Genomic DNA, 115,894 nt, shown 5'->3' with positions numbered 1-115,894 from the left:
GTGGGGTCTGTACTTCTGAGAGGAAACATTGTTTTTTTTTAATAGAATGACTCCCAACAAAATGTGATATATCGATACCTGCCTCTATGTTTATGTTTGTGTTTGAACATGACAAGGTAGTGGTGCTGGCAAACTGAAAGAAACATTTACACCTATGTCGCAGCGGTGAACAAAGACGAATTGCTACTGCATTATGACCTTGCCAACATTTGGAACCTATTGAGGTATTACAGCATGCAATTAACCCATTTCATGTCATTATGTCATCAATTCATTTTGGCAGTAAAGGCTGGTCCGCACGGCTCATAACATGCATGGACGTGGACAGCACACCCTTGGTACAAGCTTACATGATACGACTTTACAAAATTGTGTTTCCCTTGAGAATTCCGAAACTGCAGTGCTGTATTATTATGGAGGCACATTGTACTATCTCCACAAATTTTGTATGCAGGCGAGCATTTCTTGTGAGGCATCAATGCCATAGTCACTGTAACCCGTGTGAGATACTGGGTGCTGAGAAAGGTGGAAAAGTGTTGCTATTGGCTTTTTGGACAGCGCTTAATAATATTTTTATCATGGGCCTTGTATGCACTTGAACCTTCATCACTTCCTCGCATTTTGCCCATCTAACGATAACTACACGCACTTGTCATGTCTCCAGCCTTGTGCAAGTTTAGCAGGTTTGCAGCATCATCTTACTACATGCAACATTTTCTTGTTATTTTTGAGTGAAGCAGCCTGATGGCTACCGCGTGTTGCATGGCTGTGGAAGCAGAAGACATGTTTGCGTCTTTGTCACCCATGTTTTGTGGCTTTCCAAAACAGGCTGAGCAAGTGATGTCACTCATTGGCTGTGTGCTTTGCTGGAAGTGATTTGTACATCATATCATGTGTTTTCGGTCAGTCACATGTCAGATGGGCGGGGGGGGGGGGCAATACAAGAGAGGACACTTGACCCATCTTTTCATGATGGAATTTATTATGAAGACGGCATGGATTGCAGTACAACATTATGTCCTTCTTCATTATGTCATACCACAGTACAGCACTGAGGTAGTGCCACAATGACACTGTTGACCCGCGCCATTACACAATGTACCACATTGGCTGATACTCCATGTCAAGCCCAGGAAATAAAAAAATATGAAAAATATGAAAAAATATGAAATAAAAAACAGCAGGTCATAATTTATGAATTACTGGTAACAACTGATTTCACAATGCCAAAGGACTATCAACAGAAAGAATGTCATTGCACCACAATGGTTATATCCGTGTTAACTGTTAATTATATAAATAATCCTAAGCAAGAAAACATTCTTGGTAGCCCAACCTTAGCAAGTATGTCACTTATTGATTGTGTGCTTGCTGAAAGTGATTTGTATATTGAATCATGTGCTTTGGTTCAGTCATGTGTCAGATGCGGAGTTAATACAGGAATGCATGCTTGACCCATCTTTTCATGATGTAATTTATTTTGGAAGCAGCAGGGATTGTAATACAAAAAAATATAGCATTGTTCATTATGCCATGCCACAGTACAGCACTGAGGTAGTGCCACGATGACACTGTTGACCCGTGTCATTACACAATGTATCACGTTGGTTGACTCCTCTATGTCAAACCTATGAAATAACAGCTTATGACTTATGAATGACTGGTAACAACTGATTTAACAACACCAAAGGACTATCAACAGTGGGAATGTTGTTACACCACAACGGTGATATCGAGGTTCACTAGTTATTGCATAAATAATCCTACGCCAAAAAAATCGTTATTGGTAACTGAACCTTGGCATCTTTACCACAGAAGTAGCAATGTTTTGGCAATCAATTGATATCAATGGTACAGATTTATTAATTTCTGCATGCAACTGCATTTCAAGTTACAAGTAATAAGGAAAATAACTACTGAGCACATCACATGATATCAATGTTAGGACTACAGCACTGCAGGCAAGGATGAGTCGACAACACAGTATTCAGATCCTCAACGGTCCTAGGCAGGTTTCGGTACGAGATTCATGACAGCCTTCACAGCATATCGTGCTTTAATATTAATAATATGTCCCAAAAGCTGGCGATCGCTACGCTGCGTATGTCAACCAGCCCACCAAGCATTCCCTTCCAACCAGTACCGAGACAAAGAATCCACAAACAAGCTATTCACTAACCCGCCATCCAACACGGCGCCCGCGACAGAAATGGATTGTTGGAGTCAGCTTCCGTGCCTTCCGGTTTGCGGCGTGATTCGCGGCGGTCTTGGTTCAGCTTGCTCCGTCTCTGCGCTAGTTTTCTGTCGTTGTGGGGCAATGTGGTGGTGGTATTTTTGTTAAAATTCCGTCACGCATTGCCCTGGTAGCGTTCACGGTGTACCGTCTCGCCTATCTTAATTTCAAAACAGTAAGTAGTGTATTTCCCCTTCAGCGTCCCGCGCTCACGCCATAACTTAGGCTCCGCCCCTTCCCGCCGCCAGGAAGTGCTGCCACCTGCCAGCCGCTGTAAGGACGACGGGACGGGTGGCTGGTTCGTGGTTGTGCTGACGACAGCCTAATGTGTGTCGGAATTGTGTGTTTTTTTTAGTTGTAAGTCGTTCTAATAAGTAGTTCGTAAGTTAATTTAAGTTAAGTTTAAGGTTAAGACCCAAGATGTCATCAACATCTCCCCTCCGGCGACCGGCCCGGCGAGGGGCTTGTCTACCCCCCTCCATTTCCCCTCCGGAAGGACCGAGCTTCGTGCTCATTAGAAACGTTGACGGGAAAAGTTTCCTCACGACAAACCCCTTTGCCATCCGTCGGGAGCTCGAGCTCCACACTGGTGAAGTGGATGGAGCCAAGCCGCTGCGCTCGGGAGCCCTGCTAGTTAGGGTTTTTTTCGGAGCATCAGGCAGAGGCCCTGCTCAAATTGAGCAGTTTTCTGGGGCGGACGGTCACAGCCACCATCGCAGACCGCCTGAACACCATCCAGGCGGTCGTGTACAGCCCGGAGCTCACCGAGCTGTCGGACGACGAGCTACTAGAGGAGCTGACCGAGCAAGGGGTGTGCGAGGTTGTGCACCTGCCCTCCCGCCGTCCCGGCCTGGGCCCCAACCCACTCGTCCGCCTGAGATTCAGGGGGCTAAAGCTCCCACGTGCAATCCACTGCGGGTACCTCATGGTCCCAGTAAAGGCCTGGGTCCCTCCTCCCCAGCAGTGCCGCACCTGCCAACGGTTCGGCCACACTGACCGGACCTGCCAAGCTGCGCGCCAGACCTGCGGCCGCTGCGCCGACCCTCATCACACGCGGGAGTGTGACGCGGAAAACCCGCGCTGTGCCACATGTTATGGCCCGCACGCAGCTGGGCACCGCCGCGCCTGTCCCGCCTGGCGTGTGCAGCGCGAGGCGCTGAGCGAGCGCCAGCAGCAGGCAACGGCAGCGGCCTATGCACCGGTCCGAGTGCTCCAGCCTCAGGAGTGGCCCACGCCGCGGGAGGCGTACCATCATCCTCCCCCTCTAACACCAGCTCCGCGGCGGCGCCCCCTCCCTCCTCCGCGTCCTGTTGAGGAGCCTGAGGTATCGAGCCAGTATTGTGCCTCAGCACAACGCTCCTCCTCAGCACGCCGCCCCTCCCCAGCAGGTCAGCCGCGTCCAGTGCTGCGTACGATCGAGTCCGCGCCAGCCGACCCAGTCACAGCAAACCCGGTGGCTGCGAGCCTCCCTGAGCAGGAACCCGCCCCACCAAACTCGGAGAGCCTCTCTCCCACCCCAACACGTCGCTGTTGGTCCACTCCACCTGTGCCGGCGTCCCAAGAAGTCCCATCCGATGCCTCAGCCGCCGCGGTCCCGACGCCAACCCCCCGGGCCAGTCCCTCAGTCGAACGCCGAGCCCGACCCGTTAAGCGCTCCCGCCGTCGCGCCCCTCGATCGCTCTCTTACTGCCGCTCCGCTGGATGGTCTCCCTCCCTGCCCTAAATGAATCCCCAGTTCGGTGAATTCTTGCTCCAATGGAATACGAGATCTCTGGTATCCCATTGGGCAGAGTTCAAGGAATATATGATCAAAAACAAACCATTGATAGCCGCTGTTCAAGAGACCTTATTTAACAACTCGGATTCTTTTAATTATAGCTTCAAGATCAACGGTTATTGCCTTTACACACATAACGTAAACGAAACCTCGCGCCGTGGCGGTTCGGCCTTGTTTGTCTCAAATAACCTTTTGCATCGTCAAATTCATTTCAATACTCTTTTCAATTCAGTTGCAATAAACGTAAAATTAGCACAGTTAGACCTTACTGTTCTTTCTATATACATTAGCCCCACTAGCCCTGTCTCCTCAGCTGATCTCTCTGCCTTACTCGCCCAAATTCCTTCGCCCCGTCTCCTTCTTGGGGATCTGAACGCCCATCATCGCGCATGGGGTTGTAGCACGACACAAGCAAGGGGGAGAGTTTTACACACACTCATGGACACTCATGACCTCATATGTATCAATGAACTGACACCTACGCATGCACATCACCACGGAGGCACAGTGACATACTCTGTTATAGATCTAGCCTTAACAACACCACGCATAGCACCACTCTTTACGCACAATGTCCAATCAAACACGCTTTTTAATGACCACTACCCGATCCATATAAATTTGGAGGTCCCATCAGGACAAATAGACTTCAATTTTCCTCCCCGATGGAATGTTCGCAGAGCGGACTGGGCATCTTTCCAAAATTATATAGATGAGGCACACCCGTCAGGCGCAACTCCCGACCTCCCCACATTTCTAAACACTATTTTAGCCTCAGCGCACCAGTTCGTTCCACACACTCATCGTCGACCAGGGCTCAAACATGCGCCCTGGTGGAACGATGAGTGTCAGCGCGCATTAGCCCTGGGCGCCGGGCTATGCGCGCCTTTCGTAATTGCATTTGCAGAGCTCATGAAGAGGAGTTTCGCAGAGCTAAACATCAAGCCGATATAATCATTAAACGCGCAAAACAGGAAAGCTGGGAGCATTTTTCAAACACGTTCAACCGCTTTACCCCTCTTTCTAAAATATGGTCACTGATTTGGTGTTTCACAAACAAACGCACGCCACATTATAAAACTCCGCACCTTGTAGTCAGCAACCAACACTACAGCATACCGTTCGAAGTCCCCACAAAATTTGCCACACACTTCGCCCGTGTATCATAATCCGGGCAGTATTCCCAACAGATCACTAGCACACTTAATGCCACACTGCTCGCACTCAACTTCACGTCTGCTAACACAACCAGTCAACGTACTCTTCACACCCTATGAATTGGACCTTGCGATCAGTAAGTGCGGAGACACCTCTGTCGGTCCAGACCAGTTAGCCTACCCCTTCTTTAGAAATCTTACTAGGTCTGGTCTCACCAACCTTCTGTCGGCTTTCAACGATATGTGGGTCAACGGCTCGTTCCCTCCCTCATGGCGCTCTAGCACACTTATCCCTATACTTAAACCTTCTAAGCCTCCCTCTGACTCTTCGAGCTATCGCCCCATCTCTCTTACTAGCTGTGCTTCTAAAATATTCGAACGAATGGTCAACGGACGTATCAGGGTGTTCCTTGAGTCAAATCATCTTCTTTCACCTTTTCTGAACGGCTTTCGCCCCGGCCGCTCCACGGCGGACAGCCTGGTCCACATTATAGATTCCATTCAGCTCGGATTTCGGACCAAATCTACTACGGTAGCATCATTCGTGGATTTAAAGGCCGCTTTCGACAGGGTGAATAAAAGTGCCCTCCTAATCAAACTACATGAAATCGGAGTTCGTGGCCGGCTCGCCGCTTTCATTAAAAACTTCCTAACTGATAGGACGTTTTCTGTGCGTTGCGGAAATACTTACTCTTCTTCGACGACGCAGGATCACGGTCTTCCTCAGGGCCGTGTGTTATCTCTAACCCTCTTCCTTGTGATGATAAATGATGTTTTCAATAATATTAATTGGTTTAGATATTCGAATGCCGCATGAGAAGACAAATCAGATGGCAGCAAAGCAAAAGCGCAAAGTGTCTGGAAATGAACAAATGTGGTTTTACTTGTGGACGGAGGTGATGATAGTTTTTGTTGGCTAATTGATGCAAATGACTGAACCGAAATGTTTATTCCATATTCATTCATCACAATTGCTGATGCTTTGCAATTTCTGTGAGACGATTGTCGTTTTTACTCCAATTTTGTCAGTGTTCTCTGCAACACTAAGAATGCTTAACATGTAAGCTTTAACTTACAGTTTCGCCTTCTAAATACTCTGCTCTGTTCCAATAGCTTACATGCTCTGCAGGGATTTAATTTGTGCCATTTTCTGCTAGTGTTTGTCACCAGCAGTTCCTGCCAGCTGGTTCTAATCGTTAAAAACCACGTGGCATGAACTGTTTCAACCGAGTGCATCCAGCCCTACTCCGACGCAAACAGAGGCACTGTACATCAGCTTGGCAGGATGTGGCCTGAACAGAGCAGCCATGCCTGAGGAGAGCTGGCGGCTCAGCTGGCACGGCGGTCCATCGACCTGCTGAGATTGACGACAGGCAGACAGACAGACATGGCGTCGGCGTTCAGCTGCCGCTGGCTCTCATCAGGCCAACTCCCGTCGCAAGCCGATCACGACAAAACCCAATCAGGCGGTCACGAAGGCGGCGTGGTCGGCCGGCCCTCAACACCGGCCCGCCTCCGGAGTCCGGCCGATCCCCGGCACGGAGCGTCCACGAGCAGGTGGGTGAACACCCGACTGGGGCATCGTCGACGGGGGCCGACGGAGGCGTCTCACAGATGACGTCATCGCACAGTCACTTGCTCATTTGTACCCTTGTTCCTGTGACATGGCAGGTTTAGCAGCTTGCCGACTTGCTCCTGGTAAGGACCACCGGGAACCGACAGTCGGAGTCTGAAACGTCAGCTCAGACAGGCGCAAATTACGGATCCAAAGGTGAAAAGGAGCACATCTACATCATCTCACGTTCATAGATAATTGCTTAATCCATAGATTAATCAGCAGGGGCGTACCACTTAGTATTATTCGCTCACATGTGCATGCTCAATGGGGTTCTGTTATTCCTTGAATCTAGCTGTTCCTTGTTTAGAAAAATTAGGACAATGGTTTAAAAGAAACGTTCCGCAGTTGAACATATTGAAGCGATCATCATATATCATGAGATTAGCTCGGTTATTACTATCAGTATACTTTTGAGAGGAAAAAAATCATGACAATGCAAGTTTTCTTTTAAGACGCGCCCGGATGGCCCGTTCAGCGACCTTGTTTGACCTTTTGGATGTCATAGTGACCAAAATCATGCTTTGACTTCTGCTTTGAGTTTTGTAATTGGATAAGCAACAAAGATTATGCTAGGCAGTATGTTCCAAAAAATGAAATCTTGACCTGGGTCCTTCCAGGTCAGAGACCTTTTCATACCTTTAAGAAGTCTATAGAAGGTGTATGATGCGGTTCCTGCTATCAATGAATTCGAAATGAACACCAGAGACTAACCCATGTACCAAGTTCTAGAGTAATAAAACCGGTTGGTTTTGACCTTGGTCTGACGTTCATTCCTAGCCCCAGGTCAACTTAATTTATTAATTTAATTGCTGTGCTGACTAAACAAGTATCTCTATCTGTATGGCTTCGTCTAACACTCCTTTCTTGCGTCAGATTGACCGATTCCCTTGAAATTGCCTTCGCTGGAACCATGGCCTGACTTTGACTTGCCATAGGTCAGTGACCTTGCAAGGTGAATCTGAATTGTTTATTTCAGACGATGGTTGTTTAATTGTCTACGACTATACAAAATTTGGCGCGGCTACGTTGCGCCTTTCGGAAACCATTCCGGGAAAACCTTTGAGGGCGGGATTAATTTGACCCTCCACCCGTGCGCGTGTTAAGTACATCTGCTCCTCAATACGTCACTGCTGATTGCGTCACGGAACGTTTGAAAAACGTTGAGGTGTTCCTAAAATAGCCGTGCGAAATTGCCACCCCAACACTCACTTGAAATACTTCAGTCTCCCGAGAGGTGGCCGTGGCGATGCCGAAAGTGTTTGCAGTACCAACTATCGCTCTGCTCGGGTTTTGGCCCTCTCTTGTGGTGTTCTTGTCTATTAATCCTTAAGTGCAAAATGTTTACTGGCATTCACATGCTCGGCTATGGCGACATTCGATTACGTGTATTCAATTACAAACCTTTCTCCATAACAACTAACATTTATCACTTTATATTGTGTAGCACAGCACATGATCCGGGATTGAAACTTGCACATCCTGCTCAACATTAACTCGGAGCCAATTGGCATCCATTATATATGGAAGCTGTGCCCACGAACGCCAGATCTGAACTGCTCCACGATAACATTCTTCTCGGCATTGCACGACGCATGGTCTATGGGGTGGTACCGTTATCCATGCCTTAACGACCTTGAAATGACTGGTATGAAATAGTCTGCACATCTTCGCGAGTGCGTAGCTTAGCAACTAGCGGGATTTGGGTCCTAAGAAGGGCATGGCTGAGAACTACTCCGAGTGATCTCTAAAATGGCTATTCAAGCTCAAAATCCCATACAGCTGTGGAACACTCCAATCAAGAGTTATATTTCCGGACGTTTCTTTTTAGACTCATATAACAAAGACGTCTGGGTGCATACTATTTAAAGGAATGTGCATCGAACTGAACAAACTTGCATTTTGCTCATCTTGCCATGCCCCACTGTATTTTCCAGCCCCTTGAAAGGTTGTCACGCTGAAATCGCACCACTTTGACCTGAAGCAAAGTAAACTACTTTGTGCCTTTGGATTGCATCATATGGAGGACGCCGCAACGAAGAAGGGCAATCTGTCCCCTGAGCGGAGAAACGAAGCAGGAGATGGTTTCCGCTCCAAATACGTAGGACTTTCATTTTGAGCCCGACAGGTGTGGTATGACCCTTACTTTAAGGATAATGCAGATCTTGAAATGATACGAAGTAATATCGGCATTAATATCAGAACGCATCATCAGCCTATCAACAACCAGAACACATTTGATAACCTGCAGCCCACAGAGGGAAAAATATCAACATTTTTCACTACGCTTTTTTATCGCGTTGTGATTCACTGCATTTTCAGGTATATTCGGTTTTGTCGATGTTAATCTTGGTGTCGTGACCGAATGGCTGAAGGCAACGTACCGTGTTCTTGATGATCTTTCAGTCACAGCTGTTTTTACTTTTGATAACCCATCACTAATGCAAGCCATTATCTGTCTCAAGACCAGCAAAAGGAGTATTTGTGTCTCGTGCAAGACCTTTCTGTGTGCACACCTAAGTCGTGGTTAAGCGCAAGATAAGATATCATTTTGGTGCTCATGATGCATTTTTGGCTTGGTGATGCAGTGATGTAGCTCTTCTCCAAACCGGTGGCACGCACCCTTCATGCAATTACCGATTAAAGATATGAGCAAGTGGCACTGCCAGTTCTACAAAAAAAAATTAGTAGCAGCGCTGGAAGTTATCCAGTAGGCGCAAAAACATATTTCCTTTACCACACCATAGCTGAAAGAAAACTTGCCACGACTGTATCTTAAACAGAATGTCATTAGCAGGCAGATAACAGGGAAGGTCTTCTGTGCTTCTTCTTCTGTATGGAGGCCTTATAAGGAATGCTGCGCGGCGTTCTGCGGCAGGCAAGGGAGGCGGGCGGCAGCCAAGCAGTCCGCCGATCGCGTGTTGGCGCATAACGCTGTTATATTTACGGAACGCTACCCCATTAATGTTTGCTAAACACGCGGAACTAAACCATGGCGTTCTTAAATTACATTAGGAACACGCCTACTTGATTTTCTGTTACTACGTTGCGTTGTGCAATGAACAACATGCAAACCTAAAGCAGTCCGATTTTCAGGTTTGACATTAGCCTTTGGCCTGACCTGTTAATGTAACTGACCTGATAATATAATGTATTGATAATGTAATCTTATGTTGTTGTAATGTCAGTAATGTTAATGTAATGTGACATGTCAATGTAACTGACTGACCTGACCTGTTAATGTAGGACATTCTCATCAGTGCGATCCTTTCAGTACACTTGTAATGCTCAGCAGAAATGACCTTGCTATAACGCCATCATGTCGTTCGATATATTGTGCCGCCTCGTGCCGCTGGGCGATGGAGTGGGATTGCTCGCTCGTGGCGGGCGATAGAGTGGGATTGCTCACTCGTGGAAAACATCGCGTGTCCGCGACCGGGGCTGAATCAATTTGCGACGAGCGATCAGCCCGCTGCCTGGCAAACCGGGCGCTTCGCTGGGGCAGCGAAGCGCAGTACGGCTCCGCTCCATCAGAGTGCTATCATTATTAACGGGGAGCCGATAGGCAGTCAGTGGCTGATAGCCAAAGGCGATCGATAGATTTAAAGATGCATGTCTCATCCAATGAGGGCGATACAGGGTCGCATGCCTTGATGGTATTATCGGCCACGAGCTGCGCTGTTATTACATAAATCATGCGATTATCTGACGGGTTCGATTAATACTGGACTGGCGCAGCGGGATTGGCAGAGCCGAGCCTTACCGCACCTGCGGAGCTTTGTCGACTGGGACACCTCGCCCGCCTGCCGCTCAGACCTCCCCAGCTGCGTGTCTCGCTGTCCCAGCCCGCCGCCATCCCCCCCCCCCCCCCCCACCCCCACCACACACAACCGGGGACGGTCCGAGTGCCGTTCAGCGGTCGTCTGCACGCAGTCTCGTGAGGGGATTCACTTCGTGATGGGATGCGACTTGCCGGGCTCGGGCCGCCGGCAGGTGACCGGGCGAGATCGGGCGGCACACCGGGGTAGGCCACCCGCCGGACCAACAGACAGGGCTGTCACCGACACCGGCCCCACGGTCAGAGCTGGTTCGGCTGCGACGGTCCAGCCGCGGTTCCCAAACTCAGAGCCGGTCGTCTCCCAGCTCGACGCTCGGCGCCGCTCAGTGATTGTGCGCACGCAGCACTAGTCGGCTACTAGTAGCATGTTCCGATGCTTTGCAGTCACCGCTGCCGCCGTCAGGTTCAACACTGGCCCTGACTGCTAACCAGCACACCCCTCACCATCCCTATTTTCGATCAAGCCTGGCCAGTGACCAGCACACTGCTGACCAGCACACCCCTCACCATCCCTTTTTTCGATCAAGCCTGGCCAGTGACCAGCGCACTGCTGACCAGCACACCCCTCACCATCCCTATTTTCGATCAAGCCTGGCCAGTGACCAGCACACTGCTGACCAGCACACCCCTCACCATCCCTTTTTTCGATCAAGCCTGGCCAGTGACCAGCACACTGCTGACCAGCACACCCCTCACCATCCCTATTTTCGATAAAGCCGGTCTGCATCGCTGGCGCGAATCTCCATGTGCTGCAAGCACGGTGGGGCGGGGGGAGGTGGGCGGGGCGCGTCCGTATCGCCGCAATCTGGAATGGGCGGCGCGGCGGACGCGGCGCAGGAAGCGGCGGGCGGCGATGCATCACGGCCGACCGCGAGCGCCGTTAGCTGGGGTTCATGACCCGCCTGTCGCGCACCGGTGCCCAGCGGCAGTTTCACCCCGCCCAGCCCAGTTTCAACGCCCTACCGCGCCCGCGGCAAATGGCGGCGCAGCCCACAAAAAGGGCGCGGCGCAGCGACTGCGGCGGTACCACCGACGCGGCGCCGGAGCCAGGCTTGGCTCCGGCGCGACGCGGGTGCTGGTAGGGAGGTACGCCCAACTGAGTTTGTCGCCAGCCGGTATGGAAACAATATGGGCGCTTGAAACACGTTGTTACGAGCTCGGTTGCCGCGCGATGTTTGGGGAACCTGGCGAAATGTTACAATGTATACGCTTCCGAAGTGGTCATTTAAATGCAGTGAAACGGCGCGCTATCTCCGACCGTGTCTCGGGAGCGCGATCACTTGGTTGAATGCCATTGGTCAATTGCACATGAATCTTATCGGCGATGTGTAACAACAGGTACAATGGTAAAGATTAAACGAATGGTTTCGAATCCGTTAACACGATTTTGGTGCCAAGTAGCCGTCAACTGGTATTTGGGCTCTTAAAGGGTACTGGCTGCGCAGGAAAGATGCCCTAGGCTGCAAATGCCGGGTCAGAATAAAGAAAGCATGGGACCCCTTTGTTGACAACAGCCCGGCACTGATGCCGCCGGGGATTGTAGTCTTGCGTCGAATGCATTGAAAGCTTGTGTGGTTCCGGTATGAGAAAGTCTTGCCCGCTCTGCTTCGGTTCTCATGCATTTGTACCACGTCGGTGACCAGTTTTCATGAAGTCATCATCTCGTTAACACCGCGAAGCTTACAGCAGCAAACACCGATCGCAGCACATCGACTAATGCAATACACACCGATCAAAAATCAACCACTATCTGTTCTCTTCAGGACCGCAACGCGTATTTTCAACACCACTCACCAGCAAGTGATGAAGAGCGCTACGTGTCGCGGGTAATTGGCTGAAGTAGGTCCGTCGTTCGTCATTCTCTCCGCCTGTCTTTCTTTCACGTCACATTACCCACTCTCACCGTTCCACTTTCCGGTAACACGATGACTCCCGGGACTCGGAAAAACAAAACATGTCCCTCACACCCATAATCACAGAGATGGAAAACATGAAGCAACGCTTTCGCCACGCCATTCTTGAATTATGACATCATCTATCGAGGATGGCAAACCATGTACTTACAGTAGTAACACATGGGAGAGTGTCATGGGCGTTTTGCTCGCAGCATGAGCAAGCATCCGTGAAAGAAGTAAAGCTTCCGATAGAGCGCTAGTAAACAAGGTTAGCGAACCATGCAGCAGACTTAAAGGCTTTCACTCTTGAGCTTTCAGAACGGTTCAAAACTTGGGCTTAAAGGTAGCGTAGACCTTCAAAATCAGGGTCGTGTAAATAGGAAATGTGTTGCTTGATTCATGGTTTGGCTACTTCGCCGAAGTTATTAAGTGCAATGGCGAGGAGTATTCCACACTTAAGACATAAGACAGCACTTTAAATCCTATTCCTCGGAGAATAACCAGGAGACAGGAGAAATATATGCATTAATGTTTCGGTCCATGCCTTTATCAAAACGATTATGTGAAGTAAATTCAAAATTCTAAATTGTTCACCAATTCTTGCCGAATTCTTAAATTTTGAATGCTACTTAAAATGGGTTTGATCAAGGCACGTAGCCGACATATTAGTTCATCTGTCTCTTCCTTCTCCTTCTCATCCGACAAGGAATGAGGCTCAAAGTAACGTCGTATTTAAGTAATTTACCCCATGATAAGTTATCAAGAAGGAGGCAAGAAAAGTTGCTGAAAAGATATTATGACGAAAGCGTAAGATACAGCCAGTGATGTCAACATCTCGCGGTGATTTGGGTAACTGCATATGACTGCTTTACCATTTTCATCCGTTGGAGAGATCTGCTGACTGATAATAAACAGCCTTGCTTCGAAAAACTGAAGCGGGCTCACATGAGTAAAGATGATGCAACGTCAAGAAAATCAGCAACTGGCTACCTCATCCATTCACTTCAGAGCTTTGATGTCATAGCCGTACCAGAGGCGAAGATGTGGTGGGTTCATGATAGAGAAACAGACAGAAGCTGATCATGTCCAATCTCATCAGATGTCTGTCCAATGTAGCGGCCCGTACGCGAGCGGAGCTCTACAATGACACAGCGCTTCAAAATGGACAATTTTTAGTTGCGACTCGCTAGTCAGGGTCCCGCTTATCCGGTGAACACCGTAATTAGTACATTGACTACGGCAGGAGTCATACCATGCCAGCATACAACGTCAGTTGCCACCCCAGTCAGAAGTCAATCGGCCTCGTGAAAATTTAACTCCAGCATTAATTTCTTTGCACCTTTACGCAGCATCATGGCATCTGGCATTGAAACAACCTTCTGCACTTGAGCGAAGTGATAAGGTTATCTGATCAAGGGCGGCAACACCAGGAAGGGGACGCAGCTAATTCGAGATGTAACATTTAGCCCCTGGTATTGCATTCTGAGACGGACCTAAAGGTTCTTTTGCTCAAATCATGGCACCATCGCAGCCCCGCTGATGTTTTTGGGAACAGGCGGATCTACAACCGATGCCCCGGCGGCGACGGAAATTCATCTCTGTCTCATCTTGCTGCATTTACCACTACTTTTATCGACACTACCTTATCGCTACAACACTGTTCTCGCACAACGGCAACTACACCGACGTCCATCTGCGCCCACACGCGACCAGATGCAGCCTGACCAGACTGACACACGAACGGCACCTCGGTGACCAGAGCGGGTCACGTGCTCCACTACCGCTAGACCATGAGGCTCGGGCCGCGGCTGCTCAGCGTGCGGCAGGCAGGCAGGCCGACCGGCCTGGCCGCTCAGCACACCCACCACATCAGTGGCGTGCTCTGGAGGTCTAGGTGCTGTGGTCGCGCGTACCTCCTGAGGCTCATCGTCGCGGTGTTGTTTAGTAATGTAAGACACCTGGGATGCGGCCTTGAGAGGTTTGTCTCGGAGGGTAGCACGAAGTGATTTGTTCAGCGCTGTGCTACCTATCCAGATGCCGGCAGTCTAAAGAAATCCGTCTCTATCAGTGCCTGGAAGATCTGGTCGACTGAATTTCCGAAGGAAATTGCGATTCCAACTCTGGCTCTTCTTCGCCGAGTAATACACACCCATTAATTCCTATCCGAACCATCAATATCCATTAATGTCTATCGTCTTCTGTATGTCCGTCGCTGGCGTCGCCGCTGGCAGTGTCCCGCCTTCTCCTGTACTGACGCGCATGTGAGAGGTGAGGCTTCCCACGGCCCAGGTGAATGCTCCCTAATCCATAGCATGGTCCGGTGTCACCCTCAGAGGCTTTAGACGGATCCCATGTCATGGGCCTGATCACGTACAGGCTTTGTGAAGGACAGGGGGTGGGGAAGGACAATGAGTATCTGACAGGCAATGGCTGACATCAATGCCATTTTCCGCGTATCGAGGAGGGGACTCGACTTGGGCCTGCGCGGGTCAAGCTCCACCATCCCCTTGCTGCCGCATTGTGCGATCTCGATATCTAATCCCCTTGTTATGCCACCGATATGCAGTCCCATGACACGCTTAAAGGGAGTGTGCCGCATTTGAAGATATTGAGGCAGACATCAGATATGATCTAAAAAGCTTACTTGCAACTATTGGTAAGCTTTCAAGGTTCAAAAACGACCCTAAGAAGCAAAATTTCAAAGTTTGTAAAAATGTGACCCAAATACGTCATTGTTTGAGAGCGTCATGGAATGGTTTTGTGACGACAGCAATGCCTGGCAGCATTTGGCAGCCATACCTAAAGAATGCTTCGAAACGCGCAAAGCTGACGCCAACCGGCCATTCTAGTCGCGGGGCTGTGTAAGGTAGCGGATCAGTGGATGGTTTGTTTGTGGATTATTTGTCTTGATGCTGACGGTAAGAAAAGCTTTGGTGGACTGTTTGACATACGCAGCGTTGCGATCGCTAGCTTTATGGCAGCTTATTAATATTTAAGTGCGATATGCTGTGCTGTTGCTGTTGCTGCTACGCTGTTGATGATTTTGTCAATACTGTATTGGCGACCCATCCTTGCCTGCAGTACTGTAGTCCTAGCATTGATATCATGTGATGCGCATAGCCGTTACCTTTTTTATTGTTCGTAACTGGAAATGCAATATCATGTGAAAATCAATACACCTGTAACGTTGCAATGAATTGGTTGCCAAAGCATTGCTATTGCTATGGTAAAGATGGTAAGGTTGAGCTACCAAGAATGGTTTTCTTGCTTAGGAGCATTTATGCAATTAGCAGTTAACCCTGATATAACCATTGTGGTGAGATGACATTCTTGCTGTTGATAGCCCTTTGGCATTGTTAAATCAGTTGCTACCAGTCATTCATAAATTATAAGCTGCTGTCTCATAGGCTTGATATAGAGTAGTCAACCAATGTGGTACATAGTGTAATGACACGGGTCACCTGCATCATTGTGGCACTACGTCAGTGCTGTACTGTGGCATCGCATAATGAAGAAGAATACGGTTTTTGTACTGCAATCCGTGCTGCTTTCATCATAAATTTGCTCATGAAAAGATGGCAGAAGCGTGCACTCTTGTATTGACTCGCCATCTGACATATGACTGATCAAAAACACATGACACAATATACAAATCACTTTCAGCAAAGCAGACAACCAGTAAATGACATCACTTGCTCAGCCTGTTTTGTGACCCCACAAAATATAGGTGACAGAGATGCGAGCACATCTTCCACTTCCACAGTCATGCAACATTGCAGCCGCCAGGCTCCTTTGCTACAAATAACAGGAAAATTTTACGTGTGGTAAAATGACACTGCAAATATGCTGACCTTGCACAAGACTGGAGACATGGCAAGTGCGTGCAGTTATGGTTAGATAGGCAAAATGCAAGGAAGTGATGAAGCTGCCAGCGCACACGCAGCTCATGATAAAAATATTATTAAGTGCTAACCAAGACACCAACAGCAATACTTTTCCATCTTTCTCAGCACCCAGCATCTCAAGCAAGTTGCAGAGACTATGACATTGATGACTCACAAGCAACGCTCGCCTGCATACCAAATTTGTTAAGACAGTGGAATGATTATCAGTAATAATACAGCCCTATATTTTCGGAATTCTTTAGGGAAAGACAGTTTTGCAAAGTCACATCATGTGAGCCTATACTGAGCATGTCTATTAATGAGCTGCACGTACCGGCCCCTACTGCCAAAATGAGTTGCTCATATAATGACAAGCAATGGATTAATTACATGTTGTAATACCTCAGTAGGTTCAAAATGTTGCCAAGATCATAATGAACTACCAAATTGCCTTTGTACGCCCCTGCAACATAGGTGCTAGTATTTCTCTTAGTTTACCGGCACTCATTTGCCATGTTCAAACGCAAACATAAAGATAGAAGCAGGTATCGATCTATCACATTTCATTGGGAATCAGTAGTCTTAAAGAATACCAAAACAATGTTCTCTCTCAGAAGTACAAACCCTGCACGCACACACCCCGTGACATCAAGATCAATACAAGCCACTGGCACACACCACCAGTTTGCACCAATTTCGTAAGCAAACACATTTCAAGCCCCCCTTTCACACTCTTGTCAACTAAGTGTGATTCCACACTTGCACAGCTCGCTGAACTATAAAATTGCAGGTTTCTTCGCATTTTCCGCACAGGTTTTCAGTCATAACACCGCATTTCACCGCAACATGCCTTCAAAACAAGGTCCCGACGAGGGCTCATGGTATTGCGACTCAATAGGTTGCACTTGTAGAACACAATTGTTGGTATAATATTTTAATATTTGGTACAATATGTGTGAAATATTTAGTGAAATAGATAACTAGTATTTCTGTAATGTTTCCCTAATTTCATGATGCCTTGCTAGCCCATAAACCTGTGCAAGGTTCTGTGCTCCGGCACACAAGGCGCCAACCGATCTGTCTGTAAGAGATACGCCAGTAGAAGAAGAAAAATCGCTAGCAGGGAAAAACAAGATTGGCCGTCGTGCCTTCACTTTTATAACTTTCGGGAGAGTGCCCGTTTTCTGGGTGTCGTCGTTTTTTTTGCAGACAGTGGCGTTCTTTTAAATAATATTGACCTGTGACCTACAAAAAGGAAAAATGGCCCCTTCACGACCAGTGCCGCAGAACCCGGAAGTGCTCACGCTTTCGTTCGCGACACGCATTACGTTCCTCATCATCGCTTTTGCGAATGTACCATCGGCCATACTGTTTTGACCATAAGCAGAAAACAGCCTGTAGTATGACCGCGATCGCATAACGTTTCTATGACGTCATTAATGCCAGGGTGATTTTGAAATAGGGTCCCAATGAACCTATTTGCACTTTGCGGGTGCGTAACTCAGGAACCAGAACGTTTTGGGTCTTAAAAAGGACATGGCCGTGAACTGCATCAAAAGGTCCTCAAGATGGCTATTTCAGTTCAAAACGCCATACAAATGTTGAACATTCCCTTGAATAGACATTTTCGGTCGCTGGTTTCGTCTCAGCGGAATAGGGTATAAGCAGGCCAGATTTAGAGTTTTACATTAGGTTCTTTCGGGGACATACAGAAACCTAGGTCACCAAGAAACCTATGAAAGTTGCCGGCAACCTCCTTCCCGCATTTTGACCCGTGCCTGGTCCACGCATGTCGCCCGATGCAGACGGGCACTAGGTCATGGTTCATCCAGGGGAAGAGGACAATATCATGGTTCACCTGAAGCTGAAAAGAGTTGTATTTTGTCTCTTTGCCTTGAGTTTCACAGATATTTGGCGTTATTCCCAGAACTAACTCCTAGCAGATTTGTGCTGAGCTCCGGACGGATTCTCAGAACTAACTCCTAGCAGATTTGTGCTGAGCTCCGGACGGAGTCCAGTTATACTGCGCCTGTTCTGAAATTTGCATTGGGTCAATGCAGGATCGATTCCCTGTAATGTCCTTTTTGATTAGGGGTCGGAATTGAGACGGTTGCATCAATGTTGATTCGACTCAAAGGGAAGTGCATAGAATAGCATGTATCGTTGGTAGGCTATCTGTCATGTGAGCGAATGGGGTACAGCCCTATGCCATTCTTTTGCTATCAAAAATCGGTGCCCATGAAAGCTTTCTTGAACCTCATAGAACAGTTAGCCTGCCAGGTTATTAGCACCGGAACCTGCCAGGTTATTACCACTGGAATCTGTCAGGTTATTACCAACGGAATCGACATCTATATCCATTCACGGACGTGACCACGTCATAAAGGTTACTGACTTCAATCTGCCTCCATATAGTTTGATGTGGTCAAAGCCCACAAAGAGGTAAGTCTTCCGAAAAGCTACTGGCGCCCGGGGCCGCCGACCCCGTTGACGGCTACGCCCATGTCGTCGGCTGCCCTGCTACAGTCGCTCTTCAAGCCAGGGGCATTTTTACTGAAGAGCAATCAACAAGTGGAGCGACTTGACCGATGTCCAGCTCAAGTTTTGACGATGCATCGGTGGGCACGCGCCGTAAATGATAGGGAAATCCGCTCATCCCCCCAGTTGTTGGCAAATGAACACCTAAAAAGAAACTGGCGTGTTTAAATTACGCCTGCGTTCATGAGAGAAACTGTAGAGCCCTTATGGAAAATCAGCCCACAACTATCAATAAACTCCTAACGGGACATCTATAGCTACAGTTAGCTTTTTAACTCAGCTAGTTTTAAAGCTACGGTCTCATGCGCAAAGGTGAGAGAAAACCAATGGTAACCACTTCGTCTTGAATTTAGGGTAAACTAGACATGCTCCTTTGTTTCTTTTATTCTCCAGGTTAGTAACTATGTCGGTAATGCAAAATTGCGTTGCATAGTCCATCAAAGAAGGAGACTAGACGCAATAAGAGCAATGACGGAAGCAACGTCATTACACGTGTGTGCTCAGAGGTTCCATGCTTGGCGCAGCCTTGCACGCGGTGATACCTTCAAACAATTTTCCTACAGATGCTGAACGATCGAACAGGGCAAGACGATAGTGGAAGGCGACGCGTCCATTTTGAGGAATCACCCGGGGTATTCACGCCGCGGCACCCCGTCACGTATTTTGTCACCTGCGAACGGGGACAGGAGGGGTTTGAAGCCCACATGGCGCGGAAAGTTAAAAACTTTCGCTCCTTGGCTTGGTTTTGAGCCAATATTAACCTAAGTCAAAATCTTTAAAGCCAAATTGCCTCGTCCGTAGGTGTCATACGCGTACCATCTCCCCTCCAAGCAGGGGGCCATGGTGCTGATTTTTTGGTATAAATTTTGGGGAGTAGGCGGGGAGGGGAACTGAGGTTCCGACAGCCTAGCCTCTCTCAAATGTGTTTCACAACGAAGTTAGTCCAATTTGTTGTGACCAATGGAATATTAAAGTTATGTTTTTGTTTCCGTTATCAAAACGCCTTTTATTTGAGTAGCATAATAGTCATGACCATCACATGCTGCCGAAAGAAACAAAGTTTTGTAAGATAATTAAAGTTTCCCCTGATTTCCACAGTGTTTTAGCGAAACTACTGAGACCCAAGCAAACGTTGTGGGCAAACAAATCAACATGTAAGTGGGTGGGCGGGGGGGGGGGGGGGTTGCTAGGAGGCACAAACCGACACGCCCCGAGGCCACCGATTTGGCGTAAAAACACAATTGACGCCACAGCTCTTTGTTGCATATTCAACAAGTTGAGGCCAACTGCACGGATTGCTATACGAGTGATCAGTAAGCATTCAGTTATCATACACATCGCTCACATGTCACTGTTGAACGGGCTTACGGGAATGATTGCACGTGTTCTCACCCAGAGCTCGAGTTTGACTAAATCGCAGCGTCGCTCAACATGCGTTTCATGATACCGGATTTCCAGCAATTTCACGTGGTTTACGTTCACGGCCATCCGATTCATTTGAAGCTTATTCGTGCGTCCAAATGCTACCCAAGCATTTCACTCTTGGGGACAAAGCACTCTACTTTTTTGCTTTGCCACTTCTCTTTTACTTCATCACTTTGACAATAAAACGAGCAAAGCTGAACACTTCGCAGAGGTCCAACGGCGAACGGACGCTCCGCATTACGGCGAGGGTACGAAATGGACTAAATTGAGCTGAACCGCCAGACCCGCTCTCTACGGCGAGGGGCCGGGAGGGGTGCCGCGAGCTGGACTGCCAGGCCCGCTCACTACAGCGAGGGGCCGGAAGGGGTGCCGTGACCTGGACTGCCAGACCCGCCCACTACGGCGAGGGGCCGGGAGGGGTGCCGTGACCTGGACTGCCAGACCCGCTCACTACGGCGAGGGGCCGGGAGGGGTGCCGTGACCTGGACTGCCAGACCCGCCCACTACAGCGAGGGGCCGGGAGGGATGCCGTGACCTGGACTGCCAGACCCGCCCACTACGGCGAGGGGCCGGGAGGGGTGCCGTGACCTGGACTGCCAGACCCGCTCACTACGGCGAGGGGCCGGGAGGGGTGTCGTGAGCTGCACTGCCAGACCCGCTCACTACGGCGAGGAGGCCGGGAGGGGTGTCGTGAGCTGCACTGCCAGACCCGCTCACTACGGCGAGGAGGCCGGGAGGGGGCCGCGAGCTGGACTGCCAGGCCCGCTCACTACGGCGAGGAGGCCGGGAGGGGGCCGCGAGCTGGACGACCAGGTCCGCTCCGTCGTCTGCGTTACGCACATGATGATATGTGTACGGCCCTCGGCGGTGGATTTGTCAGATCAGAATAACTTGTCTCGGCTGGTTCGATTTCCGATAGGGTCGGCGTCCAGACTTCTTCCCTCGGACGCTTCGTCGCATGACGGTGTGCATCGATCCAGGTTTGCTGTCCTAACAGTGAGAGAGGCTGATTGCGTCACGCAGCCAGGGACATGATGCGTGCGTACAGAGAGGACGGACAATTACGTGATCTTTGAAAGGTGTCATCCCCCCATATCGCATGCCATTCTTGCTCCGCTAGAACGAGCTCATGACTGGTAATGCGCTTACTCCAGGAAACTACCGTAGAACATTTTATTACATAGGCTAGCTGGTGCGTGCACGCATCACGGTGGCCAAGCATGCGTCCGTCGTGATTACAGGACAGGAGAATGTGTAGACGATAGTGGTATGGCTATATGATGGAGAACGACGAATCAATAAGCAAATGCGATGGTGGCGGATAATTATCCTTGTCTGGTATGTTTGTATCTACACAACGTCTTGGCTGTTTAATTTCTCGTCCGGGAACTAAGCTTTCTGGGGAGGATGTCCTTCCTGGTTAGTGCAGTGGTATAGTGCCGTACTCGTAGTCAAAAGACCTCAACTAGTATCCCAACAATTCTAGAGAGAAAAGCATGGTTGTGGCGAAAACACAGTTGATGCTGAACGCCGAGTCCCTCCCAAGACTCTATAACACCTGGCAACCGGCGGAGAATGAACTCGTCCAAAGTATGTGTACATAGCACGCACCAGGCGAAGACGATAGTCAGAACAAATGTTTTATGTGTGATACCAATACCCCGTCTCAGTCCTCCCACAGAACAACGTAGCGTGGGACGTGAGAGATAAGGCTCGGAGGACGGCGTGACTAAGTGTACAAACCGGGACAGGTGATGGTCAGGCGCCGGAGCCGAGCTCAACTGACGAGGCGCTCAGAGGATGGCATGACTGTAAGTGTACAAACCGGAACAGGCGATGGTCAGGCGCCGGAGCCGAGCTCAACTGACGAGGCGCCCAGAAGACGGCATGACTGTAAGTGTACAAACCAGAACAGGTGATGGTCGGGCGCCGGAGCCGAGCTCAACTGACGAGGCGAAAGGGGGGGGGGGGGGACAAAGGTGTCAGGCTAAGGGTCACTGACATTACTAAAGAGAGTGTCTCACATTTGAAACACATAAAAAACATGATCTTGTGAACTCTCAGAACCTGTCATTAATGTACATAGAACTGAGCAGCGGAACTACATCACCAATAGGGTATGCGGTAATTAACTCTAATATATTCACCTTTTCATTATCTTAAGACCTTGGACGATTCCGGCGCACGCAAGACAGCATTCATCATTGTAAAGTTCATCGTCCTTTCGGAGGATGGTTGGATTTTGCGCAACGTATGTAACTTGCGAAGGAAAGCTTTCCACATGTTGGAAAAGTCCTCTTCAACGTGTGATACCTTGCTTTCCCAAGATATTGCATAACAGTTATAGCAGAGCGACATCGCAGCTCGCGTCGGATCATCTGCTCAAACACAACAACCAAAGGCTGTGATCATTTACTTACATACGACGTTGGTGGCGTGTATATACACAGTGAAAAAACAAAATGTGTTGTTTCGTACCCGTTGCGTGTCATTGGTATCAATAAGATTTTTAATGCCTTCTTGCACACTGTGTTGCGTAAAACTCTGCAAGTGAACAAGTAGAGAGGTGTAGCTAAAACGATGAACAGCTGAGATTGTGAATCATGCGCTAGATAATTTAAATTCATTATCTTGTGCTCTCGTCATCACAGCAAACTATAAAATGGCTGGCTGGATTCAATTTTCTGCACACTTTCGGTGTGCATTGAAATGCGTGCTACTTTCTGTGTGCACTAAAATGTTTAATCTTACTGTGTGGTTCTATGTTTCAGAAAAATGTTTTCTGATGCCCAGAGGGACCTTCTGATTCGGAACAGGGTGGCTCCGATTCACAAAGGTGGCCACCGAATCCAGCAAACGTCTCCTTATCATACAACTGGGAATTCTGATCCGCAAATGAGGCCATCTGATACTCAGGCCCGTACCTAGGCGGGTGCAGTAGGTACCCGTACATGCCCTGGGACATGCCCCTCAATCCCGCCCTTTCCGTGCAACTCCTGCACCGCACGACCCCGGACCAGCTGTTGCACTTGCGTTATGAAGGATTGCCTACGTTTTTTGTGCTGATAGAGGATTCCTTTCCATGATAGAATACTTTAAAACTTTCCTGAGAACAGATATTAAAACGGCTGCATCTAAAGTGGCAGCAATCAAATGCCCCGTGCTCCGAACGCGCGTCAGATTGCGATCGATTGACTTAGCAAGAATTATTTTTTTCACAAGTTCAGGCCCACCTCGTGCCGCGTGCATCTATTTCCCAGTGTGCGGCTTTGTTGCGCAGTGTTGTGCAAAATGCATGAAGTATTTATAGTACTTTTACACACACCTGACCGCTAAATAGAAATAAGCTCGTAAACAGTCCAAATAATTGCTGTCTCTGTTGACGAACAGTTCAAGGCTAAGGGTTTCCGCGTCTAATACGTCGAGATGGAGGCTAACAGACCCTGCAGAAGGGAAGAAGTTAGTCAAGTAACATGCTTAACAAGCTTATTAACAAAATATACTTATATGGCAGACATGTTTCAATAGGAACGCGCTCCAGACGGAACCTGTGTGTTTGATGAGCTCACGGGCACTCACACGGAATGGGATCCGTTTGGTTTTGTTCAAATTTGGGAAAATTACGGTCTTGGGCTCAAGTACGGTTGATATTTATACCCAGCAATATTTAAACGTTATAATTAAGTGCTAAATATTCTTGCTGCTTGCGTTTGTTTTCATCATTTATAGCTTCATGCACAAAATATCCACGAACAGGCCATTTAGTAATCTGTCCCCCAGCACAGCGCCCGCGACAAGAATGGCCGACTGGCGTCAGCTTTTGTGCATTGCGAGGCACTTTTCAGGTCTGGCTACCAGATGCTGCCAGGTATTGCTGTCGTCACAAAGCCATTCCATGACGCCATCAAACGATGACGTAATGAGGCGCATTTTTAAAGGAAAATTAAATTTTGCTTCTCGGGTCGTTTTTGAATCTTCAAAGCCTGCCAATAGGTACAAGTGAGCTTTTCCCATCATATCTGATGCTTATCTTAATATCTTCAAATGTGGAACATTTCTATTGATATATTTGTTTTGACTGTCATCTGGAAGATACGAAGATAGACGAGTTAAAGAAATGCATAATGAAGTCAGTGTTTAACGTTTACTTACAACCAAAAACAGCTGAGTACCTAACACGAGGACAAATTAAGCTAGCGGAAGCTGGCAGCTGCTCAACACAAGAACATTGGTGCTGCGACAAAAAACCTCAAAGCATTCATTTCATGCGATCAAAATTCACATTTAACGGAAATGTTCCACATTTCTATGACGTTTTGAACGGAACTAGCCACCTTGAGGACCTTTTGATGCAGTTCACAGTCATGTCCTTTTTAAGACCCAAAACGATCTGGTTCCTGAGTTACGCACCCGCAAGAGTGCGGAAAAGGTTGATTAGGAGCCTATTTCAAAGTCGCCATGGCATTAATGACGTCATAGAAGCGTCACGCGATCGCAGTCATACTACAGGCTGTTTTCTGTTTACGGTCAAACATTAAAGCCGCTGATACATTCACATAAGCGATAATGCGGCACGTACGATACAATGCGCGGAAGATGATTAGCTGTTAGCAAAATTTCGCTGCTGAATGTGTGTCGCGAACGCAATCGTGAGCATTTTGGGGCTGTGTGGCACTCGTCGTGAACGGGGTATTTTTCCTTATTTCTAGGCCATAGGCCAATGTTATAAAAAAGCACGCTGCTGTCTGCCAAAATGTACGGCACCCCAAAAACGGGTACTCTCCCTAAAGTTATAAAAAAGTAGACGCGACGGCAAATCTACTTTTCCACCGCCGCGTTTTTTCTTCATCTCCTGACGTATTTCTTCCAGACAGATAGGTTGGCGTTTCGTGTACCGGAGCAAACAACCTTGCACGGGTTTATGAGTTAGTAAGGCATTATAAGGTTAGGGAAGTACTACAGTAGTTTTAGATATACATTAAAGATACATATATATATATATATATATAACTGAATATTTAACACACATGTACGACGAATTTAAATCTTGAACAAAGAACTGTGTCCTAAAAATACAAATGCTTGAGTTATATTACCAAAAACCCCTCTTACCACTTTGTTTTGAAGAGAGGTCACGGCAAAATTCGGTGTCAGAGCCAAAAATCTGTGCGGAAATTGCGAGAAAACCTGCAATTTAATAGTCTTGCGAGCTGTGCACGTGTCAGATCACAGTTATTTGACAAAAGAGTGTAAATCGGGGGCTTAAGATGTGTGTTATCACTAGTGATGTGTGCCAGTGGCTTGTATTGATCTTGATGTGATGGGGAATGTGCAAGCGAGGTTTGCACTTCTGAGAGGGAACATTGCTTTGGTATTCCTTTAGTCTACTGATTCCCAATAAAATGGGATGTATCGATACCTGCCTCTACCTTTATGTTTGTGTTTGAACATGACAAAGGAGTGCCGGCAAACTGAGAGAAACACTTCATCAAACAAACATCACTTCCTTGCATTTTGCCCACCGAACCATAACTACATGCACTGATCATGTTTCCAGCCTTGTGCAAGGTCAACATATTTGCAGTGTCATTTCACCACACGTAAAATTTTCCTGTTATTGTTTAGTGAAGCAGCCTGATGGCTGCATCATGTTGCATGACTGTGGAAGTGGAAGATGTGTTTGCATCTTTGTCACCCACGTTTAGTGGATTTCCAAAACAGGCTGAGCAAGCGATGTCACTCATTGGCTGTGTGCTTTGCTGGAAGTGATTTGTACATCGTATCATGTGTTTTTGGTCAGTCACATGTCAGATGGGCGGGGGGGGGGGGGCAATACAAGAAGGGACACTTGACCCATCTTTTCATGGTGGAATTTATTATGAAGACGGCATGGATTGCAGTACAAAATTATATTCTTCTTCATTATGTCATACCACAGTACAGCACTGAGGTAGTGCCACACTGACACTGTTGACCCGTGCCATTACACAATGTACCATATTGGCTGATGCTCCATGTCAAGCCTATGAAATAAACAAAATATGAAAAATATGAAAAATATGAAATAAAAAAACAGCAGGTCATAATTTATGAATTACTGGTAACAACTGATTTCACAATGCCAAAGGACTATCAACAGAATGAATGTCATTGCACCACAATGGTTATATCCGTGTTAACTGTTAATTATATGAATAATCCTAAGCAAGAAAAACATTCTTGGGAGCCCAACCTTACCATCTTTACCATAGCAATAGCAGTGCTTTGGAAACCAACTCATTGCAACGCTACAGGTTTATTGATTTTCACATGATATTGCATTTCCAGTGACAAACAATAAAGAAAGTAACTACTGTGCACATCACATGATATTAATGTCAGGACTACACCACTGCAGGCAAGGATGGATCGACAATACAGTATTGGCAAAATCATCATCAGCTGCATAGCAGCAACAGCAATAGCACAGCATATCGTGCATTGATGTTAATAATCTGCCATAAAAGCTGTCGATCGCAACGTTGCCTATGTCAAACAGTCCACTAAAGCTTTTCTTGAGGCCAGCATCAGTACGAAAAACCCACAAACAAGCCACCCACTGATCTGCCACCCCACACAGCCCCCGCAAATAGAGTGGCCTGGTTGGCGTCAGCTTCGTGTGTTTCGAAGCATTCTTTAGGTCTGGCTGCCAGATGCTGCCAGGCATTGCTGTCGTCACAAAACCATTCCATGACGCCATCAAACAATGATGTAATGGGCGCATTTTTTTACAAACTTTGAAATTTTGCTACTTAGCGTCGTTTGTGGACTTTGACAGCTTACCAAAAGATACAAGTAAGCTTTTTCCATCATGTCTGATGCCAGCCTCAATATCTTCAGATGTGAATTCCCTTTAACGGATTTGTTGAGGTCTTGCCCATCAGATGTTGTCTTCATAGATAATTTTTTAGATTTCGCGGCCATAACGCGCCATCTTACTGCTGCATTCTGATACCAAGTTGCCGGACATAAAGATAATCGAGTTTCAAATAACGATTGGGCCGCTACTGCATTGCTCTTCCCCAAAGCATCACCAATTTCTAAGCCCTTGCCCAGCCAAGCACACAGTAGCTTTTCTCTTGTCATTTGCTACTTTTCACTTCTTTAAAAATATGTTTTTTAAACTGGATCCGAACCCTTCGAATGTATGGATTTCTGGGATCTGCGCTCACGCTGAGCGATGCTTGTGTGTGCCCTGGCCCCCACCATCCGATCGCACATTTCCAGGCAACGGCAGCATTTAGTGCGAAAGCGTAACGTGCCGCAATGCTCGGCACGGTCCGTCCTGCCCTCTGCCAACTGACCTTTAACGCGACTGCTGCCACCGGCCGCAGGCCATACCTGTTAAGGGCAAATAGCGAGCGCCGTAAAGCGACTCGATCCCACCCTGCCCTATGTCAAATATCGCATCGATGTCGCCCGATTGGCGCGGCAAATCAATTTGTGTTGCCGTCTCCCACTTCCATTTCTCCGAATTATAGGCCTTGGCTCCGCCTCGTCCAAATCTTGAGGAAATGCAGGTGCCCAACCATAAAACATCATGGCGGCTGCAGTCCGCGCCTGGGTCGTGATTGACATATTGCGTGGGGACAGTCTTCGATTGTTTTACGATGGGCGATTCACTACAGTCGACACCGTATATGCACTTACATCTTTCATTTAGGGTATAACACACGCATGTACATACTCGCATTGTCCATTTTCGGGGTAAGTGATGAAAACGAAATCAACATTAGAATGCATGTAGAAAGCACATCTAAATGCATCAATTTGATATAACTTAAAATGACGACCAAATTTGACGCATCTGTAGCATAATTAAGATGCACCCCAAAGTACAACTGCACCAACACAATTAGCTTAATTACACGAAACTACACAAAATTGCATCAGTGTTACGTCCACAATTTCTGCATCTGCCAACGTATTAGAGCTTCCAGGGGTAGTCGGTGTTGCATGATTTAAATGTGGCACGCTATGTTTAGGAATCCACTGGAGACATTGTCTCATAAAGGAAACTCGAATGTTTACGTTCACATGTTTTGTCATATCATAGCATTTGACGACCAAAATGTGTCCGTGCCTAACACATGAATGTTTTTGGTCTCGAGGCATCTTCATTGAGGAACAAAAAATGACTAAGAGAGCTCCGCATGACATTTGCTGCACGCGGAAATTCGTACACAAAACGTATATCTCATGTTTTCGTTCGCGTGAAGTATCTCCGAGTGCCGTTACTTGCAGGCAAATTTTTGTCCACACAAAGTTAGGTACTGGTATGGTAAGTACTGGTAAGCCGTCCCACTATCAATTCATCGCAACGCAAAACTTTTGTATCCGCAAACATTTGTGCACGCAGTCATCCGCATCGCATTTCTTCTCATACGCAGTTGTTTGTGCACACGGTCATCGTAACTGTAACTCGTTTCGCATTTCGTCGTGCACGCCATTATTCTTATCTCTGTTTCACATGACCATGCGAAACAGGATGGCTCAGTTGGTTCCCTGTTTTTCTATATTCCTGGTCCTTCAATTCGTTCCCTGTTTCACAAGACCGTGACGCATTCTCCGCATCGCGCCCCATCAAGTTTGTCGTTATTTAGCAGAATGGGTCCAAATGCATGTATATCAGGTAGGACCTTAGCTCCCATCAAGAACAGACGTCCTGTATCAGGATCGCATCAATTCTGTCCGGGTCAGAGCAAGCGTCGTGAGACCATGGCTCTGAGTATCCCGAACCAGGATCAAGATCAGGATGCCATCAATTCCGTCCGGGACAGGGCGAGCGTCGTGAGACTGTGGCTCTGCGTATCCAGAATCAGGACGTTTCGGTTGTTCGCTGTTGTGATCGGATCTTCACATGTTCCTGATCAATACATGCGCTCAAAACACGATTGGCTTTCATCCATCGACGCTAGCGTGTCGTCTTGGGTCTCCAGAAGAGATATGCACCGATTCCACGAAGCGCCCCTTCCTCCCGGCACTCCGCGCGGAGGGGTACAATCCCCAAGTGCCTCATTACCCAATTCCCCTCCGTCCCTAGTTTGCGGAGGGGTGCATGCCACAAGTGCCCATTCACTGAATCCGCCCCTGATCCGCGGGAAGTCTAGGTGTACCCGGCCTGTTTACAATACGTCAATGAACTAACGCTGAGCTGTTTGAACGCCACGCAAGGAATGCCACGCGCGTTGTGGACTCCCATACACGGCTAAGACGAGTCAATGACGCCGACACATTTGCATCCACTGTAGATGTTGGGTGCTCGGCTAAGCGCGTGTTACACGCTGTGGTGGTTTTGCACGTGGCAGCATTCATATCTGATGCCGCCACGCTGACTCCATATTCAAGAAACTATCTGGCAATCATCGATGTACGACCACGTGATCAGTGCACCTACGCATGGAAAGGTCAGCAAATACATAATGCCCTTAAACCCCATGACCAGCTTATGAACTAAGAATCTTTGTCCCCGCCTGTATGTTTAATCGCGTGCACGAAAAATAGGAAACGGAGGACTGGGCGCATGAAGAAATACTTTGGGTGAGGAAGCCCATGTGACCTTTAGCCTCGCTGCTTGTAGGCTGGTGCACTAACCCAATCGCTCTAACATCGACAATGGTGTTCGCGTGTCGTGCGGCGCAATGCGCGAGCCTTTCAAAGTTGGCAAACACGCGCGAAGTTGTTACTTTCGTCTGTTTGTTTATTTTTTTTTTACTTTCGAAGTTGGCAAGTGGTTCTGCGCGACCTGATCCTGATTCAGAATGCTCAGAGCAACGGTCTCGCGGTGGCTCTGACGCGACGCTCGCCTGAGTCCTAACAAAATTGACGGGATCATTTCCGGGACTGCCTCACAGGATTGCGAGCTATCATCTCCAGATTAGTTTAGGTGTGCTGGTTATCGCTTACAGCATGATTCTGCTGATATGTGACCTCTGATGTGTGTGACGGTTTGTCCCGAGTGTCCAACGCTTCACCAACTGAGCCATGGGGTAGGAGAAAAGGCTGTGACGGTTTGCCCCGAGTGTCCAACGCTTCACCAACCGAGCCATGCGGTAGGAGAAAAGACTGTGACGGTTTGCCCCGAGTGTCCAACGCTTCACCAACGGAGCCATGCGGTAGGAGAAAAGGCTGTGACGGTTTGCCCCGAGTGTCCAACGCTTCACCAACCGAGCCATGCGGTAGGAGAAAAGGCTGTGACGGTTTGCCCCGAGTGTCCAACGCTTCACCAACCGAGCCATGCGGTAGGAGAAAAGGCTGTGACGGTTTGCCCAGTGTCCAACGCTTTACCAACTGAGCCATGGGGTAGGAGAAAAGGCATCAGCAAAGAGGCACGCCGTCCACTAGCTCCATACAACGATACAACGATACAAGGAAATGAGAGCAGGAAACCATAATATGCACGAGGCGGGGATAAAAAACCACTCCATGCTTGAGCCATACCCCATAAAAAGGGAGCAGGACATGAAAATGGTAGCAGGAAACGACCTGCAGAATAACACAGGATTAGAAAACGTTTGGGGCTTTCGACACTTCTGTCAAAACGAGACGTTTCACGGAAATTATTACGAATTGTGAGCAACGCCTCCGATGCCGAATGCCAAAAAGCAGTGATGCGAATAACGCGTCTCCGAAGAAAACGGTTAGAAAAAGCTCATGAACCAAAAACTACGTGTACGAAAAATGCGTTTCGGAAAGGAACATGAAGAATCGTGTATGAATGTTTTGCGCCATTTTGATAAGAAGTATCACGTTAGCGTGTAAATACGGCATCAGTAGTCAATAAAAAATAACATCCGCCAAATCCAGGTGTGACAAATACGAAAGAAGGTACATGATAGGAAGAAATTTCCTCTTTACGTGTAAATACCCAATAGTGATCATTGTGTACGATGCCGTTTATAAATTACGTTACGTGTGGAGGGAAGGGTTTTCATTTATCATAACGGGAGCGTAACCAGGAGGGGAGGTATGTGCACGATACCGTTACATTTCGGTTTGGATGCAAATGAAGCTAAAATTTTTAGATGTTAATGACAACCTTAAAGTCGGGGACTGTGGGCTTCCTCTAATGGAAAGGAAGAAGTTTACTGTTCGTTTCACACCTCAAGCCAATTTGAGGTTAAACGGGCTTTCCTGTTTTGGGGTGTTACGCCTGACACAGTGTAACCAGGCAAGATGGGGAGGAGAGGATTACACAGCGTATCCAGTGCGTAAGCAGGGGGGAGGGTTGAGTGATGACCAGAAATGCGTAATGCATGTTATGGACGATTTATATGCGAATTTTTGAGGACACGATGAATTATGATTGCGAATCTTTGTAGCTGCGACGATTTGTGTACGGAATTTGTGCGCGATGATATGCGTGCGAAGAGCTACGATGCGAATATTTCATCGCAAAATTTTGCGTATGAAAAAGACGATGTGACTAAATACGGTGCAAGATTGTTTCCGGCCGCAACGGAAAAATCCTGGCCAAACGCAAGTTTCGAGCCAGATCCACACACTTTGAACCTATCAGTTCATCAGAAGCCTCTATTCCGCTGTTGTTGACCGCCACCACCCATGCCGCCAACGCACCCGCGTCACGCGCGCCTGCCCCTGCTGAACAGGATGGGGAGGGGGCCGTTGGCGCGCGCGCCAACTGCTGCCCGTACCGCCAGGTGGCACTCGTGACGTCACCAGGTGCCCAGCAGGTGGACAGGTGGCGCGTGCCGGACGGCGCGCTGTTTTCGGTCCAATTATCTGCTCTTGGGGGACGCAGTGGCCCCTCACCGTCCCGCGCTGCCAGTGTACGGAGGGGAGGGGGACAACGGACCTGCTCTGGAGGGCATTGCCGTACAGTCTGCGAGCCGTTGAATTCAAATTTACTCCTAATTGCGTTGCGGAGGGGTTAGCATGTTAGGTAAAACGTTTTCAGACAAAATCGCACGCCATTAAACTACCTTACAGAATCTGGACTGAGGAATTCCAACAGGCATTCCCACGACTTCTTGTAGCTGTCAATTGTTAGTAACGAATCCTTGTAGATAACGACGATGGACGGGAAATTCCAGCCCAGTGTTTTGAAGAAGTTTCCCTTGTTCTGTCCGTGCATTCATCGTTTTCATTCCCACAGACCTATACGAGACACACCATTCCACTATCAATGCAACTCCTTTGCAGGGGTCTGATAGAGCGTTGCTCGAGAAATGTGGATGTCACTCTTGGTGACGTCGTAGCCCCGATACTTGGCTGCTTTTACCTTTCCTTTTCACACACTTTTCTAATGAAAATCTCAGAGCTCGATAATTTTACTCCACTTGTCCCCTCTTAAGTACGTCATTGACAACATTTTTCACAAAAAAGTCAAAATAGTTAGCGTTCCAGCAGAAAGTTTGACCCATCGGCCAAAGTGAAGCCTCATGTATGCTGAGATCTTCGAGAGTGAAATTAATCTCCGAGGAAATTTGAAACGATATGCACGGCATAGAAATAGGGCTGAACACAAACTCTTTCACCATATATTCTGACATAGTTTTTCTCCTCTCTTATCATAATCTACGAGCTTCCAAGTCATTTACACTCTACGGTATTCCATTTGCCACATAAGACACAAAAGCCTGACAGCTAGCGTGCCTGCTGTTACCCCTGCTGTTTGGTAAGACCTGACACAAAGCCTGACAGCTGGCGCGCCTCCCGCTACCCCTGCTGTCTGGTATGACCTGATCAATCGCACGGATCACCCGGTCACCAGACTGCGGTTGTCATGGTAACACCTGCTATGTTGGCCTCAGGCGAGCTGGGTTCGGATTGCGCCGCAGTTGCTGTCCACTGCAGTCAGTACATACACGCCTCGCCCACACTCGGCATATCGATTCCATGCACTGCTGTGGTGTCCTGAGTCGCTGAGCCGCACGCTTAGAAACAGCGATAACACCTGGTGCAGCAGTGTCACGCGTTGTTACCCTAATACACCATTTGACATTCAATAATCCCTAACGACACACCGGGTGCTGCCGCACTGCGCCACCGATCATTAGAACCATTCCCCATTTATGTGCATGCCATTAACTAAGGACTACATCGAACGACACAGGACGCTTCACGGACTACATCGAACGACGCAGGACGCTTCACGGACTACATCGAACGACGCAAGACGCTTCACGGACTACATCGAACGACGCAGGACGCTTCACGCGGGCCGTTCAGAGGACATTCAGACCACAGTGTTGGACGTCCAGCGTCATTCACGCTCATGGTACGAGCTGTCTTGCCTTCGACGCCAGGGTGCTTGGAGCGGGCTGTAAGCCGCGAAGCGACGCGCTTGCGTTTGCCGCTATGTCCTGTCACACACCGACCTTGTGATCCCGGATTAGCACAGCAAACGTTGACGTACCGTTGTGTGCTGTACTGCTACCTCCGCATATGGTGTGGTGCACCGTGCATGATGTGGTGCCATGTGTATGGCGTGGTGCCCTGTGTATGGTATGGTGCTCCGTGTACGATGTGGTGCCATGTGTGTGGTGTGGTGCTCCGTGTATGGTGTGGTGCTCCGGGTATGGTGTGGTATCCCGTGTATGGTGTGGTGCCCTGTGTATGGTGTGGTATCCCGTGTATGGTGTGGTGCCCTGTGTATGGTGTGGTATCCCGTGTATGGTGTGGTGCCCTGTGTATGGTGTGGTATCCTGTGTCCAGTGTGGTGCCCTGCTTACGATGTAGTGCCCCGTCTCCAATGTGGCGCCCTGTGTCCGGTGTAGTACCCATCTGCATTGTTCGATGCCCTGTGCCCTGTGTTCGGTGTGGTGCCCCATTTCCGCGTCCCTGTGCCCTGTGTCCGGTGTGACGCCCCATCTCCGTGACTCTGTGCCCTGTGTTCGGTGTGGTGCCCCATCTCCGTAACGCTGTGCCCTGTGTCCGGTGCGGCGCCCCATCTCCGTGACTCTGTGCCCTGTGTCCGGTGTGGCGCCCCATCTCCGTGACTCTGTGCCCTGTGTCCGGTGTGGTGCCCCATCTCCATGGCCCTGTGCCCTGTGTCGGCCGACCAGCGAGCCTGCCGGCCCGCTCGGCAGGTGTCGGGCGGAGCCGAACAAAGGACCGGACGGACGTCAGCGCGCCAGGCCGCCCGGCCGGCGGCCGCTCACTTCCGGCCCAGGCCGAAATAAGCGGCGCGACGCGTCCCAGGGCCGCGCGACCCGGCCCGGCCCGGCCCGGCCCGGCCCAGTCCGAGCCGCGCTCCGGTGGACACTCGTATGACACGAAAACATGGGGCCACAGAGACACTTGCGCATGACATGGGTATGCGGTACCTGGGGAAGACGGGAAAAGGGGACGGGGAACATGGACTGGCGGCGTGTGAAGGACGCTGTGCATAACACGCAGACACCGCGAGGAACAAAGGACACCGGGACAAAGGACAGCAAACAGAGGAGATCGTGCGGTGGGTACTGGCGGCTGCGGTCAGCATCATGCGTTCAACACTGCAGACACTATTGCTGGAGCAGTAGGTTGAGGTAGCGTTCACACGACCACCAGGGCTGAGCAACGTTGTGTATAGCGTCAGTTGTGGTACCAAATTGAGCGGGTGCTTCCGTTGTTCAGATAACTCGTTCGTTTGGAGTTCGTCGGGTACGGTCAGTACGCCCGTTCATGGGCGGAACTGTCCTGTTTTACGTAGATGCAGCCGTAGCGCCGACTTTTCAGAAAACTAGCGTTGGTCTTCGGCGTTCCAGGGAAAGAATGAGCTCGCAAAATTCGTTGACATCCCCACCTTTTCTAGTAAACAGCACTGGCATCCGACCCATCTGGGCAAGGAGCGTCGGGCGCGGTGGACTAGGTAAGCAATCTGACAGAGATCCGATACAACGTGACGGAGTCGGCACGGGCCACCGTATCGAGTCAGCGCTCGGTTGCCTAAGCGACGCTCAGAAACGTCGCGAACTTCACCCTAGCTCGGCACACTGGGCTTGCGATCACGAGCGCGGCTGCCCGGCGAGCGAGGGGTGACGTCAACCGGGCGGAGCTTTGGTGCCTTTAGCGGCGCAGGGCTCGCCGGCGCTGCTCGGCTCGGCCTTGCCACAACACTTCCGGCCTTGCTCGGCCCGGCCTGGCCAGTACCACTTTCGACGGGTCGATACCTTGCTCGGCCCGGCCTGGCCAGTACCACTTTCGACAGGTCGATACCTTGCTCGGCCCGGCCTGGCCAGTACCACTTTCGACGGGTCGATACCTTGCTCGGCCCGGCCTGGCCAGTACCACTTTCGACGGGTCGATACCTTGGCACCACCAATTACACTGCCATGACGTGTTCGGCGCGCCCTAAAACTCCAATCAACAACAACAACTGCCATGACATTTTCAGAAGCGCTGTCGTGCCATGACATTTTCAGCAGCGCTGTCGTGCCATGACATTTTCAGCAGCGCTGTCGTGCCATGATATTTTCAAAACACTGAAAAGCAGACTGTTTGATCAGGCGGTATATCTTTGCAGCATACTCTGAGTTATTGTGATGCTATCTTCGCAGTATCACTGGTATTTCCCCTCTCCATTCCATTCACATCTTAACCAAACAATTTTGAAATCACGAGAAAGTTGATGGTCACAGATCGCATTCAGGTTCGGCTCTCCGCCGCCCACCGTCGCAACAAGATGATATTAACTAATACTAACAGAGCAGAGTTTCAGGTCGCTGGCTAAAAGTTGTAGTACAAAACAAAGGGAGATTGAATGCCCCAGCAAAGGACGTGTTACCACCGACGCTCGGGTCGGTAACCTGCACTGAAGCGATACCTGGACAGACTCAGTTCGGATCGATGTCCTGCACTGGAGCGGTGCCGAGACAGACCCAGTTCGGATCGATGTCCTGCACTGAAGCGATACCTGGACAGACTCAGTTCGGATCGATATCCTGCACTGAAGCGATACCTGGACAGACTCAGTTCGGATCGATGTCCTGCACTGGAGCGGTGCCGAGACAGACTCAGTTCGGATCGATATCCTGCACTGGAGCGGTGCCGAGACAGACTCAGTTCGGATCGATGTCCTGCACTGGAGCGGTGCCGAGACAGACCCAGTTCGGATCGATGTCCTGCACTGGAGCGATACCTGGACAGACTCAGTTCGGATCGATGTCCTGCACTGGAGCGGTGCCGAGACAGACCCAGTTCGGATCGATATCCTGCACTGGAGCGGTGCCGAGACAGACTCAGTTCGGATCGATGTCCTGCACTGGAGCGGTGCCGAGACAGACCCAGTTCGGATCGATGTCCTGCACTGGAGCGGCGCCGAGACAGACCCAGTTCGGATCGATGTCCTGCACTGGAGCGGCGCCGAGACAGACCCAGTTCGGATCGATGTCCTGCACTGGAGCGGTGCCGAGACAGACCCAGTTCGGATCGATATCCTGCACTGGAGCGGTGCCGAGACAGACTCAGTTCGGATCGATGTCCTGCACTGGAGCGGCGCCGAGACAGACCCAGTTCGGATCGATGTCCTGCACTGGAGCGGTGCCGAGACAGACTCAGTTCGGATCGATGTCCTGCACTGAAGCGGCGCCGAGACAGGCCCAGCTCGGAGTGAATGCATCGGGAGCCGGTACCACCAGCGCCCGTACCAGGCAGGCGTCGCGTATTCCAGGCTATTACCCATTCCTCTAGGGTGGCGCCGGTACGGAACCGGTGCAAGGTTTCTAACATGTTTGTGTTTGTAGTAAGGACACCTGAAAAGTTGACTTTTTATCTCTCCAGCAAGACGTGGTGTGGAGACATGATAAATATTTTTAGGTAGGGATAACGACACAAACAAATTATGTCTGGTCCGCTAGGCTTCACTAAACTGAGCTTCGCCAGTGATACTGAAGTTATCTCTAGCTAGTTTCTTTACGACTGAATAAATGCAATATTGCAAAGGTAACGCTTAAAAAATCACATCAATGGACCTTGCACCGCCAGACTCGCCTGCTATCAGTGCTCGAATGCTCTCCCATTGCTGCCCTGTCCGCTTCATGTCAACATTCCGTGCTTTGTTACATATGTATCCATCAGTTGGACAATGTCGACTAACGACTTGCGGTCGCAGCTGTGCGGTGTGCATGCCCCTTGGCTACACAAAACAGCCGAGAAGCAGCGGGCTATCCCCTAATGCCAGTCCCCGTCAGCTGCCGGACGGACCGCTAGGACACGGAACACAACGGCCGTCCACCCACGCCCGCTTGAGGGTCGTCGTCAACCAGCGCCGTGCCCTCCACCGTGCGACGCGGCCGGCGGCGCGACCGCCGCCGGCACGTGCCCCGGCAGCGGTGCGGCCGGATCCGCACCTGCCGCCGCGCCGCCGCGCTGAGGTGAGCCCGGTGTAGCGGCGCATGACAGGGCGGCGCGCCACCACACGGAGCGCCACCGTCGGCCGGCGCACACCAGGTCCGGGCAGTGCTGCCGCGTCTGCCGTGCCAGCCGCCCGCTGCCGCCACAGCCGACGCCATGGACACCACGTGCCTCAGCCAGAGCATGGACTCGGTGAACACGCAGAACGGAGAGGAGGAGGTGAGTGGCACGTGGCGCCTCCGGCCGGCGCCGCTGGACCGGCTGCGCTTCCGTCCGCAGGTCCGGCGACCGAACTCGGCGGTAGGTCGCCGACCCACGAGGGACCCCACTCCTCGTACCGTGCTAGACCAGTCCCACCGCTCACTGAAGTCAGCGAGGCCCCAAGCCAGACCATAAGGGACACGTGAAATCCGGGCCCGGCACCGTTCGAGGCCGGCTGTGGTCAACCGAGCTCACGGACACCGAACACCGAACCCGACCACGCCGAGCCTGCAGCTCAGCTCTGGGCGACGGGCTCTCTGCTGCCCATATCCTCGAGTCAGCTCCGAGGAGCCCGCAGCCCGGCCACGCACGCTGGCTGGCTCGGACCGGGCCCGTGCGGGTCCGCTCTGTTTGCCGCGGTTTTCGGTTTCGCCTGCGCTCCCGTGTCGGCTTTCCGCGAGCGCTCGGCGACGCCGGTGCAGCCTGAGCCACCCCGCCAGCGCAGCTTCGGCCGGGAGCCGGCCGATCCGTCCGCCCCGGCCACCAGACAGCAGACATTGTCTGTCGGGCAGCCCTCCAGACACCGGCGACAGGCCCTGTCTGATCGGTAGCTTTCAGCAGGCAGGGGGACAGGCTCTGTCCAGCAGTCCTCGTGTGTAGCGGCCGGCTCATGGTTCAGTCGGCTGAGCTTGCCAGTGCATAGATTCATCCTCCGCTGTTTTTGAATCGTCGTCTCCAAACGGCACGCTCCCCATTCTTACCGGCTCAAACGCCAGCCGTCAGCAAGCATTTCCATGCGGTTCGTGCGGGCGGCCGGCGGCTGGCGTTGCACAACGCTGGCGGACCCGGCACGTGCTAAACTGTACCGGATGACTGCGTCAGTTGTGAAACCTGTGCATAAATACGCGATACGTGCGGCAAAGTGGCCGCATGTTTCCCACATCTCGGCACACGCACACACGGCACTCGCGGATTTGGCTCTGGTGTCAGCGGTATACATCACACTGCGTGGTACGGCACCGTGACCCGGCCGGCAGGCCCTGATTCCGGCCGGTCGAGTCTGGGGCAGGCGGAGCGGATGGCACGGCCGAGCACACCATCCAGCAGAGACGAAGCTCGATAGAATGGGATATTGGGATTTGGTAGAATGGAACATTGGGATTTGGTAGATTGGGACATTGGATAGTCCGCATGTCCTTCCTTTCAGGTTCCTGGCTCCTATTACATAGGTCCCTGAAGTAGAATGTTCGGAGCATTGTGGTTGAGGATGGGGCTCGAGCTTCAGAAAGGCATGCCATTGTCTGCTCGTGGCAGCGGTCGTTTCGCTGTTGTGGGCACGCGGTATAGATGAGTGATCCTGATGTCGAGCCGAGGTTTTTGACGGACACGTTCGTAAATCGAGCGACACCGGACGGCGGTGGCCCCGGTGTCAGCGGTGGCCATGCGGGCAGTGCGTGGACGGGGCGGGGAACACCCGCGCGCGTCAGTCGCGGGCAGCCAGCGGCGTGTCGGGAGGCGGCTGCGAACAGCCAGCGCCAGCCCGGGATCACCAGGGCGTCCACGAGGACCCGGAGCGTGCGGGGCACGCGGGTGCCAGCGGAGGCGGCCGCCCGACCCGGCTCCGTCCGACCCGGCCGCCACTCGCGCCCGTAATCGCCGGAAGTTGGTCCGGTGCCGCCCCAGCGAGCGGAGGAAGGTGGGCCACCTGGCCCGCCGTGTCGAGCGACGGTACTGGTCCGGTGTCGCAGGCCGGGGTCCGGTGCCGCCCCAGCGAGCGGAGGAAGGTGGGCCACCTGGCCCGCCGTGTCGAGCGACGGTACTGGTCCGGTGTCGCAGGCCGGCGTCCGGTGCCGCCCCAGCGAGCGGAGGAAGGTGGGCCACCTGGCCCGCCGTGTCGAGCGACGGTACTGGTCCGCTGTCGCAGGCCGGCGTCCGGTGCCACCCCGCCGGGCGACGCCGGCGTGTTGGAGCCGTCTCCGGACCGAGTAGAGGTGGGCCCGAGTCCGCGGTCCCCCAGCGGCGTGCTGAGGATGGAGGACGGCGTCATGTCCATCTGGCGCCGACGGATCGATCTGAACCCCGCGGCGCCGAAACGGCACAGTGCCGGCCGGTTCGAATTCGACGCTGCTAAGTGTAGATTGATATGGGAATCGGCGGTATCGGTATCGGTAGAATCGGTTTGTCGTAGGTCTGGCGATGACACCCGTCGCATAGCGCAGGAGGTGTGTCCGGTGGAGGTCTGGCCGAGATATCGCGTCTGCTCGAGCGACATCGAGCGACATCCGCCGACCACTCGCACGCAACACAGGGCTATACCGAGACCTTTACCGAGGTTTAAAGACACTTCCCTCGCACACTTGCCTTCCGTCATTCCTCAGTCCGACCGGTGTTGGACCGTAATGACTGTTTGGATGTGTGGCGATGGCGATAGTCTTTAGACCCGGTTTGCCTGTTAAAACTTCCACCGAATGGTTAAGAATATGTATGCTGCAGAGGACCCTTGCGTATATACATCAGATTACGATGAGAGCTGCACGCTGTTCCTCGCAAGCCTGCCGAACTGGAGGCACGGAGTCTGTCGGCACATCCTAACGCATAGTAACCCAGCTGCTGCTGACATCAGGATAATTTCCGCTACTTGCTGTAAGTTATCATTTGTCAATTATCAAGCGCATTGGATGAGTCCTGATGATGTCAGCTCGCCCATCAGTCATCATCATCAGTGCCGGCGCTACTTCAGCGGTGGCCGCCACTGGCAGGACTACATCCCTGCACTGCCGGCGTTTCAGCCATTCTACTCGTCGTGCTGCCGCAGCTGCTGTACATAGGCCGAGTTTGAGACGGCCTATGTACAGCGGTCAGATGGGCTGACGTGGGTGTAGAGCTCAGTTCGCAGCACTCGCTAGCTGGAAAAAATTGTATACGGCAGCACGTATTCAGTTGCCGACGAAAACTGACGCGATATTCTAACAGAGGAGATGGAGAATGAAACATGTACACCAAACGCGCGCAACAAGCGATATCGTCGCTGACTGTAGCTGTTCACTTCGTCACCCCACGGCATCGCCAATCACCAGGCATCGTGTCCCAAAGCTGCGTATGGTATGATAAGAAGCAGTACAAGTGTGCGTGAAGAGAACGGCAGAGAAATCGGTGACGTTTGGTATTGTTTGTGTCGGTTCGTGCTGTTGCGGTTTATCCAAACCTGTGCATGCACTGCCTCTGCAGTACACGTTATAAGTGCTGGTCCAAGAGTACAAAGCAAACTATCGAGGACCGGACCATTCCAGGCGTCTGGTGTCGAGGATCTTACCATTCCATGCGTGTGGTGTCGAGGATCTTACCATTTCGTGCGTCTGGTGTGGAGGATCTGACCATTCCATGCGTCTTGTCCAAGCCTGTCCTCCCGATAAAACGGAGTTGACGAATCGTATTCATATCCAGTGTAGGTGTCTTTCTGTCGAAGTGGAGAGGGGACTGCTTCCCTCCTGGATCCATGCCTTGCACGTGTACAGTGAATTATGCACGACGGGGCCATGCCGTCGCATGCGTAAATCCTCCGCCGACTCGTGTGTGCTGAGCGGTCGTGGTCGACTTAATTATAGACCGGAATGCGTCTTTATCAGCTCGCTCGCCTGACGCGGGAGCCGGTTGACATAACCGAGCTGCGAGTGAGGGAGAATCAACCCGTGCCATGGGTCGGCACGGAACGGATCGTTACCAACGCCAGGACGTTGCTGAGGTCAGAAATGTTAACGACCGCGGTTATGGGTCACACCAGCCAATCCTTGATTGACCATTATTGATACAAGCAAGGAAGACCTTGAGCTCCAGGTGTTTTCGAAATTCTGATTTAACATTCCACATGATAACAATGATTGGCTTTCGATCATCAAGGGGGATTTGGCTAAACGATGCTAATGAACAAGCATGGGTTTATTGTGATTGTTCGATGCTAAGCTGTCTCATTACCATGAGCACAGCTATCGAAGGTAGGCTATTTTCAGCCTAACAACCCGTCAACCCTTGATTGGCTACTTGGGCTCTTGTTTCATCACCGCACGGCAGCTCGCCAGGACACTTAGCACGCGCTCGTGTCGTCTCAAGGTCATGGTTTGGCTGGAACGCGGTTAGAAGGTCTGCCATGGTCTGCACGGTCCCAGAGTGTCAGCCCCGACCTGACACGGTCCCGGAGTGTCATCCTCGGCCTGACACGATCCTGCAGTGTCAGTCTCGGCCTGACACGGTCCTGGAGTGTCGGCCTCCGCACACGCTCTTCATGATGCGGGGCGTGATGCCCGACGCAGCGACCATGTGTCAGCGTTGTGACCACCACCGGGTCGCCGAAACAGAGCCGCTACGATGAGTGACGACTGGTGGCGGTGGTGAGTGGCAATCGGTGGCGGTGGTGAATGACGACCGGTGACGGTGGTGAGTGGCGATCGGTGGCAGTGGTGAGTGGCGACCGCTCCCGTGAGTGATCTGCCAGCGTTGGCCGGCCGTCGCCAAGCCACCGCAGCCGCACTTGGCTGCAGGTGTAGGCGAAGCTCTGCGAGCGTTCTCAGCGTGGCGCTGATGGTGTTTGCATCAGGGTGCGAGCGCCAGTCAGCCACTGTCGCCCGTCGCTCACCGCCGGTCAGAGTTCAAGGTGGGAGGAAAATAACGCCGCCCGTAACCCGGCACGCTGGGAAAGACTTTCCCCCACTCCTGTCCACGGGTTCGGCGTGCCGTGCGCAACTGACAGACGCGCACTGTCGCCCCCCCCCCGCGACCGACAGACGTGCACTGTCGCTCTCCCCTCGCTCACCGTCACCCCCTGCTCACCGTCGCTCTCCGCTTGCCGTTGCTCTCCGCTCTCTGTCGTTCCTTGCTCACTGCCGTTACTCGCTCACTTTCGCCCACCGCCTCACTGCCCGCTCGCTGTTGTTACCCGCTTACGCTCTCTCCCTCTCTTTCTCTCTGTCTCTGTCTCTCTCTCTCTCTCTCTCTCTCTCTCTCTCTCTCTCTCTCTCTCTCTCTCTCTCTCTCTCTCTCTCTCTCTCTCTCTCTCTCTCTCTCTCTCTCTCTCTCTCTCTCTCTCTCTCTCTCTCTCTCTCTCTCTCTTTGTCTCTCTCTCTCTCTTCTGTTGTCGCCGGTCGTCGGTCACTGCCGCTCGCTGTCCGCTCGCCGGCTGTCGGTGTCCGCTCGTTGTCAATCTCCACCCGCCGTTGTTCACTGCTCATTCGGGCGCAGACTCGGCTCGGCAATCGTCGCGCGCCCGAGAGCCCAATCACCAACAGGTTTTTGTGATGTCCACGCACTGGCGTTCAGTCGGCCTCGATGCTTGCGTCCTGTGTGAGCGTGTAGTGTAGCGTAGGTGTTAATTGTCCGGTGCTGGAAGTCTCGGACATGTCTGGTGCTGGGTCATCCACACTGTCGGCGGTGTGGTGTCTGCTGGGGCCATCCACACTGTCGGCGGTGTGGTGTCTGCTGGGGCCATCCATACTGTCGGCGGTGTGGTGTCTGCTGGGGTCATCCACACTGTCGGCGGTGTGTGTGGTCTGCTGGGGCCATCCACTGTCGGCGGTGTGGTGTCTGCTGGGGCATCCACACTGTCGGCGGTGTGGTGTCTGCTGGGGCCATCCACACTGTCGGCGGTGTGGTGTCTGCTGGGGCCATCCACACTGTCGGCGGTGTGGTGTCTGCTGGGGCCATCCACACTGTCGGCGGTGTGGTGTCTGCTGGGGCCATCCACACTGTCGGCGGTGTGGTGTCTGCTGGGGCCATCCATACTGTCGGCGGTGTGGTGTCTGCTGGGGCCATCCATAGTCGGCGGTGTGGTGTCTGCTGGGGCCATCCATACTGTCGGCGGTGTGGTGTCTGCTGGGGCCATCCATACTGTCGGCGGTGTGGTGTCTGCTGGGGCCATCCACACTGTCGGCGGTGTGGTGTCTGCTGGGGCCATCCACACTGTCGGCGGTGTGGTGTCTGCTGGGGCCATCCATACTGTCGGCGGTGTGGTGTCTCGTGCTCCGAGGACGCTGAACAGTTGAGCAGAACAGACGCTGTGTGGCAGTTCAAGCAAAAGGTCAAGCAGGCATTCAAGCTAGTGATGTTGAAACTTATTTCAACGATTTCGTGAGTTCGTAATTCACCACAGTATGGTAGTTGCGAATTTTGCACGTGTGTGTGAACGAATCGGATTCAGCAGGCCGGCAGGCTTTCCGTCGTAGGGGCTCGCGATGTCTGCCTGCTTCTCAAGGCGGTTCGGCTCGACGTTGTGAGGACATACGGGAGCGGGCTGCCTTCCTGGGGTTGTCCTCGCTCGCACCGCTGCCGTGTTCTCGCCGCCGCCGACTCCCAGTCGGGCATTCGGCCGGACGAGGAAAGTCGTTCTCCGCCGCAGCCGCGCTGCACCGCCCGGCCGCCAGCTCCCCGGGCCTCCCACCCGCTCCGGTTCGGCTCCGGCTCCGGCTCCGGCTCCGGCCCCGGCTCCGGCGCCGGCTTCGGCCCCGGCCCCACTCTCGCACGGCTCTGTCTGTGCCGGCTCGCAGCCCGGCTCCGTCGCCGCACGAGTCTCGAAACTGGTGGCCGCGCACTTCTCCCAGCAGCCGAAGTGTAACACCCGACAACCCTGTCGCGTGATGTGATTGAAAGCGACGGATTTTTCCTTCCCTGCACCGCTTATAACTATCCGGTTTTGCATCAAACTTTTCCCGGACAGGGCATAGCTGGATAACTGTCACCTTGCCCTGCCGGTAAGCCCCAGGGCACCCCAGCGCAGGTGACCCTGAGAGGCCTGGCCGTCCGGCGGGACACCCCCGGTAGCGGCCAGCCGGAGCTGGGCGCGGGGGGGCTGGGGTCGGCGCGCCGCCGCCCGACATGCGACGCCCGAGCGTGGGGGGGGGTGGTGCCGCTCGGACGCTCCGCTGCACACCTGTGTTCCTGTGGGCGCACGGTGCGCCGGAAGGCGCCAGGCCGGCGGCGGGTCGCGGGCACAGTGGCGGCGGGCCGGTGCGCCGTGAGTGGGCGGCCTGGCCGCGGCCCGGCCGGTCGGCTCGACCGGGTGCGCAACCAGCCAGGTACGGTGCGGTTTCGAGCGGGCCACGGACCGCGACCGTACCAGGTCGGACGGTCGAGCGGGCCACGGACCGCGACGGTACGAGGTCGGACGGTCGAGCGGGCCACGGACCGCGACCGTACCAGGTCGGACGGTCGAGCAGGCCGACGGACCGCGACGGTACGAGGTCGGACGGTCGAGCAGGCCAACGGACCGCGACCGTACGAGGTCGGACGGTCGAGCGGGCCGCGGATCGCGACGGTACGAGGTAGGACGGTCGAGCAGGCCAACGGACCGCGACGGTGCGAGGTCGGACGGTCGAGCGGGCCGGCGGACCGCGACGGTACGAGGTCGGACGGTCGAGCGGGCCGACGGGCCGCGACGGCACGAGGTCGGGCGGCAGGCCTGCGGGCAGACCCGGCCGTCCCGTGGACGTCCCCTGTTGACCTCAGGTATCCCGGTGCAGGGCCTCGGCTCCTGAGATAGGCTCAGGCTGCAGGCTGAACGGCACACAGGATGGCTGAGTGAGGGAATCGTCAAATGGAAATGAAACGGCCGTGGCGCGGTGGCGGCTTTTGCAGTTTTCACTGGCCCCATGGCGTGCATTTTATTGTTCAGCACACAATGAGTGATTGCCTGCATTAGGTCTTCAATAGAAACGTACGATCCATTGATGACGAATGCATACCGTATCACCAGCATTTCCCGACTTGAATGCCGCGTCGATCCTTTGTTGGCCGGCATGGAACGAGGTCTTGGAGGGCGACGACGATGAAACATACATGAAGCGACAGGGCCCACCGAAAACATTTTCGAGTGTAAGGCGTGGTAAGTTGAGGTATACACTCCTAATTCACTTGGTATCGTGCGTTTTGCTATGGAGTTTTTACTATACGCTGTACTAATCTTGGAGAGTTTTGGCGTTCGCCCTGGGCCCAATGAAATGAGAATAACGCATGGGGTGATTTCATTATGACAAGGCTTTGTTAGCAGCGTCGCGGTTGAAGCCAGGGTGCGAACGGGACATTATTTCTGGTGTTTGGGATACGCTTAAGTTGAAAAACTGCGCAGGAATTGCAGTTCTCCTTATGTTACAGAAAAGAACAAGCATCTTCTTCGTGTGACCAACCACTTAACGGGTTCAAAGTAATTGCTCGTACAGTATCAGCGGCCATTATTCGGCCTTCGCTGCATCACCGCCTCAGACAGCTACAGACCCACGCCGCCATTCACAGTGGGCTGGTGCAGGTGACACGGGAGATACTGGTGCTCCTGGGTGTGGCGGTGTAGTGGTGCCACCAAGGCGGACGCGCGGTCATGCCCTACAGCCCGCCCGGCTTACCAAACAGGAGCAGAGGATAAGGTCACGGCCCTTTGTTGGCACATGGGGGTGCCGGCTCAAAAGGCTCTTTGTGTGCGGACAAAACGCTTGACAAGCGCATACGATATTTGTTCAGCCGAGCTTGCATGGAAGAAAACAAACCCAGCTGAAAAGAGTCCAGCTCCAGAAAGCAAAAACAAACCCAGCTGAGAAGAGTCCAGCTCCAGAAAGCAAAAACAAACCCAGCTGAAATGAGTCCAGCTCCAGAAAGCAAAAACCGATGCGCCTCGGGGGCACGCTCGGTTTTTGCTCGGCTCCTGAGCAAGAGATCGGCTCTTCAGCGATGATACGAGCCCCCTCCCCAGCAGTGACACGGCGCCCCCCAGCGGTGAAACGGTCCCCCTCCCCGGCGGTGGCACAGCGCTCCTCAGCGGTGACACGGTCCCCCCCCCCCCAGCGGCGACACGGCGCTCCCCAGCGGTGACACGGCGCTCCCCAGCGGTGACATGATCCCCCTCCCCAGCGGCGGCACGGCGCTCCCCAGCGGTGATACAACCCGCTCGCTCCGCCGCTTCGCAGCGGGCCGGCCCGCACGGCCCAGATTGGCGCGATTGACAGAGGGACCTCGTGCCCGAACCAGAGCCATGCACGCGGCACGCCCGCGTGCGGCAGAACTCGTGCGGCCGCGTGCGGCTTATTGGCGCCGTGTGGTTATGAGATGCTCATTACCCGGGATCGCCGGGGATTGGCTGGGGCGGTCGATAGGTGGGGCGGCCGGCACTCGGCCGTCAGAGACTCGGACTGGCCCCGCGGCCACCCCGCCGGCGGTCGGCCGGGTTTGCAATCACCGATGTCATACGGCATCGCTCCGAGTGGGGGAGGCTTCTTGCGGACGACATAATCAGAGTATGGTATCTGGTGACCAGACGCCAACTCCGCGTGTTTGTGCATCGCTCTCCGCTCGGAGTCGTCCGACGTCCTGCCTATGACACGTATGTGGTCTGAGGGCGGTCGGGAGCTGATGCGTTACAGGCGTACCTGCTGTTAAGGAGCGCCGGCGGCCGGTGCGCCGGGGGCGGGCTCCGGCCCGTCTGACCAATTCTCTTTGGATCGATGTCGATCGGGGCTCGCGCGTTGGCCGCCTCTGTAGTCGATGTCGGCCCCTCCTGTGGGGCGGCGAGCTCCGCCGGCCCCACCCCAATTTTACGGCTGGCTGCGTCGCGGCGCCGGTCACTCTTCCTTCCTGGCGGCGGCACCTGGCGCCAGCGGCAGTTCCAGCGCCTCCTCCCCTTCCCCCCCCCCCCCGCCCGCCGCCCCGACCCCGTCGACTCGCCGCGTTGTCCGGTGCCGCTGGCCCAGATGACGTCGCCGAGCTCGCGGGCCTCACACACGGGCCCTGTGACGTGTCAGGGTCGTCCGCTGTTACAGCGGTGAGATCGTAATGGATCCTTCGTATGTGTTGAAACATGCGCCGAGCGCTTTCCGACGACTGTGTGACGTCATGAATGCCCCCCCCCCCCCCTCCCACCCGAGATGTCCGAGCGGTGTTGCCGTACCTTCGGCGCGGTGCTGCTGCGAGCTTGCAAATGCGCTCCACGCTTTGCATGACATTTCGATAAAAGGTGATGAATCAGTCGGGCTAGGTCCAGGCGCGCGCTGGGGAGCCTACAAGTTGTGTTTTATGACCAGCGCCGCCGCACAATGCGCGTAAAATCAGCTGTTTGAACGGCAAGCGGGCCGCTGGGCTGAAAGAGAAAGCCTGCAGAGCCACCAGCGATGAGGCGTACTGGGCCGTGAGGAAAAGCAGGCCCCGGCAGGTGGCGCAACTTAGGCCGTTCAGGCTGTGTGACTGCTGTGCACGGTTGTGCACGCTTGTTTGTCGTTTGGTGCCCACTTTGGCCAGAATTAGAGCGATTCGCATATGGCTGAAACCATATCAGCGAATACAGCATAAACTGTCTGGGGAAGGGGGGGGGGGGGGCAGCTCCGGACCGCGGTTGGCTCAATGACAGGTCGCTTCCACCAAAACCCCGAGCAGCTCTAGCTGGCGGCTGTGCCTCGAGGGCCCAGCTTCGCGTCTGCCGAGCCTCACGGGCCCAGCTCGCCTGTATCGTACCTTTCGGGCCCAGCCCCGCCTCGGCGGCGGCGGGTCGGCAACGCCGCAGAGCCTCGCCGAGCCAGTTCTGACGGCGTCACAGCGGTCAGGGGCGGCACGCGCCACGGCCGGCCGGCCGCTGGAGGCGGCAGCACTGCTGATTGGCCAGTGCGCGATTGGCCAGTGCTGATTGGTCCAGTGCGCGTTACGCAGTATATTTGTAATGACTTCGTTAGCCAGCTCCTGATAACCGGCGGGAAGTCGAATGCATCCCTGGACCCAGGTCACCGATACCAGAAAAGTTGTAAGCAGAGGAAGTCCAGGTGCATACGCCACGCACAGGAAAATAGCGTTTTCCAATACCCGCTTACCCGCTGCCCGTTGTCCGGTGTCTTCGCCGATGGTGAAATGGAAACAGGAGTATTTTCTATGCCCATTTTCTGAGGGAGCGTGTTTTTTCCCCAGCGCCTGGTCCAACCATGGTCCAGCCATGCATGCACCGAATCTTTCCAGTGACTGTTCTGACATCAGACTTGCCGTATGCACTGTCTGTGAAGACGAGCCACCCGTCTCTCCCTTCGTTGCGAAGCTCTTGTCCAAGACAATGTTCTTCAATCGGCGCAAGCTGTCCCGCGCTGCAGGCTAGGAGGAGAAAACTGAAGGACGCGGGAACGCTGGGCGTGATTCCGTGGGAACTTGACCGGCGGCGAGCCCTCGGGCTATTTGTGTATGTGTGGGTGTGTGGACCGGTGCAGCTCTCGCCAGCCGACCCAAGTGTGTCACCGTTATGTCTGGACGATTGTGATCCGGACACGAGCCGGACACGATCCGGGCACCATACACAGCCACGGACACAGTCGGCAGGCGGGCGCCGCCGCCGTCGGTCAACAGCCAGCGAGCGAACAGCTCCTTTCACTCTCAGATCACGCTTCCTGAGCGGGCTCCCAGGGCAGAGGCGGCGTACGACAGCGTCGCTCTGGCCCGACGCGACTGACGACGACCCCAACCTCTCACGGCGACAGCTTCTGCCGGTCCGGCCGACTCCCTACACGAGCGTGCCGGCGCCGCATTGTGGGCCCGGAGGCGACGTCCGAGCTCCGGAAGGCCGCCATTGTGCGGGCCGCCGGGTGCGGTGCACGCTGCAGGCGGTTGCATGACCCGCCGCCGAGGTCGCGCCGTATTGTGCCGCCCGGCGACGCCACGCACCGCTGGCCGGTAATGGCTGTGTTTTGGAGCCGGGGCGCACCGCGCTGGCGGGCGCCATGGCGCGTCACGAACTTGTGCGCGCCGCTCCTGTCCGCTTTTTGCGATTCGTCGCCGTTTTCAAGGTCCTGGCGAGAGGGCGGACCGGGCGCCATGCGCTGAGGGAGAGTTACACCGAGCGCTATCTGCTGCACTACAGTCACGGCAATGCCTGCTGTGCGCTGCTGGGCCGGGCCGGCGGAGGCCGCCGCCGCCGCCGCCGCCGGCTCGGGCCGCTGTTCGGCCCAGACGCTGTGTCAGCCAGCGGACGGCGCACGAAAGGGCGCCCGCTGCCGGCCATGCCGGCTGACCTCAGTCAAAGGTCGCCGCCGCCGCCCGTGCCGGGTGACCCCGCCACCGCAGCTGGGGCGCGCCGGCGCCGCCGCCTCGCCGAGACGGAGCGGAGCGCTGCGGCATGGCCGGGGCCCGAGAGGCGGCGCCGGGACGCACAGGGCTTAGTCGCCATTGCCTGCTGACGTTTCTCGCGTCTTGCTCTGGCGATGGTGTGCCGTCAGTGAATGGACTGTGCAGGGCAGATGTTCAAGTGACCCCAAGTCGGTCAAGTAGCTGATGCTGCTGGTACGTTGGGATCCACACACTGTTCGGTGTTTGCGTGGTGGCCGACAGATGACGTTAGTAGCTACGATATTACAGCACGTTTGGCCTTTGGTCTGAAAAAAACACGCTTATACCTACTTTGTCATATGGCCTAGTGACTTGAGGAGAGCAACGAACATGCTTTGTATCAAAGTTCAGAACCTTCGGTGTAGGCGCCTTCGCTGCATCCGACAGATATGGTTGCTTGTGGAGCAGCGCGTGCTGTTTACGCTTTCGGGCATAATTGCCAGCCACGTAACCACTGTTTGCCACTGCCCTTCACTGAGGGACAGCAGCTGGGGGGGGGGGGGGGGGGGGGAGGGGTAGGCGGAAACGGAGGAGGCAGAATACGGGGTGTTCAATGTTAGATATATTGTACAGCCACTGGAGGGTTTGTTTCTGACATGATAAGACTGCCTTATCCTTAATTATGGGTTTTCAGCCCTAGGCCAGTGCTTAGTGAATGCCAGATGGAAAGCAGGTGCGTGCGTTCATCCTTGATGCGCGCTTCGGACTGTCGAACATACATCATCAATGCACAAGCACCGCAGCGTTTCAGAAGACCGTTATCACGAGCGCTAGCTCGCTGCCACTAGCAACAGTCGCCGTAACCCACGACCGAAGTGCGTGACTGGCGGGTTCAGGCGACACGACGTCTCACATAGCGGCGGAGTGTTGCACAGACCGCCTCCCGCCGGTCGGCGAGGCACGAGAGCGCGCCGGGCTCGGGGGGAGGGGGGGGATCTGGCCGCGGGTGACCACGTGTGCCTGAGGGGTTCTCGATCACGTGATTACGTCAGGGAGGTGGCTGTGGCGCCGTCGTCGCCGCAGCGGCGGGGGTGGCGTGGGCGGCTGCCAGCGGTGGCAGTACGGCCAGAGCGACGCCCTTGAGGTCACCGGGGACGCACGAACAGGTACTGAAATGTTCTCATCGTTCAAGTCCTTTTCTAGATCCCAGCGTTCAGTACGTTTCAGGCAGATGGAGCGTACTCAGTGTGACACACGCGATGCTGAAATGACGTAACACACATCCGGTGCGTCGAAAAAGCCCGGTACTCTGACGTGTGTAGCGACAGACTGCAGCGTTGCACACCTGGCAGGGAATCGAACTGGCGACGACATTATGCCCTGGTCAAGGTGATCGCCCAGTAAGTCATTGGGAACAAGAACACAGGACGTGAGGGCTGTCCTAATAATTGGACCCACTGCGAGCTGCAAGCGGCACCTGTGACCTTTCTGCGACCTCCAGAGATCAGTGAAACGAGGCTGCGTTCAGTACGCAGCCGTTGTCAACAGGCGGAACTCGCACGTGAGCTGCGGAGCTGGGGAGGCTGGTGGTCCTAGCCTCGCGCGTGGCGACGGCCGCACGTCCGGCACGCCTGACGAGAACAGGCAGAGGCAGAGTGGGGATCCGGCGAGAGTAGAGTGAGTAGAGTGGGTCCAGGCCGAGACAGGGTGAGGGGGCCAGGTGGAATTATAGTTTGAGGTAGAGGAATCAGGCTGTGGTACGGCGAAAGAGACTGAGCGGGGTCGGAAGTATAACTGTTCCGGACATACCGAACTCGGCAGATTTTTGACCGCGCTTGGACAGGTCGGATCAAGTCGAGTCACACTGACCCGCCGCCGGGCTGTACATCCCGTGTCGTACCGTACCGTGTCATGTCGCGCCGCACCGTTCCGTGCCGCGGCTGTGACGCCCACTGGCGGACGTCCGGCCGTCACGCTGTCCTGGCCTCCAAAGCACAGGATGCGCCGGTCGACCCCGCCCGGCCGGCCGGCCCGCCGCTCGCCGCGTCACGTCACGCTCCGAGGCCGGCGGCCGGCGGTGACGCCCCGCTGGTGCCGCCCGCGCCGCAGGAAACGGGGCATGGCGGGCGTGACCCGACCCCCGCCCGCGGCTGCCGACCCGGCCCGAGCCGGCGGACGGTCGTGCTCGGAGACGTCGCGGGTCGTCGGGGGCGTCACAGGACGTCACAGGGCATCACAGGACGTCACAGGGCATCACAGGACGTCACAGGGCGTCACAGGCCTTACGTCGAGTGCGCGGCTCCGTCGTTCGGCCGGCGGCCCGCAGCCGTGGAGACCGAGCATTCAGGACATGACCCGGAGCGCAGGCGCACTAGCCTGTACGCTCAGAAAGTAGCCCAGTGCATGGACTGAGCGGCCGTCACTTCCAGGGCGCCACCTGGCGTTGGAATGAACGTGCAATCTTCCCATTTGACCGTCATGTGATTTCTAGGCAAATATGACGACCAGTGCTTATTTAGGGGCGTTTCTCCCTTTTCGTCGCGTTATCATGACCCGATTCCGTGTTGGCGATGCCAGAAGGGGCCGCGTGGCCAGCATACAGATCGGCACGAGCGCCGAGCTGACCACTGTCGGCATCACAGGCCGGATGCGACGCCACCGACCAGTGTCGAGGCATGTAAAAGGCCGCTCTGACCTGTCGTCGCAGGTCACGTTTAAGCAGACAGCAGCTGGGTTTGAGTCACGGCAAATCGGCCGCGCTCGACGGCAGCAGCGGCAGCACTTCGCAGTGTGCTGTGCAGGGTGGCTTGAGAGTGAGTTCTCGGGACGATCCTGTGAGACCCAGCGTGCATGCGGGACAGAGCGAACTAGATCGCCGCAGTCCGCGTGATGCGCGGGCATTGTCAGGCCTGGTTGTCACGTCATGCGAGGATTTCCGAAGTACTCCCAGTTCCTGACGCATGAGTGAGATCAGTGTGTCAGCGTTTCGTTGGTAGAATTTGTAATATTTTCTGAGAGAGGTTGTGTGAGAGGCTGACGAGACTCGAACGCAGTTGGCCGCCGCGAAGCTGACATTTGGCAACGCGACGAAATCCAGCGGCTGCCATGTGTGACATAGAATAACGCTGGATCAATGCCAAGCGCGCGGAGCAAAATTTTTGCCTGCGATCGTGACTGTTTTCGCCTATAGTTGTTCGCTATCATACGGAAACGTGCGACATTACATAAGCCTTCCTCATTCACGAAGAAAGTGGAATACTGAAGCGACCGAGTGAGCTGCGAATTCGAATCTAACCAGGGGTATAGTTAGGGGTATAGTTTCCTTTTCAGTTGGGGGCTTCAGCTCATTCCCCAACTTGGACACCAGCCCCCCCCCCCCCCAACTTTGAGAAGGAAGTTGTCGAATTCGGGTAGAACCCCGTTTGTTGGCGTATTTTGGGGAGCATGTTGAGTCATTTTGTACTGTTTTGCACCCCCGCTCCCCCTTACTTATCTTGCAAGCCTACGCCCCTGAATCCACCCTTCTCTCCGACTGTGCCCGGTGGTGGGAGATACTAGAGCGCGCCCTGTCGTGCATGGATCAAAACCGACTGAGCTCCTGGTTATCCGGTGGAAAGGCAACACGGGAGCTGGCGGCGCTGGCATACCATTCCCACGCCTCGACGCCGGTGGTGGCACCGAGCCTTATCGGCGAAGTCCCAGCGGATGTTAGTCCTTCCGTTTCCGATGCTGGCTGCGCCGGGCTGGGGCCGAGAGCATGGGGATCGGGTGCACGTTGTGGACTGCGCCAGGCCGGCGTTCAGACAGGACTCTGAGGCCTGCTCTCCTGTGCTCATGCAGTCTGGGCTTTTAGCTGCGGTATTTTCCGGTTAGGTCTAAAACGGCTGCCTGGTCTGGCCGTGTCCACGGTAGCTGCCTGATTTGGTCGTGTCTACGTTACCTGCCTGCGGCATCTGTTTCTCGTATGTAGTGTCTACAGAGCCGCTCACGTGGTCACAGTGTCTATGCGGCGCGGCCGGGCCTGGTGGGGCCGGCCGGGGGCGGTGACCGTGTCGGCAGGTGCCGGCCGCGGACGCCGCCGTCACACCCCGTACCGACCGGACGCGGGCGGCTGACCAAGCCGAACCCCAGCCCGCCGCCGCCGGCCCGTCGCCGCCGGCCCCACCGGCGGGCTCTAGCGCTGCCGCCGGCCCCACCGGCGGGCTCTAGCTCCGGCCCCACCGGCGGGCTCTAGCGCTGCTTCCGGCCCCACCGGCAGGCTCCAGCGCTGCCGCCGGCCCCACCGGCGGGCTCTGGCGCTGCCGCCGGCCCCACCAGCGGGCTCCAGCGCCGCCGCCGGCCCCACCGGCGGGCTCTAGCGCTGCCTCCGGCCCCACCGGCGGGCTCTAGCGCTGCCGCCGGCCCCACCAGCGGGCTCCAGCGCCGCCGCCGGCCCCACCGGCGGGCTCCAGCGCTGCCTCCGGCCTCACCGGCGGGCTCCAGCGCCGCGCCAGGCTCAGCACCAGACCCAGCGCTTGGCGCGGGCTGAGGGGTCCGGCAGGGGTGCGGCGGTAGAACTAGTTGATGGTTTAGAGAGGTCGGAGTTTGGGGTTAATGCTAGGGATCAGCGATGATGGTGACTGGGACTGGGCTGGCGACGGTGACTGGAACTGGGCTGGTGACGGTGACTGGGACTGGGCTGGTGACGGTGACTGGGACTGGGCGGTTGGTGACGGTGACTGGGACTGGGCTGGTGACGGTGACTGGGACTGGGCGGCTGGTGACGGTGACTGGGACTGGGCTGGTGGCGGTGACTGGGACTGGGTTGCGACGCTGCTTTAGTTGCAGAGACGCGCTGGTCGCGCCAGAAACAGAGGGCGTTTTGTCACGAGGCCGCGAGCAGCGTGCGCCTTTCATCCGAGATACGGCACGGCAGTCCGATGTACACCTGCTGTGGCTGTGCAGGCCGTGCACGCAGGCGAGCAGCGCCGCTCCTTTGGTCGCACTCGGCAGGGCCGCCCGCGTGGAGGCATTGCACGCTCGCAACAACGCGATAAAGGGTGTGCCAAGATGATAGTGTCCGCTCTCGATTTAGGGATGCATAAACAAGTGTGACGCATGTCACGGGTTGCCACAATGCCACATTCGTCCGGAATTCTCTTAGTGCACCTTCCATTAAAGCATTCACGATATAATGGAGCAAGCCGACGTATGTAGTTAAGTTTCCAATGGTTGTCAACCCAAGCCAGATAAAACAGTCCATGATGGCACTACCTGAATACAGCCTAGGGGAGCGGGCGAGAAAAAGCTGTTCGTTTAGCATGTGCTCAAAAGTATGTTTTTGGAAGACTAACCGGTAGCTTCCGATGGGGATGTCGTTTGTTGAGGTTGATCCTATGAATATGGTATTGCGCTGTCTTGAGACCCAGAAAGTGCAAACTGGAACAAAACTACCCCAGACATTTTTCATTTTGTTCAGGAAGTTCTTAAGCCGCGCTACGAGACCATGCGCAGCACTGCCTGATGTACCTATTTATAGACTTACGATGGTGTTTTCCGTCGCGTGCACGGCAACCAATCGCAGCCTGTCTCACGTGCGTGCTCCCTGTGTTGCAGGTATGTATTGGGCAGCTGGACGGCGATGCGGCGGGCGCCTCCCACGCGCGCCGCCGCCCGCCGCCGAGGCCGGAAGCGGGCCGCGTTGGGGCCTGGTCAGGCAACGATTCGCGGCCCGTCGGCCCGACACGTGACACGCTCGGGCCGGCGGCTGCACGCGCGGCGGCGAGCCGTGCGGTGCAGGGCCAGCCGCGCCGCTGGATCCCCCGCCAGCAGCAGTCGGGCGGAGCGGGGAGCCAGGCACAGCAGCGTTGATTGGCCATACGTGCTCGGTGGCCGGCTGGGCGGAATTGGCTGGGTGCGGGGGTGGTTTGATGTCGTGCAGTTTGGCCAGTGGGTGGAGCACGCCGCCAATGTGGCGCAGGTATGCCGAATACCAATAATGGTCGCCGCCAAACGCGAACGCTGGCCGCCGGCAATCGACTGCTTTCGTCAGTTCTCCGACGTGTCATTAACGCGATTGGACACGCTGGGTAGCCGTAAATCAATCTTGCGTGCACTGTTTTCTTCACGTCTCCGAGAAAGCGGGGTGGGAGTTCCCGATCTAGCCTTGGCCGCCGGCGACCAGCTGAGAGCTGAGCACCCTCGGCAGGACCGGGTAGTTCTCCTTTCCAACATCACACAGCGTACGAGAGCCATTGTTTCCTTCGACTTGAATGGTTGACAATGACATCCAAAGGTTTGGGGAAAGGCAAATTGGATCACGATTCACCCCACTCAACTGTGGGACAACGGTTAAGTTGAAGCTAAGAGCATCGTTCTGAAGAGACCAGATTTTGTCGGGAATCCGGTTTTTCTAAATAATAGAAGATGCATGCTGAAAAACTAAAGGAACATAACCAGCGACGGGGGTTGCGCAAAGGAACATAACCAGCGACGGAGGTGGCGCTAACTAAAGGAACATAACCAGCGACGGAGGTGGCGCTAACTAAAGGAACATAACCAGCGACGGAGGTTGCGCAAAGGAGCTTTACCACTCGCATACCAGTTTCAGGGATACAACACCTTTCTTTAGTCGTGCGTCACATAAAGTCGGCATTCTTTTTCACTTCCACATAGCACGGTTTTACGGAAGACATTTTTTGTTGCGCTCTGCCGCATATTCCACGGCCCCATTTGCATCCGAGAATGATACGCAGGCATCGCTAGTGCCGAGGTACAGCTCGAAGCTACTGCACTGACCCTGCCCGCTGGGCGGGCTGGCTGTGTGTTTTCTGCCCTGTAAAGTGTAGACGGCGTGACAGAAAGCTGGTTTGGACGCGTGGCTCGCTGGCGTCTCGGTTCACGCTGTGCTTCACATGTGGACCGCCGGCTCATCACGGGCTTTTCACCGATAACTGGGGAGCCACGCCAAGCTGTCGGGTGCGCCACAAAGGCCAGGCGTCCAGACAACGGATCCCCGCACGCAGACGGCACGACAAACGGAGACGGCGCGCCATACGCAATCGCGGACACAGCGGACAGGGCAGAGACGCACGTCCGGACGAGGGCCAGACACACCTGCAGACATTGGAGCAGACAGCTATGGCAGACATAGCATCACGAGATCGCATCCACCGACAACACACTACAGATGGGGGCGCACAGAAGTACAACTCGTCATACACAGACTTTGGTTCAGCACTTAGCGACAAAGATGTCGACATCTCCGCCGCGGTTGCCATTGACGCCTGCTGTCGTATGGCACAGCTGCAATGTCAATGGACGGCCGGATAAGATCCGAATCCGTCTCGGACACAGGAGACAGGAAGTCGTCAGGCAAAACGTGTCGGTGGCGGCTTTACCAGCTGCCAACTAATTACATCCTGCGTGACTCCCCGCCGGACCACTCCCCCCTCCCCAGCCGGCGGCGGGTGGCGTCCGCCCGCGCTGTGCAGCTGCCCTCAGCGGGCCGCGTCAGGCAGGCACCCGCTGTACCGGAGTATACCAACCGGACACCCGCTGTACCAGAGTACGCCGACCGGCACTCGCTGTACCGGAGTATATCGACCGGGCACCCGCTATACCGAAGTATACCAACCGGACATCCGCCGTACCGGAGTATACCGACCGGACACCCGTGTCAACGGGTATGTCAGCCCCGCGGTATCGGGCCGTGTCTATTGGGCACGCGCGACATGGGAACGGGCCGGCCGGGGGGGCTGTGCCGGGTGTCTTGACCGGGCAGCGATGGTGCCCGGGTAGGTGAGCCCCTGACCTGTGGTAATGAGGCGTGTTAGCTGGGCACCTGCGGTGCCGGGGATCCGCGGCACCGGCATATGTCGGTGGTACAGGGGATCCGCGGTACCGGCGTATGTCGATGGTACAGGGGATCCGCGGTACCGGCGTAAGTCGGTGGAACAGGGGATCCGCGGTCACGCTGGTCATGCGGAAGTCAGTGGCTGGTGAGCCAGTGACCGGCGGTTCTGGCTCTGGCGGCTGGTGAGCCAGTGACCGGCGGTCCTGGCTCTGGCGCCTGGCTCCGCTTCACGCCGTCAGTATGCGCCCACAGCTGGTCTTGATGGCCGAGGAGTGAGCTGCCTCGGCTGCGCATACTCACCACGGGTCCATTGTTGACGGTGGCAGGTGCTTCGGTCACCGGAGCTGGCTGTTGACAGTCAACTGTCAGCGGAGACCGGACGTTGGCCAAGGACGTCCCGAGCAGCTTAAGATCCTGGTGCCGGTGGAAGGCAGCTGGTTCACTGGCGCTGCTTGGAAGGGGACGGGTGCACCAACAAGAGCAATGCTGCGGTGGCAGCCCTGTGGCGGTATGGTAGTGTGCAGCTGGTAGCGGCTGCATTTACCCAGTCAGGATAAGCTTCGTCAAGCGATGCAAACCTGGACGCGGTTCTCTGGGGCACTGGACCAACACGGCTCAGGCCCGGTTTACTAGAACCGCGGCACCAACCCAGCCCCGGGTCACTGAGCCCACGACAGGTGCGGCTCCGTGGTCTCCTGGCCCACGGTGTCAACCCGACCCTGGCTCACTGGACCATCGGTGGCGGCTCAGATACCGCTGCAGGGTTAGGGAGGGCACGGCACGGACGCGGCGTCACATTTTATCTTGCTAACTGCCAGCCCGCGGCCCGTCCCGCCCCGGCCAGCTTGAGACACAGCCCGTCAAAGTCCGACAACCTGATTTGGCAACAGCCTGCGTGTAATCTTCTACTTATGTTAATCGCTTCCATTGAAATGCTTGCAGTTGCCTAAATCCGTTATGTATTGCATGCATCTGAAGGCTAGGTTTTTTATTTTATGCAGCTTATAACGCTTACGCAAACAGAATTCCTACCAGTGTTATCTAGTGCGCATGTAGCAGTCAGTGTCAGGGAAACGTTAAAACCCTAAAATATCACAACAACCGCATTACATTCTTCGCTTTGACACCTGCCCGGAATATACCCGAAGTTTGAGATGTTTAAATCAAATACAATAAGATTAAACATAGCTCGAACATTTATTGTTTAGGCACCTATGTCCATTCGTTTCTTCTCCTTTGCCATGACTGCATGACATCTACCATATTGGGTTATTTGCTTTAGTGATGCGCCACCCGTAAGCGAGGCCACATGCAAACTGTCGCGGAAGACTAGGTTCTCCCTAGGTACGAAGGGTTTAGTGGTTATTTGAGTCGCCGTTAACGTGTTTGGATGGGTTGGGCTAGATATGGTGTGGGCCGATATAAGCGTTAAGAGTCGCATTCGGAGTTGAAAGAGTTCCAGAGGCATGAAATGTGTCACAGACCCACCTGTCGTTACGGGTTTTAGCTGGGACCATTAAATGCGATTGTGGAGGACGTTTTTTGTTCATGCCTCTTTGATCTGATATTTTCGTATAGTTTGAATCGCACCCAAAAACGCATCCGGTTAATAGTTGAAAATCGGTAACCCGTAAAAGCCCGACAGGCGTGACCCACAACCCGACAAAAGGCCAGAAGATCAAGATCGGATTAGATGTATCGGCTCGACGCGTGCAAAGCTGCTTCTCTGACACTCCCCGAATCGGGGTCAGCTGGCCCACAATACCGCCCCGCCCCCGCTTCCCTGGGTCACCGGGCACGCAGCGCGGGTCCACCCCCCAATCCCCCGGGTCCACCACAACCAAATAAGCCTGCCGCTGTCAGTGACCAATCTCGCGGGACACGCGTATTGCTGAGCGCGTAGCTCGGATGATTTCGCGTGCTAGTCATGGGGTAATGGTGACCCCCTGCGGTGTTGGTTGCGTAGCAAGCTGATGCATCATAGTTTTGTACGAGCTCCCTTGGCCAGCAGGTAACATGCCACGCGTGCGTGGTCATGGCGTGCACTTCACCCCGCTGCCCCTCCTCTGTGGCCTGGCAGGCCAGAACAGTACCAGGCAACATGCCGCGCGTGCGTGGTCATGGCGTGCACTTCACCCCGCTGCCCCGCCCCTCTGGCCTGGCAGGCCAGAACAGTACCAGGCAACATGCCGCGCGTGCGTGGTCATGGCGTGCACTTCACCCCGCTGCCCCTCCCCTCTGGCCTGGCAGGCCAGAACAGTACCGGCTTCAGCCAACGGGCTAACCCGCCGCTGGCTTTCTGACTGGCGAATGAGTTGTCGATATGCTTAGCAGCCTGTCGGAGGACGCACTCGGAATTTTCGAGTAAGTCAGCTGAAGTGTGTTCGCCGCATCTACTCAAAGCATCGTAAGATTCAGGGAACGGGTTGACATTCTGGCGACATATGCAGGTGTCCCCACTATGGTGCTGCCGGCAGCTACCGACGCGCAGTTAACCCAGCTCAAATGCAGTTCTGGTTCAGCGTTTCCATCGTCCGGATCAAATGCGAACAAGTGAAAGACAAGACAGTGGTAGTAGCTTTATTTCTTGTAGGAAAAAAAACAGGAGAACGGATGTATGGATGCGTTGATATAGATGGGAATAAGTGATTGCAAGTTTCCTTCCGCAGCGAAAAAGCAAGCTTTGCCATTTGCCTTGCTTCGTTATTCCAAACGTTGCCATTTGTTTGAGGCTGTTCCCTACGCAAGCGTCTCGTTGTCCGTTTCGGGTGTCCAGCTGGTAGTCAGAAAAGGCTGAGTTCCGCGGGGCACTCTCGGCAGCACTAGGTCGGTTCGAGCGGCCGCCGCCGGGACCCGTGCCCCGCTAACGCCTCTGCCGGCCGCGTCGGCAGGGGGCCGTGCCGCCTGCGTGCCTGCCGGTAGTTTGCCACCCGTTTTCATTTCATCGAATGCTCCAGATGTTCCTGTGATCCAGTAGCGTTTCCAGTCGGCCAGGCGTAATGGTGAACTCGCGCCAGTCACCTCGATAAATCTGTCTGTCGCTGCCAGTGTCGGTCCGGCCCGGCCGAGCTGGGAACGGTGCAGCTGCATCCAAACTGCCTTCGGCTGGTTGCTACAACAAACCTTTCCGATATCGACGACACGCCGGTTGCTAGGGACGCCATGTTCCAGCTGCGGTCGATGCTCAGGTGGTCGGCAGTCACGTGCATTTTGCAGATCGAAACCTGGAATTCCGAGGCGGGTCACTGATGGTTGAAAGTTGCGCTGATAATGACGGGCGTCACTTGACAAAGTATGCAAGACCTTTCAAGGGCCCCGATGTGAAATGAAAATAATTGTCCGGAGAGAGGTTGGCGGGACAATTTAATTGACAGCAGAAATTTCTAGTGCGCTTTTCTATTTCAAATGTGGAATTGACCGAGATGCAACAAGGCTTGCAATAGCATTAAACTACAGACCTGTGTTAACCAGAAGCATAGGCTCTTGAGAGCAGACCATACCGCGACACCGTTTCACCATGAGTTCCTACCACAGAAGAGCGCCTTCATTCATGTTTGCACGTGGTCGGTCGAAGTCGGTTTTGGCCATAACAATGGCGGCTGTAGCACACGCTGGGTTGGCGCACGGCCATGTGCGCCACGTCCGCCTCACTCCCTGTTCGGGGTCAAAGCAGGCAATTTGCCGGGGCGATGACGCTCGGAGACCCCGCGGCGCGCGCGCGCGCGCGCGGTAGCTCGCCACCCGCTCGCTAGGCGCATCCGTTCTCATTTGTCAGGGCTTTGGACAAATGTCGAGTGTGTTCAGCGGCAGAGGCGGCTTTAGCGTTCAGCCACGGTGCTCTGAGCTGCACATCAGCACAACGACACGAAGTTGCTCCGAAAATGAAGCAACGCGGCTGAAAAATGTTAATATTCTGCGCGGTCAATCGTTTTGTTCTGAAAGGCTGCTAGACCCGTTTCAAATGAGTTATGAGCACATGCGAGTAAATTTCCAGGCGTTCATGCAACCCACATGACGTCATATATGGAGGCTTCGCCAGCCGCATTCATTGCGCTTACGACGCCTGTCAGCAGCTTCCATTGGCAGGCGGGGAAGACTAACGTGTGTGTCGAGTGACGCAAGCGTGACACAGATGCACGTTTGCAGTGTACCACCTGGTAGTTGACGCACAATACTGCGGTAGGCGCTGACGTTGTCACGAGGCGCGTGAACATGTCGCGACAGTTTGCGACCCGCTGCTGTTCCGAATGATGATGTCAGTGTAGGGAGCGTGATGGAGCCAGGCGGGTTTAATCGAAACCGGCGTAAGTTCTATGCATAATATCTGCCGCAGTCTGGATATTGGAAACGAAAGCTTTGTGACGTGTTCTATCGTCCTTACAAGTAGTGCCAAGTTTTTATGGCACCCAGTTCTGCCGCCGTTGGCTTTCTTACCGGCGTATTACCCGCAAAAGGTATAAATGAAGGAATCAAAAGACTTGCAAGTACATGGCTTATTTATTTTCCTTTTGCCGACTTGCGTGGGTAAATAATAGCGTCGTAGTACCTGTCCATGGACAGTTATGCTGGTCTCAGTTGCTTCGCTCGCAAGCAGAATTGTTTCATCATCTGTCTCTTCCAGCATGTCACATAAGCGGTAGATTGGAGTTGCTGTAAAATCTTAATAATAGAACAGACTGTTGCGTAGCCTACACCAGCCTGTTCTACCAGTTTTTGACTGTGATTAGCCCACATCCTGTCACAAGTTCTCCCACGTTAAGACTCTGCAAGTATACAGACCCGGTAAACAAGCCGAAAGTTTTACACACAAACGGCAAGTGAGGTTAGCTGGCCGTCTCTAGCTCAGCCCTCTTTACATACATGAGTGGGATATGCCACGCTAGCCAGAAAAATGACTCGCATTTAACTCGGCGCTTGGCGTGGTGAAGAAACGCGACCGGAGCGGCTTATCACAAACTGATTGCCTACGGCCGGCATGACTTTGGCAAGGCTGCGTCGCTCACGCCTGCCTGGCTGAGCCGGGGAGCGCAATCCCGGCGCAGCGCCGCATCATTCACACATGACTCACTGCTGCGGCTGATCGTGGGGGCACGTGCGCCAGCCGCGGCCGTGCCGGCACGTGTCCAGTCTCGCCACGTGACGTAGTCACGTGCCTGCGCCTGGTGGCCGTCTGACTCGTCTGTGAGTGACCGAGTGTGAACAGGCTGCCGCTCTGTCCTGCCTGGCGTCAAAAACTGCCGTAATCCCCAAGGGGGCAGGAGGTGATGGGGCCGTGCACATCCTTCACCCCGCCTGATTCCTCGTAATCAAAGCTGGGCCAGCACTCCTCCAGGTAAGCTGATGATGTATACCACCAGCCCTAGTTCTGATAGCATATCCCCAGGTCAGCTGAGTTTGCCCTGAAATCACGATGTCAGTTTTGGAGCATGTAGCCTATGCGATTAGGAAGTTTGTCGACAGTCTTGAAGCCACGCTGATTTCCTCGTTCGGCGACAGTCGGGAGGGTGCTTGGTTCTGGCAGCGTCTGGCAATTGCCACTGTCTGAGGGAACATAGTTTCAGAAACGTTCACGTTACCCAGCTCCGAAAGAGAAGCACATGTGCACACCCTGACGCCACAGAATAAGACACGGTAATCAAGGCCAAAAACGATAAAATTGTCGAGTCGTTGAATGCTGGCGTTCGTGAGTGCAGTTAACGATTTCCAAATTTGACGACCGTCAATTGGCTTTCAGTCAATGTTGTGGAGGATACAATAACACAGTCAAACAACGACGTAGAGGAGCATGTTTACTAGATGAAACACATTGTGTTATCTATAGTGGTCTTTTCCACTTAAAAGTATACCAATAATCATAAGCGAGCGTATTTCATCATATCTGATGCTTTCTTCATTGTCTTCAAGCGCGGAGCATTCCCCAAGTGTCAGCAAGAGTCCGTTGTGACTGGAGCCGGCGTCGCGGTGTCAGCTGTCGTTGGGCCCGACATCACCAGTTCAGCTGATATTGGACCAGCGAGAGGCCCTTCGAGGCTAATGGGGAACATTCCAATAGTTCCAAGCGTAGTGCTGTCGCACTAGCCGTTTTCTGTGTGGTTTTCTGTGTGCGGTGTCCCACTTTCCAGGCGCGCGATTTTCGTCTCACTGAGTGCTGGTCAGGCCTCGGCTTGATTTGCAGTGCTAAACCCACATCCTCCCGGAAATTATGCAACATAGTTATAAACCGTGTTGGATATTTCCATAATGACTTTCAGTTATTGCTCCATATCGAACTTAAGCCTCCTTGTGACCTCCTAAGATTAAGCCTCATATCAGCACAGTAACTCACGTCGAGTAACATAACGCTGCTGCAGCATCCAGAGTCTACGAGTCCAGAGCCCGGAGGCTCCAGAGTCCTGTCAGAGTCCGCCAGGTCTATGATCCAGGTCGAGATTCGACGGGATCTAGTCTGTTAGTCTGTAGCCAGTTGGCATTTTTCACAGCTTATCGATGAAACGTGTTGTCAGTGAGGTGAGCGACCCCCAAGCGCAGAGTTTCAAGTGAGGTGCGGACGTGGGAGTATGCTTTTTGTGGGCTGCGTCGACTTCAGCGCCGTTCTCAACACCACTTACGCATGTGACTACAGCTCTGGATGACGTAGAACAGATACGCAGCACCAAGATGTCTAGCGTCCGAGCATTCTCCACAAATCAGCGTCTGTTCGCCGACGCTCTCGTTGAACGTCAAGATTTTAGAGCAGCTGCTGCTCCGTCACTATTCGCACTGGCACGATATGGTGCCCGAATGCTGATCTTGGACATCGGGAATAGGTACTGCGATACCGAATGCCACCATCGTCGAAACAGGATTCGGCTTGGGAATAATCCAAGTTATCGGTGATATGCTGTTGTCGCGATCACGCATACCCTTGAGCTGCGGTTACGCACAAAGCCAATTTGAAAGGCGTTTATGTAATTGTTTTTGGAGTAATGGCGTTCAGTGCCAGTTTACTTGACTGTTCTTGACTTGACTGGCGACAGTTTTTGACTTGTTCTTGACGACAGGACTTGACTCTTGTCAAGTTTACTTGACTTGAGATAGACGTCATTCTGGGGTAATTAGCAAGTGCTTCCTTACTGTGCCATATCAGCCCTCCTACATCAACACCTCCTATTGTCCTGGTTCACCCTATTCGCCGAGTAGTCGCACCCGTTTGCACAGACGCTGGCTGACCTAGAACCCTGTCTCCAGGTGCGCACGCTGTTCGTGTCTGGCCTGCCGATGGATGCCAAGCCTCGAGAGCTTTACCTGCTGTTCCGGGAGTACGAGGTAAGGTCGAACTGACTCAGTCTCCCCGCGCTTACTGTGGGTTTGCACCTGCTGTTCCGGGAGTACGAGGTAAGGTCGGACTGACCCAGAGTCCCACCCCCCCCCGCTTACTGTGGGTTTGCACCTGCTGTTCCGGGAGTACGAGGTAAGGTCGGACTGACCCAGAGTCCCACCCCCCCCCCCGCTTACTGTGGGTTTGCACCTGCTGTTCCGAGAGTACGAGGTAAGGTCGGACTGACCCAGAGTCTCCCCCCCCCCCGCTTACTGCGGGTTTGCACCTGCTGTTCCGAGAGTACGAGGTAAGGTCAGACTGACTCAGAGTCTCCCCCCCCCCCGCTTACTGCGGGTTTGCACCTGCTGTTCCGAGAGTACGAGGTAAGGTCAGACTGACTCAGAGTCTCCCCCCCCCCCCCCCGCTTGCTGTGGGTTTGCACCTGCTGTTCCGGGAGTACGAAGCAAGGTCGGACTGACTCAGAGTCTCCCCCCCCCCGCTTACTGCGGGTTTGCACCTGCTGTTCCGGGAGTACGAGGTAAGGTCAGACTGACTCAGAGTCTCCCCCCCCCCCGCTTACTGCGGGTTTGCACCTGCTGTTCCGGGAGTACGAAGCAAGGTCGGACTGACTCAGAGTCTCCCCCCCTCGCTTACTGCGGGTTTGCACCTGCTGTTCCGGGAGTACGAGGTAAGGTCAGACTGTCTTAGAGTCTCCCCCCCCCCCGCTTACTGCGGGTTTGCACCTGCTGTTCCGGGAGTACGAGGTAAGGTCAGACTGACTTAGAGTCTCCCCCCCCCGCTTACTGCGGGTTTGCACCTGCTGTTCCGGGAGTACGAAGCAAGGTCGGACTGACTCAGAGTCTCCCTGCGCTTACCGTGGGCTTGCACCGTGTGGACACCGTGGGTTTTCCTAGAATGATGTGCCTCTATTGTGTCCGAATGCCCGGTATCCAAGCAGACACTGCGCGCTCCGCGTTACATAATGTACCTGTTGATGGCACTTTTTGCTCAGGATAGGAGCGTGAGTCAGCGGAAGCCTTCGTTGCCTTGACGCCGGCATGTTGCAATGCGCCGGAATATTGAAGTGTGAGGGTGGCATGTCAATTGGCTGTTGGCTGGTAAGACCCAGCACTGTTGTTCGCTCACCATGCAAGCCGTAGCTCCAAACTTAGACTCACATTTCCGCAAGAAGGCCTGTGTGATGACCATGCTTGAATGCACTACATTCACAAATATTGTGTCGGGCTGTAATTTCAGGGTCATGAGGGCATGAGTGTGCTAGCTGTAATTCTAACACTCACTGTCGTGGTCTACTGCTGCAGGGGTATGAGGGCTCGCTGCTGAAAATCACCAGCAAGAACGGGAAGACGTCATCACCGGTGGGGTTCGTCACTTTTAACACACGCAACGAGGCAGAAGCAGCCAAAAACCGAGCTCAGGTGAGCAGGGGACGTGCTCCCGAGCAACGGTGGACTCGACAGAGTAATCTGTCGGGTCCGACGCTGCGAGAGGAACTCTTAATCACAAACAGACACCAGGAACTCTGCAATCACACCAGATTTGTAAATGACTGGAAGCTTGAAGCGCATCCTGTTCCAATTACAAATACAAATAGTGTATTCATCGTTCATTCGGCAAGTGACGTATAAAGTGCACTATTTTCATTACCTTGCACCGCCAACTGCTGATGAGGTGCGCCTCAAGACCGTCTTGCTTTGTGGTAGGTTCCGCTGGTCCGCATACATTGCGCACCCTGCGTAAAAACTGACTTTGGGTTCATCGCAGGTCAGGTCAAAATTATGTCACGAATCAATGGAAGTGAGCGACATTCCTTTTCTGTTGTCGTCCTTGTTCATGCGCCCTTGAGCTTTGCGACTGAGCTAGAGGCCACGCGGAAGGATAGAACTGCGACGCTGGCCAGAAAGGAATCACAACTCAACTAAATGGAACAGCCACTCGGGATCCGCTCAGAAAAGAGGCCCGCGGCGAAGAGCCTGGCTTCGAAATGCGGTTCTGACCACGCAGCCTGCCAGGTCATACATGGCGCGCAGCTGCGGCGGCGGCACGCGTCGTGCACAGACACAGCGACACCCCAACTGCAACAGCGCATACATGCTCACGGGACGTTGGAGGTGAATCTTTTCAAAGGAGTGATCCTCTTCGTCGACACGATATGTATTCAGCTCTGATAATCCTTTATCTTAGTTCTGCTTTTGTCTTTTCTTATTCGTGGCAATATGTACTTCAGGCGTATGAAGGTCGGTATCGTTTACTTTAGATGTGAGACGTCAGACGATCTTGTCAGGGATGGTCCGCCTTCACAGTTCCACGGATCTTTCCACGCTCACCGGAGGCGGGGCCGGCTGTCTCTCACCGACTCACCTTTCACCGTGTGTGCAGTGTGACCAGCCTGCGACCCTCACGGATATCTCAGGCGTAGGAGCCGACCCTCACGGATAGCTCAGGCGTAGGAGCCGACCCTCATTGATAGCTCAGGTGTAGAAGCCGACCCTCACGGATAGCTCAGGCGTAGGAGCCGACCCTCACGGACAGCTCAGGCGTAGGAGCCGATCCTCACGGATAGATCAGGTGTAGGAGCCGACCCCCATGGATAGCTCAGGCGTAGGAGCCGGCCCTCACGGATAGCTCAGGCGTAGGAGCCGACGTTCACGGATAGCTCAGGCGTGGGAGCCGAACCTCACGGATAGCTCAGGCGTGGGAGCCACCACCGCCGATGCACGCTGCTGATCAATCCGGCCCTATATGCCCGCTGAGTGGAGCGGTAACTTGTCCATCGCCAAGCCTCTGTTCGACCAAGTGCACTCTGTAGTCAGCCTTCAGCAGCCTGTTAGAATACCGAGATTAATGTGGACCGTACCGCGGCGGGGTGGCCGCCGTGAGCGTCCGCCGCCAACGGGCCGCAGTTGTGTTAGTAGCCGCTGCGGCCGACAGGCGGCGCGCTCAGGTCCGACCCGGCCCGGTCCACGAGCCCCGGGTCACGGTGGACCGTTCTGTGTCCGACAGGGGGCACGCTTCGACCCCGATCTGCCCCAGACCATTCGTCTGGAGTTTGCCAAGAGCAACACCAAAGTTAGCAAGCCCAAGCAGCAGGTGTCGACCGTGGCTCCCCACCCTGCACTGATGCACCCAGCCTTCTCTCACGGACGTAAGTAAGCCTCTCACCGAGCTCACCGTCCCCTCTCACCAAGCACTGTCGGCGGCACTGATGAGGCGGAGCGTGTGGAGCCGCCGCCGGCCCTGCGCTGCGCAGCCTGCGGTGGGTCTAGCGTCCGCGGCCGCTCCTGGCCACCAGAAGCTCCAGAGGCCACCAGAGGCCTGCGGTGGGTCTAGCGTCCGCGGCCGCTCCTGGCCACCAGAAGCTCCAGAGGCCACCAGAGGCCTGCGGTGGGTCCAGCGTCCGCGGCCGCCCCTGGCCACCAGAAGCTCCAGAGGCCACCAGAGGCTCGCCGGACTAACACGGCCGACGTCGATGTTCTGTTCGTTGATGAAGCAAGGCCTGCCCAGACGTGTGGTGCATGTGCTCTCACTGCGCCCACTGCAATCGTCTCTCGTCCAGTCTATCTTTTATGATTTTGTCCAGCTTTCATCCCATATTTTCATTCAGCTTTCATTTAATCTTTATGTGCCTTTTGCGCATGTCATCCGTGCTCTCACCGTCGTGATGTTTTGTATGCTCGTGTTTTTTTGGTAAATATGCGTTCCATGTCCAGTCTTGTGTCTTGTGACCTGTCTTGTGTTTGCATGCGCGGTGATGTACACAATCCAATTGTTGTTTGTTGTTGTTATGTTAAGCTGTACGTTTTGTTAAGTGAATAACCGTCATCGTTTGCTTCCAGCATACTTAAGTATTAACAGCCTCAAACGTCAAGAAATTATGTAACTCAGATACAGGCGTCCGGAAGTACGTTAATTTTTTGGATGGGGGGGGACTGTGGGGCGTAAAGCCACGTTTTCACCGTTAAGGCCTCAACTCATTTTCATCCTTAATACCCACCTGCCTTAGAGATTGGGCATAACCGGAGACGCTCTCCGTGTGGCTTGCTGCTCCTGCCAGCTCTCCAGTTCTGCTCACCGCTATGCACTTTTGACTACTGCCGTCATTTGCTATGTCATCCATGGTTCGTTGGTCTAAATGATGGTCCATACTAGCCTCATACCATCATATCAAGCATATGGGCGCTTTGACGTCAATGAAAAATGTTATATACAGGCATCTCCTGCTAAAATAAGTCTGTGAAATCTTTTGATGATAGGGGTATGGTAAGTCATTTCTTGTGGTTATAGATAGTAAATAATAGCAAGGATGTAAAGTATCAGGTGCAATAAAATGTGTGGATTATATATTATATAATATATATATCTATATATATATATATATATAGTATATATTATATATATATATATATATATATGTATATTAGATGTCTATACGTATATACAATCTAATATACATATATATATATATACATATATGTATATTAGATGTCTATACGTATATACAATCTAATATACATATATATATATATATATATATGTATATTAGATGTCTATACGTATATACAATCTAATATACATATATATATATATACATATATTAGATGGCTGTACATGTATATACAATCTTAAGCACGTCATTGATGCGTCGAGTGATGCGAACGTGACGCACGGGAAATATAATAAACTCAAGTTAGTGGCAGTCGAGAGATGGCGCAGTTGACCTTTTCCGAAGGGGGCGTAAGAGATCAAACAGTCTCTCTAAGAGATCAAACAGCACACAGCGAGACGCTGCGTGCACGCCTCGCATTAGTCGCACCAACTCCACAAAATCGCCCACCAAAAGCCGTCTAATGCGGTGCCACGGGCGGCAAATCGTGCATCACCTCATCGGGGGACGGATCGGCCGCTGACAAAACCACCGGCGCTCAGCCGCATCAGCTCAAAGGTGATCATTCAGGGAATGACGCTACACCACTAGCGGCACCGAGCTAAGACCCAGCGAGACCCACAACCCACCCCATCGGCTCGTCTGGCTCTGTCAACATGAAGCGATGCGCCAAAGGCGAGTGGAGCCAGTCTACGACAGTATCTCAAAAATAGCCGTTATCGGCCACGAATCACTGCTTAATAAGGTGTAAAATACTGAATTTAATGAGCTTTGCCACGTACCCGGTTTCTTTTCGGTATGGCTACCTGTTTCTAGATGCACCCGTAGTATTATGTCAGTTCCATTTGTTTGTGAGCAGTGCCTACCTTTCATTGCAATGCACAACCCTGTGGTGATCAGCGAGTCGCCTGACGCAAGCCTGGTGCACTGGTCGGCTATATCCTCAGTAAGGATGCCGATCATGTGCCTGTCCGGTGGACGCACGGACACATCCGTGATGTAGGAACCAGACATATCCCCAGTGGGAGGGCCCCAATGAATAGGCGGAGCATAGCCATGGAAGAGACCGGAAATACACCTGAAAAAGGTCAGACAAATCCTTAGGAGGTCGGACCGCCGGGTCGGACAACTCCGGCATAGGCCGGACTAACCCCGGCAGAGACTGGACATAGCCGCGGCAGAGGCTGGACGTAACCCCGGCAGAGGCTGGACATAGCCCCGGCAGAGACTGGACATAGCCGCGGCAGGGGCTGGACATAGCCGCGGCAGAGACTGGACATAGCCGCGGCAGAGACTGGACATAGCCGCGGCAGAGGCATGGTCCGCCATCGAGCGGTGGCCGGCAGTCGATCGATACCGTCCTCGAGCCCTTTATGAATGCCGATGTGAGATCACGTGCCTACCGGCCATCGTAAAGTGCCGCGCCGACGGAAACTCATCAGCATTGGCCGACCAATTGGCCGGCCGGCCAGTTGTCAAACTCGGCCGGCGCCCGCGCTGCCGGGAATTTCACCGTCCGCACTCTGCCATTAGCCGCGGAACGCGCCGAGCCGCCGTCCGGCAGCCGCCGTGCGCGTGAGCGATCGCGGACGACTACAGCGGCGGCGCTGGGCTGACGCTGGACCGAGCTCTGATGCAGGCACAGCTGACTGCCATGCGACGGGTGGTGGATAGGCTTTCAGTCCTTTCACAGCCATTTCTAACGATAACCACCCTTCAGTGGCGTGGTGAGACAAGACGACGTTTGTTCAGTCAGGTGGTAAAAGCGAACTTACAGCCGCATGGAATCAGGTTGGTGTACTGCGTGGCTGGTGGCAGTTATTTAAAACAGTTGAGTGACGGCAATTGCTGACAACAAACAGTTAACTAACGTCGGACGAACGGCCAGGTAACGGCGGACAAATGGCGGGCTTGTAAAAGACGGGCGGCGGGCCGAGTGGACATACAGTGAACCGCCCGTGGACACACAGTGGACTGACGGTGGACAAGCAATGGCCCGCCAATGGACAGGCAACGGACTGACGGTGGACAAGCCATGGCCCGCCAGTGAATACGCAGTGGATTGACGGTAAACACACAGTGTCCTGAGGATGGACAGACTGCGCGCTTGCGATGGCCGCTGCCGTCGCCGCCGCCACGCCGCTGCTCGGTCCATCATGGCCGTCGGTTCCGTATCGACGTCCGTCCCAGCTTCGTGAATCATGGAGCGCCGGCAACGGCCGTCCGCACCGTCCGAACTAAGCACGCTCAATAATTCAGCGCGGCCCGGTCGATGATCGCACGGCGCTTGTATGTAGCCGGTGATGAATTGCACGAAATTGTCGAGCGGGCCGGGCCCGGCGGCCGTGGCGAGCTCGCCCCTGTCGCCACGCTGCCGTCGCGCCCCGGCCGGTGCACTGGCGTTCGAGTGCGAGCTGTCCTCATGGTGGCCTGGGTAGAGACTTCTTCTGCCATGTGATTAAAGAGCGGATAGCGTTGGGGGCGGGTACCCGATGCCCCCCCCCCCCCGAGCGTTAGCTTCAGCTTGTGGCGCCGACGTCAGTGGGTCGTCGGCGCCGACGTCGGTTTCTGGCGCAGACGTCAGTGGATCGTCGGCGCCAACGTCAGTTTTTGGCGCTGACGTCAGTGGATCGTCGGTGCCGACGTCAGTGGGTCGTCGGCGCCGACGTCAGTTTCTGGCGCAGACGTCAGTGGGTCGTCGGTGCCGACGTCAGTGGGTCGTCGGCGCCGGCGTCAGCTTCTGGCGTTGACGTCATTGGGTCGCTGGACTTCTGGGAAGCAATGACGACGGCGCCGCGTGATAGCGTCCCATCAGCAAAGCACTGCCTTTGGGTGCTTTATTGCCGTCAGACCCAAGTGTGCACTGGGCCGCGAACGTTTTGGGTTCCTCGGAGTAAACTATACTTTGTGGGCTTCACCCGACCTATGACGTCAATTCGATCGATTATGGGTCACGTGCCGTTCATAGTTTACTGTATGGTCTACGGTGTAATCTGGAGATCCCAGTGTCTTAGCCGCTTTGAAAAGTAGCGTGCGCTTCCGAATGCAGACTACGGCGCATTCCGACACACCAGCTACAGGACCAAGGTTGTCGGGCCCTGGCAGTTTTGATGGTCTGTCACGCTCTAAATCGCCCTCGATGACCAGAATTATTTTATTTAAACCGCAATGTCCGCTAAGCATCGTGAGCTATCAACACATGGTTCGCTATAAAACTGAAATACCTTTCAGCTTCTGAGCATTACCAGGCTGTGCGTTTCTCTATCCCAGTACATGGCGAGGCCGCACAACATTTAGACATGCCATTGTTGTGGTCTTTCCGTTGGCCTCGCGTGACTGTGCTGGTGCGGACGTCTGGCTGTTTGCCGCATATGTCTCTGGCAATGTGGACTTGTCATTGCGCCGTGCGTGGCTGGGGTGCCATGGACGTGTTACTATGCTACGCGTGGCTGTTGTATTGCGGAAGTGTTGCCGTGCCGTGTATGTTTGCGGGGAAGCGGAGCCCTTCCTGCGCCTCACATGGCTGCGGTCTGGCCCAGCTGGGCCGCGGCACGGGGGATGCCGCGTGCGTCACCTCTCGTCCCCTACCGGCAGACGTGGGTAACTTCTACGGACCGGGTGCCGACATGTGGCACCACCATCCGGCGACGGCGCTGGCCTACGGGCCCGACTCGCTGCACCACCCGCACCTGCTGCACCCGGCGCTGCACGCGGCCCAGGTCCCGGTGCGTGGCTATCTGTGACTAGAGAGGCGACTCGTCTCCGGCTCCGGCGCCTGCGCGGCCCATGTTAGTCCCGCGGAGCGCCGCGATGGCGAACCAGCCGCCCGCTGCGGCCGCCGCCGCACCCAGCTGCACCGACTGCCGCTGCCGCGCGCTCACCGACTCACCGGCTCACCGCCGCGGAGAGCGGCACGCGCACCGCTAACTCACCGGCCTGCGGCGGGTCAGGTCACCTCTGACCAACAGACCTGCGGTAGATCCATTCGTCACAAAGTCACTGATCTGCGGTAGGCTAGCTTGCTTCCAACTCACTAACTCACGGCAGACTAACGCATCGTTAACTCGCCGGCCCACGGTGGGTTAACGAGTCACCAATCACCGCTTACTCACCCACCTATGGTAGAGAACTGCCACTACTGACACCGCAGCCCGCATCTGCGCATCTTGTTCCACCTCAGCTTTGCAGTCAATGCCTGGTCGTGCTTCCACTGAAACTCTGAAAGAAAGCCCGGCTGGCGGGCACATCCGCACCTGCAGCTCTGGAGAAGGCCACATTTTTTATCGATGCTCTATGATTTGAGATCATGTTGTTGGATACTTAACATTTCCTCGAAAGATTACAAAGCAAAACGTTCTTAGGCATGTTAGAATGTTTCGACTGCCTGGGCAGCAATACTTAGGAAACATATGTGTTCAACACAGCGTTTTTTAACTTTGCACTTTGTTCTGTTAAGTTAGACTGGTGGTTTGCAATAAGAACCATTGCACTGACGAAAATTAGCAAACGTGCCATGGATTAAAAACGATTTGGAACATTTCTCAAAGGCAAGCGAATGGTGCGGCGTTCCAGCTGCAAATTAAGAGCCTGTGCTTCGATCCAGTACAGTCCGCAACGCATGGTACTTCATTTCGTATTGCGGTTCCCCGCGGACACACTCCTCCCGCTCCCCTGCCAACATGGGGACGGGTCACGCTGCCGGCTCGACCGTGACGTCATCACCGAACGGGCCGACCGGTGGGGGAGTGGGGCGAGGCGCACGCTCACACACGCACACGAGCGCACCCTCACAATACACCGCTGGTGGCCATACTTGAACGCACGCCTGTAACGCGCCTTCGTCACTTGACGCTCGCGGGGCTCGAATGGCCAGGACAGCAAACAGTGTGGCAAATGCCAGTCGTGGTAATTCTTTTCTGCGCACAGAAAAGTTTCCGAGAAGCCCGATGGTAACACAAACTTTGAAATTATACCAGCCGTCAACGGCCCCATGATTAGAACTGGAGCTCTGGGTATTGATCGCAGCACTCGTTTCGCGGCAACCCCAGTTGAAGCTGTTTTGACTGCGCGGCGCGCGTGACCACTGTTTGCGGCTGGTATGGTCACGCGGGTCGATGGTGGGCGGCACTGAGCGGCCGGACTGGTGGCCGCACAGGCGCCGAAACGCAGACGCCTCGCGGTCGCCCCGCGCTCACATTCAGCCATTGCACGCGCTTGTCCACGTCTTCGCCCAAGCATTCCCCGTCGACTTCACTGGCAATGCGGAAATGCTGCTTCCTTGAGATGGAAATGCGAGGGGCTTGTGTAGGTTCTGCCTGTTGCTGGACCGCTCAGAGAAGTGTCTTATCGAACTTGTGCGGACGCCACGCGCCCCGCTGGTCGTGAAGCCGCACTCGGCCCTGTCTGCGCCGGCCGAGCGCAACTAACGAGGGTCCAGTCCTGTCCAGTGTCGGGGCGAGGGGTTGAGGGTCCGGTCCTGTCCAGCGTCGGGGCGAGGGGCTGAGGGTCCGGTCCTGTCCAGCGTCGGGGCGAGGGACTGAGGGTCCGGTCCTGTACAGTGTCGGGGCGAGGGGCTGAGGGTCCGGTCCTGTACAGTGTCGGGGCGAGGGGCTGAGGGTCCGGTCCTGTCCAGTGTCGGGGGGAGGGGCTGAGGGTCCGGTCCTGTCCAGTGTCGGGGCGAGGGGCTGAGGGTCCGGTCCTGTCCAGTGTCGGGGCGAGGGGCTGAGGGTCCGGTCCTGTCCAGTGTCTGGACGAGGGGCTGAGGGTCCGGTCCTATCCCGTGTCGGGGCGAGGAGCTGAGGGTCCGGTCCTGTCCAGTGTCTGGACGAGGAGCTCCACTCGGCCGGCCACTGGCCCGACCAGCCGGCCAGCGGCATTCAGCGCATAATGAGCCGCTGATGAAAGCAGCCCTAGCACGCCACTGCGCGGCCATCAGGCCCGGCCGCTCCCCTCATTCGGCAAACGAGCCCAGCCCCGTGGCCGTACAGTGCTCCCCTGGGTCCGGGCTGGGCCTCGGACGCCCAGAGGACCAATGCGCTCGTCCACCGGGCGGCCGCACGTGACGCCACGGACAGGCGCTAGTGTCAACATGGGTTTCCGAAAATACTATGTGGGTCGTGGTGTCACTATGGGTTTCCAAAGATACTATGTGGGTCGTGGTGTCACTACGGGTTTCCAAAGATACTATGTAGGTCGCGGTGTCACTATGGGTTTTCAAAGATGCTACGTGAGTCGTGGTGTCACTATGGGTTTCCAGAGATACTATGTGGGTCGTGATGTCACTATGGGTCTCCAACGAAGTAGGTGGACGGTAGTGTTGCGATGGGCTTCCAGATTAAGTTTCAACCGATTCTTTTTGAACTTTGAGCTCCCCGTTGCGAAGGTTTACTCCGCCAGCAAGAGTGGCCTTTTATTCAATTTTATTCAAGATCGACAGAAGATTACTGGCTATGTGCGAAGCAATTGAAGCGAAGCATGCTTGGCTTATCGCATCATTTATGCGGTACAACTACTAGGCGTTTCTGTACAGAGAGGAATTTGCATACAAATTAACGCTTAAATTAAGTCCGTTTCACAGCAGCAACCACTTCCCGACCAAACTGCAAAAACATATGTGGGTCAACACGAACAGGCCCGCATTTCACAATGCAGTCCGAATGTAGAGGCCGGTATAATCCAAAGAGAAGGAACTTTCTTGGCCCCTGCCCAAGAAACCCGTATGATCCTGTATATCAGTTCGTGCTGCGTTATAAATAGCAACATACGGAGAAACGTGTAGCTGCACGGCTCTTGCCACCGCGGTTGGGCTCACTGTCACGGCGTCCGGCCCCGTAGCCAGTTTGTACTTGCGTCCACAACAGAGTACAGTGCCGTTGTCGCCGGGTCCCCGCCGTCGGCGGTCGCTCGACCGAGCCGCGGCGGTGTGTCCCGCCCTGCGCGCAGCTCTCCGGCCCTGCCCTGCCGCCGCTGGAGCCGACGGCGCCCCGCTGCGGCCGGCCGCGTCTGACGGCGCGCGACGCTGTCTGTCCGGCAGGCCCACCTGCAGCTGTCTAATCTGAACACGGTCGGCACGCTGCCGCTGATGTCTCACGGCGGCCTCGGCTCGCCCACCTCCGTGGCCGGCAACACGCCCTGCTCCACGCTGTTTGTGGCCAACCTTGGTCAGAACGTCACCGAACAGGAGCTGAAGGAGATCTTCGGCAGGTGAGGTGCCCGCCCCGCCTCGCTCCCGCCCAGCCCCAGCCCGCGCGTCTCGGTGTAGGTGGCCTAGATAGATCCTTACCGCGTTGCCATTGCACAGCAGTCGAGGGCCACGGACTAACTAGATGTTCCTTCTGTCACTGTCGCCGTCACCGCCATGTCGGGTCACCGGGCGCGTTGTCGGCCGGGCGTGGCGGACGCGTGCTGACGACTTCACACGGTAGCATCACAACACCTCTGTCGGCCGAGCATGAAGTACTAACTGGCGCTGGTTTCACCAGGTGGCTGTCACCGCGCACCCGTCTAACGCACCCGTCTTCTCTCCCGCCTCACAGCCTGCCCGGGTTCACTAGGCTGCGCATGCTCACCAAAGGCGGATCGCCGGTCTCTTTCGTGGAGTATCAGGACACGAATCACGCCGCCGTTGCCATGGCAATGCTCCAGGGGTTCGTTCTCAGTCCGGACCGGGGTGGCATTAGGATTGAGTACGCCAAAACAAAGATGGCCGACAGCGGTAAGCGAGATTCGAGCCGCGCGGGCACGATTCGGACGGCTGGGTCTGTTGAGCGTCGGCTTATGTCGCTTACGCCTTCGTGACGCTGCTTCCGTGACTCAGTCATCAAAGATTGTGCTGCGGCCGTTGCTCGACAAGCTCCGTCTCCGAATCGGTCCCATGCTGCGCCATACCTTGGTGCTTTCGCACCCGCAATTGCTAATGTTTGGTGCAGGATGCACCATCTCCGTTATATGCTTGTGATCGATGCGGCGAGAAATCTAGCAAGGGCGGTTACGAAATGAAAAGTCGACTGTTGGTGTGAGTGTGACCACGCGCATGGTTTAGAATGTTTGTGAACGATACTGACCTTAATGATGCGATGGATCTTACGCTTGCTTCTGCTTCACAACATTCTACGCGTCAGTATAACATCCATCTTGCCACTTTGTGGTTATTGGAATGCCTACCGATATTACTAATGTCATACACAGAGTACTTTCCTTGAAAAGCAAGCTTGACGACGTGTTGTCACGGCTAGCCAGCATGGTTTTGTTTTCCACCAGAAGCGAAGCTTGAGCCGTTGTGCCGCACCGAAAGTCGACTCTCCCTTCACGGCCTCCGGTCCCTCATGCCCTGCACTGCTGCGTCTGCGCTGGTGGGCTCTGTATGCCGTCTGGCAGGTCGCGTGCGACGCCTGTTGCACTCCGGCGTCTCCAGAGCCTTGACATGCACCTCACGCTCTGCCCCCAGGGATCCAAGACTAAGGATGGATAACATAATGTCGCACTGAGCCCGAGCGGCGTGCGACTAGGCGTTGGCCGCGGCGAGCAGAGCAGCGGGGAGCGAGCTGGGGCGCGGCGACCTCGCAAAGCGCCCGCCGGGGCCGACCGGCCGCCCGTCCGTCCCCAGCCCCGTCTTTCACCGGGAGAGGCCGCGGGCCGCCGCCACGGCAGCTGAACCGTCCGCAACAAACCCACACTCATATCAACAGCCTTCAAACAGTGGCGAGGTCCGCCGGCGACAATGGTGGCCCAGACGGCAGTGGCGCAACGCAGCCGCGCCGCTCGATGTATGTGTGGGGGAAATATTTAGCATGTTGTCCCCCATCTTTAGCGTCATTTTCATTGGCCCTGCGTTTCGTGGTCGCCATTGCTCTTTGCCGCGGGAGTTGGCATCTTGCGCGTGCCCCGAACCGGCCGATTCCGTTGACATTCCAGCTGGCGGAGGTGGAGTTGCCAGTCACTCGGTTCACTGCTGAGACGTCGGCTCCGTGACAGTGGCGCAGCCGGACGGTGAAGAATGCAACCTGTGAATCTCCGAATAATCTGTAGGTGTCGCTAGTTCCTCGCTGTACTCTCAGTACGTTTGCTGTTCGGTGTTAGACCCTCGAGCTTGGAGCGTGTCAGACTTGTTGCGCAGTGAATGGGAGGTCGGCTGACTCTCTTCCATAAGCTCAGAAACCCAGGAAGCCTACAAGGGTGAGTTGATGACGTCACGTCGTGAAGAGCCCCGCCTCTGTCCACGCCCGTAAGCAATACGCCCCGGCAATAGCTGTCTTACCTGAGAGGCTATCGGGAAAAGCATTTGTCGACCGCCGCGAGACATCAACTGGGGCTCCACGCGTTAAGGCCTACATGGCCACTCAACAGTGCGGAGTCTGCGCGGAAAGGCTCACACGAATAAGCTCATATTAACGGTCACATGGATAGGTTCACCTGGGAAGGTTCACATTGAAAGGCTCACTCGGGAAGGGTCGCGTGGGGAACGCCGTTGGGGCGGGTGACGCAGGTCGTCCGCGGATCCGCGCCGCCGGGGTCGCCCGTGCTAGCAGAGTTTGCTGTGAGATGCGACCTGCTCGCCTTCTTATTCCGTCCACTTTGTCCGGCTGCAGCTCAAGTCTGCGCCGGTGGCGCCGCGTGGCGGGGCGCGGCGAACCGCTCGGCCGGCCGCGCTGTGATAGCCGCCTGGCGCCGCCCGGCGCCGCGGCCGCCCCAGCACGGTCCGCCCAGCGCACAGCCCATCGACGTCGATTGCCTTACAACTTTATATCATGGTCTGGTCGAGAGCGCCTATGGATGTTGATGTTGTTTGTAATTTGCTAGCTATATCCGATGTAGGCTTTGCTGAGCGCGAGCGACGCGGGGTCGCGGCTGTCGCGAGGCGATGACAACAGGACATATCAGAGGTTTCCATCCATGGGTGAGCACGGACGTGTGCAATGTCATGTCTCCCGCCGCGTTGTCGAATAGCTTCCCCGCGAAATGTGGCTGCTGTCGTAGCCCGGAAGCCACCCCAGAAAAGCGCCGCGGAAACGATGCGCGGTGCGTTGTCATTATATTCCGGAAAAGAGACGCCTGGGGCTAGTTTAAAACGTGTAGCAACGTTGAAAAAGGCCTTTGGACGAGCAAATTGGTGCATATCAGCTATTCTGTCCTGTCACCTTTGACAAACTCGTGTGTAGGCGTATATCGTAGTTAGTGCGTTGAAAGCTATATAAACAGTGGCCAGGTGTAATGTTATGGACGACATTGAGCTATTCAAGACCTCCGTCCCTCTGTGGTGGCTATGTAGTACTGTAATACTGGCGGGTATCGGAATGTTCCTGGCCTTTTTCAACCGCAATCATTTCTTGACATGCGTGGGTGCTGTGTGGCACACGCTGATTCTATGCGATGTCCTTGCCTGTTACGGCAAGGGAGCATTTTCCCCATCTCTGGACGTCCTTAGCTTCGGTGTTTTTTTTTCTGTTTAGTTTCTTAAGACTGCGTCTATGTTTCTTGACTAGCTCGGTCTTCCGCCATCCTCGTAGAGCCAGTATGTCACAGCCAGCACAGAGGGCGCTCCACATTTGAGTGATGGTGTCAGCGCCGTCCGATCGGCGGGCCTTGTACATATGTAGGACATTTAGGGTAATGTAAGGTTTCATTGTTCGGAGCGAGACAATGGCGGTCTCGGAAGCTACGTCCCAAAGAGTTTATGTTAATAGTCATTTGACGTCAGGTTCATAGGCGGCGCCACAGGCAGCCTTGGGCGCATTTAGGTTCACTTGTTGATTACACACTGAAATGACAGCCCTTTAGGCTTTATTCGTATTATTTATTTTCGTAGACAGTGCGGACGATGATATTATAAGTGGTTGCGCTGCGCGGTCAGGCAGTGTCGGCCCGGCATTGGGCGGGTTCTGTCATCACCGGGTGATCCCAGGCGTCCCGTCACAACAGCTGGTTGGCCTGGCTGCTACCTGTCGGCTGAGCTCTACTACCCGAGCAGCCCCTCCCCCGGTCAGATGAGGCGCCCAGCTGCGGTCGGGCCCCAACGGAGCCGCGGGGCGCTCGGGGTCACTGACCTGCACTCGGGCGGACCACGCGAAGTTACCGACGAGTCTCCTGGCCAGGTCGGCGCACCGTGCGGATCAGCAGCCGTGTGCACGGTGTCGACAGAGGCGCTCCGCTCGTGCGGCCGATCGGCGGTACCCCTCTGTCGCGGTCCCTGCGTCCGGGCCCGGGCGCTGGCCCCGGCCACTCGGGTCCCGCCGTCATCAGCACTCGGCGCCGGTGCCCTGTCTGCTGTGTTGTGATCGCGTCAGTGACCGCCGTTCCCCGTCGCACGGCAAGCGAGGCGGCAGCGTCCCTGACGTCAGGGACGCGGCGATCTGTTCATCGTAGGCTCCTTTGTAACAGGCTTCTCCCTACTGTGTCTGTGTTAAATTATTTGACCATGTTCTAGCGCGTTAGCCTAGTCACTGTGAGTCTGCTTGTGTATAGTAGGCTGTTTCTGCTGCTAGTTTTGTCACGGGGTCCAAGACGCGCGAACGACGCCTGAATAAATCGCCAAAAAAACATGTGGGCGTTTGCAATAAACATCGGGGTCTGCAAGATGGGAGGACGAGTCCAGATGGCAATGACCTGGTTCGAGTAGGGTTCTTAGCGTCATCGCAAGTTTCTTATAATATAAATACGTGCTGTATTAACAAAGATAAATATAACCAAAAGATTGAAAATGGCTGGCTAGTGTAATGACGCCGGCCTGACGTAAAGAAACAGATACAAATGGTTTACAACCAACAAACATGAAGCAACTTTGCGTACGCACTTCTACGAACAATATGCAAGCCCGCGAATGTGAATGAGGACGAGTGAACGAACTTGAGAACTGAACTTAAACCCGCGCAGCAAACGCCGTCAATGACAGGACACAGTGACACTTTATTCTACAACAGACACGAATGACAGATCATATAACACCCATGATTGTGTATAGATTCGAAGAGCATCACGAACATGACCTAAGCGCTCAGTAACAGTAACGCAGCCATACTTGGCACAATGGGAAGAGCAGGGAAACCTGACTAGCTACTTCTCACACGCGCTGGACACGACGCCGTGTGGTCGCTAATACTGACTGACTAGACGTCCCTGGTACACTCCACCAGTGAGAAACAGAGCCAGCGTCACCGTCACAGACACCGCCTGGTATCACTCCATGACCCGGTACCACTCCGTGACCTGGCACCACTCCGTGACCTGGCAACACTCCTGGCGGCACTCCGTGACCCGCTACCACTCCGTGACCTGGCACCCCTCCGTGACCTGGCAGCACTCCGTGACCTGGCAACACCTCTGGCACCTGGCAGCACTCCATGATCCGGTACCACTCCGTAACCTGGCGCCATTTCGCGGTCTGGCACCACTCCATGACCTGGCATTACTCCGTGACCTGGCACCATTCCGTGACCTGACACCACCTCGGGACCTGGCAGCACTCCGTGACCTGGCAACACTCCGTGACCTGGCAACACTTCTGGCACCTGGCAGCACTCCATGACCCGGAACCACTCCGTGACTTTGCACCACTTCGCGGCCTGGCGCCACTCAATGACCTGGCACTACTCCGTGACCTGGCACCACTCTGTGACCTTACATTCACGGCAAGGCCGACTCGGGTGCCAGCAAGGTCACTAAAAAAGGACACTTGCAGTCCAATGGATGAATGATGATAACAGGAGAGGACGCGATACACGCCGTCACATTGATAAATGTGACAAGGACGTAGAAAAATCACCACAACCGATGCCAACATCTACCTCTGAGTATGGTCCAGTGAACACAACCACCGAACCACAGACGCCAAGAGCAGCCCGGCCATTTCAAAACGGATGCACGTCGTAACGGGTCCTGTAACCACACAAAAGGACAGAACATTTGGAACGAGACCACCATGTCAGTTAACCGTGCTCGTGAGGCATTTGGCTACATGACTCAAAGGTCTGGCCTTTGATGAAGCGAGCCACCGCGTGAGACCTGTAGAAGCAACAACACGCCATTCTCATTTGATAATTCGTCACAGAAGCATTGAATACGCACAACTTGCACCGGACTTTAACTTGAGTGCGAGTGAGTGGCAACCCACGTCCAAATTGACTGGGGACACTTCTCTCTTCAGCGTCACAATATATCCAACTTTTAGCACCGACCTAAAACAATTCCCTCTCACGTCATCCCACACGTAACAGCACTACCTCAGCGGGAGCGCGTGGTCAGGTGACCTGTGACGCACGGCCGTCAGCTGGCCGGACGTGCGCCGCAGTCATCACACCGACGTGGTCATCTCGTCGATCACACTCATCTCGTTCTGCGGCCGCCACTGCGCGCCGTTGCGCAGTATTGAGCCCCTGGGGCCGAGCGGCGGCGGCGGCGGTGGAGGCGGCGGCGGCGGCGGCGGCGGGCGGCGGGCCTCCTCCTCCAGCCGCACGGCGCCCAGTCTGCCGAGGAACTCCGGCTCACTAACGCTGACCGCGCCGGACAGCTGCAACGGCCGCGCCAGGAACACCGACTCGCCCGGCCGGCCCAGCGAGCGCTCCGTGTGCAGCAGGAAGTTCTCCACCTTATCGCAGCTGGTGATGCAGTCGCCGGGGAAGTAGTAGCTGTAGTTGTCCAGCTGGTCCAGCAGGCCCTCCTCCGAGATACACGTCAGTCCGTCTGGCACGCGCTCCAGCAGCGCCCCGTCGTCTAGCACGTCCACCGAGTTGGCGAACGAGATTGACTTGCCGACGCGCTGCAGTGGCGGCGCCCGGCCGAAGGCTCCCGACGAGTGGGCGCTGCCCTCCTCCGGCGGGAAGGCGCAGGTGCACACCTTGTGTGCGCTGTCATGCTCCACCGACAGCTGGCACGCGTCGTGACCCGACGACAGCTGACTGTCGACGGTCGTGTACGACAGCGACGTGTCCATCTTCTTCAGCTTGTTGCGGTACAAGTTCATCATGAAGAAGACGCACGCGCTGAGCAGCACCATCACACTCGAAAAGTAGTAGCCGGCCTTCGGGCTCCGACGGTTGATGTAGCCTGAAGAGGGCAGCGGCGTGGTCTTAAAGCGCCGACGTTCAGAGACAAGAGTGATCCGGACATATAGCCAGACTGTGCTGACCCCGTAGCTGGTTTGGGCATCGCTGCTGCTCGTGAGCATTAAACTACCAACGACAGCAGCAGGACTGACAGCCGGGTACAAGGAAAGGTCCACCTGTGCCCGTACACCGTGCCGTCTGCCATGTGACACCCGTGTACCATTTCCAAAGCTGCAGCGCGTATTTGGGGTAGTCCCGCAGGTATTTCACTACTTGACGGATATAAATTTCTAGTGTACTCTGAAGTATGTATGCCCAAATTACGTCAGGTCATTGGCCGGGTCTGACATTAGTGCGCGGTGCAATCAAGTGTGGCACCATTCTGTCCTGTTGTTAGCTTTTGCAGACGTAGGCCTTTCGTTTGATTTGCAAGTGATATGGATATAATCATGTGTCGAAAGCCAAGCTCGACCTTTCGGTCGGCTTTGTTTAGTTTTTAGCGGGACATGGCCACCGGGTCATTGGCAAGCGGTATCCTAATTTCAGAACGGAAACCGATGAGCACGCAGCCTTGGAAAGGTCACAGAGGCCCACATCTATCTAGCAGTGTTTCATGCATCCAGCTCTATTCAGTCCTGAGATAGTCGTAAATAGTTCAAAACTACTCCACTGTCGTCTATAAGCTGGAGCTGAGGCTCGCCCGCGAGGGGATCACACGGCCCATTGCTCCGCTGCCCGGCGTCGAGCACTTACGGCGGAACGGCCTCAAATAAAGCGGAATAAAGGACTCAAATGGCCTTAAAATAAATCCCAACCAATCGCATGCAGAATGAATAGCGCTCAACAGCTTATCGGGCGGTGACGTCACTGGTGTTGGCATCGATTGAGCATGTGGCGCAGAGGCGCCGACTGGACGGCCTCGCTCGGGTCTCACCGGTGATGGGCGCCGCCACCAGGCAGCTGAGGGAGGCAGCCGCCTGCACCAGCGCCCAGGCGCGGCTGAAGTTGCGCGCTCGCACGCGCTCGAACGTGTACACCTTGATGGCGTACCGGTAGCCGCCCAGCAGGACACCGTACAGCCAGGTGAAGAGCACGTAGCCGTGATAGCCTTCGATCACAGCCAGGGCGAGCAGGCTGATGCCTGCGGAACGGCGGGGAGGGGGAGGTGGTCAAGCTTCATCAAGCAGTAGGTGCAAGGGAGAGAGGGCTCGGAGCTTGTAATGATTCAGGTTCATGAAGTTGTAATCCAAATGAATCCGCAAAAATCAGACAAGCCAGTCGATCGACATCACATGAAGTGTTGGCGACCAGCGAAATAATTGTAAAGCGCTCGCCCCAGATCCTACGCTGGGATTAGACAATATCTTGAATTCATGTGCTGTACTGATGAACAAACAAAAACAAACCGTGGTCACCCTCTATTTTATTTACTAATTTTGGGAGAAAATCTGTTGCCTTCAACGAGAGACGCACGGGAGGGGGCAGGTAGAGAAAAAAGCGAACCTGATGGCAGCACAGTTTACAAACAGTGCACCAGCCTCCGACGAACTCAGTCATTAAGCCTTGATTACTGACAAATGTGCGGGTGAAAGAACTCAGACAAAACAGGGAAGCAAAAAATGACCCTTGAGGGAAACAAAGGCACAGCGTTGGAACGCTGCCCCGCAAGAGAAATGATCCTCTCGACAAAGAAGACAAAGACCGGACGACAACATAGGGCGGACTCTGGCGTCGTTCGGGTTTGCGGTCCCGCTTCGGGCCTCAGCATGGGGTAAGTCATCAAGCCAGGGCACTTGTGCTGCGTCAGATACGAGACGTCAGCTGCTGGATGTGACGGAGACTCGTCACGAAGCTGTGACGCTCCGCGGCTCGGCTCACTGTGACCGCGATGTGGTGGTGCGAATCCCGGCCCGTCCCAGCGCAGCTCGGCTCGGCTCGGCGGCCAGCCCGACGCGGCGTCCCCTTCCCTCCCCCTCACCCAGCCCCGCGTCTGCGTAAGTGTCGGATTTCCCGCGACCGCCGAGCTCATGACGGATGATGGGCCCATCAGTCACGCAGCCAATTACGACGGATTTATGAAACGGGCGTTGAGTACCTCCAACACCGCATGTCCCGGCTTTCCTCCGATCTGATAATACAAACAGCCGCGACCGGGGGCGGGTTCCTAGGGCGTGTACGGGATGAACGGGAACGTTGCGCTCAAGATACTGGGACACCAAAAACAGGACGGCACTTTTCCAGTCTGATACCAATCATTCAGAGAATGGTTTAGTCGTTCATCGTTAACACAAAACACGCCAATGCCCGACCCGGAACGGCAAACAGCTCAGAAAGCTTCTCCATAGTTCGCTCAAGGGAAGTCATTCAGTATGTTACTGGAATTATTTGCATGCAAACAGCCGGTTTACATGCACGATGCAAATTATGGATGCCTCAGCGCCATCAACCACATGCAGCTACACATGCCATAGACTCACTGCATTATGCAACCCGGACAAGTACCGCTTTAATGCATCTGCAACGGTATCGACAGTTCGCCTGCGAAAAACATGGAGCAGGCGGGCGTAGACGAAACCACACCGTGTGAGGATGCCAGCTAACCGTCATGAACACACGAACGGCCATGTAGCGAGATGCTGCACAGGGCCGCATGCCAGTCAGCTCGTCATGCAAGGTTCATTGCCTGCAATGCATGCATGTCGGGAATACTGCGGGCGTCGTCTACCTGTGGCGAAAAAGGTGGCCGACAGAGGTGCTGTCGTGGGGCTCGGGACCGCGCGGGTCTCATGGCGGTCCCCTGGAGTAGAGTCACTTACTGATGCCGAGAAGGGTGGCTTGGCAGAGGTACTGTCGTGAGATCCAGCACTGGGTTGACGGCCGGACCACAACGACGCCGCAGCCCAGGCAGCCCAGGGCCAGTGCCAGCCCCAGGAAAGTCTGCAGGAGGCCGAGAGAGCCGGCGTCCAGTCCCTCCTCTTCACACTGCACCATCTGAGGAGGCGGGCAGCGTCAGATGGTGTCCAGTCTCTCCTCCTCACACTGCACCATCTGAAGAGACAGGCGCCCCCAGGCGGTGTCCAGGTCCTCCTTCTTACAATACACCATCTGAGGAGACGGGAAGCGTCAGACGGCGTCCCGTCCCCCCTCTTAACACTGCTCCATCTGAAGAGACGGGAACCGTCAGACGGCGTCCAGTCCCTCCTCTTAACACTGCTCCATCTGAGGAGACGGGAACCGTCAGACGGCGTCCCGTCCCTCCTCTTAACACTGCTCCATCTGAAGAGACGGGAACTGTCAGACGGCGTCCAGTCCCTCCTCTTAACACTGCTCCATCTGAGGAGACAGGAACCGTCATACGGCGTCCCGTCCCTCCTCTTAACACTGCTCCATTTGAGGAGACGGGAACCGTCAGACAGTCTCCACATCCTCTTTACACTGCTCCATCTGAGGAGACAGGCACCGTCAGACGACACCCAGTCCCTCCTCTTTACACTGCACTATCTGATGAGACGGTCAGACGACGTCCAGTCCTTCCTTCCTGCACCATTCAAAGTGATTATTTGCTCTCCCTGACCCTGCTCTGCACATCAATGACGGGACCGCGGTTTTCGAGTTGAGAGCGGGGGGGGGGGGAGGGGTATTTCCAGGGGGCCTCCTGGACAAAACGGGGCCTCCTTTCAGAATATTCCTCCCCTGGGAAGTGTCATACTCTAGGGGACGGGGAGAGGGTTCGCGTGGCCCTTTATCATGTTGATGCATACGTCAATACCAATCCTTCCAATGCCTGCCAATCCAGAACAAGATCATTACAAGTCACAAAGCGGACCTCCAGATCCCGCACAGGGGGCCATTGCCCCAAAGCAGGCCACACTGACCCGGAACTAGGGCCATGTTGTGCATAAGTGCGCCTCCGTCTCCAGAAAAGGGGTCTGTACCAAACACCACCTGTCAATTTCATAGAGGCATCTTATGACCCAGGGAAGGGCCTTCCGGGTCCGAGTCAGCACCTCCTAGCTCCGTTATGGGGGCGTCCTTGATATGAATTTTGGTAATTTATAAGAAGCAACAGACTCCCTGGTTTTGGGAAAGGCAGGCCTCTCAGAATTTAAAAGCGGAAAAACATAGTCTTGCCCCCTTCTGCTCCTCCCTGCTTCGCCACCTTTCTCTTTGGCCCCATTGCCTGAAGATAGACCAGATATATTGTTGTGTCATATCATCATCTAATCATATCTATATATGCCTGATTTGTAATTCTTTAAAAATGCGGGGTATTTAATGGCACAGAAAAAACACTGTCGTCGACGTATCCTTAAATCCAAACATGAATTAAACAGCACAAGGTATTTAATGAGGCCTATGAATTGCTAAATATCCATTGTCCATAACACTTCCACCAACGGAAAATACGTCGATTCCATTGCGTAAAGTTTATTATTGGGTTCAGTAAATACGTTGCTACATGTGATGTCAAACATGGCGGGCATCATACCTATCCATCAATGGTCGAACTCTGTAGCTTCGCTGAATGCCATCGTAGCTCAGGAGACTGCCCAAAACCCCGCACTTGTAACTACCACTGCCTAGCTACACCAAGCAGCGGTGCGTCCGGCGTGGCTGCCCCCGAGGCAAGGCTGCCCCGGTGGCCGCCCCTCCTGTGCCACCCCGCCTGGCAGTGCCGTGGCGCAGCCCTCTCTGGCCTGCTCAAGACAGGTCACTTCAGCGGAACGGCAATTATTCATCGGCCGGAGACGCCGGCAGCCGGCGAGTTTAATGACCGAACGGCGTCGGTGGGTCGCCGTGCTCGAGGTGACATCCCGCCCGCGACCTGCACGTGCCGCCCGGCGCCCGCCCCGGCCGAGAAAACGGAAATCACAGCACTCCGGTCGGGCTGTCGGGACGCCGCCCAGACTGAAGAGAGCCTCTGTGAGGGCTGCTTGCGGGGGCACCTCTTGCCGTTCCGCACGATTGGTGTGAGGTCTCAGCGCCGATCTAAGTCCACGGTGCCCCGGTGTCGTTCATTGCGGTTCTCCGGACGTGCCCGGCGTGATACCCGCCTCTGGACGGGAATAGCACCTTCTCAGGGCGCTGCTGGCGCCAGATCGGCAGATTAACTCGTCAGGGTTGAGGCGACGGCGGCCCAAATAGAAGATGAAAGGTGCCCGGGAGCTCCTCGGATCGTGTAGACGAGAGCCGACACCTCGATCACGCGATCCTCGGACCGAGCGCTGAGAGGCGCACAGTCCGTCACACGCCTCCGCGAAGCCCCCGAGAGACGCCGGCTCTCAATGCAGCGCGACGCTCGGGCAGGCCGGCTCCCGCACGAGGCCGACGTTGGGCCGCTCTGGCAGCGTCCGGGCCCCGCTCCAGCCGGGCTCCTGCCCAGTCGGGGCCGCCCGGTGCGCCGGTGCAAGCGCACGCGGCCGGGGTCGCGTCGCGGCACCGGCCGCCGCGCGCCGCTGTGCGGTCGCCGCCAGGTGACGCGCGCCGAACCGGGAGGCTGCCGTGGCGCCGTGCTCTCCTCCCGCCCGGCTGACGCACACGCGTGGCGAGACCCACGCGGCCGGACAACGCCGCGACCCTGGCAGCGGTGACACGGCGCGGCGCCGCCGCTGGCTCGGCGGCCCGGCGCGTGGTGACAGCGCCGCAACTAAATCAGCGCAGCCCGAGTTATGCGGCGGCATTCCTGCGCGCCGTCCGGCCCAGTGCCACACGCCTCTGGGACGACGCCGGCGGCGCTCCGGTCGGCGATAATGAGGTGCTGCCGGCGCGACTTTGAGTTCAATACCGGGCGGCACCAAAGCTCGTAACATCAACAGATACTACTGCACGACACGAAAGCTGGGCCGAGCCCAATTTAAAGCGCGAGTATCAGGCTGATGCTGCGTCGGAAAATTTCACTTCGGCCTGACTAGGGGCTAGGAGAGAAAATCGTTGGTTAAGCTGTATGGGTTCAAGCTGTCGGTGCAGTAAATCGTATATCCGGGTCACTCTCGTCGAGCTGGCGCCGTTAATCCTGCAAAGCTGGCCTGTCACTGGCAACAAATATAGCCGTGCCGCAATAAAGTCTCGTTTCCGGGTCATTTCCCATCTGTCGCTGAGCTAGGGAATTATTAAAAGGCCACGCGTTGCGTCAGGCTGGTCGCCTTCGAGATTTGCGAACATAATTATGCCACCATCCCTCGCTAATAGATTAATTCTGAAATATGCGAGGTCAGGAAAAACAACGGCAGAGGCAACAAAAATGCCGTAAAATCATTGATGCCCTTAAACCGGAGCAGCTGTCCCAGCTGGTGACAACATGTTCGACGGAAATCAGTAACGGGCGGCACGGAGCCGTTCATGAGTTATGCCACAGCTTATCGCCCCGTTGGTAGAGCACAGCCTCAGCAATGAAGTGGATGGGACGCAGGCTTCGACACGCAGAGATTGGCAGGCACCCTAGGTTTGGGGGACAGCACAAGCGGGTTCGATCCCATCTAACGCGTCGCATTTCCTCAGCAAGCGACAGGAACGGAATGCCACCGCCGGGCGGTGGTGTCATGGACCGACATGAAACCTTACGTGTTCCCAGTGCTATTGTACTAACAGTCCGGGCCAAGATCATCAGATAGTTCTGACAACCTGATTATAGGAGTCAGTGTTCATCTAAAAAACATACGCCATGCACGGGCTGTGCCAACGCCACTGGAACAAGTAATGCTTCCGCCATGGTAAACTAAAAAATAAGACACCCTCCCGACCAACAGACAACGAGCCCAATAAAATATTCATGGTGACGTAAAACCTACCCGGCCAACGCCACTAAACGTTTGGTTTATGTGCACATCTCCTCGGAAAATTAGGGCCGATTGCAATGTTCTTTTCTCGGGACGCCATTGGGCTCATGACTTTGGCATCCGTCTCGGCTCATAAAAGCCGAGGATCGAGATAAAAGTCGAGGATTGGTCCCAGCCACGAGCTCGCAGTCTCTTGCTCCAAACGGCGCATCTCGTGCTCAGATCCACTGTCAGCGCGCTGCGTACGAGCCCGGCTTGGTAGTACGATCATCGCAGGTGCACGGCACGGCGGTGCTGGGCTGGACCGCCGTGGGCCCAGCTGAATACTATCTCCAAACTCTGCACAGTTTTGGTAGTATAATACGAGTGTTATAGATGCGCGCTTCGTCTCGAAGCTGCCTTGCATGTCATTATTTACGGTTATATGATAAAGCCGTCTGCATTTGGATGGGGCATGGCAGCGCGGCAGCGTGCCGTTTCACAGATACGAACCATGACACGATTGCCGACATTTCTACGCATGGCGCTAAGTTGTCAGCAGAAAGGCCTCTTTTACCTCCACCGATGCGGCTTCCGAGCGGCCATACAAAGCGACCATTCTGTGTGACCTCACCGGCAACATGACATCCGTGATTTCTGTGCAGTTTCGCTAGTCACGCGTTCTGTGTGACATCGTCAGCGATGCGACTCCTGCGCGACTTTACCAACCAATGCGACTTTTGATAAACCCTACCATCTGTAGGCCACCAAAAGTCACATGACATGACATGACATGGCATGACAATGAGCATGACACGATATGCAGCCTGACCAAACTTAACCAGTTCGGGCAAATAACCAATATAATTGACGCGCCCTGAATTCACAAATACACGCCAGCCTAACCAGTAATGTGGCGAAGCGTAACACCGCCAAAACATGGCCTATGTATGACTTCACAAGCCAGGCGTCGCACAGTAACCCGTGCAGTCACGTGACCGCCTGTGTGACGTCACCGCCCACCCGACCCAAGCGTGCCGTCGCGGGTCGGCGACCCCCGGTGCACACGAGCGGCAGCACGAGTGGCGCCGTCTCACCAGCAGTATGACGGGAGTGTAGATGCCGAGGCCGCCGAGAGCGGCTGACATCACCAGCACCTGCACGGTTCGCGCTCGCAGCACACTCCAGTCCAGGTACGGGGGCTTCTCCTCCGGCTTCGGGTTCTTCATCTGAAACCAAGTCAGCCGGCTCTAAACGCACGCTATGCCGGCACATTGATTTCAGTCTCACAAGCGTGAGCATGGAACAGATTTGTCAGTGCAAAAAGAACCAGACACCCGCATCCGCTCCAGCAAGCAAAATCATAGTCGAGTCCAATTTCTAACATCCGGCAAACCTCAAGTGGGCGTCTGGATGACTACGCTCTGCCATTGCTCGATAGACAAGCGGGCATACGCTGAGAGTGCCTCTTAAAGTTGTAAAAAGCACGCTTACACACACGCTGGAATCGTTAACGTGAGGTAGAACCTGCATAACGGGAAGGAGACAGTCGTAAAAATGTCCACAAGTAACGGCCGTCCTATGAATCAACCGCACAAAAACGTCTTCTCATTAGCTGTATCCCCAGCCCAGATGATTGATGTCGAGGCAAGGGCGGCTCGCACACCTTAAACTCCTTTTTCTCCTTGACTTTTCGTTTCTGGTTTTTCAGATGAAGTATCGCTCTCCTCTGCGGATGATAGAGCGACGCGGACCGATAGAAGATGCCGATGATGAACGTGCTGAAGACGATGCCGGTGATGACCTGCAGGCCGAGCCGCCAGCCCAGCCACCTGCCGTGACACAGCGTCCAATCACACCCCAGTACGCAGCTCAGCTGCGTTCCTGGCCATGGCTGGACCGAAGCCGGAGCTACCGGACATATGTACTTGTGCGTTGCGCACAGTTCAGTTAAAATTTCACAAAATTGTTGCGTTTTAGTGACTGCACTTCGTACCGTGCCAGAAAAATGACCTTTTGACTTTGCATGACCTCGGGCGTGATTTCTAGTCATTTGAAAGGGGCGCATTGGACACCACAGACATGAATGGTCACGTCATGCGATGTTAAATCACAATTAAAAACGCCGTTCAGATCACGAGCCTCGTTTCTGACCTCTGACCTGGGCATGCGCGGCCTTACCATAACCACCGTTTCTGACGCTCTGACCTGGGCATGCGCGGCCTTACCATCACCACCGTTTCTGACGCTCTGACCTGGGCATGCGCGGCCTTACCATCACCACCGTTTCTGACGCTCTGACCTGGGCATGCGCGGCCTTACCATCACCACCGTTTCTGACGCTCTGACCTGGGGCATGCGCGGCCTTACCATCACCACCGTTTCTGACGCTCTGACCTGGGCATGCGCGGCCTTACCATCACCACCGTTTCTGACGCACTGACCTGGGGCATGCGCGGCCTTACCATAACCACCGTTTCTGACGCTCTGACCTGGGCATGCGCGGCCTTACCATCACCACCGTTTCTGACGCTCTGACCTGGGGATGCGCGGCCTTACCATAACCACCAGGCATGCTTGTGTTAACCTGGAGTCATTCGTGTGGGACCAGCTACTCGGCTCTTGACAGGGGGCCGAGTTGCATTCATTCGTGGAGCGAGACCATCGGCTTCCAGCGAGGTGAAAGCACACGAGACGGGCAGGTACTACAGCGCAGGGCAAAGCCACGTAAGCCATTTTTTTCGCGTGTGAAATGCCCGAGTCGCTGCGAAACAGTCCGTGCTTATCTCGTTCACTTTAAGTTCGTTCCCGATCGAAAGCTCCCCTTCCAAAATATCCCCAATTCGACTCCCTGTAGATTGTCAAGTACTTGGTTCCACATATGCCACGAATCGTAATATTCATGGGCATTGCTGCCATGTTGTCTGGTTAGTATACGGGTGGAATTCATCCTAGTATGAAGGTGCGCATCGCCAGTGTCAGGGCGTAACAAAACACACATTGATCGTAAGACCCATGGCTTGCTGTATTCCATGGACGATTACTTCTGCAGCGTACAATGTCCCGCCTTGAAATGGCTTTAGATCACTGCCGATGCGTCTAGAGACATAGGATTGCCTGAGGATAATAAGCATCTTATAAAGACGAAGCGACATGGCAGACATCTCGGCAAATACTTGTTCCCGGGTCAGGCCACAGTCAAGAAAGGGCAATTTGTTGTGGTTTTATAATTGACTTATTAAAATGGGATCTTCCAAGGAGTTCGTGCAACATCATCTCAAGCCATTGCAGCTCCAAACAATATGTGTATTTGCTCGATGGTTTGGGATGGGCGCAAAAAGTAATGAATTGTGATGAGGGACGGCTCCCCGGGTATATATGATGTGTGTTAGGCCCGCCTGATCCGAAGGCTGCCTCAGGAGGGATTTGGTCGGGTATGAGTGGGTCGGTGGATTGGGGTCAGCTGCCCGAACCACGGCCGTCTCCATCGTTTGCCTTCAGCGTTGTGCTCACGTTGGAGAGTTGATAAATGTGTGACAATATTTCCTGGCGCTAAAATGTGTGTTATTTATAAGAGCCAAGGCGTTATGCAAGTATTTGTTATTTCACGGCTGGGCTGAGTTTGTGAAGTCTGTGCGAATAGGTGCGAGAGCTGGGCGGAACACTCGTAACCAAAATTGTTCACAGAACGTGCGCCACATTGTAAATAATAAAACGTAAAATCATAACCTCCAAATTTGTTGATATCTCAGGTCATGAACACTTTCTCCAATTGTGCCAAGGCTGTCAGTGCCAATTGCTTGCCTTTGGGTACGCCGATGACTGAACTTTGTGGCATTTTCAGAAATCCAAGTTTTATTGATTCCGAAGTGCCGATGACAGCTAAAAATCGTAAGTTACCCTGACACATTATAACGTTTCTTCGGCCATTGACAGTATAAAACAAATGCTACCCTTACAAGTAAAATTTCAAAATGAAAACTTATCTCACATATCTCACAACGTGTATCGAGTCGTGCTCCGTCGGCTAAATAATTGTTGCAGTTGTCTGACCGAAGGCAGATCGTCCAGTACAACAAGCAGCAAAGCACATCTTCGTAATGACGTACATGAAATCAAAAGCACGAAAATGAACACGCTCTAAAATTTGAGCACGTAATTAAAGCATACCTTGCTCGAACAAAGACGGAAGGTATAAGACGAGATCATATTTTGAAACTTCGAGGCGTTAGTGAAAATCACTGAAACAGCACTCACCGACTGTTAATATCGCGTTGCATACATGCATGCATGCTACTAGCTAATGATTGAAATATTATGCAGATTACTGAGCCAAAAACAGTGAACCGCTGGGAACTTGAGCTGGGACGCCAACCCATTCTGTGATGTACATCACTGAGGACAAATACAGCCTAAAAGGAGGACGAGGAACTGAGCGCCAGCATCAGACGTTAAGGTCCAGCGTACCCGCCCACTGCATCAGCACCCAATGCTGATGTAGCAGCCAGGTCCACGTACCCCAAGCTGTACCGGAGGATGGTGGAGACCAGCGTGAGCCCGATGCCGGCGCCAGACTGGACGATGATCTCCACAAACTCGCGGCGCCGTTTGAAGTACTGGCCGGTCATCAGGTCAGACGTCTCCCGCGTCAGACCCACGCCGATGCCCATTACGACGCCGTAACTGGAACACAGCGCCGCGGGCTCAGCATCACTGACCGGCGGTACAGTATCACCCACTGCCGGCACAGCGTCACCCACCACGGCCAGGGCCCCTCACCGCGAATCACCGCGTGTTACTACGGTCACCGGTTGAACGGGGCCGGACCATGCTTAGACACCATCGCGCCGTCGAGCCTAACCGCAGCCCTATCCTGCCCAGCCGGTTTAGAGCCGCCTGATCTACTTTTCAAACTGATCACAGCGACTAACCAAGCGCAACCGCGGTTTTTTCGTCGCGTCTGTCTGTGTCCGTCGCCGGCAGCCATGACCGCCGGCAGTCATGAACGCTGGCAGCCATGACCGCCGGCAGTCATGACCGCTGGCAGCCATGATCGCTGGCAGCCATGATCGCTGGCAGCCATGACCGCTGGCAGCCACGACCGCCGGCAGCCATGACCGCTGGCAGCCATGACCGCTGGCTGTCTCGGCCACCGGCTGACCTGAGGAAGACCCGACCCCTGGCAGCCTCAGCCACCGGCTGACCTGAGGAAGACTTGATGCAGCTGCTGCGCGAACGAGGTGAAGAGACAAGCGAGGGCGGCCACCAGCCCGCCCAGCACGGCTGTCAGGCGGGTAGACTTGCGGCGGCACAAGCCGACCACGGCCGGCGTCACCAGCAGGCTGACGCTCAGGTTCAGACTGCCCAGCCAGACTGCGGGGCAGGGGAGGTGGAGTCAGACAACGGGGACACGGGGTCGGACCGACTAGCAACCCAGACCACTGTACGGGGTCGGACTGACCGGTCAGACTGCGGCGCACGGGAGGCGGGGCCGGACTGGTCGGACTGCGGCGCGGGGGACACAGAGACAGACTGCCCAGCCAAATTGCAGTGCATCGGAGACGGGGTCGGACCGGCCAGATGGACTGCGGCACATGGGCGTTCAAGATCATCGTGACGGGCCAGACTGCAGCACACGGACGTGCAGAGTTAGACTACCCCACCAGGATGCAACACAAAGGGTGCGAAGTCAGACCGCCCCGCCAGACTGGAACAAGACGCGCATACAGCTTAGCATGACGACACCGTGTAACAGGTGTAACAGGGCATCAAACATTCACGCACATTGCACCACAGGGATAAAGTGTCTCAGGGTACGTCCAACGCATCATAGTGTCAGACCACGCTGTCATGTGAGACGGGGAGCAGGATCACACAGAGTGACTTGGTGTTACAAACCACAGAGTTTTGAAGGAGAGGGTTTCCAGCTAGTCGGGAACGCTTTGTCTTAGTCGCACATGTTAAACGGCGGGATATGGCGTTGGCTGTAATGCCAGGCCGCCATCGCTGTTGGACGGCGGCTGCGGATGGGGAGGGGAGGCATGTTTCCTCCGAGCTGGACTATTGCCACTTAGATTTCAGTGATAACATGTAGGAAGCTGATGCGACCTATCGATCGGCATTAACTTGTGTTATCCTAAGGGACCAAAATAGCTCGAAACACCGTAATGACGCATCGCATTGTTAATGCGGACTTACAGGATCGTGAGAAGCGTCATGAAATCGCCCATATGCACGGAGAGGCCTGCCCAGAGACAGGCGGCAATACAGAGCCGTAGGGCCGGCACTGCAGCGGGCTCGCGGTCGGCAAGAAAGGTCACGCAGTTGGCGAAGGTCACAAACTTGCTTCTCAATCTTAGCAACGCCACTAAACAACTGAATCATACCATACTCTCAGAGCAATCATAGAGCGGTGTAGTTTCTGGATAACTGAACGTGTTCAAAATGTGGGACATCAACAACGAGGGTGTCGACAGTAGATGTTCAACAATACAGGTGTCGAAAAATGCTGCTCACGTGGGAGTAGATCTCGACACACTGTGCGGTTGAAAGCTGTCAAGTTTTGATGTTCGCAGGCCCCCAGGAACGTAGGCACTGTTATTGGCGTTCTGAATACGGCATTGAGGTCGAAGAAATGGGGTTGAACAAAGCGGAGTCAAACATATGCCTGGTCCCCGAATAGCCCGCGTTAGACGTTTCCAAAACGAGTCCAGGCTGTGGGCGTGCCTTTGGAATGGCCCATACAGCTTGACGGATGTCTCGTAATTGCAAAATTATGCGGGTCACAGTGTATCCGAGTCCTCGTCCGTTGATGTTGGTGATATACTGAGGATATAAAATGCAGACGATTCAGAAACGAGAACATTTTTGCAAAAATAAAGTGGCGCCGACCGACAATGGTGTCCAACTGTAATGCTGCAATATTTCACGCGATCACTTCAATCGCTTTCAACCGAACCACCGCACGCTATAAGCCCTGCCGAAATACCATAAAAAGAAAGGAGGTCAGATCTGCACCGTGCGGCAAGAGGGGCCCATGCTGCATTGGCGACGCTCTGCATATCAAGATGTGCGGCGGCAAGCGTGTCCTGATTGAACTCCTGATTCGTCTCCCGATTGGGCCCCTGATTTAACATTCAAAAACGCTTCGGTCGCCGATTCGGTCTCGTCACTTGCGCATAAGGACTCCGGGTGGTGCTTTTACTGCGCCCTGCGATTCCCTGAGCTCGGCGCACACGCTCACACGGCGCGCGCGCCCACACACGGGGGCGTAGTTTCGCCACATGAGTTAGGTGGCCAGCAGTGAAAAATGACCCAGTCTTCCCCAAAACATCCCAAAAACGGGTTTATTCCGGACTGTGCTTATTGTTTCCCAAGTGTTGGGGGGGGGGGGGGGAATGAAACTCCCCAACTGAAAAAGAAACTACACCCCTGCCCAGACGAATGCCGTCGTGTGCATAGCGATCAAATTCCATCAGCCTATACCAGTGCTTCCCACGCACCTACCAAAGAGAGAATTCCCTAAATGAAGTCCGAGTACCAGCTACATTCTTCTGCTTTGCGGATTACTACCGCACTTGACGCTTCCTGGCCAATTGAATAGACTGGTCCATCGATAGCTCTACAACGCCCGAAACTCCGGCGAAGCGGACTTCCTTTCGACGGACGGGACGGAGAAGAACAGTAGGCAGTGCTGACTGGCGGTTGACAGAGATGCGGGCAGTGTTGGGCGACGGCAGCTCGGCGCCGACGCTGGTGACGGTAACAGCGCCGAGCTCCACGCCGGGCTCGGGATCAGGCTCCCGGCCTGGCGCCACCCTCCAGCCGTCCGCCGAGCGTAACGTGACGTGGCGGGTGTTACGGAACCGGTCGGGTCCGCGTGCGAGTGTGGTCCGTCGAACCCGGCCCGGACTGACCCGGCCGCTGGGCCCTGAGGACCTCGACCGGCGGACGGGCCCTCACTGGACGGCACGCTTCCACGGACCGACTGATCCATGTGACGGACCACCGCCCGGTGAGTGATGCATGACGGCGGTTCGCACCGACGTGCGGGGACAACATCCAAACCCACATCCCATCAGCGGAATGACGGACGATCAAGACCAAAATGACGGCGCTAAAATCATGTAACTGAAGGAATTCGGACAAATATCTTAACGCATCCCAAGACATCCCTTCGACATGCCTCTGTTAAGTGGTGGTTGTCATTTAAAACAACACAACTGCACTGACCGTAAAATGAGCAGTGGTCAAACGGGATTTTGAACGGCGCGCACTTCCGAACGTCTAAATCGAGTGGAACTGCCGGAACTCAGAAAGTCTGCACACCCTGTCGCGACTCTTTCAAGACTGCATGAGTTTGGAAGATCGATGTGGAGCAGGGAAGTGGAAACAAAGTGACATCTATCAGCGTCCTTTGGAGCCGTGGGCGCTGGTGAGTTACCGCCCGGCGCTTAACAGAGAGCTGGCTGCCGTTACTGGGCGTGACGCCGCGGCGGCCGACACGGTGTCGGCGCCTATGTACTGTCCAGACACACCCAGGGTGCCGCTGTCGTCCCACGCTGGAGCCACGGGATGCTCGCAACGGCCTCAGCTCCGTCACGTAAACCAACGGCCTCAGCTCCGTCACGTAAACCAACGGCCTCAGCTCCGTCACGTAAACCAACGGCCTACCGCCTCTGATCGGATGAGTCCAGCAAACCTGCAGCAAGCTTCAAGGAGATAAAAGAAGTCTTCAAAGACGTGGCGTAAACGCTCCATGAGTGCATCGCGGTGTCTGCTCACTGTTAGCCCGTGAGATAGCTTGTGGGACCACACACACATCCGGGTATTGGCAGCAGCTTTGAGTCAGGCGATACTCACCATCTGCACGTGACAGTTTCTTCATCAGGGCTGAGAGCAAGCCTATTGCACGGTCGCTTGGCGTCGGCACGGCGCACCCGCACCATCCTTTCTCTTGGGCTCGCACCATCGGCAGGCGTGCGCGGTTTTTACGCACGTCCTTCATTAATCTCGCGGGTAATGGTGACAGATTAATCAAGGCGCGCCCAGCCCAACAAAAACCCACTGGCAATAACTCGGCGCTCATAAGCGCCACCGGGGACCCATGGGCGGCCTGGCGCGGAAGTCCCCGACACCCGCTGTTCCATCACGCGTCGGCCGGTGACACGAGCGGGCGCTGCAGAGGCGCGGGCGCCGGGCGACACCAAGGCCCTGGAACAGGAGTGACACGGCCGCCGAGACCGGTCTGTCGGCGCCGCTCACCGGCCTCACGAGCCCGTCCCGGGCCGGCGTGCTGTAACCGAGAGCGGATTTGTGGCATTCTGGGATGTGGACTCGAGCGAGTTGATTCAGTTTAGATCTAATCAGACTCGGAATCGGGTTCAGCAACAACAAATCGTGGACTCGGATTCACATTAAGTCTCAAGACATCAGGACTCGGACAATAACATGGGCTACTTGGTTCCAGAAGCCTTGGTCTCTGGTCGAATCTTCTATTTGAATTCAATTTCCAGACATAGGTTGAGGAAAAATTGGGTAATATCATGTTTATACAGCTGAAAATTCATAGAAGCATCACCAATGTGAAATATTAAAAAGCTTGTGGGACTAAAACTTAACGCAAACAACGGGATCAAAAGTAAGCAAATCAAGCAAAAAGCGTCCCCACTGGTAGCCACACGTACACCTACTACCCAGCATCACATGCGACAAAACAGATCAATGTTGTGAAAACGATGATCAAATTCGGCATATGGGCGCACACGACAGACTCGGCGTGCCTGCGGCCGGCGCCGTCAGAGCCGGCGGGCCGCGACCAGCCGGTGGCGCCGCCCAGCGGCGTCGTGGTGTGAATAAGAAAGGCGCCGGGAGAGAGAAGGAGACCACGTGTCAGGACGGCGACGGTCTTTAACAGACATGGGTCAGACCCACAGCAGAAGGCAGAGTTTCATTACGGCACCTTTTGAGTCGTGCTGGCTTGGGCGCGTCAGGTTTATCTCGGTTTGCTTTCGGTTGGATGCAGCTCAGTCCGCGACTTAATTTTCTGTTTTCTGTTGTTAATGTACGGTTCATTGCGTCGCTGGATGGCGGGAGGGGCACTCGTAGTTACCTGTTCTTGGGTAACGGTAAAGAAAATAAACAAGGTTGGATAGGACTAATTAGGTTTGGCTAAGGTACGCAAGATTCCAGTTTTCTAGGCAACTTATATTTTTATACGCTGTGAACGTGGCGTGAGCCTTCTTTTCATGGTATTAATATACCCCTCAACTTCGATACGCATTCCAGTGGTGACCCGGCGCGGCGGCACGTGAGGTGACGGTCCAGTCAAGGTATGATCAGAAAGGGTCGAGATTCGTTTACCTTATTGCAATTACACCCGAGGAGATTTCAGAATCTGACAGCTTGACATGAAGCTACCGTTATCTTGAGCGATCCCGTGACAAGCTATTGCACTTTGACTCTTACGTTTAAACTCAGACACGGACTCGGACTGAACATCGTACGACTCAAACTCGGACGCGGACGCATGAGCTCTGAAAATGATTGAACTCGCCCATAGATTCAAAAAAATGTGACAGATACGAACTAGGCTCTCGAGCCCGGCCCGAGGCTCGTAGCCAGGTCCTTGGACCCAGCCCAGACTCGTAGTCAGGTTACTGGTTTCGGCCCAGACTTGAAGTCAGTTTGCCGGACTCAGTCAGCTGCCTGACGCGGGCCGGCATCGGAGCCGTTTTTGCCGGCGGACCAGGAGAGCCGGCGGTGCACGTGCGGCCCGCTCCGGTGGCGACACCTGGTTTTTGCCGCTTGGTTGGCGGCTCGCCGCAGTCCAATTAGCGCGGTAATCGTGTTGGCATTAGGCGGAGCCCTACTGACAAAAAATGACGAGAGAGGGTGGCGAAGAGCGGTCGCGCTCAGCAGAAGTGCGGCGACGCCAGGTGCGTCATCACACAGAGTCCCAGCTGCCGTCGATTCATCACGCAGGCTCAGTACTGCTGAAGGATTAATCATAGAACACACTATTTATGGGTTGCTTAATGGGGGGGATCTCCAAGGGCTTCTAGTGCTGTTGCCATGTAGCGATCACGCTATCCGAATGTCGCCCAAGTCAGAGAGTAGGGAAACTGTCCATTACGTTCAAGAAGTATTTCTTTGAAGATATATGCAATCAGCTGCTAGATAAAGATGTTGGGATACGATCAGGTATGACCTGTGCATAACTAGATGTCAACTAAATACCCTGCTTAAGCATCTGACCTTAATAGAAATGTTGTTTGGTCCACGTATCTCAGAGTGTTCTAACAGGATGCATCTAGGATCAGTGGTCAGTGACGACGATTCTACTGGATACAAAAATAGTTGCGAAGTTTATCGACGCTATCAGCATTTCCACATCCAGCTTCATTCTCAGAGTTGCACATTACCCGCTTGAACAGTGAGCCGACATCTATGTGTGCGGCATGAACGTTTAGAGCACGTTCTCGTCTTTACCCGGGACGACAAATAATTATCCGACCAGGGGTGGCCGGCTGGCCAGCCGCGAGCTATAATAATCAGTGGTGGCCGGCTGGCCAGCCGCGAGCTATCCTGATCAGTGGTGGCTGGCTGGCCAGCCGCGAGCTATCCTGATCAGGAGTGGCCGGCTGACCAGCGGGCGGGCTCTCCTGATCGGTGGTGGCCGGCTGGCCAGCCGGAGACGCCTCAGCAGGGTCGGTCGCCGCCGGACCGGGTACCCCGTCAGCTCCCAGCCCGGGCATCTCTCAAGGACCGGGCCGGCGCTCCGGTCAGCAGCTGTCGCTCCGGTCAGCAGCTGGCGCTCCGGTCAGCAGCTGTCCACACCTGACGAGGCGGACCTATTCATTTGTCATTGCCAGATGTATTGACGCACCAGCTGGACGCGTCTATCTAAAGCGGCGACCGGCACGCCCGTCCGGTAAAGCCCGCCACGAGCCGGCGCTCGATGCAGGGGCTGGCGCGCTCCCCGGCGGCTGTGATTGGTTGGCACCGGCTCGCCGGAGGGCCCGGATAGCTGGCCATCAGATCCAGCCTCTCACACGGTTCACCGAGTCATGATTGTGCTGGGCCTCGTTAACAAGCAACGCGTCGGGACTTTGGAGCAGCCAACTGATCTCGATACCATTGCTGGGCTCATTAAAATCGGGGACGGAGTTTGACTGGCGCGTTGTTGACGACATGCTGACGCTGATAACAGACACGTGTGCTGCGGTCTGGGATAGAAGACTGAACCGCAGCGAAGTTCTCACATGAATAGGAGACGACAGAAACTCACTTATCTCTGCCCGTGACTGAAGTGCAACGTATAGCAAGCCAAGCAATTACTATGAATGAGAGAAAAGTACCCGATTTCGTATGAGTGCAACATCCACTTTGCAGCCCGCAGAGCCAACATCAGCAGCAGGAGGCAGCCTGCTTTTTCCTGCTGCTCTCAGCGCCGAGCCTCACGCCGGTGTACGCCCCGGCTGCAGCGTGCGCCACTTCCCGCCCGGCCCGGCGTCAGTGACCAATGACGGGTTCGTGACGACAGACCGAGCCGCAGATGGGAATCGACGATAGCCGGCGCCCCTGATGCGTGGTGGGCCGCGGCCCCGCCCCGCAGAGCTGACTCACCGACCCGGCTCCTCAAGCACGTCCCACGCCGCCGCCCGAGCCACGGGGAGCGGGCACGAGCAGCGACACGCGGAACGGACCGTGACCAGGCGTGTGCACAAAGAAACGGAGCGCGGCCGGGGTCAAGCGAAAACGGGCATCAGAGGAACACACGCGGGAACCGGACGTGACGCGGAACTGTAGGAATGAGGCATGACCAGCAGCACACAAGAGCGGTCATACCCTGACACTACAGGGGCGGAGCAGGAGCAACACAACAGAACACCATGAGCGGAGCAGGAGCCACAAAACAGAGCACCAGGAGCGGAGCAGGAGCCACGGAACAGAGCACCAGGAGCGGAGCAGAAGTCACAGAACAGAGCACCAGGAGCGGAGCAGGAGCCGCAGAATAAAGCACCAGGAGCGGAGTGGGAGCCACAGAACAGAGCACCAGGAGCGGAGCAGAAGCCACAGAACAGAGCACCAGGAACGGAGTAATAGCCACAGAACAGAGCACCAGGAGCGAACTGGGAGCCACAGAACACCACGCAACGAGACAGCGCCAAGGGACAAAATGTAACAGGACGACTCGGACATACAGGGACGGGGCGGGGTCAGAGGTCACGCCGGAGCGGCACAACGACCCGCTCACGTCCACGCCCCGACCGAGCACCGATCAGAGAACCAAGCGGCGTCACTCACCGGCCTTCATGTAGCTTTCGCGGCCCCAGGCGGCCAGCACGTGCAGCAGCAGGACGCCGTAGCTGAGCTGGAAGCCAGCGATCACCAGGTGGACGAGGAAGGCGCAGCCGCACACCACCCAGCCCCAGCCACCCTCCGGGTAGTAGTGTTGCCGGATGGTCGACGTCTTGGGGTCGTGCCGCCGCAGCCCAGGGATGCGCTTGTGTAGGCTGTTCATCTCGCGCTCGTTTATTCCCTGCGGGTGGTGGAAAGGTGAGTGGTGCGGAGGCTGCTGGGGGACCGGCAGGGCTGTCAGAAGGGAAGGCAGACGGCTTAGAGAGGCTGGCTGGGCCTAACGTGGTGGTCTACCCCTGTTGACGGAACAGTCAGGACGGCCAGGCGTAGCAGGTGGCGTTCCCAACCGTTGTACGGTCCAACGCCGGGGTGGTGTCAACGGCCAAGCGCTATAGCCAAATAGTCAGGGCCGGTTTCTGCATAGGAGTTCATTTACTTCCCGCGGAGCTGGGAATGTGTCGACCATCACTTCTGTCCCCGTGAGTCATCCTACAATATGTGCTGCATACGATAACACGACAAATAACACATGCCGTCATAGTACGTCTGCATGCTTCGCTGCAGCTATATATCATGTAAGTTTGAATCATATTATTTACGTCAGATCCCGATGCACGCAACAAGGTTACGTGCTATTTGCTGTTGCATGCTTTCTTGTGTGGCCACACAGTTATAAGAGATATATTACGCTATTGATACAAAGCTTTCTGCTGTGGATGACGGGCAACAAGTATGGCTAATCTACCATACTATTTACCTGGGTTAAAACATAGCTCGCCATTTGAATCTTGTTATGAGAGCTGTTTCATTAATATATGACAGGCTCTCAGATAATACGGGTGGCCGTCGCTAGTTGAAAAGGCAACGGAACCCCATGGCTTTATCAGGCACTTTCCTGCAATGGACTTTCCATTTGTGGTAAAATCTGCGACCAGGTGCAGGCGACGAGCGGAATATATTGTTTTATGCAATGTATTTCCGCTGGGTGTTTGCATACATAATAATTGGCTAGCCTGCAAGACAATATGCAGATTTGTTGCAGAAAGACGCCGCGATGCCTGCTGACACCCTAAACCCTCACGAAAGACCATCATGCATCACGGTCAGATAATGTAGGCATCAGTAGCAACGTAATTGATTAGTAATCGGAAAGTCAGTCAATTGATAGGTATATATGCCAGGCATGCGTTTATGAACACTTTTATCTCGAAACATGTGCTCACGGGGATGCACGTGAGTTGGTTCCATATGCGGCTAAAGCCAAAGCCAAGCCAAGCCAGAGCCAAAGCCAGCTAGGTGCAGGACAGCACCTGGAACAAACACATGCACCGTCTCCCATAAGTTGGCTATCTCACAGGTGATCCCATGGTGATTCGTCAGTGGAGCTATGAGCTACCGCTCTATATAGCTGCTTGGCACCTGTCCCTAAAAGTGCATGGTTAAGCAGTACCACAGATTTATGGTTGAGAGCGCAAAAGTAGTCGTTTTGCCTTAACACAGAGCAGCTTGATGTTCCTCATGGTCCCCGGATGCCTTCTTCAAGTCCAGGAAAAGGTGTCGCACGCTCTGCCTTAGTCGTCGCATTTCAGCATGCCGATGGCAAAGTCGCCAAAGATCGTGCCCGACAAGGCAGCCATTAGACGGTGCTTGTCAGCCGGTATGCGGGAAAATCGGACGGGTGGGTCACGCCACTTCGGAGCCACCACGAGCGAGCGAAGCGCGCACGTTAAAACAAGCCGGTGTGCGATTGGCGGGTATGCAATATATATATATATATATATATATATGTATATATATATATATATATATATATATATATATATATATATATATATATATATATATATATATATATGTACCCCTGGGCTTGAAGCTGAAAGCGGGTCATTCCGTCCCACCCCGCGGTGATGACGGCAGTCAGCAGCGGCTGCAGGAGCTGAAGTCGGCGAGCCCAGCTCGTGACAGCGGCGGTGTGCGCGCTGGGGAGTCTGACGGCGGCGGCCCCCCGCGCGTCTGGCGCCCCCTGACCGGCGCGGCGGACGAGCCGGTACGGCAGTGATGGATGGGCCTCGGCCGGACCGCCGCCGCTGGCGGGGCCACACTGCCGGCAGCCGCAAAGGCCGCCGCCGCGACGCCAGTGCATGCCGGGCACGCGGCCCATGCAGCTGTCTCTCGAGCACGAACGGGGCACGATTAGCTATTCCATGAGCCAGCGAGCCTCTGTGATGTCAAGCTCGTCGACTGAGTAGGGAATCCCGACGGTTTAATAGAGGCCTCGGGTGCCAGCCAAGGGCTGGATAATTGTGCAATGTAAATCAGTACACAACATCAATAACACATATATGCTAATTTATTCGACATCTGCCTTAATGTGCTTCACCATAGGTTTATAGAAATAACACCGATAATGGGTGATTTTCTCAGAAGCTCAAGTGGAATCATCAAACTTAAAAAGTTGTTGCAGCTCGCACGTCACGTTGTTGATGCCTGCCAGTGGGGGGGGGGGGGGGGGAGGGGGGGGGGCGTCGTACTTTTCATGCAAAAACGGCCGTCATATCCTCGCAACGCAAATCACAAGACTGTGTGAAAAGCCAGTGGCGAGACTGCTGAGAAGTCCGGCCATGCGCCATCCGTCAGCGCTGAGTTAGGTGAAGTTAGCTTCTCTAACAGCCCATCCTGCCATCTTGGGCACCAATTAAGGCATGATAGCGCAATGAAGCATGCCATCAAAGCTTATGGAATACCAATCAATGTATTGGTACACGAAGACTGTGTGGCCTGGTAAGAACTGCGGCGTGGTTTAAGACAGAAGATTTGTCTACCATACCAGAAAATGCCATCAGTTCGTTCCGTTTGCCTTCCCGTTCTCTTCCTCTGCTTGCATATTTTACGCACCTCTCTCCTTGTCCCCCCCTCTCTCTCTCTCTCTCTCTCTCTCCTTCCCGTGCCTCTCCCCTTTCTCTCTCTCATCCTCTCCTCTGTCCTCCTCCTCTCCCCTCTCACTCTCCCTATACTTCTCCGTCCCCTCCTCTCCATCCCTCTCCCTCGTTCCTATACCCTTCTATGCCGCTCCACCATCACTGACCTGGTAGGCTTCGAAGCCGACGCTGTCTTCGCTCGGCTCATCGTAACGTCCCCGCGGAGGTGTCCGGACCTCTGTAACGAGAGAGACGGCGTTCAGGGTCGGGCCGCACTCAGCGAGGAGGCCCCGAGGAGGATCTCAGCAGCTTCGACCTCGGGCCCCCGCCGTTGGCCTGGCGCGTCTGGGTAGGACCGCACTCAGCGTGGAGGCCTCGAGGAGGCTCCCAGCAGCTTCGACCTCGGGCCCCCGCCGTTGGCCTGGCGCGTCTGGGTGGGACCGCACTCAGCGTGGAGGCCCCGAGGAGGCTCCCAGCAGCTTCGACCTCGGGCCCCCCGCTGGCCTGACGCGTCTGGGTCGGACCGCTCTCAGTAAGGAGGCCCCGAGCGATACTGACGGTCCCAGCCAGGATCGATGAGGTGCACTGACTCAACAGGTGTTCATTAAGCCATAGCATGAGTCAAGCGGCACTACGTGGACTTGCTTGAATCGGACCAGATCAGGCCTGCTCAGGCCGGATCAGGCCTGCTCAGACCAGATCAGGCCTGCTCAGGCCGGATCAGGCCTGCTCAGGCCGGATCAGGTCTTGCTCTCTTGCTCTCAGATCTCTCTTGATCAGTTCTAATCAGAACAGGGCAGGGCCAAAGTTAAGGATAAGTGGTCAGGGGTCAGGGGTCAGGAGTCAGTGTCCAGCTCCGCTAGGCTGTGATGGCTCGACTGGACGGATCCCACCCTGTCAGCATGGGTCAAAACGTGTGAGCATGGGCCAGGCCATATCAGCATAGGCTAGGGCGTGTTTATATGGGTAAGGTCAGGTCAGTGAGGGTCAGATCGTGTCAGTGTGGGTCAGGCCGCGTGAGTATGGACGAGGCCGTGTCAGTAAGGGTTTTGCCGTGTCAGTATGGGTAAAGCCATGCCAGTACGGGTTAGATCGTGTCGACGTCGGTCAGGCCGTGTCAGTGCTAGTCAGGCTCCGTTAGGCACTAGAACTGGGATCTTGTAAAAGGCAAGTCCCCACCTCTTGACACAATCTTTCTGAAAGCATATGGCAGTCAAGTCAGTTTCCGACAGCGACTCGGTGCAGCCTCCATTACAAAGTGTCACCAACAGACTTTTCACTCTGCATCTCTTTCGCGAACGCGCCTCGAGTCATTTTGACTCTGTCTGGTCAAAATGCACTCGATTATTGATAATAAGCAAAAGATACAGCAGGTTTCAAATAGTGTTATTTTACCTCGATCTTGTTTACTGTCTAGGTTCTGATGAAAGCATTTAGCGTGTATTCGTGGCGCACCAAGAATGATCTGTTCTACGTGACGTCACGTGTAATCTTCGCCAGGCGCGTTCGCAGCGCAACCCGTTTTTTGTTTTTGTTTTTTTGTCTGTATCTTCGTAACTGTCGTGCCAATAACTGTGCAAAGACACAACATTTCCGTTTGTAGGTACTTTGAGCGCTTCTAAGAATTGATCTGCAAATCTGCTCTTTGCAACGTTGTGAACACCTTTACATCAGTCGTGGTCGGTCCTGGGCAGGCAATATTGATTTGGGCATCAACTTGTTTATAATTGAATGTGTTGCGCCATTTCTGTCTCACTCCCATCGAGTCACATCAAAATATTCTGCTCGTCCTGTAAAGACTACGTGACGTCGCATCGAATCCTTGTCGTCCGGGTCGCCGCGAACTCCAAACGGCGCAGAATCTATGGGGTATGACGTCACGAGTGACTGTGAGGTATAGATTTTGCGTCGTTCGGGCCGCTGCGAACACGCCCTTAGTGATTGCTGAGAAATAATTACTTTCCCGACAGGAGCACATCTGGCGCAGCATGAAGCTGGAGTCTGTGCACCTCTGGACGTCACGGTTCGGTGCAGGACAAGTGGCACCAAGTGTGTCAAGTCCACGAGCCCCGCGAGCGCCCGGCCCGCTCCAGTCGGGCCACGGGAGGCGGTGCATTTCACTGGCGGCCGGAGCGATTTACGGCAGCTGACCGGCGCCTGACGCCGTGCGCTGATGAGATTTACAATGACAGCGGGACATGGGCTTGAGCCAAGGCGGTGATTGGTCGGTCGGTGGCGGTGTTTGACTCCAACCGTGGGATCGCATCTTATCACGCGGAACCCTGCGGCGTGACAACACGAGAATTTATGTCCGTGAATATAGATCCCTTCATCAGTGGATGTGTGATTATCAGGCAGCACGGCAAATCATGCCAGTGGCCCTGACCATACGGCATGGACACCGAACTGGGTCATGCTTTAACGGGACCGATTACACCACGACGGTGCAGAAGTCCATGAAATGCAAATGGACCGTTCCGGCAGTCCAAGAAGACGCATTTTTCATGGGGAAGCCTATTCTGAAACGGCGGCAACCTATGCATCGAAGACCAACGCGCTCTGCCATTTCCTAGATTATTCACGACCCAAGAGATCATGAATATCAGCCCAAGCTCCGCGGAAGGGCTACCCAAGCTCCGCGAAAGGGCCCCAGCCAACGGCGGCGGAATGTCCGTCGGCAAAACTGGACCTGGCACAGCATAGCAAACTATTGCTCTCCATCTCGCAAGGAAGCCACGCCTTTTCTAAGTGATCACCAAAAACTGTTGTGGTTTCCCCATTAGACGCGGCGTTTAAGGTGGGCTGAGGAAGAGAGCTTGGTGCGGCTCCGCCTAACGTCGACATGCATGCAGGGGTGCCGGTAGGCGTTAACCACTGCGCGTCTGGAAACCGGAGGTACGGGGTTCGGTTCCCCGCGGTGCCCGTCCTTCCTGCCAGGGTGAGAGGCAGGAGACGTCATAAAGCCTCAGCAGCTGAGTGCGTCGTAGAGCCCCAATGACGCACACAACGTCGGCGTGCATTTACTTGGACCGCATATTGACTATGGTGTGGCATTGAGAGAAACCATTTTCAGACAGCGGCCCCGACTGGCCAGAGAGGTTCGTCGCCGTGGCTGATTGCCTTCCTTCCGCCCGTCCTGAGCTCGTTTCCGGGAGGCTCGGCTCTGGCTCTGGCTCTGGCTCTGGCTCTGGCTCTGGCTCTGGCTCTGGCTCTGGCTCTGGCTCTGGCTCTGGCTCTGGCTCTGGCTCTGGCTCCGGCTCCGGCTCTGGTGCTGGCTCTGGTGCTGCTCTGGCTCTGGCTCTGGCTCTGGCTCCGGCTCCGGCTCTGGTGCTGGCTCTGGCCCCGGCTCTGGCGCTGGCTCTGGCTCCAGCCCTGGCGCTGGCTCTGGCTCTGGGTCCGGCCCTGGCTCTGGCTCTGGCCCCGACACTGGCTCGGGTTTAGTCTGTGCTCGGGTCAGGCCGGTCCGATCGTGCCACACGCCACACCGCTGACGGCCGCCGCAGGAACGGACGGTCACGGCGCCGACGAGAGCCGGCCGGCGTGGTCTGAGGCGCCGCCAGCGCTCTCCGCTCCTGGGCTGTCGCCACGGTGACGCCTAACTCGGCCGGGGTCGCTGGCAGCAGAGGACACTAGAGCGGTGCCGCCGATGCCGCCGCGTCCCTGAGCCTCGGCGACGGCTCCTGTGGACGCCGGCCGGCAGCCGCCGGTGCCAGTGCCCCTCCCCGCAGAGGCGACAGGCGTCAGTGGGGCGTTCGGCGTGATCGGGCCGGCGCGCCCGACTGGTCCCGCCAGCGAGACCCGCTCCGCCCCGCCGCCGCATCTCCACGGCTGGCGCCGCTTCGCTGTGTTAACATGCGGAAAACGTCACGCGACTGTGATCGATTCTGATTGATCCCAGCGGCTGACGTGACGGCATAGGCTCGTATCAGTGTGCTTTAACAAAATATGCAGACGCCGGCACCCGGGCGTCTCGCGACACTACAAATACACGGGCTGTAGAGTCTGCCGGAGGACGCGCGTGATCGAAGTCAAACCACAGCTAAGTGCGTGCTTACCGTGTGCGAATCAGAGGCGTGGATTGAACTTAAGCATCTTGGTGCCTCTAACCTGCACGACAGGAGGTTATCACAAACAACAGAGTTTGCCGTGGCACATTTCCGTATAATTTATCGCCTGAGATGCAATACGACGAATCCATTGAGAACGTGTGTAAATTGGTGCTTAGAAATGTCTGTAAGATGACATTACTATCAGAGACATTCGAAAAGCATTGCAGTGCTTCAGTAAGCATGGACAGGAAAACTGGAATCTCCCAAGAAATGGGGGTCCTCAAAACGGAACAAACAAATACCATATGAAGCACTTATCTAGCACACAACCCCTATGGAGTTCTACCGCAAACCGGAAGTCCTTGCAAGCACTGCAGAGGCTACATAAGGACATCTCCACCCGAGTGCCGCATAACTTTCCCAAGAATTCCGAAGGCAGCGGCTTTCACGGTGTCCACGATTCTCTCCGACCGCCTCGGCCAGGGAATACAGATAACGCAGTGACACAGTCCGTTAAACCTCCCCTCTCTGATTGTCATCAACTGCTAATCTCACCCGGCACCCAGCAAATTGGGTGACTGAGCGCTATTTGGGCAGAAGTATCATCCATCAGCACCACACAAGAGAGCCGGCGGCTCCGAACTCCTCAACTTTGAACAACCTGGTAACATCCGGCCAGTGCAGTGTGTCCATCCGAGCCCACCGGCGTCGCCGGGCCGTCTCCGTCGTCAGCCTGGTCAGCCGTCACCCGCTACTGGCCCTCAGCCGGGGGTGCCGACATCGCTGCCCGCGCCCCGTCTCGCGGGCCACCGCCCGGCCCGCCCGTCCCGTCCCGCGAGCACCGCCCGGCCCGTCCGTCCCGTCCCGCGAGCACCGCCCGGCCCGTCCTGTCCGTCCCGCGAGCACCGGCCCGGCCCGTCCGTCCCGTCCCGCGGGCCACCGGCCCGGTCCGTCCGCCCCGTCCCGAGAGCACCGCCCGGCCCCTCCGTCCCGTCCCGCGAGCACCGGCCCGGCCCGCCCGTCCCGTCCCGCGAGCACCGGCCCGGCCCGTCCGTCCCGTCCCGCGAGCACCGGCCCGGCCCGTCCGTCCCGTCCCGCGGGCACCGGCCCGGTCCGTCCGCCCCGTCCCGAGAGCACCGCCCGGCCCGTCCGTCCCGTCCCGCGAGCACCGGCCCGGCCCGCCCGTCCCGTCCCGCGGGCACCGCCCGGTCCGTCCGTCCCCGTCCCGCGGGCAACCGCCCGGCCCGCCCGTCCCGTCCCGCGAGCACCGCCGCGGCCCGTCCTCCCGTCCCGTCCCGCGAGCACCGCCCGGCCCGTCCGTCCCGTCCCGAGCACCGCCCGCCCCCGTCCGTCCCGCGGGCACCGCCCGGCCCGCCCGTCCCGTCCCGCGAGCACCGCCCGGCCCGCCGTCCCGTCCCGCGAGCACCGCCCGGCCCGCCCGTCCCGTCCCGCGAGCACCGCCCGGCCCGTCCGCCGATCGGCGTGACGGCATCGGAGGAGCACTGACTCGGCAAATCAGCTCGAGGGTAATGGCGTGGTGCAAATCAGCGCCGCGCCGGCTGACCGATGGCAGCACGCGCTGTGACCTGATTGGCTGGGGCCGGCCGGCCAGCCGTGGACGTCACAGTGGCCGGCGATCGGCAGATCACACTGGCCCAGTTCGAGTCGTTTATCTGACATCGGGGGTCAGTCATCCGGCCGCCGCCGCCGGCAGAGGTACCGGCGAAGGTGGCATCAAACGGCCGCCATATTGCAAAGGTTTGGTTGGTTTTTGTTATGGACGTCTCCAAGCCCATAGGGAAATGTTTGTAGAAGACCGCAAAGCTCTGTCCATAAACTGAGCCTATGGTATGAGATGAATCAGGGGTTTCTTCAAACACGACACAAGGCACGTTATGGACCACCAGCTCTGCTACAAAAACAAACCGTCGCCGACGTCTCGAAAACTCAAGGCACATATAGTTAGATGCATTGCTATGAAGTCCGAGAAGCTTGCAATGTGTTACCGGGAAGTTTCGCTGCTCCTCCCATTGGCGCAGTGATCGGCACATCTCCTGAGCTTTGTAGCACTGTCCAAATGACACCGAAACAGGCGTCCCAGAGAACTTTTCAGCATCGGTTGCGACACCAATCCCATAAACCACTCTGCGGAGAGAGACCAATTTCATCCAGATGATCCAACTCATCAAGACCAGTGCCACGTCCTTAGATGTGATGATGTGTTTGAAGGAAGACTATCTCGACTGAAGACGTTATATCTTCAATATCATGAATTCAGCACCCAGCGTTTTGGTAACAGACATCTGCAAAAGTCATTTCGAGCCGTTTGCAATGATACCATTGCCCTTGCGCTAAGCTGTAAAGACCCAGTGGGGGTCTTCCGGCAAGACCCCACAACAGCAGCCTGCGAGCAGCAACCTAGCGGCGGAGGCCTGACGGCGGAGGCCTGACGGCGGAGGCCTGACGGCGGAGGCCTGAAGGCGGAGGCCTGACGGCGGAGGCCCGGGAGTGTAAACCAGCAGCGGCCCGGAAACATAAACCCGTTAGTAGGGCTCCCGCAATGGTGTCAGGGGATCCACAGCTGTCATCCAAGACGGGGCGTCACTGGGGTCAGGCGGCGGGGTACGGACAGTAAAACACCAATAACAGGGAACCGACGGCAGAGACCCGTTAGCAGGGGTCAGGAGGGATACGAAGGTACCCGGTAGGCGACCGGTACCACCGCCCGTCGCGCTCTCGGCCGGTACCGCCGCCCGTCGGCCTCTCGGCCGGTACCGCCGCCCGTCGCCCTCTCAGCCGGTACCGTCGCCCTCCTCAGCCGGTACCTTCGGACCACTCCCGGCCGGAGCCGCCGGTGCTGCGGCGCCGGCACCGAGTCAGTGCCATGCCGCGTTGGCTCGCGCGTTGATTAGCTGGCCGCTGATATGTGCCACCGAGGTGGTGTCGCGCAACGCAGTGATTGTGGCGCCAGCTGCGTGGAATGGCACTAATGCGGCGTTAGGTGACGCCGTGCCACCGCGTGGCTCCGACGGAGAAAGGCGACAGAATGTCACCACAAAAAGACAACCCCACCACTGCTAACACCGGCCCGTCCACACAAAGTCACCGGGACCGATATGGCCGTGTCCGTCCTGTGGAAATTCTCAAAGATGTATCACCGGCCAAGCTCTCTGTGCCAAACATGCCAAGCGTATTCAGAACTACGTATCACAAAGAAGCCTGATCTTAGAGATATAATGAATAATTAAACTTCCCATAGTGAGATGCACCGCAGTTAACTGCGAGGGAAAACCCACGCATTACTTGACACTGACAACGTATCATTACCGCTCGAAATTATGCAAATGAGGAAAACCACGGGCCCGTGGCGCGAACTAGCCGGCACCCAAGCGGCGTGTGCCTCCTCCAATCGCCACGGCGTCGCGCCGGCGTGATGTCCGTCCTCCTGGAGGGGCTCTCGGCGGCGAGGGCGCTACCGCCAGCGCTCGCTGTCGGCTTCTCACAGCCGACGGCCCGGCAGCCGGAGGGTGATGAATCGGCTCCATTGTCGGAGCGCGTGTTCGCCTGAGAACGTGACGGAGGGCCCGCTGAGAGGCCACCGCGCAGATTAACAATTACGCGCTGGGCGACGCGGGAGTCGGAGTCCACCGCCGCGACCTCGGCCATCAGTTGACTCGATTGACGGGGCGCGGGTCAGCGGAATGTAGTCATGCTGAAGCTGATCATCGGACTGACTCCACACCGGGGCTGATCATCAGACTAACCCGTACCGGAGCTGATCTTCAGTCTGACCCCGCACCGGAGCTAATCATCAGACTGAATCCACACCGGAGCTGATCATCAGACTGACCCCGCACCGGAGCTGATCATCAGACTGACCCCGCACCGGAGCTAATCATCAGACTGGCCCCGCACCGGAGCTGATCATCAGACTGACTCCATACCGGAGCTGATCATCAGACCGACCCCGCACCGGAGCTGATCATCAGACTGACCCCGCACCGGAGCTGATCGTCAGACTGACTCCCTACCGGAGCTGATCATCAGACTGACCCGCCAGTACACCTGATGAGAGATGCGTCGGCTGACCTGGTACACACAGTGATGTATGGTCGCCGGTGGGGAGCGCGCACAAACGCACGCCGTGGCCGCCTGTATGTTTTCCACGGTTTCGTCTGACTGACCCCTGAGCCGCGGCCGATACATCGTCTGACTGACCCCTGAGCCGCGGCCGATACATCATCTGACTGACCCCTGAGCCGCGGCCGATACATCGCCTGACTGACCTCTGAGCCGCGGCCGATACATCGTCTGACTGACCCCTGAGCCGCGGCCGATAGATCATCTGACTGACCCCTGAGCCGCGGCCGATAGATCATCTGACTGACCTCTGAGCCGCGGCCGATAGATCATCTGACTGACCCCTGAGCCGCGGCCGATAGATCATCCGGGTTTCATTAAGCTTTCCGGCCGATGGCTGCCGCTGTTATCACTGCCTGTGATTGGTGGGGCTCTAAAACTCGGCGCAGCAGTCGTCCGCTGAGTTACGACGGCCACGCGCTCTGTCTCGGTCGACTGGGCTCGTCTCATCGGGCGCTCACGCGGCTCGGGTCCCGCGGGAGCCGCGCACGACCGGCCGGGCCCGACGCCCCGCCGCCGGCCGGTCCGGCGCCCCGCCATCGGCCGGGCCCGACGCCCCACGACCGGCCGGGCCCGACGCCCCACGACCGGCCGGGCCCGACTCCCGCCATCGGCCGGGCCCGACGCCCCGCCGCCGGCCGACCGTCTCCCGGGCGGTGGTCGGCGCCGCTCCGGTCCCGGCTCGGGCGCCTCTCGAGCGGCGCGCGCGGGTTGCGTCAGACGCGCTGCCAACAGGTCCTCCAGGTTGACATGAGATCACTTTCCCGGTAATGAGCGAAGGCCCGCGGCTCGGCCGCACAATGAATAAGAGGCCGGCGCAGGGCGCCGTGACCGGCGGGTCAACCAGTCATTAACCCGGCTGACTCGGGACGGCCCGAGGCTGACTGCCGGCTTCCGGATCCCAACCTCGGCTCCGGGTCAGGCCCAACCCCACGTCACGTCTCTGATAGGACTGGGGCGCCATGATCCAGCTGCAGCTGCTCCAGTCCTAGCGCAAGCCCGCGGCTTCATCTACGGTTTCTGCACGAGATTGGCCGGCAGCTCCAGCGGTACCTCTCGGAACTAGACTCCGGCTCCAGACCAAGCTGAGTATGACTGAGTCTATGACTCAGTTGCGCTGAGTATGACTCTGGATGCAGTCTCATGCAGAACATCT

General features: G+C 55.1%; 2 protein-coding genes across 3 annotated transcripts; one reads left to right on the top strand and one right to left on the bottom strand.

The window, feature by feature from the left end:
- Positions 1 to 37,777: 37,777 nt before the first annotated feature.
- LOC119106916 (protein couch potato) lies at positions 37,778 to 81,015 on the top strand. Of its 2 annotated transcripts, XM_037230266.1 has the most exons (8): positions 37,778 to 37,918; positions 65,004 to 65,081; positions 66,396 to 66,512; positions 68,098 to 68,239; positions 73,073 to 73,203; positions 76,512 to 76,681; positions 77,014 to 77,192; positions 77,925 to 81,015. In XM_037230266.1, exons 1-8 carry the CDS (start codon positions 37,856 to 37,858, stop codon positions 77,936 to 77,938), a joined length of 894 nt encoding a protein of 297 aa, XP_037086161.1. In that variant the 5' UTR covers positions 37,778 to 37,855; the 3' UTR covers positions 77,939 to 81,015. The 2 variants fall into 2 exon arrangements, with proteins under 2 accessions (XP_037086161.1, XP_037086162.1); XM_037230267.1 differs by lacking the exon at positions 77,014 to 77,192.
- A 385-nt stretch (positions 81,016 to 81,400) lies between these two features.
- Positions 81,401 to 106,787, bottom strand: LOC119106919 (monocarboxylate transporter 2; the record flags this gene model as incomplete). The annotated part of the gene is given in 9 exon segments (XM_037230271.1): positions 81,401 to 83,515; positions 84,449 to 84,655; positions 86,331 to 86,505; positions 91,367 to 91,498; positions 91,936 to 92,101; positions 94,788 to 94,952; positions 95,474 to 95,642; positions 103,578 to 103,812; positions 106,717 to 106,787. Coding segments are annotated over 8 exon segments (1,983 nt in total). The 3' UTR covers positions 81,401 to 82,763.
- Between the last annotated feature and the right edge of the window lie 9,107 nt (positions 106,788 to 115,894).

The sequence above is a fragment of the Pollicipes pollicipes genome, unplaced genomic scaffold, assembly GCF_011947565.3.
Source record: "Pollicipes pollicipes isolate AB1234 unplaced genomic scaffold, Ppol_2.1 Scaffold_6464;HRSCAF=7665_pilon_pilon_pilon, whole genome shotgun sequence".
Classification (NCBI taxonomy): Eukaryota; Metazoa; Arthropoda; class Thecostraca; order Pollicipedomorpha; family Pollicipedidae; genus Pollicipes; species Pollicipes pollicipes.
Note: the sequence above shows the minus strand (reverse complement) of the source record. Positions and strands in the feature narration are given on the sequence as shown.

What these genes read in the sequence shown, in the direction of transcription:
- LOC119106916 (XM_037230266.1), top strand. Translation starts at nt 37,856, where the DNA reads ATGGACACCACGTGCCTCAGCCAGAGCATGGACTCGGTGAACACGCAG. An exon ending in CGCAGAACGGAGAGGAGGAG is followed by an intron (nt 37,919 to 65,003) that starts GTGAGTGGCACG and finishes CCCTGTCTCCAG; the next exon opens with GTGCGCACGCTGTTCGTGTC. An exon ending in CCCAGCCTTCTCTCACGGAC is followed by an intron (nt 68,240 to 73,072) that starts GTAAGTAAGCCT and finishes CCCTACCGGCAG; the next exon opens with ACGTGGGTAACTTCTACGGA.